The 144,179-nt window shown below is 36.2% G+C and overlaps 3 protein-coding genes across 7 annotated transcripts; all 3 read right to left on the bottom strand.

Annotated features, from left to right (window-relative positions):
* Nucleotides 1–29,573: 29,573 nt before the first annotated feature.
* On the bottom strand, nt 29,574–76,100 carry LOC134853367 (beta-secretase 1-like). Of its 5 annotated transcripts, none has more exons than XM_063869345.1 (10): nt 75,985–76,100; nt 71,569–71,787; nt 48,600–48,688; nt 44,148–44,367; nt 43,266–43,418; nt 42,825–42,959; nt 42,153–42,263; nt 31,163–31,271; nt 30,439–30,582; nt 29,574–30,212 (listed from the first exon to the last, which is right to left on the bottom strand). In XM_063869345.1, exons 2-10 carry the CDS (start codon nt 71,755–71,757, stop codon nt 29,836–29,838), a joined length of 1,527 nt encoding a protein of 508 aa, XP_063725415.1. In that variant the 5' UTR covers nt 71,758–71,787; nt 75,985–76,100; the 3' UTR covers nt 29,574–29,835. The 5 variants fall into 5 exon arrangements, with proteins under 5 accessions (XP_063725415.1, XP_063725414.1, XP_063725417.1 ...); XM_063869344.1 differs by lacking the exon at nt 75,985–76,100 and adding an exon at nt 75,669–75,848; XM_063869347.1 differs by lacking the exon at nt 75,985–76,100 and adding an exon at nt 75,174–75,192.
* A 6,677-nt stretch (nt 76,101–82,777) lies between these two features.
* LOC134853366 (uncharacterized) lies at nt 82,778–86,141 on the bottom strand. Its single transcript, XM_063869342.1, has 2 exons — nt 85,951–86,141; nt 82,778–84,645 (listed from the first exon to the last, which is right to left on the bottom strand). Exon 2 carries the CDS (start codon nt 84,357–84,359, stop codon nt 82,818–82,820), a length of 1,542 nt encoding a protein of 513 aa, XP_063725412.1. The 5' UTR covers nt 84,360–84,645; nt 85,951–86,141; the 3' UTR covers nt 82,778–82,817.
* Nucleotides 86,142–95,751: 9,610 nt separating this feature from the next.
* On the bottom strand, nt 95,752–127,449 carry LOC134853365 (uncharacterized). Its single transcript, XM_063869340.1, has 10 exons — nt 126,966–127,449; nt 126,619–126,852; nt 126,248–126,359; nt 124,955–125,075; nt 120,855–120,987; nt 116,939–117,396; nt 106,045–106,995; nt 97,668–97,835; nt 96,921–97,164; nt 95,752–96,410 (listed from the first exon to the last, which is right to left on the bottom strand). The coding sequence occupies exons 1-10, from the start codon at nt 127,318–127,320 to the stop codon at nt 95,893–95,895; spliced, it is 3,294 nt and encodes a 1,097-aa protein (XP_063725410.1). The 5' UTR covers nt 127,321–127,449; the 3' UTR covers nt 95,752–95,892.
* Between the last annotated feature and the right edge of the window lie 16,730 nt (nt 127,450–144,179).

Genomic DNA, 144,179 nt, shown 5'->3' with positions numbered 1-144,179 from the left:
AATATGTTTTATACTTATTCTATTATTGCCTAAGTGGAGGTTCAGAAATATATACAGCTCGAATTAAAACACGCTTTTCAGCCTCATTGATACGAAACTGTATACCAATATCATAATTTGAGACATTTCACATTGTGCGGATGTGAAGAGATAGTAGAAAATGCTGCGACTAAAATATTTCATTTTAGAAAATTTTATTGGTTTTTTTGATCGAAAAATTTAAAACGCAGTGAGATCACAAATAACAACTTGAACTAAAAACTTACGAGTTAATGCAGTCGAGTTTTTCCATTTAATAAAAGCTATTAAGTCATTAGCAATTAAGTCGGGTGAAATTTTTCCATGGAAACAAATACGATCCCAATTATTAATTTGAGTTTAGCCATTACAAGATCGAACTGTGTCTCATGTGAATTGTAAGCGGTTCTCGCAACAAGGATGCTTCCGTTGTTCTTTTTTCGTTCGTATAAATACTGACCTGAGTTTTACAAATGTCTGTTTGGCCACTCTAGATTGTTATCTAAGATAATATTTTTAAGAGAGTTCTTTCGTCAAACTCTTTTTCTTCTTATTGACTTTTTGAACAAGCTCACCTGTATGTGATGCGGCAAGCAGGGCTTCATCGATTGCAACATAATTGCAGAGTATGTGATAACGCCGCATGCTGGCAGATAACTAGAGCCAATCCACGATTTGGGCTAAACCAGAACCCATCTGGGTTAGACTTAGATCAAAGTGAGTGACAATGTGTGACTTTCTATATAGAAGGTGAACCCATCGATATTTGTGTTTTATGATATCAACAAAAATTCTCATTTTATTCAAATCCATACTATTTCAGGTTGAAGCCAATTGTTTCAGTCAACGTACATCTCTGTAAATAACTTCAGGACAATGATGACGATGAAGAAGACAAGACAAACTAGGATACGAAATGCTTCTGGAACCACCAGAAAGAAGATCAGGAAAGCAAGATGACCAGCCGGAGATTCTGGTGCAAAAACAATCCGGATGTGTCTACCTGGAGCAAAAAGAAGACTCCCTTTTGAAGAAACGCAGAGAGGAATCACCGAGAGGCTGAAAGCTAGCCGACTGGACATCACATAAGAAAACATAATTAGATTGAAAGGTAATTAGCGTCTATTTAGTCACCGAGTCCAGTTCAAATGAGCTCAGGATTCAGCGAATGCTCAGCTATAATGTTAAAATTTGCTATTATTTGATTCACTCGAAACGTGTTGGATGCATCTCGTGTTAATCTCAACAATGTAGCATTGATTTGTTCATTATTTCATCAGTTTAATCCTATCAGCATTAGTTTTCTAATGTCAAAGTCAAGGTTTAGTGATTGACATTTTAAAACAAGTTTTTCCTATCAGTTGTAAATTGTGATGATAACTTTTCATTATATAGCGCTTCATTAACGAACTGAATTGCTGACTTTCAGAGAAATTGAGGTAACTTTTTGCTCTGAGCCAAAACTTTGCCGTTTTTTGCTTCCTTTGAAGAGCGCGGAAGCCAATTCATGAGGGACAGACCGGGCATTTCTTGTACATTGATTGCTGGCTTTGATTAACGACCTAAAAACGACATTCGAAGTGCCTCATTTGCAGATGTGACTTGGAGATTTTTACATCAGGCATTATTCGATACCAGGTAACTGCTAAACTAACTGAGATTGTGACCATGTGAACAACCCCTCTTTTCCACCTTTGTTCAAGTTGAACTTCCCAATAAAAGCCTCAAAAAGCATCCATCTCCCTTCATTCATATCATTCATATCATAATCATTTGTTTGCTTAAAAATTACTCTGAAGTTGACTCTGACTTCGATGCTGTGGCATATGTCACGTTTGACCACAGTCACGAAGATATTAACTCTGATGTCTCTATTGGTGACTCGGATGGCTCTGTGAGTGATATCATCGAAGAGTTGGCAAGCGGGCGCTGTCTTGGACGAGGGTGAGCGCGAGAAGGGACGCTAATATGGCCGGCACAAGGGCAAGAGTGAGGATGACGAGCCGCTCCGCTGCCAATTTTTGGACGCTTATAACTTTCAGGTTCAAACTCAGATAAATTTAACTCAGAATCTCAAATTAATATCATATTTCATGACCAGATTAATAGAAAATTATTTTCTTTTCAGAAAGTGGACATTTTGATGAAATCTTTTTCAGAAAGTGGACAGTTCGACGAAGTCGGGATAAAGCAATGTGAGCAATACGTGTACGTGTAACAGTTTTTACGTCTAACACGTCCAACGATTTTTGGAGCCTCGCAGTAACCATATCATGCAGTCTCATCATTTCTATCGCAGGATTCCAGGATACCCGGATTCTCTAGTCTCCCTCTCAGGATTTGACATGATGTATGCAAGAATGATTTAAGTGAGTACTGATATGTGCTTTGTATATAAGATATGAAACCATCGATATATGAATTTTTCGATAATAAAAAGATGAATTTAAACAATTTACTCTTATTCAAACTATTTTAGGTTGAAGCCAATTGATTAAGTCAACTTCCGCCTCTGTAAACAAAATCATAACAACAATCGTGAGGAGGACGACAAGACGGATTATGATACGAAATGTATCCAGAATCACCAGAAAGACAATCAGGAGCATGAAGGCGACTATCAAGACAATCTGGTGCAAAAAAGAGCCGGATGCGATGACCTGACGCAAACAGAAACCGAACCGGATCCGGTCCAACTGGTTTATTGGCCATCACGGAGTCTTGCCAGTTCCGTCGGCGAAAATCATCATCAATCGTCTACCTGGAAAACTGAAAAAAAAAAATATTTGTTTTTATTCATTGCTGACAGTTACGTGGCGTGAAATATTAAGTCAAATAAAGTTACTGTTTTCGAATGATTCTTACTCTCAATATGTTAGTTTTTTCGAAGTTGCACTAAAATTGTCTTTTCGTGAGAAAAATTGGCGAATACTATAATGCTAATAAAATATTGTTATTTTTGGTTTTTCTTCAAAAAATCTGAGCTGGGCATTTTGATTTAAGATGGTAGTTGCCACTTGATATGACCAGTAACACTTGTATTACTTTTGAAAGCTTCCTCTTTCCAATTTTTCATTCTAAAGTTAAACGATTAGTTGCCTTTCAGTTATTAGACCATGGTAAGACTCATTATTTTTTTGTATTGAACTTTTACTACAATTGAGATTAGCAATCTTTATCGCATTGTAGAGTAGTCTTTTTTCCTGGCTACATATTTTCTAACAAGATAATTTAAGTGTTTTGGCAGAGGAGGTAATATATTGTTTTCAATTCATAGGCAACCTAAAGATATTTTTCCGACATGACGGTATCTGCTCCACATTTTTGGCCAAAATTTTTATGTAGAACTTTTTCTATTACAAATACTTAGTTTCACAATAAAATGGCTCTTTAAAAAACTGTTATCCAACAAATGCTCCACGGGAAGGTAAAAAAAATTGCGGTGCATTTCTCTTTTAATTTAATTTTTTTTGTCGCAAAAAGACTTTAAGAAAAAAATTTATCCATACCCCATCTATACCAATTATTCATTTTTGAAAACATTTCCAAATGCCAAAGGACATCCCGGAACGTTTCTTGAGGATACTCGTATAAAATTGGATTTTTTTCAACTCTCGATGTGATCGACGTGGGTTTTGCAGTACAAGTTTTACAGTTTAATCAATAATTTTTTAAGGATTCTTAGAAACCACTTGATAAATATGGATGTACTAAGCTTAAACTTGGAGATGTAATTTGTGATTATTTTCGTTAAGCATTGGGCGCATGGATATTGTCAGTTTGGCAAGTTTGCTTCTCTTAATATGCTTTATACTTATTCTATTATTGCCTAAGTGGAGGTTCAGAAATATATACAGCTCGAATTAAAACACGCTTTTCAGCCTCATTGATACGAAACTGTATACCAAATTAATTATTTGAGACACTTCACACTATGCGGATGTGAAGAGATAGCAGAAAATGCTGCGACTAAAATATTTCATTTTAGAAAATTTTATTGGTTTTTTGATCGAAAAATTTAAAACGCAGTGAGATCACAAATAACAACTTGAGCTAAAAACTTACGAGTTAATTCAGTCGAGTTTTTCATTTAAAAAAAGCTATTAAGTCATTAGCAATTAAGTCGGGTGAAATTTTTCCATGGAAACAAATACGATCCCAATTATTAATTTAAGTTTAGCCATTACAAGATCGAACTATGTCTCATGTGAATTGTACGCGGTTCCCGCAACAAGTATGCTTCCGTTGTTCTTTTTTCGTTCGTATGTTTGTTTTGATTGTTCCGACAAATTTATTATGTTCAAAGACTTATTCAAAAAAATTGTGCGCCTATTCAGTGCACATTTTGGCCTCGTAATGCTACGCGGAACAAACGCTACTCCAACCACCTTAAACCTTCAATCGAACTTTTGGTATTTCAACTAGTAGCTCAACTGTTTGCGCTAATTGAAATTGAACTTGCTGTTGACCACCTGTATAATTAATGATTTAATTTGAAACGCAACTATATATGTAACTGAAACCGCCAGCAAATTGCGAATTCCTTTCACATTTACATTGCGGACTCCACAATTACTCAAATTTACCAAATTAAATTTTATCATTTAATTGTGGATTCCAAAAACTGCTCTGGATTCCGCAAATACTGCGGATTCCGCAAACAGTTGAAGTTTGTCGCATCCGCATTGTGCTTGTGAAAAAAATGTGACTAGGATTTGAACATAATTTTTGTTTTCAAAAGGCTTCAGTAGATCCATTTTGAAAAAATAAAGTTGAAAAGAAAAAGTAGGAAACGACCGCAGCTTATTCGAATCGATGCTTTATTAGTTTCAAAACTATCAGCTAGTCTTAGTTTTGAACTAAGCTGGAGTACAAAATTACCAGGCTGAGAAAAGGTAGGGCGAAGTGCAGCTTTTTTCAAAGGCAGAAACTTCTCTATATGTTGATCACATCGGTCATTTCTCATCTGACCCGACTTTAAAAAACCGAAAGATCCTATAAAAAAACTATTTGAGTTTTAAAAAAATCATATTTTACATCTCAATAGGTGCTGTGTAAATAGTTAAAATTATTCGAAACGAAATTGATTTTTGTTTTATTAAGGTTTGAAAAAAAAGAAAAAAAAGTTTGGAAAAAACGAACACAGTCTTTTTGAAAGGAAAAAAATTTGGACACAAACGCAAATTAAAAATGTTCTTTAATATAGAAAACAACCTACATGAGTTATTTTGTCATGGATAAAAGCAAACTGTATAAAAATTTCAATGAATTAGTTCCAATTTTACTGTTTCTGAACAATTTGATCAATCCAACTCGACAAAATTCCAACCAAAATTGTGGGTTAATTCAAATTCTCAAATAATGAATAGCAGCAACTGGAAAACGCTTTTAGTTTCTTACTGTTTTTCTATAACAGCTAAAAAATTAGTTTTTATTTGTTATTGGACGCTGAAACTGCGAGAATCATTTATTAGCAGTTGTTGTTAATAAAAAATGAGTCGTGTTCAGTCTATACTTAGTTCTTTTGTTTTTGGGTTTTATTCGACCATGTTCGAATCAAAAAAGCTCTGAGTTACCATCAGATCTCAATCATGATAAACAGTGTATTGCAATCCAATGTTGTCAATTCAGTTATTCAATTTAGCCCACCTCCTAATTCTCTCCAATTAAGAACTCGTAATGAAAACTCGGAAATAATTAGGAACTCTTAATTGTAAAATTAATTTTAAAAGGTAACTTCCAGAGGTTAATTTATTAAAAATCATAGACCTGGGAAAATCTAATTTAAAATATGTAACACCTACTTACTCAAAACAAAATTATAAAAAGATGTAAGAAGCAGTCATAGTGTTGTTTATGATAAAATACGCAATTTATAAAATCACAACAAACAAACAATTCATTTTTTTAGAAAAACGTATTTTTAAGAACACACTCCAAGAAAAAACTGTAATAACCGGAGATTGATGCAAAATCTCATAGAACAAAGCTTAATACATAAAGTTACGTCAGAAAAAATGGTTTTTAAAATTTTTGTTCAACGCAATACACAACAATGCTTACCCTGAAACAGAAAATTACCATGGTTTACAAAGAGATACATTTGTGCACATCAATAAATTGAAAATGCAGACTAATGTACAGACTTTGCAAACTTATGTTCATACTTTGCCGAAATATGTTCAGAATTTGATTTTGCAGTCTTTGGCTGTCGTTGCGACTATGATTTTTTCGTCCATGCGCGGATCGATTCGGAGTTATAAAATCTGATTCAGAAACACGTACTCAACCTGAGATATGACGAGTGCAGTAACTTCGTTTACCATAAAGTTTTCTGATCGAATATTCTAAAAAGGTCTATTCGAGATTTTAAAATTCTTATTCTACATCTTAATAGGTTTGAAAAGTTGATTTTAATCAGAAAAGCGAAATCGAGTTTTTTGGATTAAACTTTTAATAAAAAGTTCTGCGCGACACAGTCTTTCAAAAAAAGAACTTCGGACAAAAACTCAAATTTAAAATATGTTCCTAAATAGAAAAACAAAACAATTTAGTTTTTTTTTTCATAGTCAAAAGGGAACCGTAAAGAATTGAGGGAATTAGTTTTGTTAAACTTTATCCTAAAACGAAACTCTAACAAAAATTTCCCATTTTTCAGAACGATTTGTTCAATCCAACTTGACAGTACTGCAAGCCCGTAAGCTAAAATTGCGGTTAATTCAAATTCTCTATTACCGCATAGCTTTTGGATTTTTACTGCTGATCTATCACTGCTAAAAAATAGTAGTTGCTAGTTGTTGAAAATTGAATCAACGAGATTTATATAATATCAGTTGTTTTTGATTTAAAAGTAAAACTTGTTTAGTTTACACTTAGATTAGTGGTTTTGGTTTTAAATCAATGAAGTTTGAACCAACAAGGCTCTAACTTACTGTCCATTCTCAATCGAGACAAACATTGTCTAGCACCCAATGGTGTCAATTCAGTTTAACTCATCTCTTAATTCTCTCAATTTAGAAATGCTTTAGAACTAGTAATTGAGGTGAGCTTCCAGATTTTGAAAATCACAGACCTGTGAAAATCTAAATTAAAATGTATAACACCTAATCACTTATACCAAAGTTTTTCACTCAAAACAAAAATACAAATAGATGTAAGAATTATTAATAATATTTATGAAAACATACGCAATTTATAAAATCAGCTTTATAAAACAAACAACTAAATCAGCTTTTACGATTATCGTTTTTTTTTAGAATCCACTTTTAGAAAAATTGTAAATATCAAAGATTGTTGCAATGTACAACGGAACAAAGCTTAATAGACAAAATTACGTCATTAACATTGTATTGAAAAACTCATATTCAACCTAATACATAACAATGATTGCCTTGAAACAGAAACTTAGCATGGTTCACGAGGAGATACATTTGTACACATCATACATTTTATCCTTAATTTGAAAAAGCAAACTTATGTTCAGACTTTACAGTCTTATATTCAGCCTTTGCAGATTTATGTTCAAACTTTGACTTGCGTTGCGACCATCTATTTTTCGTCCACGCACGGATCGATTTGGAGTGATAAAGTCTGAAACGAAACCACGATCTCGATCCGGGTTAAGACTAGTGCAGTAACTTCGGTTTGATAGTTTCTGATCTTCTGGTTTACCCAAAATGAAGAAACACAAAAAGGGCTCTGTCACTTCAACTGGGATAACCAACACCAGCACATTACCAGCAACAAAACTTGTACCAACACCAGCACCAAAAGCAACGCCTGCAAAAACTCTTATATTCGCCCATTAGTTATAAATTCTCAAATCTTGGTACCTACTAATAATTTTGGTTCCAAAATTTTCTTCAAAACAAAACAAAAAAATGGCGTTGGAAAAACTCACCCTAACGCCATTTGGTCAAACTCGCTGCGCGAAAAGGTTTTTTCCTCGAAAAAAAAAACAACAAAGTTGCTGAAAAAATTGGACGACAATTGGAAAACTTGGTTTGAGGAGACTTGGTTTGAGTTTTTGCGACCGAGAGTCCCAGTGGCCACTACAAGCTTCCCCGTATAATCAAACTGCACAGAAAACCTATACGTGCAATCGGTAGATATTAAAACCGTTATCAGTGAACTAAACCGTGCAACCGCGAAGATAGCACCCGTGCTTTCGTCGCTAGAGGTTTAAGTTGTTACAATAAAAACATAAATAAAAACAATTGCAAAGCATTTTAGTCAAGCTGTCTCAACTTCTCTGTATAAAATTGAAGATTATTCACTTCATCGTTCAAGTTTTTGCCTGAAAAAGGTGATGTTATAATGAAGAAAAGACAACGCAGATTTTTAAAAGTTTTGTCCGATCAATTTTTAATTTTTACCTTGGTAAACAGAGATTTACTGCCCAACTATCGACTCATTTCAAAAAATGGAGCGCTATCAAAATTACTTGAATAACTTTCTACATAAACAAAACTTATATCCAATAATTTGCTAAGAGTCATTGAATTTGGATTTCGAACACTTTAGTAAATAGTGGCCACTATTTTTTTACCTCAGAGAGTCCTTCAGAAAAGCAATCGGCAAAAGCAAGTATGCTGCCTATTCCTTGCTAGATCTATCCAAAGCGTTCATGGTTTCTTACAACCGAAAATAAAATGTTAGGTTTTTGTGATAGAGTAAATACAATGATAAAGTCGTCAGCAAACAATGGTTCCAAAAAATGTTTAATGAAACTGTTTATCACCACACAACGAGGTACCTCAGGATACTGTATTTGGGTCTCTAGTTTTTAATTTGTAAATAAACCACCCTAGCTAACATTTGTCCGACTCCTGTGCAGTTAGCACTACAAACATTGGAAGAAAACTGTAGAAAAAATCAAAAAATCCTAAATTCAATACCAAAAAACTGATATTCTTATTTTCAGCTGAAAATTTTTTTTCCTGTATTAAACCAATTTTTAACATTCCAAGGAGTAATGCAATTGACTTCAAGAAAACTTGCTTGTAGAATTAAAACGCTGCAATCAATAAAAAAAACCTTCTCACATAAAAAAAAACAATATTGATAATGAACGCGCTCGCCGCAAGCTAACTACTCTATCCAGCCAATGTTAAAAGCGGAATAGCAGCGATTAGAACCATATACCTTAAAAAACAACTATTTTGGGCAAAAAAAACTCGATGCAATCGCGAAAAACTTAATTCATTATTCGATATGAAATTGAACATTAATTCATCAATGTCGATGTCATTATTAAAAAAATGTCTGGCAGCAAATGAAAGAGTTTGAACATGAAAGTTATGAAAATTACACAAGCCCAAAAAAGCTAGTATTTGCTGAAAGATATAAAAGTCAATATGAAGAAAACATTTTTTTTCAAAAAACCAAAAACAAAGTAGAATAACTTTTTTCAGAGTTTATCCTCATATGACATGTTTGTTTGCAGTAAAAAGATATTTTCTGTTTTCTTCTTTAAAGAAGATTATTTATTCTGTAAATTTCATTCAAGGAAGAAAAATTAGGTTTCTTTAGTGGAACCTGATCTAAACTACATTTTATGATTGGATAAATTAGATATTTTACCAATGTAAAGTATTTAATATTAACCAATCATGATCCATCTAACTAACAACCCACTTATTTGTAAGTGCTGAAGTTACTTGTAATTTCAGCACCAGAGAGATTTGAATTTAACTTAGAAATTAGTTGGACTCTCCCGAGCACTTCAGTAGCCGCAATAAACCAGTATACCCTAGATCTATTGAGCCTAGCAGAGACTAGTTAAACAACCTGAGACTAGATAGTATAAGAGTAAGATTAGGATCGGTATTAGACTAAGAAGTTGCACGAATCTATCCGGCCGAAAATAAGATAGCGTGACGAGCAGACGGTGTACCCTATCCGAAATTACTCTATGAGTTAACCAACTCGACCCTAACTCATCTGGTGCGACCATAAGTCTCGAACAAGACCTTAATAGCTTAGAATTAACCAAAATAGATTAGAAATTAGACAAAAACATTTAAAAAATGTTATACGACAATAATTTAATCGAAATGTCTCTACGACTCAATAGATCAGAGCCAATATTCCGAACCATAACAGAACTACCCGGAATTGGAAGAAGACCTCGAACCAGAGACGACATACGACAAAGTAGAAACTTGCCATATAGCTATATGATAGTTAGGCAAAAACCAGAACAAACTTTTATATTTAGAATATTACTGGCAATGAATTTAGATTTTCATTTGCAAACATAAAACCTGGAAGTTAATCTTCAAAATCATTTCAGGCGCTAAACAAAATTATTAATATACAATAACGATTGATAAAAAGATCTAAGATCGTTTTCCTAAAACTCTGCAGTAATATACAAAACATGTTTGAAAAATATTTATTGAAAAATAAAAAATAAAAATTAGTAGCATGACAATAAATGGTTAGTAATCATAAATCATCCTGTTGTTCCAGCTCCATCATCTAAAACATAACAGCAATCATAAACCCACTAACATCATCAAAACACTAAATCTTTCCTTTACACACATTTAAAATTTTATTAAAACTTAAATTCACTTAATTTTAAAACCAGATCATCAAGGCTTATCCTTGGATCTTAAATCATTTTCTACTTAATTAAATTTCAAATTTGATCATCAAGGCTTATCCTTGGATCAAACAGAACAACTTTGTTCTCCCCCACCCACTTAATTAGTGTCTAACGACCTCAAACGTCGATTCACTACCCAACCCTTTCTAAAGACCCAAGACTAATAGAAATTTTTAAACAAAACTAATCATTCAAATTAGGATAAACAGTGAAGAACTTCGGTTATTCATCCTTCACTTGACCCCCCCTCTTACCAGACCCAGGATAAATCTTAGACTTAGTAAGTTTAAAATAGTATCTAACGAACTACTCGCGTTCTAATTATACCTGAACCTTGTGGATCGATTTACTATTCTCCAACCCTTGAACACAATCACTACCCCTAAGTAAGATTAAGTAAGTTAACACCTTAACTTATACTAGCCACGAGAAAGTAAAAAATCATTCTTCGGAATCGATATACTTTTCTCTCCAACCCTGAACAAACAGACCCAGGTTAAGCTAACCAAAAAATCGTAAGAACTAACAGTTTAAGAAAATAGAAACCATTTAACAACCTTTTGCATCCGTCATTCTAAACCTTATGTCATTTAAAAACCTAGGAAATAAACAAACAATCGTTTTACACAATTGTGAAATAGATAACAAAAAATACGACCTTGTAATCACACCTCATACACAAACAGTTGGATACATTCGAACAAAACGACAAACACTAAAAAGAAAAATAATAACGAAACAAAGACAAATAACACGAAAAAGATTTTCAAAAAATCGAAACGCATTTTCAGAATCAGAAACCAACAGTTTAGACGAACTTTACAAACTAAAAGAATCAATAGATAAAAATTACCCACTTCACGATCAATTATATTTTTCTGACTCAGAAACAACTTCAAATTCATCAAAAAGAGGAAAAAGAAGAATAAAAAAGCAGTATAAACACAAACCAGTACATTTATACAATTGGAATCAACCAATTCGACACATTAATAATTACATATTAACAGTCATCGAACGAAAAAATGAGCTCAACGCACACCCCAGGTGAAGAAAGTCCAGATGATGATGAAATCTTTCCTTTTATAGTAGATGCAACCACCGATAGAGGACAGCATATATTTTGCAAAAATTTACTATTAAATTTATTTGAACCCGGAATCAGTCCATGTAAAACAGAGTTCCCAGATGTAAAAATCAAAAGACAAATCATAGACCACTACTTAAAAGATATATGCAACATAACACAACAGTATGGAATCTACTCCATAGAATTCACCTCACCAAACCATAATAATAGAAAATATACAATTCAAACAGACGATCTTGATTTAGAATTTTCAAAAATTTTTTCAGAATATATAAAAAGCATCCAATATCATAACTCACAAAGAGCAAACTCCATATTCACCAATGAAGTTTTCGCAATAATATATAGTTATATTTCGATATTAGAAAACGAAATCCCAATAACAAATGTCTCACCGACAGAAACATCTAAACATTTGAAAGTACGACATGAAATCACACTACTCTCTAGTTATTTAAACATCATTAAAGAAAATTTCACGAAAGACGACGTTTCACAACATACAAAACACGATCTACAAAAAATTTTGGCATGGTTCATAATAGATTATTTCACACACAATATTGATTTAATTGCACAAGCAAGAAAAAATTTTAGACCCCAAAACTCGAACGATGATACCGCTATCACAGAACAATCAGATTATGTTTGGGACCCCGAATGGTCTCATCCCGCATTTATAAGCTTCCCACAAACAATCTCAAGTCAAGCAATAAGTACGATATCTTACATAAGAGATTATGTAAAAGTAATACCATTAACCATTGATGCAACACCATTAAACTATAATACATTTTTACCCGATACACAAAATAATAGTTTAAACTCTACAGTTATACACAATGAAAACCTCAATGGAACTAGGAATCTTACTCAACAAGATATCCAGACACCATCACACTTCATAAATGAAGAAATTGTGCACACAACAACTACACAACAAAGTATTTCACCAATACGCCCAAATTTAACAACACCAAGAAATACAAATCCTTCACAAACACAGGTAACCTTACAATCAACCGTTAAACCTTCGGTTGCCCCTAAATATTCACATATGGATTACCAAACATACAGACCTATGACAATACCATCAAAAACACACAAAACATTCACTAGAAACAACTTTACAGACCATAATTATAATTATACACATCCATCAAAAACATATAACCAACCACAAAGAAATTTTAACCAATATACAAGATCTCGAAATTGGGATAACCCAATGACCCAACCTAATTCAATAAATTTCCAAACAAATCCTCCACAGGATCACAGTGAAAATTACCCATTTTTTCAACAAAATAAAAATAAAAAACAGACATCTTACCAAATGGATTATTTATCCTCAGATGATGATTTCTTACAACCAGATATATTTGCACCAAATACTCAAGAATATCGTAGACAAGGAATACAGAGAACACGTACAAATCATAGAAATTTTTCTCCACAACCAATAGATGCACAACATCAAAAACCAATTCAACAACAAAATCTAATTAATACACAATCTTTTCAACCAATTCAACAACAAAATCCAATGACTGCACACTCGTATCAAGCATCACAAATGCAAAATGAAATACCACTCCCATATTATCTCCAACAACATGAAATAACAAGAAACCAACTTTCAAATTTTTCTCAAATGCCAAATGCAGCAGAATCATTACAAATGACAATGAATCCATACCTTATGGGTGGATCATCAATAACATCAAACAAACCTTTAATGGTTTTCACAGGAACAGACCCAGAATACTCTGTAGAAGATTATTTAAATGCAGTAACAGCAAACCTGATTTTAAATATTGGACCTGAACCAATTAATACGCCACTACATCAAAATTGGATACATCGACGCACAGCGTTAATACAAACAACCTTAGATGGCGCAGCCCAAAAATGGTTTTCAGTACTACCTCTAGAAATAAAATCAAACTGGAAAAGGTTTACACAGGAATTTTCAAAAATGTTTGACTCCGAAAGAAACAAACAACAACAAAGAGTTTTATGTAATGAAATTCGCAGATTACCAAACGAAACCATCAAGCAAATAGCAGTACGAATCGAAACACTAGTTCGAAAAGCATATTCATTAAATACACATGACTATAAAAACACAAAGATGACAGAAATCTTAATGATGACCTTAACACCACAATTAAGGAAAATAGCAATAAAAAAGAGAGCATCCCATCCTTCTTCAATTCGAGAACCCGATTTAGATTTTCGAAAACTAGTAGACAAATTAGAACAAGCAGAAATCACGATGAAACTAGAAGAAACGGAAAATCTGAAATTACAATACGTTAACAGAATTGAAACGACTCCCACTAATATTAATAATATACAGGAATCAGAGACAGACCTCGTTGAAAAAATCACTGAAATACTCAATATTTACGAAAAGAACCCAAACTTTAAAGGCAAACCATCTTTCAAAAAATGGTGTAATTATTGCCGACGATACGGACATAGTATTTCCGAATGTAGACAAAAACAGCAAGACAATCAAAATAAACCTCAAAAATATAAAGAACCAAATAAATCATTCTATCAATACATGAAAAAAGATCAAAATCTACCAAACAAAACAGTCCACAGCAACAACAGTTCAGGAAAACCACTCCCGAACAATACAAATTATACAAGAAATCAATCACCATATAACTCAAGTTATAGAGGAAGATCACCAGAACGAAGAAACACGAATAATTCATCACAGAATCACTACAATAGACCAAATAGTCGAAATAACTACTCCAGATCAAATTCAAATACACAACGATTTGTTTCTAGATCTAATTCCCAATCAAGAAATAACTACTATCCAAACAACCAATCACGAAATTCATCATACAATAGGAATAGAAACTACTCCTATAATCGAAATAGAAGTTATTCAAACAACCGAAACCAGAATTACCCGAACAATCAATCAAGGAATAACTCATATAATAGATCGAACTATAACAGACCAAACAATAATTACCAAAACAGATCGCGAAATAATTCACAAAATCGACACTCAAGTTATAATAATCGTTATAGAAATTATTCCCAATCACCACACCGGAATAATAATAACTATAATAATTCTAATAATCGCCACAGAAGTAGTACACCTAAACATCAAAGACAAATCAATCAAGTACAATCTAACCCAGAAACAACATCAGACCCTCCAGGTATTGATGACACAGTAACTGATACGTTACAACTCAATAAAATAAACTGTACATCATCAGATTCAGAAAGTGATACTGAAAACACTCTTTCTATCAATATGATAAAAGTCGAAAATGACTATGAATCTGTCATATATGAACAACCCTTTTCATCACACATATATGAAAATCAATCAGAATTTCTTCAAAATTATTACACTACACCCATAAATTCCACACCAACGACGCAAGAAACAAATGAGATTAACACTACAAATCAAACCAATAAAAATACCAAAACAAAATGCTTGAATACAAACCACATTTATCAAAATATACAAAAAGAACAACCCAAAGAAAAAATTTGGACAATACCATTTCTCTTAGAAAGCCCAAGAAATAAAGAATTTCAACCACCAGACCTTGAAATAGATTTTTTAATTGATTCAGGAGCAGAATCAAACATAATAAACATCCCCACATGGAATGAAATAAAAACTTTACACCCAAAGCTAACACCTCTTGAAACCTCCAGTAAGTTAGCAACAGCACAAGGATCAACATTGATAAACTACGGAAAAATCCAATTATTTCTCCTCCCCACCAGAACAATGGAACAAAGCAAAATTTTAAATAAGCCATTTAAACAAATATTCCATATCACTGACATTAAATATAATATCATTGGAATACCATTTATTTCGAAGTATATACCAACAATTAACATACTAAATAGTAAAATATTAATCAAAGATAAATATACAAAAACAAAAGAAACATCCTTAACATTTTTTCAAAGATTAAATAAACAACCACCATTCTTTTCAAAATTCTACCCGATATTTAACCAACAAAGAAAACACCTAAAACCACTATCAGGAAATATCTATAATTTTTCAATCAAACAAGTTCACCAATATGATAAAGAACAAAACAAACAAAAATTTTATATGTCAGATTTTGAATTCAAACCTATTCACAAATTTTTCAAAATCACAATCTCATCCATAAAATATTTGAAAAATTCGAATTCAGATATCATTTCCTTACATGTCTATAATAACACACCTTACCAAGTAACATTACCTTTAGGACTTTTAGGATATTGTGAAACCAACGCTACAATATCACCAATACACGAAAAAGCCTATCGCGTAAATAATATACTCCAATTACTAGATATTTGCCAATCTACAATTCTTAATGAAGAATTATCTATAAATAATATAATAAGTAACGAAAACAGAAATACGGATTATTTCACAAAAACTCCATATTTCAAACCTACATTCAACATAAGTAACTACACAGAGGACCAACAAAAATTTTTAACAATGTTTAATTTCCAACATTCACAAATAACACAAGACGAATTCGAAAAATTAGCCAAACAGCTAATTAAATATTCATCAGTCTATGCAACATCAAAATTCGATGTTGGAAAAATCAGTTCATCACTACATCTCCCGTTAAAACCAGACGCAGTTTTCAAAAAACAGAGAGCAAGTAAAGTACCAATTCACTTACATGATAAAGTAAACAGATTACTCGACATTTTAGAACAATACAACATTATATCACCAGTAAACAAAGAAGAACAACCAAAAGGCAACACATTTATCAACCCCGTTATCATTCTAGCTAAAGGAGAATCATTAAAAATCGTTCTCGATGCTAGATACCTCAATTTATAGATGAATCAAAATGTAATTGGCCCATTGAACCAATACAAGTTATTTTAACAAAAATAAACGGCAAATACTTTACAACCGCCGATATGAATAGTGCATACAATCAAATGCCACTAGATGAACAATCACGTCGTTTAACACAATTTGTTATCGGAAACCAACAATATGAATTCAACCGCTTATTCTATGGAATATCCATAGGACCAGCAGCATTTTCAGCTTTTATGAGCAAAATTTTTAGACCACTGATACTCAAGAAAAACGCAATCACCTATTTAGACGATGTTTTTATGCAATCACAAACAAAAGACGAGATGTTCAATGTTTTAGAAAAATATCACCAAATACTTCAGAACGAAAATCTGAAGGCCGCCCCCGATAAATCACACTTCTTTTTGACAAGAGTTAAATTCTTAGGACATAATATAGAAAGAAAAACAATCACTCCATTGAAATCACGCATTGACGCTATTCAAAAACTTCAACCACCAACAAATAAAAAGAAAATCCAAGAATTTCTTGGAATGTTAAACTTTTTAAGTAAATATGTTTATAAAATGCAATTATATCTACGACCATTTTATAACATCCTTAGACAACAAAATAATTTTGAATGGAACACAGAACATCAAACACGATTTGAAGAAATAAAGAAACTTTTAACTGAACAAATTTCAAACACAATTCCAGATTCAAATCAACCATTTTATGCAATGTGCGATGCTTCGAACTTTGGCATCGGTGCAGCACTATTACAATCACATAATGGTACAAATAAAATGAACCTCATATCAGCAAATTCTCGATTATTCACTCAAGCAGAGCTACGACTCTCAACTCTAATGAGAGAATGTACAGCCATAATATATACACTGACAGAATATGAATTTCTGATACTTGGATCAAAACATCCAACAGTTCTATTCACAGACCATAAACCAATCATCTTTCTCTTTACACAAAAATCTAACCCAAACCACCGAGTTTACAGATTTCAACTAATTCTAATGAAATTTCCAAACTTACATATAGTTTGGACTGCAGGAAAAAATCTTGCATTACCAGACACCTTAAGTCGAAATACACCACCTGAATTACTTACACGAAAAACAACAGTTGAAATACCCAAAAACATAAAATTCTACCTTGCAGAAAACGAAACATCACCCCGATTGGAATGCAAATATGCAGTAAAAACTGATATTGAACAATCACAAATAAATAATTTACAACATTTCCCACTTTATTTAGATTGTCAAAATAATCATTATGAAGTTGATCTACTTGGAACATCAACTTTCAAACCAATCCCATATTCTCAATGGATAAAAAATAACACCCAACAAAAACGAACAAAACAACACCCGCCTAAAAAAGACCATTTTCCACTAATTGAAAAAGAAGATTTAACTGATAAAATAAATTTATCAGGACCACAAACAAATGATTCAAAATACACAATAAATCAAGTTTTTGACCTTCACGACCCACTTGATACAATACCCTTATCTAAATTCGAAATTGAAAACATTTTTCTCCCCCCAACAGAAACAATTACAATTTCAACACTGAAACAATATCAAAACCTTGACCCAGTAATTCGACAACTGAAATCATGGCACAAATATAAAACTAAACCTATCAAAGCAGATTCAACCATTTTAGGAAATAAAACACTCCTCCGATATTTTCGAAAATTCAATAATACAACAATTAACGAAAACACAGACCTTCTAGAATACAAATTAAATGAATCTACAGTTCCATGTCTCCCTTTAAGTATGATTCTTATAGCTTTTAATATTTCACATACACAAAATATTAAAGGACACTCTGGATCAGAGAAAACATATTCAAATTTTATACAAAACTTTTATTTCCCAAATGCACCAATTTGGATAAAAGTACTATGCAATGACTGTATAGTATGTCAACTAAATAAACCTTACCCAAATCAAAAACAAATAGCACAAAAACAAGATTTTAAAGGACAAAGTTTGTACTTTAATCATCGTATCTCATTTGATACTAAAGGACCAATTTCACCCTCATCAGAAGGAAACTCCTACATTATGGTAATTGTTGACGCATTTACACATTATGTAGCACTTAACCCAGTACCACATTGTAACGCTTATTACGCTTACACAACACTCTATGAACACTGGATAGCAAAATTCGGACTACCAGAAATTTTAGTTACAGACAACGGTACAGAATTCATAAATAATGAAATTATCACACTATGTCATTTATATAACATTAAACACAAACCACGTACATCTCATGCACCTTGGACAAACGGCTTAGTCGAAGGTATGAACCGTTCATTACAAGAATATCTTAGATGTATCATCAACGGAAATGATACAAAATATACCGAATGGTCAGCAGATGTAAAATTATTTCCCTTAGCATATAATTCACAAATTACGACAACTTTAGGAATGTCACCATACGAAATGGTTTTTAACCAAAAGCCACGCAAACCAATAATGTTTACAGCAAATTCTCATAAAAACGCACAAGGTTATTGTCAACCAAATAAAGACTCAATTTGTTATAACCTACCTTTACATACACACGATGAAGATCATTTTCATCACCCACAAATTCTTAAACTAGCCTCCGGTACACACACCGAATGGATTCTAAATAGAGATAAAAAACACAATGAAATTTATCAAAAAATAACAAAAAAGTTATTATAAAGACAAAACATTAATGAACAAATCAATTCACGTTTTACACCAGCCTCCGAATTAAAAATTGGAACATTTGTTTTAATACCTAATTTTAATACTCAAAAAGGAATTTCTAAAAAATTACAACCCCTTCGAAAAGGACCATACCAAATAATTGCAAAACCCACTGATGTCACATATAAAATTACCGACTCAAACAAAAAAGAAATCGTTCAACATCGAAACAACCTATTACCTTATTACCCAAAAGAATACGCACTCCGCGAATTAACTCAATTATATTCTTTCACAGGATTAAAAATCATTCAAAATGAACCACATCTGAAAAACACAGAACAAAATGATAACCCCACCGAAAATCAAAACACAAAACCAATCGCCACCAAAAACAATACACAAAACCATAAAGAATCCCCAAAACAAAGAAAAAATAGAAAAATGACCGAACAAATAATACCCCAAGAACAAATCGACAAATCAGAAAATAGAAAAACAACAAGACTCCGAAATCAACCACGTAAAAACTATAAAATATTCATCCCCCAATCTAAAATTTTAAAGAAAGTGGAATTTCAAAAGTAATTTTAACATTATACTTCACAATCTTGAAACCTCCGAAACACTTTTCATTTACATTTTTCAAAATAACATGCTGACAAGTACGCAATAATTCTAGTTCAAAATAGACCAATAGGATTCATCCAATCCGTCACTTTCTCTAACTCAAACTAAGACCAATTAGACGAATCATATAGAACTCCAGGCACATCTATAACTATAACTTTACGACCTCCAGGTCAAAAATAAGCAAACCACTCCAACTTGACAACTAAAATAAATATCACCATAATACCGTACCCCTCCCTTATCTAATAACCCAAAGATCAACAATATTTCCCCAACTCAGACCACGAATACCCCCAAAGCAAATTTGTTAACTTAGCCTAAGTAACAAAATGAACATTTTAATTAGCCTAAAGTATAAAAATCTCACCATACCCCGGATCATTTGACAAACAAAAATAAAGAAAAAGACGACCTCCCAGTCACAATGAAAATTGCCCCCAACAATTTTTTACAAAACTCGACCCACTTGTCAAAAAACTAATAAATAATCCGACCACACTAGAAATCGCCTCAAACAGCAAAAAATATTCGACCAAGAGATCATTTCTTAAATGCTCTTCTCTCAATCAGTTACTCAAATACTCATAAATCTTAAACATTTTTTTACAATACTTGAAACCTTTATAATATTTCTTTTTGATATACTTGAATCTTTTCTAATAATCCTAATCATTTTTTGTAACATTTTTTAAATTTTCTACACTATACTCGAACTATTCCTCCAACTTTCCAAAACCCTTGATTACATCCACAGGTACGAGTCATATAACTTGTCTAAATGATACGAACAATTTTCAGTAGAACCGATATTTTTTTATTGTTTGTAATTTTCATAACATTTTTATCATCCCTCATTTTGACAATATGTAAATGTATAAAGAAAGCAATCTTCACATTTGCCCTAGCAACAATCCTTCTAATTCTTTTTTTGGAAGAATATTATAATAAACATAAACCTTCCCACTAAAGTAACAATTCAAAAATCCATCAAAAATTGCTACCCAACAGTCACAGAATCAGTCTTCACCGACATCATCCCAAGATAACCCAACACCACCTTCAACTACTCAAAATCCTCAAACATCTACACGAATTTCTTTTCAAGACAATCCATACACTTTTGAAGAACGACATGCTCGTTTATCAGAACCACTAGAACCAGTTCAACGACAAGCACCTCTAAGCGAACCAACATATAACCTATACCCAACACTACCACAAGAACTAAGTAGAATAAGAAATCCTAGTCAAAACCAAAATACAGTCGAAATAAATAGACAAATTATACATCCTCGACGAAACAGAAATTTTCAAACTCCCCGAGTTCATTTTGATATACCTCAATCCCCATCACAAAACACTCCAGAAAACCCCATTGGTATATTGCCAGAAACCCCTACGCTTCTTTCACAACGTAGCACCTCAAGCCTACCATCAGATTACTTAGGTTCAACACCAACATCTGAACAAATACGTGAAAATCCCTTTAACCCCCCAAACCAGGCATCACGACTACCATATTGGACAACACATTCATTTACACAAGGTGAATTAAATTTAGTCAATAATCCAATAGATATTTCTACGGATACAACAACATCCTCATCACTACCAGAAACATTATCACTACCATCAACACCATCAATAAGCCAGATTTCACCACCACCTTTTAACTTAAATTTTCCAAATAATCTCGACCCCAGATATCGAGAACAATCATCAATAAATATTCCTTTAAGATTAGATTGGATTACATTTACAGCACCTCCACCATTATTTGGACAACATCAAGAAAGTAACCGCCTTCATAACTGGGCACTTAATAGATTACAATATCGCCAAGATATTCACAACGATATCCGTGATCACAATATTCAAATACTCCAACAAAACAGTTTACAATTAAAGTTTGAAATCACAGTTAAGTTAAACAATATTACCCAACATCCCTACCCATTAAATCCACCTAACATAACAGCTCAATCACTACCACCACCGTTTATAACTACTGAAGTAATATACAAATACGACAGATATACCAAAAACACAATTGGCTACATTACATTTTATAATCCATACTCAGGATTATCATACACATGTATATTCTAAAATTATTAATTTTTCTCCAACTCCTTTTTCTAGTAATCTCAAATCAAAACATAAACCCTTCTCCTCGTACAGGACCACAAGATTTATTAGTAACACATTACGATTGTGAAGAAAATGAACAAAAAACACTACATAAATATGCAATAAATCAAGTATCACAATGTGAAACAGAACCACAAGCTATAGAAACCACAGATGTAATAGCAACACTCTATTCAAAAGCCCGAGCAACAACAGTTACAGGTTATAAATTCACAGCAACATTTTCCGAAAAGAAAGTACATTGTTCACAAGTCTCGAACGGAAACAAAAACCGACTTGACCATGAATCATTCTATCAGAGTAATATAGAACGTCTTTTACATCTCAATCCCGACGATTGTAAAAATGAATTACTTAGACTAAACATCACACAAAATAAAAACTCCCAAAGAAAGTTAGTTAACTTTCAAGTTTTTTCAGACTCTGTACATCAATCACAACTTGAAAGACACCAAGGACATATAAAACTAGACGAAAAATACCCATATAACGGCGCACACGGACGATTAACCTATGACCTACACGATAAACATTGGATACCACACATTGGTATAAATGACCCATCAAACTGCAAAGCAGACACAAAAAATAAAGGATACCAAGAAATAATGTTTTTCGATTGGAAAATACAACTCGAAAAAATACAACTAACACGAGATTTATCAGATAATACAATGATCTATCAAGGAATCCGATTACCTTGTAAAAATGATCAAGGTTATTGCGACCCTACAACGAGAACACAAGCAACAATTGTTTGGTTCCCCGAAGATACATGTACAACATTTCAAGTAGCAAAAATACACGCTCGTATGATAAAATTTCACGAAAAATATTTTATACAATCAATTCCATATGAACAAGTCCATCCATCACGAAAACTAAGTTCTAATTTTAGAAACATAGACAATATAGAAAATAAATTGACACGTTTTCAAATATATCAAGAAACAGAACTTGCATGTAAATACAGGAATCCACTTCACAGAACACAATACTCTGAAATATTAGTTGAATACGAAAAAGGATTCGACATGACCACTGGAAAAGTAAAAATCGACCCATATGCCACAGGTCATCCTCTAAACGAAGGAACATCCTATATACCAGTTAATTTTGAAAAAAGCAACGGACAACCTGGTGGACATCTAAAACCCCATGACACCAGAAGCACACGCTTACAAGAATTATCACTAATGAATACTACATATTTCGGTAATATCCACTATGATATTCATTTAGATATGAAACTAGATTATACAATTAGCCGAATTTTTCAAGAAATGTCACTCTCCGAATTAGAAACACTACACCAACTATGCGAATTAGAACGAACACAAATATTACAATCACTTGCACTAGCAGTATTAAAAATACCCTATGCAGGATAATTATTATCTGGAAATAGATCAAATTTTTTAGACTATGAAGGAAACATCTTATGGTTTTATACTTGTACTAAAAAAGTATCACCACTATACGTTTTTGAAGATAAAAGATGTTATAAAAGAATCCCTATCTTTTATAAGAATAAAGTACATTTCGTGGATACACTTTCACGAAGAACCTATTTCTGGGATACCGCAGTCCCATGTGGATCAGAAAACAGCCACAATGTAGTACAACTAAACCCTGATGAAAATAAATATTATCTTCTCACTCCATATCCCACTTTAATGCAATCACTCAAAAAATTTTCACCAGAAAGCATTCGCGCTATTGCTCGAAACCCAAATATAGACTTACAATCAATAGGAATCTATTCAAAATCAGATATTCAACATCACATTAGAACACAACAATTCCAAGAATTATTAACACAAATGGACACTATACAAAGACAATCAATAGACCAAAATTTACGCAAACTTGCAGAAACCGCAGGATTTGCCGATATCTACACGCAAGACTATAGCGGATATTTTAAAGACATTAAAGATTATATATATCTAAACGGTGAAAAATACCGTCCCCAAGATATATCACCAATTAACATTTTTAGCTTTGTTACACTCAAAAATGAGATCCTCGATTTTCTAGGATGGCCCTACTACATCTTAGAAAAATTGACTATTTTATACGCAATGTTTAACTTTATTGGATTTCTTTTCTCACTTTTAAAAGGAATCTACAACACATGTGCTATACACACACAAGTAAACAGACAAGCAAGCGTAGCACGCATACTCTTTGCAGGATTTTTTGGAATCTTTTCTACATCTATAAACAAAATTCTTTTAGACGCACAAATAAAAGAATATAACACAAAAATAGCAACACGACAAAATACATACGACGAAGAACATAACAATGTAGACATAACGCCAACGGCACCACAATTACCACCCCTACCAAAAAACCATCCACTATCCCTAGTCCCACGAAATTTTCGAAATTTAGCCATCACACATAATCCAAATTTTCGACTCACCACATCACAAAGTCCCATCCAACATATAATGACACACCAGTCACAAGATGATAATACTTATGAACAAATTATTGAACAACCCCATACCACCGCTTTTCAGTCTCAAAATAATCATTTTTTTAGCCCACGATGAGCCGCCAACTTGGATCACTACACCGATCAAATTCCCACCCAACCAATCTTACCTCTCCAATCCCAATAATACCACTTTTTGCTTTTCCGCCACCCGATTTTCCACCTAGTAATGTAACATCAGGCATGAATTCCGACACTAATTCACACATCTCAGTTTTATATTCCATCTCACAACTCAATAACCCAAATATTGAAACCCCCGATGAATTTGCCGATTCAGAACCATCCCCATCCAATAATTTTCATAACTCTTCTAATTTTTCTCAACCCCCTTTTCAACCCATATTATCCAATAACCCTGACCCAATCACCCCCACACCCTCTTATGCTTCCCAAGTTACCCCAACCTACTCCTCATACCATTCTGACCAATCATCTCATTCTCCAGACACCCCCCGAATCTCCCCAGAGCTAGATAATTTTATTACCCTTCAACAACAACCCTACCACCTTAATACCCCAACAATAAACCAAATCTCCTCCACAATCAATTCATCCAACCCCCCTACCCCTACACCCTCTTCAAATTATACTGAATCATTAGCACCATCATCCACATCAACTGAATCTTCACTCAACACTAATAGAGCTTACCGCACTTTTAAAAGAAAGTTCCCCAACCATCCTTTCCCAGCAAAACCAGGAACAGCCCGTGAATACATCAACCACCCCAAGCATACTAACACAAAAGAATTTTTAGCCATCACCTTACCCTCATTCCCACAATACACCTTAAACAACCCCCACGACACTAACGAAACACGCAACTTTGTAGATGAATACGTTTTAATGCCCACTCTCTCTTGGACCTCATATTATCATTTTACTAACCCTCTTTGCTTACCTTTATCTAACACTCACATCGATATAGAGCGAAATACGGACATGCTATATCGACTCACTACACCACTAACCGCTAGACAATTTACTTACGTTGGATATAAAAAATCACTAAAAACACACACTGCACCTAGAGCTAACGAATATACACTCGAATACTATGATCACAACATCATCAGAGCTAACCAAGATCAATTCTTAGACGACGATCGACTCGCTAATCCACAAATTACTGAGAAATTTTTCATCAAGACACCATATATATTTACACTAAACATCTTCGACCGAAAGTTTGATCACATTATTTCAGAAGCACTAATAGACACACAAGCATACGAAAGTTTCAAAGAACGCTTCCAAATATTTTCACTAACCTTTCATTTCCTTGCACCACACGAAAGAGATTTACACTGCTCACACGATATTATGTTGCGCACTAAACAAACCCACACATATAGTTATTATCGCTTCATCCAAAATCACTTTGACCTACACACACCCTCTAGACAACCACACCATCGTTTTCAATTCATTAATTCCAAATACACTTCACCATTTTTCCTAAATTTCACATATTGCATTAAAGATACTAACCTTCATGGTATTCTTCGTAATTATGACCCCATAACCCAAATGTACATCTTCTGTCCCATCACCAAGACCTTCAACGCCGAAGAATCCCGACCCTTCCTTATCCCGCACGAGTTTGTACAACCTATAGAAATCCCAATTTTAGAATTCATCCACAACACTAAATTCAATCACAAATTATATAATCTAATCCAAAAACACCTTATGAGTTTGCAGTTGGCACTGAAGAACTAACCACTATCAAGGCACTCCAATTGCTTTGGCCACTGCTTCAGACTAAAAATATCATCCGCATCTTAGCTAAACTACTAACAACTTCAGAACTAATTCACGACATCTTCCCCCACGGTTTTTTCCCCGACGACTAACAGGTAAGTATGAATTAAATGAATATAACTAACTAATTGAAATATTAAAAAACTCACCATACTTTATCCATGTTTTTTTTAGATTTTTAGCCTTCATCCGACAATCACCTACAAAAACCACAAAAGACAAATAAAAATCGCAAATTTCATCAAACAGATTTCAAAAATTCTATTAATCTCTTACACTTATAAATTTATAAATATAATACCAATGCAGTAAATTCATTTCTAAAATTTTCCCCACAAGCAGTAAATCTAATTATAATGAAAATTTGTAACTTAAAATTCCCCCATAACTAGCAGTAAATTTCCAAATTCTATGCAGTAAATTAATAAAATGCAATTGCAGTACTAACCTTTTGATATTTTCATTCATTCGCACAGAAATTCTATCCACACTCGCACAGCTCGCCCACGAAGAATTGTTTAAAATAATGAATTTCAGTTTCAAGTTTTCACACTCAACAACTCTAACATATAATAACATGTTTCAAACTTTCCTTTAACCCGGTTGGAAAGGAATCATATACTAAACAAAACTAACCAACGCAGCTTACTAAATACCACAAATCATAGAATAACAGCATGACTAAGAAAAGGAAACCAACGGTACCCAAACCGGATTAACCCAGTTTAAAACTGGATAATTTATTCTTTTGAAGACTATTATAAAGTCTAAGAAAGAAATAATAAAACACAAAAAAGTCGAAAGACAAACCCATACCACAAACAATTTGATTTTTGGAAAAAGGACATAACCAACAAGACATAAGAAAAACCACAACAAACCCAACATAAAACGTTGTCACATAACAGGACCCCTCACAAAAACCGCATGAAATCATACTCCCACTCCTGGCCTAACCCACCAGGAAGGACGTCCTGAGCATGCTCTATAGCCGGCCTAACCCACCGCGCTACATCCACGCTTTGTGACCACATCTCTATTTTTAATAAGAGCTACTCAAGTGTGAGTAACTCTTCAAAATAACCGAACTAAAACAAAAAGCTTTTGTGAAAACAACTAACTAAAATCATAATTAAAAAATATTAAACTAATAAATGTTTTATAAAATGTAAATTACATTATGCAATACATAGATCAGAATACAACACCAAGGACGAACATCTAAAGATCCCACTACACTCGAGAGAGAATGACCAACCACAATCGATATGCCACTCACAATCACAACTCAAAGGATTTAGAGTACGACTTGACTTCGCAGAAAAGGACTTCATTGAACTAGACCAATGACCACCTCGATGTTCAAGTATACGTACAGATCCGAGTAACCAGGCATCCCCTCCACGCACAATCTCCACGCCATTCCCAAACTAGATCAGACACAAAAGAAGTTCTCCACGCAGAACAGAAAAACCTGACATAGCCAACCATTCTGAAATCAGATTTGAGTTTGTGGCAAAGACTTAGTCGTTGTCACTAGAAGACACAACGTCTTATGTCTCTAACTCCAGCTTCCTGGAACTTCTTTAACAAAGAGGAAACGGAAGAAAATGATGTTCGCCAAAAACCAACGTCCATCATCCATCCTTCAAATTGCAGAAGAACTATTCTAAAAAACTCTGTAAAACCCGGATGGGTGGAACCTGATCTAAACTACATTTTATGATTGGATAAGTTAGATATTTTACCAATGTAAAGTATTTAATATTAACCAATCATGATCCATCTAACTAACAACCCACTTATTTGTAAGTGCTGAAGTTACTTGTAATTTCAGCACCAGAGAGATTTGAATTTAACTTAGAAATTAGTTGGACTCTCCCGAGCACTTCAGTAGCCGCAATAAACCAGTATACCCTAGATCTATTGAGCCTAGCAGAGACTAGTTAAACAACCTGAGACTAGATAGTATAAGAGTAAGATTAGGATCGGTATTAGACTAAGAAGTTGCACGAATCTATCCGGCCGAAAATAAGATAGCGTGACGAGCAGACGGTGTACCCTATCCGAAATTACTCTATGAGTTAACCAACTCGACCCTAACTCATTAGTTTTTCTCTAGGATGAATATTTTTGTCATCGTTAACCCATCAAAATAAAAAATTGTACTTGGAAATTTGATTTGTACTTGACTTTTGATTTATCTTCAAATTTCAATTAAAATTCCCGGAAGCCATTTATTACGAGTATTTCCAGTTCCGAGCAATTATTTTGAATAATTTTTTTCCCAGAAGACTGGACTGCTGCTTATTTTTAAGATTTTTTATAGCAAGCACACCTAGAATGAAAAAACAAACAAATAAAAAGCATGATGCTTAGGGTTAGACATATCAGAATAGAAAATTGTGGATTAAATAATTTCGTGTTTGATATTGAAAATTATTCAATTACAATATTGGTTAGAATCGGCAGAAAATTTATCTTCAAAAGTACTAACTTTTACCTAATATAATTGGTTAAAATGTTGAGAAAGGATCATGAAAATAAAGAAACCGAAAAAAAAACTGACTTAAAGTTTTTAAAATTTAAATTTTTTGATTTACAATAAAAAATTATGCCCAAAAATTTGAATTTCAACAACTTCTTTATGAAATTGTTTTTAAATAAAATTGACCCAATTTGAGAAAACTGGTTGGGAAGCTAAAACTTTTAGACCAAGAAGTCGGCCACGTTTTAGTGATTTTCACTTTTAGCTGTTCGATAGTGGAGCTTAAGACCCTAAAAATAAATTAAAAATCAAATCGCAAAAAAAAAATTTGAGCTTGAAAATTTTTTTGGATTTTTCCACGAGAAATTAACCAAAAATTCTCCAAGACCTGTATAAGAGTACTCACTACATTCATTACTCTCAATAAAAAAGAGAGAATGAAAACAGGATTGTACAATCAATTATTAGTCGATTATTATAAATTGTAAAAATCATGTTTAATTTTTAACTCTGGTATGCGGGTAACAACAATTTGATCCTCAAGTAATCATGTAGATAAATCTAAGTTAATCTAAACTACATTTGAGCAAAATAAACTTTTAAGGTTTTTCTTAAGAGTTATACTGCTGTTGAAAAACATCCTTGTCTTAAATTCATCAAATGATAAACAATGCAAGTCGTCTATAATAAGTGATTCTATAATACATTTCAAAACCAAATAAATTAATTATAACTTCGAAAATTATTTGAAAATAGTAAATTTTGATCCTCATAGAGATAAATATAATCTAAACTAGATTAAATTGAAGTTAAGTTACTTCATTAAAGTACTTCAAAATCAAATCATTCTTAAGAATTATACATTTGTCGAAAAATAAATCACTTTCTCGAAACCATTTTACACATTTTTGGCAGTTCATTTTGAGAATTTTTTGCCATTTTATTTTCCATATTATGACTGATGCAAACTTTTTTTTTCACTTCTGGTTCTGGCCATACATGGTTCACTTCACTAACTGGTCACGATCTTCTGAATCATGGTCGTAATCATTGTCTCTGCATTCCATAAATTGTCCATGAACGAAGGTCACGATTATGGGCAACAAACACAAACAAGCAATGCTGATCAAAACGTAAGCTGCAATCAAAATCGGCCTTTCATCGGGTTCGTACATGTTAAATTTACATTCGAGCAAGTCAAACGGAGGGTTGTAATTATTCCCGATTTGAGACACGTCAAGGGTTCGAATCTCGCTCACAGCGGGTGGTTTGTCGAGATTTGCATAGCGAGTGCACTTGGACACCGCGAATCCAATCCGACTGTTTGCTCGATCGAATTTAACGTAAAATCCTTCCATGAAAGTTGAACCCAAAACAGTTCCTGAAACACACAAAAAAAATAAAAATTCCAGAAAATGAAAAACTTCAAATTCCAAATTTTTTCAAGGACAATATGTAATTTACTTTTTTAATGTGATTTTAAAAACTTCAATATTTCTGGTAAAAAAAAATGAAGCAAAAATCGGGGTACTATTTATATTTCTGTTTTTAATAAGAGACTCGCCATTCATTTAAATTTCTTTATTGTTGTAAAAATGATAACTGACCTTCATCTGATCGGCTGATTGAAAGCCTGAAGCACTTCGATTCTGGTGTCAGAGTTTGACCATTAAAAACAACTGGACTCAAGTACTGTTCAGGTACAATTGTGACGTCAAAGAAAGTCGGAGTAGAATTTGTTGATGTGATGTCTACACGGCAGTTGAAAATATGATAGATGAGTTCCAAAATGAACACCGATTGTTGAATCAATTATGATGGCTACACTCTAGATTATGTAGTTTGTATGCCAGTTAATTTTCAAAATATAAATTAAGTCATTTTTGGATGAATTTTTTGAGTTTTTTTACCAGAAAAAAAAACTTGCCCAAAAAGCTTCGGTCTATCAATTTAGTGATTAATAACCGATCTCGCTAATTATTGAAACTAAAAGATTGGGATAAAAGATGGTATATCCCAAAGGAAAAGAACAAACATACGTGCTGTTCAGCTCTTTGCGTTGAGCCGCTGTTGTGCTGCTGCTTAAAATTTACATGCGTTTTTTTGGCTATTTTTCTGGGTTGGGTAGTGTTGCTTCACCCTGAAGCAACGAGAACACTGGAGCAATGGTGGGCCTCGAACACTAGACCTTCCGATTTAGAAGCGGAGACGTAACCACTTCACCCTCGCTCCCCCAATTTATAAATATCTAATTCAGAGATATTTAATTTCACAAGTAATTAAAAGGTTGATTATCGTTTATCTTGAGATCATCCATCTATCATATTGTACCTAGAAAAGATATAGAGAGAGTGGGGAACAGATTGAATTTCTCGTTCGAGGGTTCCCAGCAGATCACTTCGTCCCCACCCCAGAAATCCTCAGGCAGCTCCGTGTCTGTCTAAAAAATCGACAAAGAGTCAATAAAAGAATATGAATGTACAGTGCTGATTTAAATTATCCGGACAAAACGAATAAAACTTGAATTTTCAAACGCATTTTTCTCAAATTGGGTTAACATTAGACAAAAAGTGAAGAGAACAAAAGTTGCTTAGAATTTCACCAGAATTAATATGGTGTTATTTTTTCTCCGAAATTCTTAACAAAAATTTTACCCCAAAAATGGGTCGATTTGGCTTTTTTCAATTAATCAAGAATTACGCAGAAACTACCTTGTTAATTAATAAGAAAATTATATCACAGGAAGCCTCTTACGCAGCTCAACAAAGTTTAAGAAGGGTTAAATCTCCAAAAACCAGTATAAGAGAAAAAATTTTCACTTGATAGTCAATAAATGTGATTTTTACTATATAAAACCCAGAATCTCTGTTTAAAAATAAATTTTAAACAATTTGCGCAAATTTTGGAGATTTAACCCTTCTTAAACTTTGTTGAGCTGCGTAAGAGGCTTCCTGTGATATAATTTTCGTATCAATTAACAAAGTAGTTTCAGCGTAATTCTTGATTAATTGAAAAAAGCCAAATCGACCCATTTTTGGGGTAAAATTTTTGTTAAGAATTTCGGAGAAAAAATAACACCATATTAATTCTGGTGAAATTCTAAGCAACTTTTGTTCTCTTCACTTTTTGTCTAATGTTAACCCAATTTGAGAAAAATGCGTTTGAAAATTCAAGTTTTATTCGTTTTGTCCGGATAATTTAAATCAGCACTGTATATGTTACAAGATAAAAACTTTATCAACGAATTTTAGACTTTTGATAAATAACAAGAGCGAAACTAGAATTTTTTCGATGAATGCTCTTAGTAAAAACAAAGTTATCGCGCTTTTTTAAGTAGAAGGCTCCCCGCCTCAAAAAAAATCCGGAAATGATGTTTTAAGCATTTTAGGATAGTTTTCACGCAAAAAACTGCCTATTATGCGTGGCTTGGCGCTTCGATCTGATTCGAACAAACGTTAGCTTCGTAGAAAGTACGAAAGGAGGTGTTCAAGGTAGCTCGGGTTACATAGCCAGGAGAACACTTTAGAAGTCCTGCCAGGTACTTAAAGAGAAGAGTTCAAGCCAAATATGGGATTCCTGGCAGTTAACCAAAAATTTTCCTTCAATTTCCAATCGATGACCTACTTCTTGTCGACTTCTTCTGAAGCATGAAAAAAAATAAACAGTTTTGTGTTTTCGCCTTCATTCAACTCAGCAACAATTTTATGCTAATTAAAACCACGCATCAAATTAGATCACATTTTTGTTTAAAAACTAGAATTTTCCAAGGAGATGAACACTTTTGAAAAATGTTCGGAAAGAAAAACATTTTAATTTTACAAATTTCATAATAATCAATTGACCTAAAAGTTAGAGCGTCGGATTGATTTATTTTTAAAAAGTTTATGAAAACCATCATATAAAGTAGTCCAGACATATTTTTCTTACAAAATTGGATATACTTGAGAAACTGACACAAAAACTAAACAGGATTCAAATGCTGGCGCGAGGTTTGTGATTCAGGCACATCGGCAGACCTCATCGACTATCCTGCTTGTGATATTCCCAAACTGCGTAGCGTGTTATGGAATAAAAGTAAAGATAGATACTGTTAATTCAATGTTCTTGATTCTTGTTAACAAAATTTCGTAGCTGAGATTGGTTACTGTTCGTTACACTGTAATATGAAAACACTGACCAATTCATCCAGGATTTTAGCATCACCAAATGGCCTTGACCACTCTTACATAATAATAACATAATAAATATAATTAGCACATATGGTTACTGCAGATGCAGTAGCTAACAAACTGTCCTCAAGGTTACCTACTGCTAACGCCGCAGTACCACATTCCCCCAAGGACCAATAAAATTTTATCTAATACATATAAATTTTATGAAAAAATATCAATAATACGAGTTTTCAGCTCAGTTTTGTGATCCCATTGATGATGGAGGAGTTTTGTTTTTAGTTTAAGTTTTTCCGTTTTCCTTCATTCTATTTTGAGTATTTCTTAATCTCCAGAGGCACTTTCCACTGTGTACTCCACGGCTGCGTCGTGTCCAGTGCGGTATATCCAAACTTTTTCCGAAATAAGTGGCGTTCTAGAAGCTTCAAGCGGGTTTCCATCGGCTTATTCTTATCCGTCTTTACATTTGCCAGACCGTATCGATACTGCTCCAGAGCCAATTCATTTATGTATGCTTCCTCGTCTGCACTAATGCACTTAACCGAATGTTTAATTGGGCTACCCAGTCTTTTTGGCTCCTGGTTTTTCGTGGCTCGCTTACTGCGCCTCACGTTCGTATCCACTTGCTCATCTACAATTGAATCATCCGAAATTCCGGTCGGAGATCCGTGTTCGCCTGTCGTCTCTGTTTGATTTTTAGTTCTTGATTTAATTATTTCTTCCGCCGTCTTCTGCAGACTACTTGTCAACACTTGGTCTGCGAGGCTTTGCCATTCCTCGGCTCCCATGTCCTGGTTTTGAAACGCATTCAAAATTGAGCTAGGTGAAGTGTCCCTTGTTATGCGTTTCTTTGACTGTTTAGCTATGGGTTCGAACTGCTCGGTTGATCAGTTTGGTCCACCGTTTCTCTTTGTTTTGGTGCTCTGGCCTCTTCTGCTGTTACAGCAGCTTTCTTTTTGTCCAATTTTCCTTTGGGCTTGGTTGTTCGTTCCTTTTTATCCTGTGAATCCCCGGGTTTAATGCCACCTGCTCTTGTGTTTTTGGTCCAGCTGACTTTGGACCCCCGAGATTTGGCTTCGCTCGCTTTATTGCTAAATTGAGCCCCCCCCCCCACCAACAGATGAGTCCCGCGATGTGATTACAGTCTCGCTATCCTGGAAGAGGTCCTTTACCTGTTCACTCGATATGTTCAACTCCTCCTCTTCCGATACCATGTCAACATCTAGCTCGTCTTTCTTCTTTTGGTGCTTACTCTTTGGCTCTTCAAATGGACTCTTTGCCTTCTCCTTTTGGCTTGTCCCATCCTTGGGTATCTTCGTAGTGGGACTCGCCATCTTTGCCAGATCGCTTTTGCGATATACTGCTCCCGCAGCGGTTGTCACTGTTTTCGGTGAATCGAAAAGTACTTTTCCTTTGAACGGTTTTGTCAGTGCCGCCCCACTTTTTCTTGTCTCGTCTCTACGGCTGAGGTTGTGACCATTCCACTCCGACCTCTTTGGCTTGTCCTCGACGAATCCCTTCTCCCATGAATATAGAAGCTCTTCCCGCAAATCTGGGTCGATATTGCTTGTGGTGTCCACTAATTGTTGTAGGCTGGGTCCGTCATATCTAAGCCGCTCTGCATTCCAGTTGGCGTTGGCTTCTAACAGGGTCCGGAGGGTTCTTGCTCTGTTCTCCTCCTGTTGTGACATGTTCTCCTGTTTGAAGAGAGGGCTGATATCCCGGCTCTTCTGCCCCCTCTTGACGATTTTGAGGGAATCCCGAGATTGGTCAATCCTCTTCTTTAGTTGAATTGCAGTTAATGCCGACCTCTCCAGATGCTGTTTATCTAAATGATCAGAGAATTCTACAAATTTTTCTCGTATAAGTTTGAACTCTGTTTTTGGTAATCTACCGAAATGTGCTTCAAACGGTGATTTCTGAATGGTTTTCTGCTTTATCCACCGCATGTCCCTAATTATCGTACTGAGACATAGTTTAATTGACTTTCCATTTTCTTCCAGTAGCATCACCCCCAACGCCTTTTTATGGTTTGTATTTTTTTTTCAACTAGACCACAACCGCGATAGTCACCCACCGGGCAGAACTTTTGCTCTATGTTGTGTTCGAGGCAGAATTTTTTCGTTGCTTTTCCTTTGAATCCAGAGAATTGATCAGTTTTTATCGATTCTGGGATTCCGTGCGTATCTATGTACGACCGTAGGAATTTAATAGTGGATTTTCCCCCCATTGATTTTGTTACTTTAACCGAAGGAAATTTTGAATAACGATCAATCGCTGTTTGCAAGTAGATTTTCTTCCCCTTATAATCTTTTAAGGGTCCCGCGTAATCTAACTGAACCTCCAGTCCCGTTAGATTGCATTCTTACCATAGCGTGCACATTCTCTACATTCCTCCGCTAAGTTCACAATATCTTTGTGCATGTGGGGCCACCACAAACAGTTCGACGCGTCAAGCATTGCCTCTTGCCCCGGATGTCCCCGATGAATTCGCTTCATAACTGCTGGACGAAGTTGTATTGGAACTGCTATCCTATTGTCCACCAGTATGCAGTCATCGATTACTGAGAGTTGATTCCACAGCGGATTCGTATACGGGCCCATGAGTTCAAATCCTGCCCGGTCCTTCCTCTCTATTACGCGTCGCAACCGGTCCATCCACACGTCTTCAGAGATGAGTTCGGCCAACAGCGTTTTGTCAAATAATCTAGACAAGCTAAAACTGCCGATATCTCCCATATCTGCCAATGAGTTCTCCAACTGAGTCTGTCGTTTGTTGATCCTTCTCGATGGTTGAATTTCACTGACCTCTTGACTCTGATCGTCCTCCTCCGCGGTTAATTCCACTTCTATGATAGATTTTGTTGGTGAAACTGAACGAGTACCTGATCTTGGGCTACTCGTGACCATCTGTGTTGCCGCCTCCAGCTCTTTGATGTTTCCCGACATTTCTTGATCTTTACTGACTAGATCCCAAATGGATAGTAAGTTTTTCGTCTCCTCTGCGTCCTGATCCCACATTACTGCTCGTGCAGCACAATTATCCTCTTCAAAAGTGTCTGATCCCAATTTATCCAGCGTTCCTCTCCTTATCCTATACGTTCGATGAAAAGTAGTCTCAGTTATCTCCTCCTCTGTTAATTTATCGCTCTCCTCCTGTGTCCTACAGTCTCCGATCCGCACCGCTTTCTTCTTTGTTTTTTCGCTCTCCATTTCTTCTGAAATTTGTTTACTGTTTTGGATTAAATTGACCGACTGAACTGCTCTAGTGAAATTAACAAAAGTGTTCTGATTCAACGCGTTATTAATAGGCAAAAAATTTGAATTGCAATTGTTTTCGTTCCAGTAGAGCTTTGTTGAGTTTTTGACCTTTTTGTTGCTATGGCAACCATGCTTGGATTTTGACAACTTGTCTTCTCTTTTCTGTTTCTGAGAATGTTCTAGAGCTTTTTCATTCTGAATTGTTGCATCAGTAGCATTCAGCCGACTGTACAAACAGTCGAGTGCGCTATGAAAATACTCAATTGAAGTGATCACAAATTTTTCATCCTATTTTGTTTCTGGCCAGGGTTCTCCTGTTGGTTCTCTAGAGAGATAATCAACTATCCCCATATCCTTTCCGGGAATATGAACAATTTTGAATTGATAAGGCAATAATCTATCCACCCATCTCGTTAATCTTGATTGATAGGTCTTATTAGACCGATTGCCTTCTAAAGCGGATGTTAATGCCTTATGATCAGTGACTATTACAAATTCTTTTCCTAATAAGTAATGTTTGAAACGATCAACTGCCCAAACTACCGCTAATAACTCAAGCTCATTACTAGAATACTTTTTTCTTGTTTATTCAGCTAGCGCGATGCGAATGAAATTGGGATCCATTCATCATTTTCTGTTTGTTGCTCTAACGATGCCCCTAGTCCACTATGACTTGCATCACATTTGACCCAAGTTTCTCTAGCCGGGTCATAATAGTTCAATTTTGCAATTTTTGCTACTGCTTGTTTGATTTCCTCGAACACCTCAGTGTAATCGGGTCCCCATTCGAATTTTTTAACTGGGACTTTAATATTTTTCAATTTTTTCTTTTCCTTTTCCTCTCGCAGTAATGGTCTAAGCTTGTCTGTCAAATTAGCTGCATTTGGTATAGACTTCGAAAGGTGATTAATGCTACCGAGGAAGGACCTAAGTTGTTTGAGCGACTTGGGATGCTCTAACTTAAGAATAGCTTCCGTTTTTGTAATCTTCGGGGTAACCCCACTTTCTGAAAGTTTATGTCCGAGCCAGTTTACTTCTGCTTTAAAGAATTCACATTTCGACAACTTCAGAGATAAGTTTTCCTTATCTAACTTCATTAGGACGTCAGTTATTAGTTTTTCATGTTCTAGCTCCAATCCCTTTGAAACGATCAATATGTCATCCAAGAAACAAAATGTGTTCTTAGAATTATTTAACGTTCGATCCATTGCTTTTTGAAATTCTGCTGGCATATCTGCCAACCCGTAGAATCCCGTCAAAAATTGATATGTACCTGTTGCTTTCCCCCCTACGATATTGAAATTACACTGCCTTGCAATTTGTGGTGTCAACTTTAGCTGACTATACGCATTTTCAAGTCTAACACAGTGAAGAACAAAGTACCTGCTGCCTGTGCAGTTACTATCTGACTGACTCCGTCTAATATCTCCTCCACATTCGGCATTTGGTACTTGTTTTTGTACAATTGTATGTTGATGGGCTTTGCATCCAGTGCCAACTTAATTGAGTCATCTTTCTTCACCGTGATGACAATAGGGGCTATGAAACAACCACTAGTACACTTATCTAACCTTTGAATATGGCCTTCTAGTAGTAATTTTTCTATTTCCTTCTCAACTTTATCCTGCACATGGATAGGTATTCTCCTCCCTTTTTCCTGAATTGGGCAGAGAGGGTATTTGAACGTCGTGCTTACTACATGATGTATTGATTGTCCTTTTCTGTCGAACAGGTTTTTGAAATCACCATAGAACTTTTCTTTCCAAGCTTCCGACTGTTCACACAGCATTATGTCGAATCGGGATTTTTTCTTAGGAGCGGGTCTCTGCGTAGTGGTGATACCCACTTTATTTTGTAAATCTAAGCCCAATATGTCCTTCGTTCGATTATACGAAATGTAGCATCAGGGACTTCCCAGCCAGCGGAACGTATTTTCGCTTTCACAGCACCCAATATTGCTATTGGTATTTTATTATAGTCCACGAATTGTGCTGACAAATTCAGTTTTTTGACAGGTGTGAATTGTATTTTCCCTGACGAATCTAAAATCTGCTTTGCCACTGTCCAATTTATAAATGAAATTGGACTTCCTGTGTCCACTGTCATATTTATGATTTGATTATCAATTCGGATTAGGGCTTTTAATGATTTCATCCTTCCTGGTGTTGAATCTTTCCGAATGTCAATTTTTTTCGTTTCGAGTTTATTAACTCCAGTTTCACTACCTCTGTTCCCCTTCACTTTCTCTTCGATGTACCGATTTATCATCTGTATCTGATTGTCTTTTTGTTCAGTTGCCATAACCTCAAATTCTTTGCACGAATCAAATGTTTGTATCAAATTACATTCTTCCTCCGAACTCTCTGTAATCTCTGTATTCTCGGTTTCCGATCATCTACGTTATATTTATTCGGTATCGCCCTTCCTTCCGGCTGCTTTCGTCTATTCCTTTCGCGATAGGGTTTTCTATTATTCTGTTTCCCGCCGCCAGAATCGGTTCCTGCTTGATTTTAATATGAGAACTCGGTTGCGTTATTGTTTGTGCAGGGTCCAGAGTGGACTTCTGAAACGCTTGTGTCGATTGTTTGCTCTGCTCAATTTTTTTTAGTACGCTTCAACACTTCGCCAGGAGGTAATGTTTCAAACGTGATTGTGTCCTGCAATGCTGGGCTTCGCATTTTAGAAATGAATAGATCTCTGACTAACTCATCTTCTAAAGTGTCCAATGCCGATTTGGCTGCTTGCGCAGTTAGCGCGGCATGAAATGCCTCTAACGATTCTCCATTTTCCTGCGATCTATTAAATAACTTTTAACGCTCATAGGTGATACTCTGGCATTTTTTGAAAGTCTCCTTCGCTAATCTGACCATCTCTTCAAATTCCAATTTCGAAATCTCAACATGTGGATTCTTTTGAACAAACCGTTTCTTTCCTTCCGTCCCGAACGCAAGAAATAGCCTGGATACTAGTCGCTTTTGAACTTCATTGTAGTAAATATTGTGACCCACTTTAATTCCTCTTTCTCTTTTTTCTTCATTCTCGGCTGCTACTCGATCCCTTAACAGTCTATCCCGTGCTTCTCGAGCTGCTGTTGCAGCAGCGGACTCACCCCCTCTAGTTGTTTCTGGACGTGGTTTCGGCTCCTCCAGCACCGGTTTAGGATCCTCCAGCATAACTTCTGGGATAACATTTTCTTTTACCGTTACCGCCATCAGGAACTGATCGAACCATATCTTAAAATTCCAAGGTGGATCGTTGTTTGCTGTGGTCCAGAAAACAGGAATTCCCATGTCAGTTCTATTATCCTGGGCCAGAAATCCTGCTGGTTGCGCCATGTGATATTCCCTAAATGCGTAGCGTGGAATAAAAGTAAGGATAGATACTGTTAATTTAATGTTCTTGATTCTTGTTAACAAGATTTCGTAGCTGAGATTGGTTACTGTTCGTTACACTGTAATATGAAAACACTGACCAATTCATCTATAGGATTTTAGCATCACCAAATGGCCTTGACCACTCTTACATAATAATAACATAATAAATATAATTAGCACATATGGTTACTGCAGATGCAGTAGCTAACAAACTGTCCTCAAGGTTACCTACTGCTAACGCCGCAGTACCACACTGCTACATGAACTTCACAGGCTTCCAATTTGTCAGAGTATAAAAAATAAGCCTCTGGGTCTTCTCCACAAAATAATTTATAATGATATATTGGCAGTATTGTTTAATGGAATTGTAACAACGATACGACAACGGTTTTCAATTAACAGAAGGAATGCCCGGGTCGAGATCCCGCTCGAAAACCGCTCAAGATTTGAGGGGTTTGAGCGGTTTTCCAGCAAGATTTGAGCGGTTTGGGCGGTTTTTTTGGAAAAACCGCTCAAACCGCTCAAATCTTGCTTAAAAAACCGCTCAAAAACCGCTCATTTCTTGCGGTGATTTTTGAACGGTTTTTCAATCAAGATTTGAGCGGTTTTTGAGCGGTCTTCCCGGGTCGAGGTCCCAGACTCATGTCCATATTTTCGCGACTGAAAAACTAAGGCGCGACTTTCGCGACCTAGGCGGAAACGGCGCGACTCCAAAGACAACGGCGCGACCGTTTGGCCAGCGCGACCAAAATGTGCACTTTCAAGACTTTCGCGACCGAGGTGGAGACGGCGCGTCTTTGCAGACCGAAGCGGAGACGGTGCGACCAAGATTATATAGACGGATACGATGCACTGGATACCTGTGGTCTGAGGTACGTATCACTGTCACAGGAATTTCAAAAGCATGAATTAAAATGCAGAGTATTCAGTATTCATTGTGGTGCGTAATTTATATTGGCTGCGCGACACTATTTTCAGGGTCTAATGGGCTGACGGATAAGGCGTCTGACTTCGAAGCAGAAGATTGGGTGTCCGAATCCCTCTGTGGTCGAATTTTTATTATTAAATCTTGCACGCTTTTTGAGCGGTTTTTTTAGATAAACCGCTCAAAACCGTTCAAATCTTGCGCGGTTTTTGAGCGGTTTTTTTAGATAAACCGTTCAAAAACCGCTCAAACCGCTCATTTTGAAGCAAGATTTTGAGCGTAATTGTCTAAGAAAACCGCTCAAACCGCTCAAATCTTGCTTCAAATTAGGTGAAAAACCTCGACTCGGGTGACAATATACGACTATCTATGGCACGTACACAAAATGAAAAATGATGTTTCAAATTTGTGGGACTCTTATTAAGGAACAAGCTGACGCGTGAGCTCAAACTAGACTCGGATGAAGTTACAATTAGGGAAAAACCGAAGACCCAACTATTTTGACAACATTTATATTGACAACAGAACACTTTTGAGTGAAAAACAGTTGTAAAGAAAACCACGAATGAATGAGTGAACAAAATAACCAAAAATCTTAAGCTGCGCTGTTTGTGCGACCAAAAACTTTGTTTCTGAGAAATTGATTGGCAAAAATTTATCTCTCAAAAGAACTCACACGTTTCACACTTAAAATTTTAAAAGAAAGAAGCTCTATAGCCGTGCACACAAGATTTCCCTACTTAAATGAAGAATCTTCAATTGCATTTCTGCCATTTTTCTTAAGATTGAAAAAATCTTGATTACTCTGCTATTGGACAGGTTTGCGTTCAAATTTCACCAAAAACCTGGTAATCCGGGCCTGGTTTCTAGCAAAAAATAATTCAGGCAAGCCCCTGCAAGACTTTGATGTGGTTGTTCTCCTGACCGGACCTACCTCGGGATTCTCGCTGGCCGTGTTACAGATATGAAGAAGATCGAAGTAAACAAGAATTAGTTACTGAGCAAAAACAGTTCTTACACTGGTGAATCAAGCAACAAACAACTCATAGAAAAACGCCTGCATTTCAAGTTCTTAGTTGCCGCTGATCATGGTGAAATATTTAGTATGAACGCAAGCCAGTAAAAGAAAACAAAAAATCAACTTCAATGAAAATTTCCATAAACATCCCCGAAACGATGGCTTGGCATTAGTTTGCAATTGTGGGTTATTCTTCGTTTTAATGACATTAAATAGTTTAACCCAGATTAAGTGGACAATTTTTTCTTATATCAATTTTTTAAAAAGAAACAAGTAACGTATAATTTTTTTAAAAAGAAACAAGTAACTTTGATTAAAAGAACGCGTCTTTTAGCCATTCAAAATTCATCTTTTTGATTGTTGACTTAATAACTAATTTTTTTTTGATGGGAGGTTGGGGGTTTATTGATTACTTGGATCATTTCAGGGTGGAGTTATTTAAGTGAGTCCTCAAAATTTTATCCGCCAAGTTTCGTGAAGATGCTACGATAGCGAAGTGCAAAATGTACAATTCTTCTAATGGAATAACGATGTTCGATTTGTTTGATTTAAAAAAAAAACGTGTTAGTCTTACCATAGTTGTTTGGACATAACTGGTGAGTTGATATATCACTGCATCAAAAACTCTGGCAGGCAGTCGTAAATTAGTAGTTCCGCTGTCCACAATAGAGCGAGGGAAGTTGTACTGAAAAAACTTATAGTTAAAAGACAAAACGTTTAAAGATTATTTTAAAAGAAAATCGTTAAGGCACGTTTTTTCTTTTCAGCAACGTTTTTTTTTTTTGGGGGGGGGATGTCTAATGTCAAAAAATCAAAAAATACTGCCAGAAAATTTTAATTGAAAACCCGAAGTTATCAGTCATTTTTGTCACTGTGTTTTCCAAAATGTTTTGACGGCACAAAATCCGATGATGCAAGCTACTCTAATGGCCGACTCGACTGCTCAGGTGAAAGTTCAAATTTTAAATTCCTGAAAATCTTTAGCAGAAGCTCACTTTATTTTTGTTCTGTTTATAGTTATTGCGAAATTGTTGGTACCTTTTGGTCAACGAATCTTCTTAGTTTTCTAATGGACGAAGTTGAATAACCTTAAACTGAAATTTTCCATGTCGGATTTCAGCTTGTAACTAATTTTTTTTAAAAAAAACCGAGTCAAATTAAACATCAACAAATGTTTTTAGTTCTTGACCAATTAAATGCAATTAAGTTCAACTATCTTTTCGGCTCCAAAATGGCCTCAACTGACCTCTTTGCAGTCTAGTCTGAGACTGTCGTGGTTGACCTTGACATCAGTGATGAGCACTTCAAAGTAGTCTGGTCTCACAATGGGCGTGAACTGCATCGACCCCACAAACACATCCGGGTCAGCACCGCCCAACGTCTGAACAAATAAAATATTTCCTTAAAAAATGATTCGGGCTTATTGATTTGTAACAGCATTATAAGTTGTTCAATAAGCCAAAAACAATTAACAAAAAGAACTAACAATCAACAAAAACAATTCCTGAACTATAATAAATAACAAATAGAATTTTTACTTACATTTATTAACTAAAACTAGGGTTTTTATACGTTTGCGAGTAGATCAGGTGATAGTCAGAAGCAGATTTTTGCGGAAGATTTCAAGGAAAACTTTAAAATATTTGCAAATGTTTTAAATTTTAAAGATCCAATTTAAAATTCTGACCAGCGTTCCCTGGGCTTCATCATCGTCTTTGCTTCTCCCATCTGGACTGCTCTGGTCCAGGTGAGTCTTGCTCTGCAACCCACAGAGACTGAGGGAGAAGATGTCCTTGAAGATGTGTTCTCTGATGTAACTCACCCAGAAAGGCTCCACGCCCTAAACCAGGAATTTAGCGTTACTTCCCTGGCCGAGATACGCGTCTTAAGTAGTGACCACCGCGATTCAAAAGTGGTACGTTGCGGCCGTCAAGATCCAAAAGAGGAGTCTCGATGATGTGCGACCGAGAAGATTTGTCGTTGTTTCGAGGAACTATATCAGACAATGATTTTTGGGCGAGGAAATATCGGAATTTTTTAAGCAAACTCCCGGCTCAAAAAAACTCAAATCAGGCCTTCAAACAATAATCCTTGTTGCTACAAATATGGTATATGTTTTTCCAACAAAAAGCTAGAATGGAATGGGTTCATGGATTTTTTGATGGGTCCCGCAACTTTTATGATAACCTCATAGAGAAATGAAAACACTTGTAAAACAATTTTTTTTGAAAAAATTCCAGGCGCATCAATTGTTCGTCAGCGATTCATGTAAATTTTAAGGAGGCAGCTGTAGTAATTGTACTCTTATATTTTCTGAATAACAAAACATTCCTTGTGTTTTGTACCCTCTTGCGCTTTTAGCTGCTTTTTTATGATGGAGCAAACACAATCAGGGGCGGATTCAGGGGGGGGGGGGGGTGAGGAGCGGGGGGGGGGGCGGACGTCTCTTTCTTCAGGGATTCGATCCCCTGCCGACCCAAAGGGTCCCCCTTCGTACTATTTTCAGACATCCATATTTGGTGACGGACCTTATGTTACATCCATATATACACAATGTTATTTTCATTACCTCTTCAGCTATAGTCTCGTAACCCAGTCCCAGAATACCCTGCCAATCCGTGCCTTCCGAGAAGAAATCCTCAGAGTAGTCTATCACTGCAAACTCGGCTGTGATTGGTCGAGTGGGCAGAGCTGAAAACTTGAGTTGGTCACGTGCTAGTTCGCCCTCCCAATAGCCTTGACTGTACTGGACGGATACTCTGTCGCTTAACCAGCTGAAGGTGGATGACCTTGAAAAAAGATTACTCAGAAAAATTTTATTCATAACTAGGCAACTACATGTGTATTTTTTGCTTTCTAGTATAACAATAGAGAAACCTTTACTTCACAAGCTATTTTTCTTAACAAAGACAGCCTGTTCCTGTAAAATTCCTACTGAATGGTCCAAACGGTTTTTTTGTTGTTTTTACACTAAATGTAGTAATGAGAAACTTTTCAATTTTCATCAAGATGTTTATTATTGGGATAAAAAGACTACTCGGATCTGGGAGACGATTTGAAGGTTTTTGTGTTTTTGTTTAATATTGTTGCAGTTATACAAATTAGTTTTACCATACACCAAAAGGAGCAACACTGAATGGGCATCAACTTGACCCAGCGCAGAATATTATTCAACCTGTAAAATTTGTGCCACAAAAGTTCATTACGAGGCCAAACTCTGCACTGGATAGGCGCACAATTTTGTGTCTATATGTTCCTAGATTCCAGAGACTAATTTTTAAACATGTTCCAAACTGTAAGTGGATTCCACCTACAACATTTCTGTGGATTCCACGTACAAACACTTGTAACGTAACTTTTGTCGGCACATTTGTTTTGTCGCGGGTTTCGCAACAGGAGAATATAGCTAGTAGTTCTGGATTCCGCAACTGTAAGCGGATTCCGCAAATGTAAGTAGATTCCGCAAATTTATGCGGATTCCGCTTACAATTTGCGGTTTCCGCTTACAACTTGCGGACTCCACTTACAATTTGCGGATTCCACTTACAATTGGCGGATTCCGCTAACAACTTGAGGATTCCACTTACAGTTGCGGATTCCAGGACAGCTTAAATTTACTAAACACATATATTATTATTTGTTTGTGGATTCCACAAACTGTTCCGGATTCCGCAAACTTTGTTGCGGATTCCACAAATTTTGTTGCGGACTCGGCAAAAATGCCTGTTTTTGGACCAATTTTAAGCAAAACAGTGTTTTAGCTATTTGTATTTGTTTGTGGAATCCAAAAAAGTAGAGAAGATCAAAGAAAAGTAACAATGTTGTGGATTCCGCGACAAATCTGATTTTGGCCCGTTCCGGAATCCGCTTACAATGCACAAAATTCACAGTTTGGCCTCGTAATGTTTTTCGATAGCTTTCTTATCTGTGAAACTTATTATGTGAAACTACCTGCACCATAGTTTCTAGGATAATTATCGATTATATTGGATTCTCGTTGTCAGTCTCTATAAAATTCAAAAATGATCGAGTATATTCGACTAAAAATACATTATGATCCTAATTTTTGCCAAATCAAAAAAATCGATTTTAATCAATTATAATCAATTAGAATGGATTATGAGTTTTTTTCTTAAACTATTCTAGAAAATTGCAGTATAAACATAGATCCGTAAGTTCAAAACTGAACGGTTGCTTTTGGCCGGATATACGTGACATCAATATAAAAATAGGTTTACTTTGGCTGACAAAATAAATATCTTGTCTCCCAAGTGTACAAAAGCACCCCCTATCACCACTGCCCCTTTATCAACCCCCTCATACACCCTCGTACACGCCCGCTTACACTTTCTTCTTTTCAGCCCTCCGCTCCCGTTTCCTTCCCCCGTGCATTAACCCCTTCACTTTTACGGGGAGTAGGGGGGACGTGGCATGGGGGTAACGATCAACGGGGGAGTGGTATAATTGTGTGTAAGTGGGGTAAACTATGTAGAGGGGGGGGGGGGGTGGATGTGAGGGGGTGCAAATGTGGAAGCGAGGGAGGGTATGGTAAATATGTGGGCGGTAAACAGTTATAGGGGGTGTGGTTGGGTCAAACGTGGTGGCGGTAACCTAGCGGTAATTGTGCCGTGAATATCTATTTGATTAGGTTTAGATTGCGAGTAGGCCGTGAGTAAGGCATACAATGTTGCAAGTTTTGCAATTGCTTATGCAAAAAATATATATAGATTATATTTCCATCAACTTGTAATTTTACGCAGATAATATGTATTTGCCTCAATAACGGATTGTAATGACAACAATTATGTAACAAATTCCCTTTATAATCGATTATTATGCATAGAAATCCACCGCGGGTATGTTATAACTACTCAAAAGAAGACTTCAAAATAAAATTAAAAAAAAAACAATTGCATCTAGCCAAACTTTGCGAATTGTTGCGTATTTCACTCCGCTCTCACTAAAAACATCGGAAAAAAAACTTTTGATTCTTTTTCCCTTTTTTAATCAACTTTGAATGTTTGCTCCAATCACTATGATAAATCCATGAATTTAATTTGTTTTTTTTTGCATCCATCCATCTTAATTTCTGTAACATTTTCGAGGTTCCATTAATTTTCGAAGAAAAGAACGGAATGTTTGTGCTCGGGTGTTTTGATTTCTCCAGATAAGTTCCGACTTTTTCACAAGCAACTTTTGACGGAGTTTTTTTAAATCATTCAAAAAGTCCTGAGTTCAATTTTTAAACAAGTATATCACCTGTGACGTTTTAAGTAGAGTTATGAGGGTTAAAAAATGCCAATTTGGCCAATTTGGTACAATTAACGCGCGATATGTTTCGTGCAATTACCGCGTAAGCGGAGATTAGATCAGCCGTAGAAATCATTCCAAACTCTGATGGGGCATGCTCAATGGTCCTCCATTCAATACCATGCGGTATGCAAAAACCTCCTTTATAACTTCACATAGCTGATAGTGGAATGATTTCCAAAAAACTAAAAACACATAATTTTTCTTTTTTTTTCTTTTGAAATTTTCATCAATTTATTTTATATAAACTACCCTATAAAAAATACAACGCATTCAAAGCATTCAGGGCTTTGCTGTGATACGCGCAGTCTTATTATTAAAAGCGCTCGACAAAAACTCAAAGATCGTTATCGCAAAAAATTTTAAAGGTTTTGAAAGGACACCTTCTCTAACTCTCCAACTCGGTACAAAGCATGGTTCATTAGGATTAGGAAACATATTATTCTATTAATTAACAAGACTGCTCCTATCAGAGCAAATCCCTGAATGTTTCGGCTGCCTTTTCAAGGTCTATGGAGTAGCGCTTACATTTAATAAACGGATAGTATTTTTTAAGAAAATGAAAAAAAAAATTGAGAAAAAAATGATTGAAATACACCTCTCCACACGCTACGTGAAATACAAAGTGATATATTTCGCATGAAGCAAGTTTAAATAGACCAAAAACATGCCTCAGTTTAGTTTGGAACAATTTTAAAATCTAACTAAATCTTCGATTACGCGTTATTAGAACAAATAATGTCGCGCGTTAATTGCCCGAATTGGCCAAAAGGGAAATCTTGAAACCCTCATAATTTTATAAAATAAGTTCACCTGTGAAACACTGTTTTAAATTTGAGTACACAACAACTTACCCTTTGTTTGGTTTTTAAAAACTCGCTTTAAAAATTGTGAGTTAAAAAGTCGAAATTTGTCTGGAGAAACCCCCCCTCGACCACAAAAATTCGGATTTATGGGGAGGCGGGCGGGGGGCGGACGCCCTTTCTTTAGAGATTCGACCCCCGCCGACCCATAGGGTCCCCCTTTGTACTAGTTTGAGATATCCATTTTTACTGACTGACCTTAAAACTTTTCTAAAGGCGCCTTCGGCGCCAATCTATACTCATTTTGAGTGGAGAGCTCTCGCAAAAAAACTTTTTTTCAAAATAACAAGTGCTCTATCTCTAACATGTACTCTATCAGTACTTTAAGCGTGAAGTTGACCCGATTCACACAAATTCAGACATGGCAAAAATAGACCGCAAGCTTTAATCTGACAAGACTGATAATTTTCTTTCATGTAACCCCCGCAAAAATCTATTGTCGCGTTGGTATCAGAAGGAGCTTTTCGTACTGCTCTTAATTGGAAGAAACATTTTTGTCATTTGATGATTAAAACTAAACAAAGAACTTCGCTATTCTCTTGAATAACCTTAAGTCAAAATTGACTAAAGATGAAGTTTTTCTGACAAGGTTAATTGTTATCGCTCTCTGTAACCCTTGCAGAACCATCAGCATGAACTCTGTTTCGATCCCTAATGACCAACGAACCGAATGACCCAAAAATAACTATTGCCAAATTTAAATATTGAGTATATTCAAAATTTCGTTCCAAATATGCATGAGAAATCGTTCAAACCTTGGCGTAATAATGATTCGCAATAAGCAGAATTTTCATGCCAAAAGGACTTACTGATGAATAACCCCCCCCCACCTGCATTGATGAACTTACTGCTTGTGCAGAAATACACTGGGTACGTAGTCCACAGGGGTGCCTGCCACTGCCAAATTACTACTGCCAGTATCGATCAGCAGATTGAACTGAAACAAATAAAGGGAGAATTATCAGACGAAATTGATCGATCAGGGAAACACTGACACTATTATCGATTGGAGGGATCTATATCACAGACTTACTTCTTTAATGATACTATACTGTACCCAATTCGCCCTGCCTCAACCCCCCCCCCTCCCTACTCGCCCATCCAGCAATGTTACTACTAAGGTTATCGATATAAATCAAGATGAATTAGAATGAAACTATTGAATCATGAAAAAAAGTAATAAGATAAAAAATAATGAGTTATAACCTAGGTGGTTAACTCATAGAGTAATTTCGGATAGGGTACACCGTCTGCTCGTCACGCTATCTTATTTTCGGCCGGATAGATTCGTGCAGCTTCTTAGTCTAATACCGATCCTAATCTTACTCTTATACTATCTAGTCTCAGGTTGTTTAACTAGTCTCTGCTAGGCTCAATAGATCTAGGGTATACTGGTTTATTGCGGCTGCTGAAGTTCCTTTGGAGAGGCAACTAATTTCTAAGTTAAATTCAAATCTCTCTGGTGCTGAAATTACAAGTAATTTCAGCACTTACAAATAAGTGGGTTGTTAGTTAGATGGATCATGATTGGTTAATATTAAATACTTTACAATGGTAAAATATCTAATTTATCCAATCATAAAATGTAGTTTAGATCAGGTTCCACCCATCCGGGTTTTACAGAGTTTTTTAGAATAGTCTTTCTGTAATTCAAAGGATGGATGATGGACGTTGGTATTTGGCGAACATCATAATTCTTCTGGGTTTTCGTGTTAGAGAAGTTCCAGGTTCAATCGCTGTGTCTTCTCATGACAACGACTGGGTTTTCGCAACAAACTCAAATCTGATTTCAGAATGGTTGGCTATGACAGGTTTTTCTGTTCCATGTAGAGAACTTCTTTTGGGTTGACCTTGTTTGGGAATGGCGTGGAGATTGTGCGTGGAGGGGATGCCTGGTTACTCGGATCTGTACGTATACTTGAACATCGAGGTGGTCATTGTTCTAGTTCAATGAAGTCCTTTTCTGCGAAGTCAAGTCGTACTCTAAATCCTTTGAGTTGTGATTGTGGGCGGCATATTGATTGTGGTTGGCCATTCTTTTTCGAGTGTAGTGGGGTCATTTTGTCTTTGGATGTTCGTCTTTGGTGTTGTATGCTGATCTATATACTGCAAGGTATAATTTACATTTTATAAAATTTTTATTAGTTTGGTGTTTTAATTATGATTTTGGTTAGTTGTTTTCACAAAAGCTTTTTGTTTTAGTTCGGTTATTTTGAAGAGTTACTCACCCTTGAGTACCTCTTATTAAAAATAGAAGTGTGGTCACAAAGCGTGGATGTAGCGCGGTGGGTTAGGCCGGCTATAGAGCATGCTCAGGACGTCCTCTCTGGTGGGTTAGGCCAGGAGTGGGAGTATGATTTCGTGCGGTTTCTGTGAGGGGTCCTGTTATGTGATAACGTTTTATGTTGGGTTTATTGTGGTTTTTCTTATGTTTCGTTGGTTGTGTCCTTTTTCAAAAATCAAATTGTTTTTGGTATGGGTTTGTCTTTCGACTTTTTTGTGTTTTATTATTTCTTTCTTAGACTTTATAATAGTCTTCAAAAGAATAAATTATCCAGTTTTAAACTGGGTTAATCCGGTTTGGGTACCGTTGGTTTTCTTTTCTTAGTCATGCTGTTATTCTATGTATTGTGGTGTTTAGTAAGCTGCGTTGGTTAGTTTTGTTTAGTATATAATTCCTTTCCAACCGGGTTAAAGGAAAGTTTGAAATTTGTTATCGTGTGTTAGAGTTGTTGAGTGTGAAAGCTTGAAACTGAAATTCATTGTTTAAACAATTCTTCGTGGGCGAGCTGTGCGAGTATGGATAGAATTCTTGTGCGAGTGAATGGAAATATCAAAAGGTTAGTACTGCATTTTCGTGTTATCAATTTACTACATAGAATTTCAATTTTACTGCTAGTTTTGGGGAAAAATTATGTTACAAATTTTTATCATTATTAGAATTACTGCTTTTAGGGAAATAATTTATAAATTAATTTACTTCATTGGTATGAATTTTATTGAATTTATCTAGTGTAAAATATTAATAGAGTTTTGAAGAATTTGATGAAGTTTTCAATTTTTTATTTTTCTCTATTGTATTTTGCAGATGATCGTGAGATGAAGACTAAAAATCTAAATAAAACATGGATAAAGAATGGTTAGTGTTTTATTTTAAATTTATTAGTTAAGAAAATGATAATTTATACTTACTTGTTAGTCGTCGGGGAAAAACCGTGGGGGAAGATGTCGTGGATTATGTCGGAATTTGTTAGTAACTTTGCTAGTATGCGAATGATGTTTTTAGTTTGAAGCAGTGGCCAAAGCAATTGAAGTGCTTTAATGGTTTTTAGTTCTTCAGTGCCAACTGCAAAATCATAAGGTGTGTTTTGGATGAGATTATATAATTTGTGGTTATATTTAGTGTTGTGGATGAATTCTAATATGGGGATTTCTATAGGTTGAACAAATTCATGTGGGATAAGGAAGGGTCTGGATTCTTCTGCGTTGAAGGTCTTTGTGATGGGACAAAAAATATACATTTGGGTTATGGGATCATAATTGCGAAGAATACCGTGAAGGTTAGTATCTTTGATGCAATATGTGAAGTTAAGAAAAAATGGTGAAGTGTACTTAGAGTTAATAAATTGAAATCGGTGGTGTGGTTGTCTTGATGGAGTGTGTAGATCAAAGTGATTTTGTATGAAGCGATAATATGTATATGTGCGGGTTTGTTTAGTGCGTAACATAATATCGTGTGAGCAGTGCAAATCTCGTTCATGTGGTGCAAGGAAACGAAAGGTTAGTGAAAATAATTGAAATTTTTTTTTAAAACTTTCGTAAGCTTGTGTGTCGGTTAGTGCTTCAGAAATGATGTGGTCGATTTTGCGATCAAATATATTGAGTGTAAATACATATGGTGTTTTGATGAAAAATTTTTCTGTGATTTGTGGGTTAGCGAAACGGTCATCATCTAAAAATTGGTCTTGGTTAGTTCGGATGATGTTGTGATCGTAATATTCTAGCGTGTATTCGTTAGCTCGGGGTGCAGTGTATGTTTTTAGTGACTTTTTATATCCTATATAAGTAAATTGTCTATGTTTTAGTGGTGTGGTGAGTCGATATAGCATATCTTTATTTCTTTCTATATCGATGTGAGTATTAGATAAAGGTAGGCAAAGGGGGTTAGTAAAATGATAATATGATGTCCATTGAAGTGTAGGCATTAAAACGTGTTCATCTACAAAACTGCGTGTGTTGTTAGTGTCGTCAGGGGTGTTCAAAGTATACTGTGGAAATGAAGTTAGGGTGATGGCTAAAAAAATTTTCGTGTTAGTGTGATTTGGATGACTAATATATTCACGGGCTGTTCCTGGTTTTGTTGGAAATGGATGGTTCGGGAATTTTCTTTTAAAAGTGCGATAAGCTCTATTAGTGCTATTTGATGATTCGGTGGATGTGGAGGATGGTGCTAATGATGCGGTATAAGCTGAAGAGGGTGTAGGGGTAGGTGGGTTTAATGATTCTATTGTGGATGAAATCTGGTTTATAGTGGAATTTTCAAGGTGGAAGGGTTGTTGTTGTAGGGTGATAAAATTATCTAGTTCCTGGGAGATTTGGGGAGTATCTGGAGAATTGGATGATCGGTCTTGAATGAAATGAAGAGTAGGTTGGGGTGACTTGTGAAGCATAAGAGGGTGTAGAAATCGATGGGAGTGGGTTATTTGGCGGGATTGGTTGAAAAGGGGGTTTTGAAAAAACTGAGGAGTTGGTTTGAAAATTATTGGATGGAGATGGTTCAGAGTCTGCAAATTCATCAGGGGTTTCAATATCTGGGTTATTGAGTTGTGAGATGGAGTATAAAACTGAGATATGTGAATTAGTGTCTGAATTCATGCCTGATGTTACATTATTGGTTGGGAAATCGGGTGGCGGGAAAGCAAAAAGTGGAATTATTGTAATTGGAATGTTGAGGTTGGTCGGGTGGGAATTTGAGCGGTGTAGGGATCCAAGTTGTCGGCTCATCGTGGGCTAAAAAAATTATTATTTTGAGACTGAAAAGCGGTGGTATGGGGTTGTTCTATAATTTGTTCATATGTATTTTCATCTAGTGGATGGTGTGTCATTACATGTTGAATGGGACTTTGTGATATGGTTGGTCTAAAATTTGGATTATGTGTTATTGCTAAATTTCGAAAATTTCGTGGGACTAGTGATAGTGGATGGTTATGTGGTAGGGGTGGTAACTGTGGTGCTGTAGGCGTTATGTCTACATTGTTATGTTCTTCGTCGTATGTGTTCTGTCTTGTTGCTATTTTTGTGTTGTATTATTTTATTTGTGCGTCTAAAAGAATTTTGTTTATTGATGATGAAAAAATTCCAAAAAATCCTGCAAATAGTATGCGTGCTACACTTGCTTGTCTATTTACTTGTGTGTGTATAGCGCATGTATTATAGATTCCTTTTAAAAGCGAAAAAAGAAATCCTATAAAGTTAAACATTGCGTATAAAATAGTTAATTTTTCTAAGATGTAGTAGGGCCATCCTAGAAAATCGAGAATTTCATTTTTTAGTGTAACAAAGCTAAAAATATTTATAGGTGAAATATCTTGTGGTCTATATTTTTCACCGTTTAGATATATATAGTCTTTAATGTCTTTAAAATATCCGCTACAGTCTTGTGTATAAATATCTGCAAATCCTGCGGTTTCGGCAAGTTTGCGTAAGTTTTGGTCAATTGACTGTCTTTGTATAGTGTCCATTTGTGTTAGTAATTCTTGGAATTGTTGTGTTCTAATGTGATGTTGGATATCGGATTTTGAATATATTCCAATTGATTGTAGGTCAATATTTGGGTTTCGAGCAATAGCTCTGATGCTTTCAGGTGAAAATTTTTTGAGTGATTGCATTAATGTGGGATATGGGGTAAGAAGGTAATATTTATCTTCATCAGGGTTCAGTTGAACTACATTGTGGCTATTTTCTGATCCACATGGGACTGCGGTATCCCAAAAATAGGTTCGTCTTGAAAGCGTGTCAACGAAATGTACTTTATTCTTATAAAAGATAGGGATTCTTTTATAGCATCGTTTATCTTCAAAAACATATAGTGGTGATACTTTTTTGGTACAGGTATAGAACCATAAAATGTTTCCTTCATAGTCTAAAAAAATTGATCTATTTCCTGATAGTAAATATCCTGCGTAGGGTATTTTTAATACTGCTAGTGCAAGTGATTGTAGGATTTGTGTCCTTTCTAATTCGCATAGTTGGTGAAGTGTTTCTAATTCAGAGAGTGACATTTCTTGAAAAATTCGGCTAATTGTGTAGTCTAATTTCATATCTAGGTGAATATCATAGTGGATGTTACCGAAATATGTACTATTCATTAGTGATAGTTCTTGTAAACGTGTGCTTCTAGTGTTATGGGGCTTTAGATGTCCACCAGGTTGACTTTTACTTTTTTGAAAATCAACTGGTATATATGATGTTCCTTCGTTTATGGGGTGACTTGTGGCGTATGGGTCGATTTTTACTTTTCCAGTGGTCATGTCGAATCCTTTTTCGTATTCAACTAATATCTCGGAGTATTGTGTTTTGTGAAGTGGATTTCTGTATTTACATGCAAGTTCTGTTTCTTGATATATTTGAAAACGTGTCAATTTATTTTCTATATTGTGTATGTTTCTAAAATTAGAACTTTGTCTTCGTGATGGATGGACTTGTTCATATGGAATTGATTGTATAAAATATTTTTCGTGAAATTTTATCATACGAGCATGTATTTTTGCTACTTGAAATGTTGTACATGTGTCTTCGGGGAACCAAACAATTGTTGCTTGTGTTCGTGTTGTAGGGTCACAATAGCCTTGATCGTTTTTACAAGGTAATCTAATTCCTTGATAGATCATGGTGTTGTCAGATAAATCGCGTGTGAGTTGTATTTTTTCGAGTTGTATTTTCCAATCGAAAAACATGATTTCTTGATATCCTTTATTTTTTGTGTCTGCTTTGCAGTTTGATGGGTCATTTATACCAATGTGTGGTATCCAGTGTTTATCGTGTATGTCATAAGTTAATCTTCCGTGTGCGCCATTGTATGGGTATTTTTCATCTAATTTTATATGTCCTTGATATCTTTCAAGTTCTGCTTGATGTACAGAATCTGCAAAAACTTGAAAATATACTAATTTTCTATCTGTGTTTTTATTTCTTGTGATATTGAGTCTTAGTAACTCGTTTTTACAATCTTCGGGATTGAGATGTAAAAGTCGTTCGATATTACTCTGGTAGAATGATTCGTGGTCAAGTCGGTTTTTATTTCCATTTGAGACTTGTGAACAATGTACTTTCTTTTCGGAAAAAGTTGCTGTGAATTTATATCCTATAACTGTTGTTGCTCCGGCTTTTGAATAAAGTGTCGCTATTACATTTGTTGTTTCTATGGCTTGTGGTTCTGTTTCGCATTGTGATACTTGATTTATTGCATATTTCGGTAGTGTTTTTTGTTCGTTTTCTTCACAATCGTAATGTGTTACTAATAAATCTTGGGGTCCTGTGCGGGGGGAAGGGTTTATGTTTTCATTGGAGTTATTAGAAAAAGGAGTTGGAGAAAAATTAAAATTTTTAGAATATACATGTGTATGACAATCCTGAGTATGGGTTATAAAATGTGATGTAACCAATTGTCTTTTTGGTATATCTGTCGTATTTGTATATCACTTCAGTTGTTATAAACGGTGGTGGTAGGGATTGAGCTGTTATATTTGGTGGGTTTAATGGATAGGGATGTTGAGTAATGTTGTTTAATTTAACCGTGATTTCGAATTTTAATTGTAGACTATTTTGTTGGAGTATTTGGATGTTATGATCACGAATGTCTTCGTGAATGTCTTGTCTATATTGTAGTCTATTTAGTGCCCAGTTGTGGAGTCGGTTACTTTCAGGATGTTGTCCAAATAATGGTGGAGGTGCTGTGAATGTATTCCAGTCTAGTCTTAAAGGAATATTTGTTGATGATTGTTCTCGGTATCTAGCGTCGAGGTTATTTGGGAAATTGAAGTTAAAAGGCGTTGGTGAAATCTGACTGATTGATGGTGTTGATGGTAGTGATAATGTTTCTGGTAGTGATGAGGATGTTATTGTATCCGTAGAAATATCTATTGGATCATTGATTAAATTTGGTTCACCTTGTGTGAATGAATGGGTTGTCCAATATGGTAGTCGTGATGTTTGGTTTGTAGGGTTAAAGGGATTTTCACGTATTTGTTCAGATGTTGGTGTTGAACCTAAGTAATCTGAGGGTAGGCTTGAGGTGCTACGTTGTGAAAGAAGCGTGGGGGTTTCTGGTAATATACCGATGGGGTTTTCTGGAGTACTTTGTGATGGGGATTGAGGTATATCAAAATGAACTCGGGGAGTTTGAAAATTTCTGTTTCGTCGAGGATGTATAATTTGTCTATTTATTTCGACTGTATTTTGGTTTTGACCAGGATTTCGTATTCTACTTAATTCTTGTGGTAGTGTTGGGTATAAGTTATATGTTGGTTCGCTTAAAGGTGCTTGTCGTTGAACTGGTTCTAGCGGTTCAGATAAGCGAGCGTGTCGTTCTTCAAAGGTATATGGGTTATCTTGAAAAGAAATTCGTGTGGATGTTTGGGGGTTTTGGGTATTTGAAGATGGTGTTGGGTTATCTTGGGATGATGTCGGTGAAGACTGACTGAGTGATTGTTGGTTAGCGATTTTTGATGGCTTTTTATTTATTCTTTTAGTGGAAAAATTTATGTTTATTATAGTATTCTTCTAGAAAAAGAATTAGGAGGATTGTTGCTAGGGCGAATGTAATGATTGCTTTCTTTATACATTTGCATATTGTCAAGATGAGGGATGATAGAAATGTTATAAAAATTACAAATAGTAAAAAAATATCTGTTCTACTAAAAATGGTTCGTATCATTTAGATAAGTTTTGTGAATCGTACCTGTGGATATAGTCAATAGCTTTTGAAAGCTGGAGGTATAGTTCAAATATGGAATAGAAAATTAAAAAAATATTGCAAAAAATGATTAAGATTATTACAAAAGATTCAAAGGTATCAAAAAGAAATATGATTAAAAGTTTAAATATCGGTAAAAAGTTTATGAAAATGTTGAGTATTAAGTTGACTGGTCGAGAGAAGAGCATTTAAGAAATGGCTTCTCGATCGAATATTTTTTGTTGTTTGAGGCAATTTTCAAGTGTGGTCGGATTATTTATTGGTTTTTTGACAAGTGGGTTGAGTTTTGTGAAAAATTGTTGGGGGCGAATTTTATGGTGATCGGGTGGTCTTCTTTGTCTTTATTTTTATTTGTTAAGTGATCTGGGGTATTTTTGAGATTTTTATACTTTAGGCTAATTAAATTGGTCGTTCTTTTACTTTCGGCTAATTTAACATATTTGTTTGGGGGGTATTTGAGATCGGAGTTGGGGAAATATTGTTGATCTTTGGGTTATTAGATAAGGGAGGGTTATGATTTTATGGTGGTATTTATTTTAGTTGTCAAGTTGGAGTGGTTTGCTTATTTTTGACCTGGAGGTCGCAAAGTTATAGTTATAGATATGCCTGGAGTTTAATATCGTTCGTCTTGTTGGAAGGTGACGGATTGGATGAATCCTATTGGCTAATTTTGAACTAGAATCGTTGCTTGTTTGTCAGCATGTTTTTTTGAAAAATTAAAGTTCATAATATTTTAGAGGTGCAAAGATTATGAAATATAAAATTAAAGCTGTTTTTGAAATTCGACTTTCTTTAATATTTTAGACTGTGGAATGAATGTTTTATAGTTTTTACGTGGTTGATTTCTAAGTCGTGATGACTCTCTATGTTCTGATTTGTCGATTTGTTTTTGGGGTATTATTTTTTCTGTCAATTTTCTATTTTTTCTTTCTTTTTGAGGTATATTTTGATCTAGCTTTTTTGTATTGTTTTTCGTTATAGTTGATTTTTTGTTTTGGTTTTCTAGATGAATGTCATGTTGTTCTTTTGTTTTATTCTCCGTATGTGGTGGGGTATTTTGAATAACTTTTAAACCTGTGAAAGAATATAATTGAGTTATTTCGCGTAGTGCGTATTCTTTTGGGTAATAAGGTAATAGGTTGTTTCGGTGTTGAACAATTTCTTTTTTGTTTGAGTCGGTAATTTTATATGTGACATCAGTGGGTTTGGCAATTATTTGGTATGGTCCTTTTCGAAGGGGTTGTAATTTTTTAGAGATTCCTTTTTCAGTGTTAAAATTGGGTATTAAAACAAATGTTCCAATTTTTAAATCGGAGGCTGGTGTAAAGCGTGAATTTATTTGTTCATTAATGTTTTGTCTTTGTAACAACTTTTTTGTTACTTTATGGTAAATTTCATTGTGTTTTTGATCTCTGTTTAAAATCCATTCGGTGTGTGTACCGGAGGCTAATTTAAGAATTTGTGGGTGATGAAAATGATCTTCATCGTGTGTATGTAAAGGTAAGTTGTAACAAATTGATTCTTTATTCGGTTGACAATAACCATGTGCATTTTTATGAGAGTTTGCTGTAAACATAATTGGTTTGCGTGGCTTTTGATTAAAAACCATTTCATAGGGTGACATTCCTAGAGTTGTCGTGATTTGTGAATTATATGCTAAGGGAAATAGTTTTACATCTGCTGACCATTCAGTGTATTTTGTGTCATTTCCTTTGATGATACATCTAAGATATTCTTGTAGTGAACGGTTCATACCTTCGACTAAGCCGTTTGTCCAAAGTGCATGAGATGTACGTGGTTTGTGTTTGATGTTATATAAATGACATAATGTGATGATTTCGTTATTTATGAATTCTGTACCGTTGTCTGTAACTAAAATTTCTGGTAGTCCGAATTTAGCTATCCAGTGTTCATAGAGTGTTGTGTAAGCGTAATAAGCGTTACAATGCGGTACTGGGTTAAGTGCTACATAATGTGTAAATGCGTCAACAATTACCATAATGTAGGAGTTTCCTTCGGATGAGGGTGAAATTGGTCCTTTTGTATCAAATGAAATACGGTGGTTAAAGTACAAACTTTGTCCTTTAAAATCTTGTTTTTGTGCTATTTGTTTTTGATTTGGATAAGGTTTATTTAGCTGACATACTATACAATCATTGCATAGTACTTTTATCCAAATTGGTGCATTTGGAAAATAAAAGTTTTGTATGAAATTTGAATATGTTTTCTCTGATCCAGAGTGTCCTTTAATGTTTTGTGTATGTGAAATATTAAAAGCTATAAGAATCATACTTAGGGGGAGACAGGGAACTGTAGATTCGTTTAATTGGTATTCTAGAAGGTCTGTGTTTTCGTTAATTGTTGTATTATTAAATTTTCGAAAATATCTGAGGAGTGTTTTATTTCCTAAAACAGTTGTATCTGCCTTGACGGGTTTATTTTTATATTTGTGCCATGATTTTAGTTGTCTAATTACTGGGTCAAGATTTTGATATTGTTTCAAAGTATTAATTGTAATTTTATCTGTTGGGGGGAGAAAAATGTTTTCAATTTCTAATTTAGATAAAGGAATTGTATCAAGTGGGTCATGGAGGTTAAAAACTTGATTTATTGTGTATTTTGAATCGTTTGTTTGTGGTCCTGATAAATTTATTTTATCAGTTAGATTTTCTTTTTCAATTAATGGAAAAAGGTCTTTTTTATGCGAGTGTTGTTTTACTCTTTTTTGTTGGGTGTTATTTTTTATCCATTGTGAGTATGGAATTGGTTTGAAAGTTGATGTTCCAAGTAGATCAACTTCGTAGTGGTTATTTTGGCAATCTAAATAAAGTGGGAAGTGTTGTAGATTGTTTATCTGTGATTGTTCAACGTCAGTTTTTACTGCATATTTGCATTCTAGTCGGGGTGATGTTTCGTTTTCTGCAAGGTAAAATTTTATATTTTTGGGTATTTCAACTGTAGTTTTACGTGTAAGTAATTCAGGTGGTGTATTTCGACTTAAAGTGTCTGGTAATGCAAGATTCTTTCCTGCTGTCCAAACTATATGTAAGTTTGGGAATTTCATTAGAATTAATTGAAATCTATAAACTCGGTGATTTGGATTAGATTTTTGTGTAAAGAGAAAAATGATTGGTTTGTGATCTGTGAATAAAACTGTTGGATGTTTTGATCCAAGTATTAGAAATTCATATTCTGTTAGTGTATATATTATGGCTGTACATTCTCTCATTAGAGTTGAGAGTCGTAGCTCTGCTTGAGTGAATAATCGAGAATTTGCTGATATAAGGTTCATTTTGTTTGTACCATTGTGTGATTGTAATAATGCTGCGCCGATGCCAAAATTCGAAGCATCGCACATTGCATAGAATGGTTGATTTGGATCTGGAATTGTATTCGAAATTTGTTCAGTTAAGAGTTTTTTAATTTCTTCAAATCGTGCTTGATGTTCTGTGTTCCATTCAAAATTATTTTGTTGTCTAAGTATATTATAGAAAGGTCTTAGGTATAATTGCATTATATAGACATATTTGCTTAAAAAATTTAACATTCCAAGGAATTCTTGGATTTTCTTTTTGTTTGTTGGTGGTTGGAGCTTTTGAATAGCATCAATGCGTGATTTTAATGGAGTGATTGTTTTTCTTTCTATATTATGTCCTAAGAATTTAACTCGTGTTAAAAAGAAGTGTGACTTGTCGGGAGCGGCCTTCAGATTTTCGTTCTGAAGTATTTTGTGATAGTGTTCTAAAACATTAAACATTTCTTCTTTTGTCTGTGATTGCATAAAAACATCGTCTAAGTAGGTGATTGCGTTTTTCTTAAGTATTAGTGGTCGAAAAATTTTGCTCATAAAAGCTGAAAATGCTGCTGGTCCTATGGGTATTCCATAGAATAGGCGGTTGAATTCATATTGCTGATTTCCAATAACAAATTGTGTTAAGCGTCGCGATTGTTCATCTAGTGGCATTTGATTATATGCACTATTCATATCTGCGGTTGTAAAGTATTTTCCGTTTATTTTTGTTAAAATAACTTGTATTGGTTCAATAGGCCAATTGCATTTTGATTCGTCTATTAGTGAATTAAGATATCTAGCGTCTAGAACTATTTTTAATGATTCTCCTTTTGCTAGGATGATAACAGGGTTGATAAATGTGTTACCTTTTGGTTGTTCTTCTTTGTTTACCGGTGATATAATTTTGTATTGTTCTAAAATATCGAGTAATCTGTTCACTTTATCGTGTAAATGAATTGGTACTTTACTTGCTCTTTGTTTTTTGAAAACTGCGTCAGGTTTTAATGGGAGATGTAGTGATGAACTGATTTTGCCAACATCAAATTTAGATGTTGCATAGACTGATGAATATTTTATTAGCTGTTTGGCTAATTTATCAAATTCGTCTTGTGTTATTTGTGAATGTTGGAAGTTAAACATTGTTAAAAATTTCTGTTGATTCTCTGTATAGTTATTTATGTTGAATGTGGGTTTGAAATATGGGGTTTTTGTGAAATAATCTGTATTTCTTTTTTCATTACTTATTATATTATTTATGGATAATTCTTCATTAAGAATTGTGGATTGACAAATATCTAATAATTGGAGTATATTATTTACGCGGTATGCTTTTTCGTGTACTGGTGATATCGTAGCGTTGGTTTCGCAATAGCCTAAAAGTCCTAGAGGTAGTGTTACTTGATAGGGTGTATTGTTGTATACATGTAGAGAAATAATATCTGAATTCGAGTTTTTCAAATATTTTATGGATGAGATTGTGATTTTGAAAAACTTATGGATAGGTTTGAATTCAAAATCTGACATATAGAGTTGTTGTCTATTTTGTTTTTTATCATATTGGTGAACTTGTTTTATTGAAAAATTATATATGTTTCCTGATAGTGGTTTCAGGTGTTTTCTTTGTTGATTATATATCGGATAAAATTTTGAAAAGAATGGTGGTTGTTTATTTAATCTTTGAAAAAATGTTAGGGATGTGTCTTTTGTTTTTGTGTATTTATCTTTGATTAGTATTTTACTATTCAAAATGTTGATTGTTGGTATATATTTAGAGATAAATGGTCTTCCAATGATATTGTGTTTAATATCAGTGATATGAAATATTTGTTTAAATGGTTTATTTCAAATTTTATTTTGCTCTATTGTTCTTGTGGGGAGAAGAAATAATTGAATTTTTCCATAGTTTACCAATGTTGATCCTTGTGCTGTTGCTAGTTTGCTGGAGGTTTCAAGAGGCGTTAGTTTTGGGTGTAATGATTTTATCTCATTTCATGTGGGAATGTTTATTATGTTTGATTCTGCTCCTGAATCAATTAAAAAATCAATTTCAAGATCTGGTGGTTGAAATTCTTTGTTTCTTGGGCTTTCTAAAAGAAATGGTATTGTCCAAAGTTTTTCTTTGGGTTGTTCTTTTTGTATATTTTGATAGATGTGATTTGTATTCAAGCATTTTGTTTTGTCATTTTCATTGGATTGATTTGTAGTGTTGATTTCGTTAGTTTCTTGTGCCGTTTGTGCAGAATGGATGGGTTCAATATAATAATTGTGAAGGAGTTCTAATTGATTTTCATATATATGTGATGAGAAAGGTTGTTCATATATAATAGGTTCGTAGTCATTTTCGACTGCTATCATATTGATGGAGATAGTGTTTTCTGTATCACTTTCTGAATCTGATGATTCACAGTTTATTTGATTTAGTTGTAGTTCGTTATTTCCTGTGTCATCAATACCTGGGGGGTCTGATGTTGTTTCCGGGTTTGATTGTACTTGATTAATATTTCTTTGATGTTTAGGTGTACTACTTCTGTGGCGATTGTTAGAATTATTATAATGGTTATTATTCCTGTGTGGTGATTGGGAATAATTTCTATAACGGTTATTATAACTTGAATGTCGATTTTGTGAATTATTTCGTGATCTGTTTTGATAATTATTGTTTGGTCTGTTATAGTTTGATCTATTATATGAGTTATTCCTTGATCGATTGTTCGGGTAATTCTGGTTTCGGTTGTTAGAATAACTTCTATTTCGATTATTGGAGTAGTTTCTATTTCTATTGTATGATGAGTTTCGTGATTGATTGTTTGGATAGTAATTACTTCTTGATTGGGAATTAGATCTAGAAACAAATTGTGTTGTATTTGAATTTGATCTGGAGTAGTTATTTCGACTATTTGGTCTATTGTAATGATTTTGTGACGAGTTTTGTGTATTTCTTCGTTCTGGTGATCTTCCTCTATAACTTGAGTTATATGGCGATTGAGTTCTCGTGTAATTGGTATTGTTCGGAAGTGGTTTTCCTGAACTGTTGTTGCTGTATACATTTTTGTTCGGTAGATTTTGATCTTTTTTCATGTACTGATAGAATGATTTATTTGGTTCCTTATATTTTTGAGGTTTGTTTTGATTGTCCTGTTGTTTTTGTCTACATTCAGAAATACTATGTCCGTATCGTCGGCAATAATTACACCATTTTTTGAAAGATGGTTTGCCTTTAAAGTTTGGGTGTTTTTCGTAAATATTGAGTATTTCAGTGATTTTTTCAACGAGGTCTGTATCTGATTCCTGTATATTGTTGATATTTGTAGTATTTGTTTCAATTCGATTAACATATTGTAATTTCAGATTTTCTGTTTCTTCAAGTTTCATTGTGATTTCCGCTTGCTCTAGTTTGTCTACTAGTTTTCGAAAATCTAAATCGGGCTCTCGAATTGAGGAGGGATGGGATGCTCTCTTTTTTATTGCTATTTTTCTTAATTGAGGTGTTAAGGTCATCATTAAGATTTCTGTCATTTTTGTGTTTTTGTAGTCGTGTGTATTTAGTGAGTATGCTTTTCGAACTAGTGTTTCAATACGTACTGCTAATTGTTTGATGGTTTCGTTTGGTAATCTGCGAATTTCATTACATAAAACTCTTTGTTGTTGTTTGTTTCTTTCGGAGTCAAACATTTTTGAAAATTCTTGTGTCAATCTTTTCCGAATTGATTTTATTTCTATAGGCAATACTGAAAACCATTTTTGTGCTCCGCCGTCTAAGGTTGTCTGTATCAACGCTGTGCGTCGATGTATCCAATTTTGATGTAGTGGCGTATTAATTGGTTCAGGTCCTATATTTAAAATTAAATTTGCTGTTACTGCATTTAAATAATCTTCTACAGAATATTCAGGGTCTGTTCCTGTGAATACCATTAATGGTTTGTTTGATGTTATTGATGATCCACCCATAAGGTATGGATTCTTTGTCATTTGTAATGATTCTGCGGCATTTGGCATTTGTGAAAAATTTGAAAGTTGATTTTTTGTTATTTCGTGTTGTTGAAGGTAATATGGAAGTGGTATTTCATTTTGCATTTGTGTTGGTTGATACGAGTGTGTAATCATTTGGTTTTGTGGCTGAATTGGTTGAAAAAATTGTGTATTAATTGGGTTTTGCATTTGCATTGGTTGTTGATTTTGTGTATCTGTTGGGTGTGGAGAAAAAATTCTATGATATGTATACGGTTTTTGCACTCCTTGTCCACGATATTCTTGAGTGTATGGTGCAAATATATCTGGTTGTAAATAATCATCATCAGAGGATAAATAATCCGTTTGATGAGATGCTTGCTTTTTATTTTTATTCTGTTGAAAGAATGGGTAATTTTCACTACGATCCTGTGGAGGATGTGAATTAGTTTGAAAATTTACTGAGTTGGTTGTTGCCATTGGGTTATCCCAATATCGAGATCTTATCTGATTATTATTATTTTTTCGTGGGGGATAGTTTGTTTTTGATGAATGTGCGTAATTATAATTGTGTTCCGCAAAAGTGTTTCTTGTGAACGTTCTGCGTGTTTTTGACGGTATTGTCATGGGTCTATATGTTTGATAATCCATTTGTGAATATTTTGGAGCAACCGAAGGTTTAACGGTTGATTGTAAGGTTACCTGTGCTTGTGAAGTGTTTGTATTTCTTGGTGTTGTTAAATTTGGACGTATCGGTGAAATACTTTGTTGTGTAGTTGTTGTTGTTTGGACGATTTCTTCATTTATGAAGTGTGATGGTGTTTGAATATCTTGTTGAGTGAGATTCCTAGTTCCATTTAGGTTTTCATTGTGTATGACGGTCGAGTTTAAGCTGTTATTTCGCGTATCGGGTAAAAATGTATTGTAGTTTAATGGTGTTGCATCAATGGTTAATGGTACTACTCTTACATAATCTCTGGTATAAGATATTGTACTTATTGCTTGACTTGCAATTGATTGTGGGATATTTATAAATGCATAATGAGACCATTCGGGGTCCCAAACGTAGTCTGACTGTTCTGTGATGGCGGTATCATCGTTTGAATTTTGAGGTCTGAAATTTTTTCTTGCTTGTGAAATTAAGTCTATATTATGTGTGAAATAATCTATTATAAACCATGCCAAAATTTTTTGTAAGTCATGTTTTGTATGTTGTGAAACATCATCTTTAGTGAAATTTTCTTTAATTATATGTAGAAAAGTTGAAAATAGTGTGATTTCATGTCGTACCTTTATATGTTTGGATGTCTCTGTCGGTGAGACACTTGGGATTGGAATTTCGTTCTCTAGTATTGAGATATAACTATATATTATGGCAAAAACTTCATTAGTGAATATGGAGTTTGCTCTTTGTGAGTTATGATATTGTATGCTTTTTATGTATTCTGAGAATACTTTTGAAAATTCCAAATCAAGGTCGTCTGTTTGAATTACATATTTGCGGTGATTCGGGTTTGGTGAGGTGAATTCTATGGTGTATATTCCGTAGTGTTGTGTCAAATTACATATATCTTTCAGATAGTGATCAATAATTTGTCTTTTGATCTTTACATCTGGGAACTCTGCTTTACATGGGCTTATTCCGGGTTCAAATAAATTTAGTAGTAAATTCTTGCAAAGTATATGCTGTCCTCTATCATTAGGTGCATCTACGAGGAAGGGGAAGATATCGTCATCATCTGGACTATCTTCACTTGGATGTGTGTTTGGCTCATTTTTTCGTTTAATGACTGTTAATAGGTAATTATTGATGTGTCTAATTGGTTGATTCCAATTATATAAATGTACTGGTTTGTGTTTATATTGCTTTTTTATTCTTCTTTTTCCTCTTTTCGATGAATTTGAAGTTGTTTCTGAGTCGGAAAAATATAATTGATCGTGAATGGGGCAATTTTTATCTATAGATTCTTTTAATTTATAAAGTTCGTCTAAATTGCTTACTTCTGATTCTGAGAATGCGTTTCTATTTTTGGAAAATCTTTTTCGTGTTATTTGTCTTTGTTTAGTTATTATTTTTCTTTTTAGTGTTTGTCGTTTTGTTCTAATATATCCAACTGTTTGTGTGTGAGGTGTGATTACAAGGCCGTATTTTTTGTTATCTATTTCACAGTTGTGCAAAACGATTGTTTGTTTGTTTCCTAGATTTTTAAATGACATAAGGTTTAGGATGACGGATGCAAAAAGTTGTTAGATGATTTCTATTCTCTTAAATTGTTAGTCCTTACGATTTTTTGGTTAGCTTATCCTGGGTCTATTTGTTCAGGGTTGGAGAGAAAAGTATATCGATTCCGAAGAATGATTTTTTACTTTCTCGTGACTAGTATAAGCTAAGGTGTTAACTTACTTAATCTTACTTAAGGGTAGTGATTGTGTTCAAGGGTTGGAGAATAGTAAATCGATCCACAAGGTTCAGGTATAATTAGAACGCGAGTAGTTCGTTAGATACTATTTTAAACTTACTAAGTCTACGATTTATCCTGGGTCTGGTAAGAGGAGGGTTCAAGTGAAGGATGAATAACCGAAGTTCTTCACTGTTTATCCTAATTTGAATGGTTAGTTTTGTTGAAAAATTTCTATTAGTCTTGGGTTTTGCGAAAGGGTTGGATAGTGAATCAACGTTTGAGGTCGTTAGACACTAGCTAAGTCGGTGGGGGAGAACAAAATTGTTCTTTTTGATCCAAGGATAGGCCTCGATGATCAAGTTTTAAAATTTAATTAAATAGAAAATGAATTAAGATCCAAGGATAAGCCTTGATGATCTGATTTTAAAATTAAATGAATTTAAGTTTAAAATGGTTTAAATTTGTTTAAGAAAAGATTTAGTGTTTGAATGATATTAGTGAGCTTATGATTGCTGTTATGTTTTAGGTGATGAAGCTGAGACAACTGATGATTTTATGATTACTAACAGTTTATTGTCATGCTACTAATTTTTATTTTGATTTTCAATAAATATTTTCCAAACATGTTTTATATAATACTGCAGAATTTTAGGAAAACGATCTGAGATATTTTTATCAATCGTTATTGTATATTAATATTTTGTTTAGCGCCTGTAATGAGCATGAAGATTGGCTTCAAGATTTTATGTTTGCAAATGAAAATCTAAATTCATTGCTAATAAGATTCTAAATATAAAAGGTTGTGTTGGCTTTTGCCGTACTATCATATAACTATTTGGTAAGTTTCTACTTTGTCGTATGTCGTCTCTGGTTCGAGGTATTCTTCCAATTCCGGGTAGTTCTATTATCGTTCGGAATATTGGCTCTGATCTATTGAGTCGTAGAGACATTTCGATTAAATTATCGTCGTATAACATTTTAAAAACGTTTTGTTTAAATTCTAATCTTTTTTTGGTTACTTCTAAGCTATTAAGGTCTTGTTCGAGACTTATGGTCGCACCAGATGAGTTATAACCTAGGTGGTTAACTCATAGAGTAATTTCGGATAGGGTACACCGTCTGCTCGTCACGCTATCTTATTTTCGGCCGGATAGATTCGTGCAACTTCTTAGTCTAATACCGATCCTAATCTTACTCTTATACTATCTAGTCTCAGGTTGTTTAACTAGTCTCTGCTAGGCTCAATAGATCTAGGGTATACTGGTTTATTGCGGCTGCTGAAGTTCCTTTGGAGAGGCAACTAATTTCTAAGTTAAATTCAAATCTCTCTGGTGCTGAAATTACAAGTAATTTCAGCACTTACAAATAAGTGGGTTGTTAGTTAGATGGATCATGATTGGTTAATATTAAATACTTTACAATGGTAAAACATCTAATTTATCCAATCATAAAATGTAGTTTAGATCAGGTTCCAATAAGTTTTGAATAATATGTGCTAATATCAAATTACAGGAAGTTACGTGAAAACGACAATTAACGAAATGATTGTGAAGTAACAATGGCACAGGGAGTTTTTTTGACCCAGTGGATTTAGTTACCTAAGTTAACAATTGTAAATATAAAAATTGGTGTCATAACAAAGTCCTTTCACTCCTGATTTGGAAGACAGTTTAGTTTACTAAAAAGTTACCCAGTGAAGAAAAAAACTGGTCTAGACTACCGTTACCGTATAAAAAAATTCTGAAAGTTTGGGAAAATTGCTTTAACTAGTGGCTAAAACCAAACGAATCATAGGTTTGATGTTTTTGCAGTGTTTGTCTCTAAAAAACGCGGGCTAAGAATAAAGTTTTTAAAAGTTTCACGAACAATATTAGCACAATCAGGCCAATGTTTTTCTTTTGGAAAAGATATCTGGAATTTTGCTTGCGGTTGAGATTTAATTTTTTTCACCCAAAATATATATCATAAATAATTATCAGAATGTGCTGAATGTTATATCATATTAAAACGCTTATTGCGATTCCTTTGAGATTAGAATAACTACTCGAAAAGTTTATTCAATGTCATGAAAATGTTTCAAAGTTTTGCATTGCAGATTGGTAGATGAAAGTCATTTGTTTACGAAGTATAAAAACACGAACTTCCAAAGCTGTTTTCTACTGCTTTATTTTAAAAAAAGTTTGGGAAGTTCAAAAAATTGTCAAAGTTTGATAGAACATTTGAAAAAATCTCAAATAAATCAATTTTTTGTTTTCATACAGTTTTTCTGCGCAACTGTAGTCGATAATCTTAGTTTAGTTAAAATGTTTCCTCTCATCGTATTAAGAACAAAAAATGGAACGAACATATGAAAAAAAATTAAAACTGTTTTGTAAGGTTTTTTTTTATATGGCCGTAATTTTTTGTGCGACTTGTACAGCAAGCAACCAAAAGTCCTTACTTCTTGTTTAGCTGTTCTCAGATTCATTCCCATCATTAGAAATTTGCAATAGGAAAACCAGCCTAATTTTCACCAATTTCCTGTTTTTTTATTTACTAACTTCTAGCTACTAAGGAAATATTTTGGCCCTTTTTTCAATAAAATGCTTGCGACCTGTTTTAACAAGCAGCAAAGGAAGCCGATCAAAGATTCAGCTTTAACCTACCCGTGTTAATCTTGCAACAATTATTATCCCTAATTCAACAGCATCCCATGCTAGTGTAATTTTTTTCACGGAATCATAGATATATCATTCAAAAATACAGTCAAAGCTCTTCTATGAGTCAGTGGTTTTGAACCCACGAATCTGAGAAAAATCAGCAATAAGTTTTGGCAAAATCAATTTTGGGCCTCAAAAGAACGTAAGAACGATAAAATTTCATTACACCTAGCTTTTATTTAGTGTAATCAGACTTTCTCAGCGTTGCAAAGGCCGATGGCGCAGATTAACGTCTGTGACTAAGAATAAGTTCGAGTCCGGCGAGGCAGTTTCATTATTTTTGCGCTCTCAAAAGCAGCGCTAATTCAGAGACAATTCAGTGCTGATTTCAGAAATTTAATTTTTAGCCCTGATCTTGGATAGCGTGAGGTTGATCAGAACCTGAATCAAGATTGCAATCATGGATTATTTTTTTAAATCAAGATGGGCATCATTGCCCGGGTCGAGGTTGTGGTTTTATGAGCAGACGGTCGCGACCAAAAGTTGGTAAATCCAGACTTTGCGGGCCGATACTGTGTCCGCGACCGGCGCGACCGAAGGAAAAATAACCGTGACTAGCGCGACCAAAGGAAAGTTAGCCGCGGCGGTCAAAAAAACTAGTCGCGACGGTCAAAAAAATTAGTCGCGGCATGGTCAAAATCGCGGGGGGAGGGGGGGGGGGGGGGGGTTGTGAGGGGCGGACGCCCTTCCCTCAGAGATTCGACCCCAAAGGTTCCCCCTTTGTACTGTTGAGATTTCCGTTTTTGGCTGACTGACCCTAGAATTTTTCTAAAGGAGTCTTCAGCGTTAAAATATACTATATTTGAGGGGGGCTCCAAAAAACGCCTTTTTTTGGCCTTTTTTTCAAAATTTTGCCTGCGGCGCAGACGTTTTCGTCAAACTGGGGTCTTCATAGTGATTTGAGAGAGCTCAAAAAAACTATTTAGTCGATCTAAAAAAGTTGCCCCCTTGAGGAAATCCTAGATCCGGTCCTGGTCAAAATATTAGTCGCGGAGGTCGAAAAACTAGTTTGATCAGTTTAGCTTAATTTATTTTCGAATGCTTTCTGAGCTGGTTTATGTTGCCTCTAGGTAACATTTATTCAAAAAAAAATTATTGCGCAGAAGGAAATTATTTTTTTAAATTTGACGACTTGTGCAACTCATCTTTAAATTTGAGCTCAGAGCGTTACAATATTTTGATGGGATTAAATTTCTTAAAAAAACGTAGCTAAAGAAAATACTAAATTTTGTCCACAGAAAAAAACGCTCCGTATTTTCTCGGACGATAGGAACAAAAAGACAAAGAGCCAAAAAATCGTTTCAACCAAGAATAGGTCTAGTATTTTCTCAAAAGGGAGGAAAGGAGGATTTTGAAAAAATGTCGAAGAAAAATTGGACGGACTTTACACCACGCAAAACCATAGTTGATGACACTGAGACCCTATTTTGACCATTTTAAGTGCCGCAGGTGATGTTATGAAAAAACACTCCCCCTCTCAACGGTATATATTCGCGCCAAAAAATTCAGTGGTAGTTGGCTGAAGTTAGATGTCATTAAACAGTATCAAATTGTGGACCCTTTGGATGGTCAAGGGGTCGGTTTACCATGGGTTCGGTTTCTTTTGGTTTAATTTATTATGAGGCTTTCTAACGTAATGAACCCGAAACCAGTGAGCCCGTAACCAGCGGATTTTTTCTACAAGATCTGAAATTCTTTATTTTTTACGTAAGTTCCTTCTCAGATTCGAAAATCTTTATTTATTACATAAAAACCTCCTCAGATCTGAAACTCTTTATTTCAGATTTTGATAAATTTTTTGAAAATTTCAGATCTTTAATTTGGATCAGATATAGAAAATAATATATCTTAAACTAGATCCGAGAACCCTTTGTTAAAGAATAGTTCACGCATTTTCAGCAAACAATTGAATTTTGTTTTATTGCTGTTACTTCAATACACAATAAGGTTTAGATTAACAAAAAATTTTCACAAACAATTCTTTTATTTAAACCGATATGACTGTTTAACAAAAGTTTTTGAAAAATTGTTAGAAAACTTATCAAATCTTTGATTTCCATAAGCTACTTATGCGTTTCCGATGTTTAGCTCATGCTTTGGGCAACATATTTCAGCATTTTCTGATTAGAGACTTTGCTGAGTACCTGCTAGTAGCTAGCAGAAGCTACTAAATACCAACATAAGTAGCTAAAATATCAAACATTATGACAGAATCATTAATTTTTCAGATCAGAAAAAAAACAACAAAAGCTAATTTCAGATCAAAATTAGATCTGAAATAGATTTTCTCAGATCTGAAATAACCAAGAAAAACCAAATTTCTGATCTAAAAATAGATACAAAAATACCCATTCGTAAAATATCCAAGCGTTATTTTATTCTTTCACAAGCCATTTCAGATCTGAAATTTAGGTCTGAAAAAGATTATTTCAGATCTGAATTAGAACTTTACTGAGGTAGTGGAGTTTAGTAAATTCTATAACTCCTTATAAATTTTTTTACCGTCTGAGGCGGGGTGCCGATGTCCATGGCTGCAGAGTAGCCTTCGTCTATCACCCCTTTGAGGGGGATGTTATAAAACGGAAGAGTGGGTTCCGAAGGGTCGTTCGCTTCCAGGGTCGAATAAACAATGGAACGAAAAAGTATTGTAAATAGCAAGTAAATTAATTTCATGTTGAACATTGACGACATGATGACTCGAATAAGTTTGTTGAAAATTGTCTAATGAGAAAAAAGTATTAGATTTCAATTTCAAAAAATTGACAAACAGAAAAATTACGAAACCAGATAATTACGAAAAAAAAACACTTTCTGATATCGTTCTGATTATTTCAATAAAAAATAAACAATCCGATCATAATTATTGAAACGTTTCAGATTTATCTAACACTCGATCAACTTCAATATTAACAAATTTATAAATGTATCGAGTATGATTTTTATTATCTACAATGGAATCACTGAATGGTATGCATGTGGCTAAACCTCCAGGACAAACTTATAACAATATCATTTATTATTATCTATGTGTAAGGGATAAAAATAATATCCTTAGTTAAATAAATCCCATGTGGCGAATGAAAGCTGCCTTCAAGCGTATCTCGAGATGCTAAAAAATCTCACTTGGTTGTTTTTCATATTTAAAGTAGTGTTTTATAGTCATAAAGGGTGATCTTTGTTATCTTTGCTTACTTTATGCTTGATTTTGTTTTTAAATTTCAGTTTTTCCACGTGTTCCAAGCAGTGAAAAAAATCACTACACCCATTGATATTCAAAAAGTAAATTTAGTATGGTCATACTCGCTAAAAAATTGTTTACTTTTAATTTTTAATGGTTACCTGAGAAAAAAGAGGACAAAATTGCATAAATTGCTTAGAAAAAGAAAGAAATATCTTTGTAGACCGCAGCTTGAAAACATTGAATTGTGTTTTGGCCTCCAAACCGCCGAAAATTTTGCATAATTTGATTGGGTAACGACATCACCTGCCAATTTTATCAACCACCTTTCACTGGGTAAAGTAATAAAACAAAACATTGTAAGGAGTTGAAAATCAATGAGATTTGCTGTTTTTTTGTCTGCAGGGTAGGGGATTACAATTGATTTAAACCATTTACTTCTTCAGGGGATGTAATCGGTCAAATCATTTATGCGAAACCCGCCTTTTTCCATTTTTCCTCAGATAATAAAATTATAGTCAATATGAATAGCTTTCTTCGGTAGCGATAGTAAGAAATATGCAAACATCTCCAACCTATATTTGCAGGAAAACCTTTTTAAAATTTCTGAGAAAACTTTCATTTGAAAGTCCTCCAAAAGTCTGATTTTTTTTGGCTTTGATGGTTTGAAGGTGCGCGATTTAAAGTTGTAACAAAATTTCTATTCAACCGGGTTGACCAAAATTGCTAGTCATACAATTTTCATATATGGAAAAATACTAATCATACACTTTTCATGCAATTCCATAAAAACAGAAAATTGCAAAATAGTTCCGTCTCATCTCTGTAAAGAATGTGCTCGGAAAAATAACATGGTTTAAAAATTACTGACATGCTGTAGTTTTTGAAAACAATAATTCTTGTTCAAAAAACCATACAAAAATATCTGCACCCTGAGAAATTGTTTCAAACATCTTTTTGTGAGCCGAACCAATAAAATCTAATAAGTTTTCAAAAATTATCAACCATTTTCTTTTTCGAATAAGTTAAAAAGAGTAAAAAAACTCACCACTTTTTTCCAAACACTTCGCCAGTGTTTTAACCCTGACTCCTGTTTTATATTCAAGAGGTTTAAAAACAACTGATATATGATATTGTTTTACAGCTGGAATTGAAATTCTTGGCTAAGGAAGTAGCGTTTTTTATTTATTTGAAAAACAATTAAAATTTGCAATGAAAACTAAAATAGTTGGCTGCTGTGCAAAAAAAAGCGTGAGCTGACAAAGATTTTTGCTAAGAAAAATAAAACATATAACTAAAACAAAAAAGATCAAACTCTCACTGTGACCTTTTTGGGCCCAGTCTTTGAGCCAGATCATAAGTTATCACAAAAAAAAACATCATTGAAGAAGACATCATAAAAGTTGCATTTATTCTTTATAGATAAAAACGATCGAAACATTTTTTGAACAATTTTTTTTGTAATAGACTAATTTTTTGATTTCGCCCAGAACACAGCTAAAATACCTTACAAGTGCTACATCACTCTGTCAATTCCGTCATTTTTAAAAATTTTTGTAAAGATTCCAGACTTAATTTTTCTTTTGGAAAAAAAACTTAAGTTTTTTTTTCAAATTGAACGAGTCAATGAACACTTTTTCAAAATAGGGAAATGCCAAATAAATCATTCAATATTTAGGTAATTTTATTCAAAAATCATGAATGACTGCTACCAAGATTCGTAACAACAAGACTAACTAAGACCTGTTCATACCAACAAAGAGAAAAATAAAAATCTTCTCAAATGATTTTTATTTCTTGCTGATATGCTGTAAGAAATTTGCAGAACTCCCGAATCTTTTTACAGCAAAAGTTCTCACAAGAATTTGAACTGCACTAGAGAGCGTTTTTTAAATTTTTTTGCTGAATTGACTAAACGTCCATCAGAAAAAATAGGTTTGACGATTGTACGATTTTTGCAAAGCTCAGTGCATTATGCGTTCAATGCGTTTGACAAACTTTAAATTGCAAGAACAATGAGTGGACATGGCGTAAATTGCATATTTTGACAATTTCCGAGAATTATATTGGCCAATAAACTAGTATCATGAGCGTTTGAAAACTTTTGCCAACTGCAATTTACAGTTTTTGGCTAAACCAAATGTTTGATTAAGTAATCAGTTGTTTTTCCGCTGATGATTTTTATTATAACTCAATATTCGTTCAGCCTATTTCCTATCTAGAGAAGAGAGCAAAAAACTTGAATAGAACTTAAATATGCGCCTTTTGGTTGATATCAAGATTCGTAACCAATAGACTAACTCAGACCAGTTTATTACAAACAGAGAAAACATATGATGCGTAATGTAGACATTAGGCTACCAATCAATTGTACTAGTAAAATCAAATAAACTGTAGCCGTAAAACCTTTTTAAAATGTTTAAAAGGATATCTTTCAAAATTTTTTCAAGATTTTGAAGTTTTCTAAACTGCAGTTCGGATAGCAAAATTTTATAATATTTAACAGGAAGCCTTGCAAGACATTGCATTCCGATCTGCATTTCAAAGAAGTCAAAACTTTGTGATATTTTTGTAAAATTCTTGTATGATTTTGATTTCTTGCTGATATGGCGAGAATTTTGCAGATTTTCCTATTCTTTCTCCAACAAATTTTTTTATAATAGTTTGAATAGCACTATAGCCCGGATTTTTGAGTTTTTGCTTAATAGAGTTCAACTCAAATTTTTGCTAACTGGATTAAAACTCCAACACCTAACTATTTTTGGCGATTGTTGGCAAAGGTTGTTGCAGTTTGAGTTGAATTGGTTTGACATTATTCAAATAGCACAAACACAGCAAAATTGGCCTAATTGCAAAATTTGACATTTTCCGAGAATTATAAGGGCCGATTATGTGTTAGAATTAGGAGCGTTTCAAAGCTATTGCTAACCTCAACTTACAGGTTTCGGGTAAACTAAATTAAGACTCAAGCAAAGAAAAACATCAAATTTGAAATTGAGAAAAATAAGAAAACATATTCTGGAGAGAAAACGAAAGAACGGCTTATTGAAATAAATCAATGTTAAAAGAAAAGAAATCAATGTAGTTTTGAACTCGAATGCAACATTTCATGTCAAAATATTCTTCGGAAATATATTGATTGATTGAAAATTTAAACGGTACGGATTAGTGCTCAGAGTTTGTTCTATTTTTTCTTTGTTAATTTTTAAACACTACAGATTTTGCTCTGTAAAAATTTGTTATACTATTATTAAAAAAATTTTATTGTAAGTTTCAATCCCACTCAAAAATACGAATGCTTCGAGCAGAACGAATATTTAATTTGGCTGCTTCAAAAGAGTAATGTTTGACTGGGTAATCAATTGGGAGATATATTCATTTTCAAATAATGGGCAGAATGGAAATTTCAGGCATATCGATTTACCTTTGTTGGCTCGAAAATACACGTCTGGCATTTTTTATTAGCTGATAAGTGCGAAAACAGTCTACTTATATTGCTGCAGGTAAAACATGTAAATATATACAATTATGGTTGCGGATTATTTAGGATGCCAAAATTACCGCTAGTTTAAAAACGCAATTATTCAAAAAATGACTGACGCAATTGTACAAAAAAGTTATGGTATTCCGGGCAAAAAAATGTTCATAAGAAATTACGCAATATAATAGTAAAAATTTTAAAATGCTCAGATAAAAAAACCTAGAATGAATTTTGGGATTATAAGTAACAAAATGAAGACCGTATTGAAAGAACGCTGAAAAGTAGTACAACTGAGGGCATTTGAAGTAGCTTTCTAATCAATTTTGATACGCTTCAGATTTTAATCAGTAGCAATCGACCACTCTTTTTTTTTCGGTTGTTTGACTTTAGAACTCAATATAGTAATTTGCATGCCTGAAATCTCATTAAAGCTATCGGCTGGCAGAACGGGCCTTGCGTATAAATTGAGTTATTTTTAGAAGTTTATTTTAAAAATACTTGTGATTCTCCATTTTTTTTTAAATACCCCTGACATTTTAGATTAACGAAAAAAGAAATGAAAAAGACAGAAAGAAAAAACTTGTTATTCTTGCTACGAAACTAAAACAATACTCCGATACCTACACAATGTTGAATTCAAAAAAATTACAATAGGAAATGTAATATGTGTTTTTAGCAGATTAATTTCCGAAAATAAGCCCGTTTATAACGAAAAGTAAGTTTAAAAGCGCGCAGTTTAAATTATACAGTTGATTGTTTGTAAATGCAATCATTCCTTAGACATATTTCTTTAACAAAGAAATATATCAAATAAACACGAAGAAAAAAGTCGGCTATTTGAAAGTTCGACTCGTTTTGCAACTCTATTCTAAATGACATTTGACTCCCCAGTAGTCAAACCCATTAGAAAGCTAATATTTCATTCCCCAGGGAAACAAGCAGAACAAATGAGACCCAATGATTGCTCAAAATTGGTCCATTTTACAGGACAGGGAACAAGAATGAAATAAACAAATTACAGGAATTTTGCTGAAAGGCAGAATTGGTCAGATTCGGTCAGTTTTGAAAAAAAAATGAACCATCACATCAATCTTGAAGAAATGAAATAGTAAGCTTTAGTGTAGAAGATAACCCTCTATGTTGCAATTGAAGTACATGTTTATTTTTTAAGTTTCAAAAAAAGGAAGAAATGTTTTTCCTAACTTTTGGGAAATTTCTAATCAGTGTTAAAACTCAAAAGGTTTGTTCAAACCATTGAAAATAGAGAGAATTTTGTTATCGAGTCTGTTTTAAATTTTTCCTACTTTTTCGTTTTCCACGCAAACTCAGATACCGCAAATAATCATCTGAATAGGTTGAGTTATGTATCATATTGAAGCCCTTTAATTTGCTATAAAAAAGTTGTCTTCGTGTCGAACGTTTCCAAAAATGGGCTAGTATCGAGAAAATTGGTTTTCGAGTTTTGGCCTAATTTCGAGCGAGTAAAGCTATCGAGTAAGTAATCTTCGTTAGGAAAATTGACCGTTCAGACTGAAAAAATTTGATTTTAATTAACGAACTAGTTTTAACGCTTCATTAAACGTTAAAACTTGACCATTTTCCTTGACCATAAACTGAAAAAAAAACTCATGCAAACTAGAAAAAAAAATCGCTCTGGTTTTCATTTTGTTTTGTTAGTTAATATTTTTTTGAAAACTTTTATGCCTATTGTCAATTAAACCTGAATTACTTACTGTTTTTATCCGCTTTCATCAAGCCACACTCAAAAATATTCGAAGAAAAAGAAAAACTTTGTTTGCATTTTTCTTTGAAAGCGTCGGGACTTTCAGTGCTACTTGCACAAAGTGGCAACCCTTTTTACCTAAAAATATTTGCAAATATAAGGTAATTGCAATGCATTTAAAAGGATTTTGGAAAAACAAGTTTGTTGCTCTCCAAGTAGCCCTGAGTTTTCTCTCATTTATTGAAGTGAAAAACCAAAATTCTTGTTTTTGAAGCGAAAAACCAAAATTCCTAAAAACTTTACGTTATTGTCAGTTTTTATAGAAGTGAATTTTGTTTTTGTTTTCAATATACACAAAGAGTATTCAGAAAAATAAACTCGTAGTTTTCAAATGTGTTTATAATAATGCACCTAGAAGAATGTAGTTGAAGGCGATTACCATTCAAAAGGATTCTCACAATTAAACTCTTTTAGTTGCAGTATAGTTCTATAAAGTCTATTGTAGATACTTTTCCCTATTGATAGCGTGTCAGCTTTTTCAGAATTAAACGATGTTGTAATAACCTATTCTGTGCAATTTCAACGTTTTGCTAGTCAATTAATTTTGCCAGATTATTAATAAAGATATACAGATCTCTGTAGTTTAGCGATAAGCTTTTAAATATATATTTGAAGTTTTTCTCTTAAATTGAAATCTCGGGTATTATGCGTTAAACGACCCAAAATTAAGAAAATAGTCAGAATTTTATTTCAAATTGAAAACACGTAATCAACATACAATTACTGTCTGTCTGTTTGAAGTTCTCAGTATCAATCGAAATGGTTGACCTAGTTGCTCGAATTTGATTGGCTAATATTAGCCAATCAGGATCAGTTTCAGTTTTAGTTTTCATTTTGCTTCCATTTTGATTTTTGGGCCGTTTAACGCATAAGACCCGAATTCTCTAAAACCTTACAGTCTAGTGAATTTTACTGTTAGAAAACGCTCTTTATTCAAATATTGTACGTGTTGATTTTGTTTAGTATTAAAACTTCAGTCAAGTTCTATCCAAGGTTCTAAAAATTTTATACAGTAATGGAAATATTTTTGCGGCAACAGGTCGAAACTTTGTAAAGTTTTAAGGCTCAGCTTTTCATGTTTATTTGTTATATTTTTTTATGTTTACATCCAGCAATCATTTCTGAGAAAAAAACTCAATTGTCGTTTTCAATCTTTTATTTTTTTTTATATAGTTTGTTTGTTAGCCGCACCGAAGAAACTGCAGCAGCTTTTAAATTGATCTACAAAAAGAAAAACATTTTTAGACCTGACTATGTAGACTAAAATAAAACTGCGGAAGTCAAAAGTTTGAAATTGGAATGAAAGTAGCCGCAAAAGTTGGAGTGTTTCATCAACCAACCATGAGAAACCGTTTTTTGCCGCAGAAAGCGCAGCTATCCAATGCCAGGATACATGTTTTTTTAATTAGACGGAAAAGAAAAAAAAATACTTTTTACAATTATTTTGTTTGTGGTAATGGTAGCTTAAACTTAAAACATTAAAGTTTGTTTAAGCAAAACACTGAGACCTGAATTAGTGTTTTTAGGATATTTAAGTTAGAAAACCTATAAAAAAGAGAAAAATAAACCAAAAAAGTCACACCATCTTTTTTGTTTTATTGACAGCATAATCCTGGGTAAAATAGGGTTTGTAATGCAAAATTTTTGATACCTTCTTGTAAAATTTACAAAAAAGAGAAAAATCAACCAACAAATATTCATATTTACTCTAGCAGTAAACAAAAAATTTCTAAATTATTGTAGGCATTTTGGTGTTCGTTTCTTACCAGAATACAGTTTCAAGCGTTAATAATCGATTGTATTATGATTTTAGTACCAGCATTACTGAAATTGAGAACAAAAGTTGATTTTAATCAACTAATAATTGATTATAATCTCTTTTTCTAAAAGCAAAAAAAAATAAATTTTAATCGACTCCAATCGGTTTCAATTCATCCTTTTTTCGAAACAATTGCAATCGATTCTAATAAAATATAATCGATTGTTTTCATCCCATTTCCAATTCAAATATTTTGTTCAAAAAAATTCATTATAATCAATTATAATCCTTTTGTTTGCCGGTTTTGTTTTCAACGTTGCATCCGAATTGCTTATATGGAAAATGTAAAACGTGGAAAAGTTAAAAATTGTTTCAGCAGTTTTCAAATCAATTCAAAGTTATAACGTTTTTAATTTTTAATTTCTTGGTTTATGTGGAAAATGTATTAGGCGGGAACCTTTCAACTAATATGAGATTATTATATATTTTTATATACTACTAGAGAGTTTTAGAAAAACTTAATCATTTTTAATTTGATTTTAATTTATTATAATGTCACTAAAATTTTTTATCATTATAATATATTACAAATCATTTTGACACCTAAGCTTAGCGCTCATAACTGATTATAAATTTGGTAAAAGTATCCTTTTATTTGTATTATAATTGACTATTTTCTGTTTTTACTGAGCGCGGGACCCAATCGAACTACATTTTCTTCTGATTTTTCGAATGGTACTCACTTTTCTTTTCCTGAGATAGAAAGCCATGGAGCTTCCTCATTTTTCTTCGTTCTCAAAAAAAGTTTTCTTCATCACTATGATTTTTTTCGATCTAAAACCTATTTTATAGTTCTATATTGATCGGCTCATAAATAACCACGGATCTTACTCATCGCTAATCCTTACAAGTTGCGGTTGATTGGGTTTACAGAGAAGATGCAATGAGCAACCAAGCGTAGAAATTATGGCATCTAGGCATTCAAAAAAGGCATAAATTACATGCAAGCGTTGTTTGACCTAAATCGCAGATTTCGTAACCTGGATCGAGGTGCTCATTTTTAAAAATCGGTTCTTAGCTCGACCAAAATAAAACGAGAGATGGGTTTGGGAAACCTAGGGCGAGCACTTTAAGTTTTCGTCCTTCTCTTTTTTATATCGACTGTCTCGAATGACACTGGATTAACCTTGTCGTTAATTATCGTTCTAATGATCAATTGTATCGTTAGACATCGGCAATTGTTTTTAACCATGGTTACAAAAAATGATCAATCAAAAAGCAGACATCCGAAAAGCTGAAAAATTTGCGACCTAATACGTCATGAACCGATGCTAGAAGCGTTAGAGTTTACAATTTTCTGAGCCAGATATTCCAGCAAAAAAATGATCAAATCCTTGAGTTCTGGGCGTGGCGTTTTCCTTATATCCACTAGTCAACAAAAAAGCAATTTTTTTTGAAAAATTTCATTTATATATATTCTTTGTCCAAACAGCTCAAGACTCCTCAAACGTACAATTTTGTTTGAGCGACAACAAGAAACAGAAATTTGGTTTTATAGATTGTTTTCGACTTGGGTTTTTTTCTTTGCAGGTTTAGGTACCACCAAATAACCATAGTTTTCTCAGACATTACTCGGTTTGTTGTTCAAGATGTTTCATTAACTGACCAGACAGGATTTTGTATGAAATGGAATGCCCGTTCTGCCGCCGAAAAATACGCTTCAGTCATCCTCAAATCAGAAACATTTCACGATTATGTAAGATAAATCGTGCTTATGCTTTGGGCTGATAACAAGGTCAGTTTACCAAAAAAAATACTACTCATCGCTTGCTCACTCTATATGATCCACGTTCGCGAGATGATCGCGAGTGGTATGACCCACGTTCGCGAGCTGATTGCGAGTGGTATCTTCCTCACCCCCCACTAATAAATTCAAATAAACCGGGTGAGGTGCCCCGAGTTTTTAATGGTGACACAAATTTCATGACATATCCTTATTTCAATTTCTATTGTTGGCTCTAGACCTACTCAAAAAATTGGTATTTGCACCGTTGCGCCTCGGACAGTACAAGCACGCCGTCTCTTCAGATATAGCAGTTATGTTTTTCCAGGTAGGAGTCCCGTATTTGATGAAAGCAAGTGGCAGGAGGATCTCACAAAAGATATGATAGTCAATCGATACACTCGCTATATATTCGGTTTCCAAGATTCACCGTCATGCACGACTTTTGCTTTGCAAAATACGGCAAGTTGTAATTTTTCCACATGTCTTGAAGCAGCATCAGTGGTTACCGAAAAGTTTTATATGGATGATTACTAGGATTCAATCAAAATTATTCAGCAAGCAAACTAAATCAGTTGTGATTTCGTCAAAATACACATATTAAGATTTTTTTACTAAGTTTCTGAGTAAAACTGTAAGCAACTCTAGCAATGAAACCCGAAGTCAGTGAGACACCATCATCCATTGAAGAACAATGTAATGATGAACAATCATCGCACGTTTTAGGTCCTAAATAGGACCATGTTAAAGACAAGTTGGTTGCGAACCGAAGTGTTGATCGCCATCTAACCGTGCAGCGCAAAAAAAGTGTGTGCTTGATAGTATGAATGCATGAAAGTAAACTGTATAATGATTGGATTAAAGTTGTCTATATGCAATTCACTTTGGCCGAGCGGTATAAGCTAATGTACTGCCAAAATTAGCAGACAGGTTTGGTGCGGGTACGAAGTCTCCTATACTCTTATCTTTATAAATGCAAACCCGAGGAGCTTTAGCTCCATTTGAACGTGTTTTACCGTTTTTTCTCTTTAACTTTTTTCAAACTTGATAAGTCTGACTAATAGTCAAGAACAACTTTTCTCAAGATAAAAACGATTGTCTTAAGAGCTTGCATTGAGTTTTAAACTATAATTTGTTGGGTGCTATGATCGATTAGAATTTTCAGTAATGTAGATTTTCGGAATTACTTCCCGAAAAATATCTCGTATTAACTTACGAATTGGATTCAACCTGTTTATTTTTTTTCGTTTTTTGTGGAAAAAAAACGAAGTAAAAAGCCATTGTCCTTATGTTATAAGATGAGTTTTACTCGCTCACCAATACGCACAAAAATTGAAACCTTCTACGTAACAATCGCCATCACCCCTGTGGTATTTATCGAAGAATTGCCACCACCTAGCAGTAAATTAGCACAAAACGTTCTTTTTTGAGATATCAAAAGTTGCTGCATTCAGATTGGTCGATATTTCGTTCAACTTAATCTAGTAAAATATACCTCTGTTTCTTGAAGGGGACATACTTGTTAAGGAGATTCAAAGAAAATTTATCTATTTTGAAGAAAAATTAATGAAGAAATTTGACGAAAAAATGATGAAATAAGTTTTTTTTTCCAAAAGGTCGTTTTTTCAAAAAAAATTTTAAAATCTGAATATTTTGTGCTTTTTGCAAACCAACGCTGTTTTTTTCTACGATCTATAAATTTTTTCGAAAAAAAAATGCGGCAAGAATCATGATTTACTTCATTGATTTTATTAATTAATCAAGTTATTAGCTTTGAGTTGAAAACCAAAGAGCAAGCCACTCTTTGCATTTAGTCACAGATTGTTTCTTAAGTTCCTCTGGAATTTCTTCAACTATATATTCCTCGTTTTCTCCGTTTTCTTCCCAAGGCCGTTTCCACTCCTCAAATCTCCGGTCATAAATAACTGATTTAACTTTTAACCGATCATTACTTTGTTTGGCAGAACTAAAACCTTTTGATTTGTCATTTCGCAGCTTCAATCGCTCAATTTCATCTAATTTTGCATTCGTTTTGTCGAACTTTCTGCTAGTAGAACTATTTGGGAAAATTTTTCCATTGTCAACCACATCCTCGTTTGACTTTTTGGTCTTCGCTTGGCCACTTTTAGCCGATGTTTTTCGTTGAATAATTGGGCTGAGTTGTTTCGGAGTAGCCGGTTGATTGTTGATGTTTTTCTTTGTAATAACTGTTGTTCGATGTTTGCTGTTTGCGTTTTGTTGATATTTTAATGGTGACAACTGTCGATTTTCGCCCTCTACGAGTTTGGTTTGATTCGGCGTTCGGAAATTTGTGGAGTGTTTCCTAGTTGAGACGTCGGCTCTCGTTTCCGAACGCTGGAATCGTCTGGCCGGCGACGCCGATTGTGATCTGTTGAACACATTGTTGGCGTCGGCTTGTTTCCCGCTCGGCAAAACATCAACAAACGATCGCCGAGGCACGCTCGTATTGAACGCGAGAACATTTCTCGGCGCCGAAGTCGTACTTCTGTAAGTCGGATCGACGATTGGGTACTTCGGATTTGTCGGTTTATTTTGTAAACAAGCTGAAAAGTATTGCTGTCGACATCTCGTGCAGGAAGGCAAATTGGCGTAAATTTGTGGCGTTCGATTTTTCCCGGTGATTGACGAAATTGAGCTTTTCCGAAACGGGGTTGTTGGTGATGACGAAACACCTTGTCGCGTTTTCAGCATATGAGGGCAGTTTATCGAGTTGAAAGTATCGAGTTCGACTCCCATTCGGCTCGTTATTTTTCGCAATTCCGATCTGTAACTCGCCTCCAGCGGAACGTAAATTCGTTCTCTGTCCGAAAGCGGAGGCGGCATCGAGTGTTCACGATTCGAACTCAGTTGATCATTCGTTTTGCTACGTGTCGTGTTTATCGATTTGGATCTATCTGTGTCGCTTTTTGGCACTGAGTTTCGGCTGGTATTTAAGTCGTCTACGATATTTTGCCGAGGCGAATCTTCGGGTTCTGACGGGGCAAAAAATTGTGCCGGTGATACGGCTCTTGAATTACCCACGTTCGATTTACCTTCGTCTGTTTCAAAACCCAAATCTTGAAGTGCAATTTTGGCTTCTTGTGAAAAATTCCGACTGCTAGCCGAACGAATCCGAGGTCTTCGAGCCGACTTCGGAGGATCTTCCCGGCTCTTCGTTCTATGCTTCGTTTCTGTTTCAATGTTCGTGTCATCTTTGTTGTTTTCGGCTTTGTCGGCTATCGCTTTGTTTCCCTGGCTCAGATAGTTTATCCAAGCGTGAACAGATAAATTGGTTTTCTCATTTGTCATGCCGAGGTAAACTTTTAAAAAACCAAAAAGGCAAATTATGGGCTAAATTTTTTTTTGCTGGATAAGGAAAGCCAAGGATTCTATAAACTAGAACGATTCTTTTTTCGAGAAGGATAAAGTAGGTTGTAAGAAGCGACGTGAGACCCAAAACTCTTAATTGACTCGAGTTTTGCGACACCCAAATGGAGTTTGAAAACTAAAATTGCAGAGCAAAATGTGATAAATAAGTTGAAACAAAGTACTCGCAAAATGCACAGACGAGATCAATAATGTTGATTTGACACCACTGTTGAAAAAGTAAAGCGTTATTTTATTCTAACTTGAACGAACTTTGTAATACGGTAAAACTGTACTTGAAGACATTAAAAAAGAGCGGTGGTCTTACGTTTCTTGTTTTTGCAGTCAAATGATACGTTTTGAGTCTATAAACTCAGATTCAATAACAAGCTCATCAGCTTTGCCAAGACGCTATACCGCATTTTCAGTCGTGTAAGAATAATTTTCAAAGACTACTTTGAATTAAAAAAAACATCAAAAACGCTACTTTTGCGTGCGACTAAAAATGAAAAATATATATATGCATAGTTTGTAAATATTTGCTATTGAATGTAACAGGAACAAAAACTCAGAAATTGAATAAATTCACTGATTTAATTTAATAGATTTTTTTAACAAACCATTTTTTTTTGTTTTAAATTGATAAAAAATGGTTTAAAAACATGTAAAAAACGTACATGTAAATCAAAAAAAGAATAAACTGTCTGCTTGACTCGCAGTAAATTAATTAAACTGAGCTTGCCAGAAACTTAAAAAATCATGACAGACTGGCAATTATTATGTCATGAACAAATTTAATCATTTGTGAAGTAGTTTTCAATTGTAGACCAGCTGCGTGAAAAATCAACCATGCTGATTTTTGCACAGGTGAAAATGAATCATGGCTTCATATATGATCCATAAACTTAAAAAAGAGCAAATAGCATATAAAATAAAATGCAATGGTGCTTTGAGAATGTTTGCATAGAAATCAGTTTTTAGGAGACTTTGAGTCAGGGTTTTATCGGTGGAAGGGGGAAGGGGGGAGGTTGGAGGAAGGGGGATAATAGTTGGATTTTTGAAAAATTTTCTAAACATTTTTTTCTTAAATTCGGAGCATTGTTGCACCATAAGTGATTTGCATTTTAGCGAGTTGAATTTTTAAAAACGTTCCGGAAGTTTTTTCTTCCTTTGGGTCAACTAAAATGAATTTCCAAGCGCCAAAAACAGTTTTTGAATAGAGAACAGACCAAAAAGCCGTACTTTTTGGGGATTTTTTGGAAAGCACTCAAACTTAATATATATTGGCGCCAAGGCGCGTTTAGAAAGAATTAAGTGTTGATCGGTCAAAATTTGATGAGGTAAACCTCTCCCTGTTTTAAGGAAAGAAAATGATTCACAAATGATACCAAACTCGGGAAAACGTTTGCGCTAGATTTGAAAAATAACCGCTTAGTTTACGATAAAATCAATGAACTCTCATAAAAGGTAACCAATTGTAAATAATGACATTTAAAGCAGCTCGTTATTTGATCAAAAAATCACAATCGTATACAACGTTGATTGAAAATAAGACGAAACTGAAACCAGAAATTCTGTGATCCGTGTTTTATTGGAGATTTTAATTTGTCTGCTATTTCCGGCGTGCAGGTAATTATGCTACATGTTTGAGGGAAATTTATGGCTGGTTTTCATTGCTTATTGATGCAAAAACTGCTTCAATCGAAAAGCTTGCATCTAATTTGGCAGCTGCCAGACTTTTCTGCATTTAAACTTATTTACTTTTTTCAACTGCATTAGAAACAACACTTAAAATGTACAAACTGAGTTTGCCGAAAAAGTAAACAAATGAAATTGATTTGGATGTCGAGTTTCAAAGTTTAGCCAATCTCAGCCATTTACCGATTGGCAACTAGCACTCTACATTTTGGTTCTAAGTTGGAAGTTCCAGTCCTTCACAACAGAACATTTATATTTAAATTCATTCCAAAGCAAATGCTGGTCTTAATGCTATTAATCTATTGTGCTCTATTGGGAGGCGCAATGAAGATTCAAGAAAAGTACCAGTAAATGATCACAGGTGAAATATCTTTTAAAACTTCAGCTCAGGACAACGATACCTTTTCAACGATACAAAAAAAATCGGTCAAAATTGGCTAATTAAAAAGTAGAAACTTGTCTGAAGAAAAAAACCACGCCGAGCACAAATATTCCGTTACTTTCGTTAGGAAAACGAAACAATAAGATAAAATTACAATTTTTAGAAAAAGCTAGAAAATTTACCAAAATCTTCCAATGAGATGGATATGTCCCATGTATCGTTCCAAAATGCACATCTCTGACTCAGAGCTTCCCTAATCCTGAATCGCTCTAAATAATCATATCTGTTCATCTATTTTTTTTTCAAATTTGATCAAATTTGCTACAGACTATGGGCAGTTGTGTTTCTATGGTCTATGGTTTTTGATTGATCAGACCTTAGGAATAACTGGGCAGGTCTGTGAAAAATGTGCGCATAGATATATATCAGAGGTGTACCAGACCTGAAGCGTGGGCGTCAAGTCTCTATGAGATATATGAAGGAATGAATAAGACAGGTTCAGCTGCCATTCATAGACCAGCTGGGTTCGCGAAATGAAGTTCAATTCAGACCAGAGCCAGCCATAAAGTTGGACGTTTTCGTTATCTCTCTGGATGCTCACTGGTATTTTTCATATCAAAATAAAGTAAAAAAAAACCATTGAAACGTCCAAAAAGTGTCAAGATACTAAATTTTTTCAAATTTAAAGGTACAGTAAAAGATACATTAAAAGATAAATTAAAAGATTTCCTGAATCGCACGAATTCTGCATGCAATTCAGGTACTACGTTTCTAACTTAAAGAAACCGGGCTAAAATAATGTAACTTGAAGTTTACAAAGCTTTTTTTCCCAAACTGGGTTGTAAAGAACAAACGATGACGACATTTTCAAGGAATCAATTTTGTTGATTTTGTTTTGCAGAATTTGGGCCCAAAATCAAACCCAAACACGGGACTTTGTAGTTTCTCAAAAGTTACGCCAAATCTAGCAGATCAATTGCAAACAAAACATCATGAAGAGCCTCTTGTAGCCCAACAAAGTTTAAGAGGGGTAGACTTTCAAAATTAATCAAAAAAACGTTCCGACTTTCTCTAAAAACTATTTCTGCTCAACGAGAAACTTTTTTATGACAGAAAATTTTGAGATATCATTTTTAACCTGATTTTCTACATCATGCGAAAACCAGGAATCTTGTTAATCACTCCTTGGACCAACTGATGTACCAAGTGTCGAGTTGCAAACCCCATGATGCAAAACTAATTTAACGATTAAGAATCGGTAATTTTTTACCTTAAAATTTTAAAACTATTGCAATAAGGGGACGACTGGATAGTTAACGAGACCTAAAGTTAAGGGTGCCTGGAAACCAATGAAATCTTAACGTTTCATTCAGGGGCGGATCTAGGATTTTCTCGAGGGGGGCGGATTTTCAAAAAATTTTCGAAAATTTTGACGGCTTTTTTTTTTTTAGGTCGACCAAATTGATTTTTCGAGCTCTCCCAAAGCATTGTTTTGCCCCTATTTTGGCAAAATTTTGTGCGCCGCAGGCAAATTTTTGAAAAACAGTCAAAAAAGCCGTTTTTGGGCACTTTTTGAAAAATTTTGACAAAAAAATCGCGTTTTTTTTGGCGGGCGCTTCCCCTTAAAAAATAGTTAATATTGGCGCCAAAGGCGCCCTTAGAAAAATTTTAGGGTCGGTAGGCCAAAAATGGATTCATTAAAAAGTATCAAAGGGGGGACCCTTTGGGCCGGCAGGGGGTCGAATCCCTGAGGGGAGAGGGCGTCCGCCCCCCGCCCCCCCCCCCCCCCCTAAATCCGCCCCTGGTTTCATTAGACAAACACCGAAAAACAACCTACGAAGTCAATAGCAACTTAGGCGCAAATAAACCGAATATAAACTATGAAACGAATTGAGATCCATTTTTTACCATAGAAACTTAAAACACATAGGAAATTCAATTGCAACTTAGGCGCATCTAAGTCGAAAATAAAATCTGAAAATGAGATCCATATTCATGACGAAAAGCCGTAAATTTTCATTATTGTGAACACATTTTAAAACTTATTTTGTTGTTACAAAAAAAGTATCTTTTCAACATCATCTATGGCGTTTGAACTAGTCAAGTTTGTTATTAAATCAGTTTCTCTTACAATCCTATTAGCCAGAATTAATAGCATGTATGATCAGATCTGATTCAATTTTGACCAGCCCAGTCATAAGTATGGGAAATTATTTTACAAAATCCAACAATTTTGTGGTCGTTGTTTATGGTACCAGACCATGTGGGCACCTAGTCAGTGTCAGTTTAGAAAGGAAACTGGTCAACTTTTGCCTAAAAGCATTAGTAAGAAACGAGAAAAATCTTCCTGAGAGTTAATTAAGCAAAATAGAGTGAAGAAAAAGAACACGCCATTTTTTCGTTTGGTTTCATTGAAAAAGTTTTCAAATACATACAAAGACAGAATAAATTAGTGGTTTAAAAGTCAGTATAATAACAGTAGAAAACAGATTGCAAACAGTTAGCTACGAAAGTAACGGAAAATTAGTGCTCCTCGTGTTTTTTCTTCAGATAATTTTCGACTTTTTAACTAGCCATTTTTGACAAATTTTTTCATATCATTCAAAAGGTATTGTTGTCCTGAGCTTAAGTTTGAAAGACATTTTTCCTGAAGTTTAAAGGTTGCCATTTTTGGGCAATTTCGCGTAAGCGGAGATTTAATCCGTCTCAGAAATGGTCCCAAATTGGTTGAAGGAAGCTTATATGTTATAATTGATTTGTTACTAGAAGGGATTTTTCATGTTATTACTGCTCCATAGACCTAAAAAGGCAGTCGAAGCATTCAGGGTCTGATACGAGCAGTCTCGTTCTATTGTAATTTTTGGCCACACAGTCTGAGTTTTCAGACAAACAGTCTGAGGTTTTTTGGTCATTTTGTCAAATATTTGCGGCAAGAAAATTGGCAAAAAATTACGCATGGCTCCTATCGGGTTGATTTTCTCTAATTGGTTGATGAGATCCGAACCTGCCCGGTTAATATCTAAACGCCAAAAATGTTTTATCAAATCGATACGTTTTTTCTAATAAAAAACGCAAGTCACACAGTTTTCATATATGAGACCTCAATTACTAACATTTTATCATAATAGAAATATACGACCATAGAAGCGAGTCTTAAAAAAAGCATTCTTCCATTAAAAAACGTATGATGTTATGAAGGAACGGTTTTAAAAACAACCATTGTAAGTTTTTGTCTATTAGGTAGTCTACACTTAGTTCACCAAACAACACACACACAAAAAAGAAAATCACTACGACTGTTTTTCCAAAAACAGAATTAAATGTTATTCGTTTTAATAAGGAAGAAATGAACTTATATCCAATGATAAATTACCCATAACTTGTCAAAAACATCCAAAAAACGATTTGTTAATTTTATACAGTCACATGACATAGATTTTAAAGTTTTTTGATTTCAATGAAAAAATGAAAACTGTTTGGGACGACTTAAGCGGGCTTAAATTTGAGAAAACTTGTTTCAAATGCGTCAAAAAACCAGATAATCTTGACTAGTTTCGAAGTTGCTCTTCTTGAGCGAAGATTGTCGCAACTAAAATAAAAAAGTTGAATTTGTGGGTTCGAATTGGTTCTTCGGGTAGCTTATGAGCTCTCTCGACTTAATTTGTGTCCGCCTAAAATCTGCAAGAACTGAAAAAATTAGTAGCTCCGGCGTTAAAAACATCTCAAAATTTCGAGCGTTGGTGATCGCTGTAAGACAGAAAAGAAGAAAATGACTACCCAGATCCGAGCTTAAAATTCTTATAATCAGATGTATTCTCTCTAAAAATTGTCGAACCTTATTTAAATTCCTTATACTATTTGCGTGAATGTTTCCACAGCAAGAAAGCCTCAGGAACTAGTATGATAAAGTGACTCTTTAATGCCGTCAAAACAAAATAAGAAAGCGACAAAAAGTGGAAAAAAAATCATTCGCTCTCACGTTAAAATCAAAGAAGTTAGAAGTTTTAATTCCCGTGACTCTAGTTTTCTAACCATTTACGAAAAGTTAATTGATTGTTTAATAACTCTATAGAACTTCCGATTCTTCAATTATTTCATGTTCACATTATATGTAAAAGTTTTGCCATATGATGTATGGCATTTTTTCCATTTAGAAACTAATCGGTTTTCGTACTTCAAGATGAGCGAAACCATTTAAAGCGAAGGTATTATTCTGTTTTTCTTACTTTTATGGTAAAATGCTGGTCACATAGCTCGCATGTGTACAAAATGTCTTAATGGACAATTGATTGTAATCCAAATACCATGTATGAGAGATTGCGAGTCGTAATTTTTCTTAATGTATGAACAATATATATGGAATTTTATGACTATCATTTTCTGTCCACTCGGGCAAGAATAGAGTATCCTAAATACAACCAATTTTAATGTTTTAAAAATCTTTCAAGACTGATTTTTAGACTGCTAATATTTTGGAAAAACTTTTTCTGCTAACACTTTGGATAATTTTGCTTTTTAAAGAGATTTTATTAGGTTTCTTTTAACGACTCTTTTCACTAATTTTCAAAAAAATTTAGAAAAAAATTGTTCAATAAAAAATATAAGTTGAATAAAATAATGAAGGTTTTTCACCACCCCACACGCCATATAAAGTACAAAAGGATAGATTTCGCTCATTTTAACAAATCAATTATGGCAAATAAGCTTCATTCAACCACCAACTTGGAACGATTTCTAAGGCGGATTAAATCTCCGCTTACGCGTTAGCACGAAATATATCGCGCGTTAATTGTCTCAAATTGGCCACAATGGCAATCTTTAAAGCCCCATAACTTTATTTAAAAAAAAGAATCACAGGTGAAATATCTTTTCAAACTTGAGATCAAGACAACATTAATTTTAAAAAATATTTATAAAATTCCGTCAAAAATGGCTCGTTAGAAATTTGTCTGAAGAAAAAACCCACCCCGAGCACAAATATTCCGTTACTTCCGTATCGAAAGTCGGAACAATTATTCTAGCAGTTTTGATTCGATATTTTTCAGCTGAATCAGTGTCTTCAGTAGAACATTAATCAGAGAGAAAACGGAGCCAAAAAAATCAGCTTAGAAGAAGTTATAGAAGGAAACATATTCCTTGTTACGCCAAGCAGACCGCAAAGCAAATTATTCACTTCAGCAAAGACCAGCAAACGAGGCACTAGTCTCTCAACAAATGAGAGCAAATTGCCATTGAATATGAAAAAAAAAACAATTTGGAAAAATTTTATGACTTTGAATAAAAATACCGTTCTTGAATTTTTCAAAGAGTATTTAATTGACCCAGGGGTTTTTTTTCCAAACAAATTTCAACCTTTCGACTAGCAATTTTTGACCATTTTAAAAATAATAATCCAAAGATATTGTTGTCCTGAGCTCAAATTTGCAAAGACATTTAACCTGTGATTATATTTTTAGGTAGGTGATGGGGAATTAAATTAGCTAATATGGCCAATTTTTGACAATTAACGCGCGATAGACCTTAAAAGGCCTTAAAAAGCAGTGAGTGCGAACATTCAGGGCTGCACCATGATACGAGACGTCTAGTATATCATATGTGCCCAAACTACTCGAACAACTGTTTGATCGGTGTCTTTTCCATATTATATCAAACGGCGCACAATATGGCCGCAAGCGTTTCACAACTTTCTAATGTGTCAAACTGAGGTTCGCATCACGTGCATACAATATATAAAAAAAATAGCACAGGAACGCGCGAAAAATAAGTACGACGAACTCAAGTGATTAGGAAATCATGCAAAACAGTTTAAAAAGAAAAAAACAAGACATTTTATACGCTCAAGCAGGGGCGGATCTAGGATTTTCTTGAGGGGGGTGGGCGGATTTTCAAAAAAAAAATGCCAACCTTTTTTTAGGTCGACCAAATTGATTTTCCGAGCTCTCGCGAAGCATTAAAAAGACCCTACTTAGGCCAAATTTTCTGCGCCGCAGACAAAACTTTTAAAAAAGGCAAAAAAAAAACGTTTTCAGGCACTTTTTGGAAAATTTTGACCAAAAAATCGCGTTTCTTCGGGCGCTCTCCCCCGTCAACGTTAGTATATATCGGCGCCAAAGGCGCCTTTAGAAAAATTTTAGGGTCTGTCACCACAAATTGATATCTCAGAACATTATAAAAGGGGGACCCTTTGTGTCGGCAATGTGATTGAATCCCTGAGGAGGGGGGGGGGGGGAGGGGGGGGGGGGGGGGGGGGGGCGGCGTTCGCATTACCTACCCCCCCTAAATCCGCTTCTGCGCTCAAGTCAAAACACAACGAACAAGCGGTTTCGAAAATCGTGCTAAAAGTCTTCAATTTTCGATAATCATTGACAATTTTCAAAAACCAACCCATTTAGAGAAAATGCGTCACTAGATAAAACATTCGTTGCACTGTGAATTCTCAAAATTAAAATACGAAACAGAAGTAAATGATTTTGAAGTGAACTCAAGAAACTCAAAACTCACACCCCGAAACTCAAATTCATTTTATACGTGCGACAAGTGCTGAAATCAGTGAACAAAATTTGTAGACGATAAAAACTAAGGCAATGTGTAACTGTTTATTTTGGAAGATTTTACATCAATACATATGCTTGTATTAGATCAATACATATGATAAGATCAAGAGAGTGACATATGCTGTTTTGGGATCATCGCTAGTTTATGGGATTTTTCTGCCAGATTTCGTGACAGTTTCGTGCCCTGGTGGAACTCTCTCAACCCTTTGTAGCAATCAGGTTCTCAATGATATGAAAAACTTGGATGTACAAACAGTGCTCATAATGGGAGGAATAATTGGTGTCGAAATAACATATGTGATGATGATGATGATGATGAATACCAAATGATTATCATACAATTAGGAGAGATTCATCATGAGAAAAGTAAAAAAAAACCTATCTTCCAACTTCGGTTTTGAGAAAAAAAAACAATAACCCTTCAAAACATGATATCAGCTTGCATTGTCAAGGAGAAGAGCCAAGCAATAGGTTGCACCTCTTTCGCAATTGAGTTAAAATCTATTTGGTTTTTTATACAGTTTTGTCGAAAATTTTGCCAGAACAAACTTTTAACACTCACGTAATCATTGTTTTACATAATTAAGCAAACAAAAAGCATATCAATGTATATTATTTTCTATATCTTTTTTTTTGATGGAAAAAAGACTGAATATTTGCATGAGCCTGCAGGTTTTTTTATTTATATATTTCAATTAAATTAAAATGAATTACTTTTTTCAGTACTAGTGTGATCAAACCTGACTTGAAAAAGCGTTGTCTCCTTGTTTCGTAGGACGAAAACAACGATCGATAACTTCCAGAGCATCTTATGACTGGCACTTTTTTGATAAAAACAACCCATTTTCAGAAAACTCAAAAAAAAACTTTTATTTCGCTTGGAAGTCTGAAAATTAAAGTAGAAGGCGAAAGTAGAAGTCAATCAGGTTTTTGGTGAGTTATACACATTCAAGGTTCGATATTGAAGTTTGCCTTCCTTTGAACTAAGAAAATGAACTGAACTTTACTACGAAAAAGTAAATTTGAGCTTGAAGAAATTTAGGAATTTTCTGAAAAAAAAAGCAGCGCGACCTTTATAAAAGTCTGAAATACGTTCATTGACACCTATTGATACTGTATAAACATTCGCAAGGGCGGATCTAGGATTTTCTCGAGAGGGACAAAAAGGATTTTTCGAGCTCTCCCAAAGCACTAAAAAGACACTGTTTTGGCAACCATGTTTGTGCCGCAGGATAAATTTTGAAAAAAAAAACAGGCCAAAAATAGCGTTTTTAGGCACTTTTTATAAAAACATTTTACCAAAAAAGCCGTTTTTTCGGCGCGCGCGCTCACCCCTAAAAATTAGTATATATTGGCGCCGAAAGCGCCTTCAGAAAAATTTTAGAGTCAGGCAGTCAAAAGGGGATATCTCAAAATAGTACAAAGGAGGGATCCTTTGAGTCGGCAGGGGTCCTCCTAATTCAGCTGGTGGTTAAAACTAAAACGGCGGTTAAACGGCGAAAAGCATTAGTTCAACAAATTAAAACTTTGTAAGACTGATGGTTTTGTATGCCCTTAAAAAATTTTTATGCCTTAAAACTCTTCGAATTTCTAAAACAATTTATGATAGTACTTTCTGCATAAAGTTGGCCAGATTGCAAAAAAGTTGATCAATATATATTTTTTTGATTCCGCTGGGAAACCTATTTATTACACTCCACTTTCTTAACAAGAGCCCGACCACGTTTTCGTGACAATTACAGATTTTAGCGTCAACAAATCAGATTTTAGTATCAATAAATCAGATTTTAGCGTCAACAAATCAGATTTTAGCGTCAGTAAATTTAAAAGTTCCTTCAAAAACAAACAAAACAAACATATCGCCAAGACCTATTTAAGAGTATTCACTACATTCATGGCCTGAACAAATTTCAAGACTTTTCCTGAAAAAAAACGGGGAAAAACACGCATCTCAACCTATATAAGAGTCTGAACTACGCCGATGGATTCCTAATCATCACGACCTTTTAAAATGTCTTCACTACGTTGACTTGAAAAAAGCTTCGTTCAAGTTTTAATTTTATTCAATAAATTAATTGTAAAATAAAAATATATGGATGCGTAAATCTGAGTAATATCAAATGACTATACAAAAATATAATCTAATTGTAGTAAAATTATGAAATCACACATTTCGATGAGAATTACAATTCCATTAATCTAAAGACGACCATTTTGATAGTAATTATCACGAAGACAGACAATTTATCTTCATAAATATCTTAACGAGGACAACAAATAATAAAGCCACAAATACTGCACAAGCGTCGAGATCTTAAATCATTGTGCCATTATGCAGACGGTGACGGTTTTTTGGCATGATTGTTTAAAGTTATTTACTTTTTGAAAATGTTTAATTCGTCAGAGTTTTTAATTAGATGTGTTACTAGATCCGCATCATCGCAGTTCGAAGCTCAAATGGTGTCAAATGTTGTTCATTTTTCAGTGAAAGCACAATCAATTTGAAAAAGTGATCAGCGACTAATTTGATTTCAAATCTTTCTCCTAAATTAGAACATCGCATTTCAACGAGCAAGTAATACACAAGCAAAACCATAAAAGAATCAGCCAAAACTCAACCAGATTTTCTCAATGCTTAGTGAATTGTGACAAAATGCAATCGTATGCCCAAAAACACCGAATAAAACCACAATTCAAGATTTTTCAAACGAAAAACAATCTGCAAATTTGAACGAAACATCAGTTCCGACAATCAAAAAAATGGTTGAGTCGCGACTAAAAAGCTTCATCAATTAATACTGCGGTTTTTTAGGTCGAACAATTATACTCTACTGATTGTCGCTTATAACTCGTCATTAGATGACGCATTATTCTCCACACCAGAGTCGAACGAGCAGTTAGTGCTATACTTATCAGTCAAATTATTCATCGACGAGTCTTTTATCGGTCGCATTCCAACCGCCGGACTTCTCAACATCGCCGGCGATCCACCCGGTTGATCGGGGGTCCTGCTCAGATTCGAACCTGCGCCAGCTGAATGCGCGGGTGTTTCTGGTCTCGATTTACTGAACACGTGATTTCCACTGTTTGGACTTGACGGGGTTCCGGCGCTGAAGTACCTTTTATAGGGTGCTTTCGCATTTGACGACATGCAGCTTCCGTGTAAATTCATCACACCGGCCGTGGGTAATTTTAAATTCCGATTCTTTGGTTCGTACACTAGATCCGATCTGAAGTTGTCTAAGTCCTGCGCCACATACTGATTTTGATTGGATGATAGAATGAGCAAAGGTGATTTCTGATAGGCTGATGAGCTCAAAACTGAGTCTTTGGAAGACCACGCGCTATCCTTTCCTGCTCCTACAAAATCAACATTTTAATAATCGCATTTATAATTTGTACGTCCAATGACACGGATAAATATCACCCCTGAAATTTAAGTTAAATCTGGAGTCTATTTTCAACTGAGGAAAAAAAAATTTCAAAACCGCTACTCTATGAATTGATGTGAATCTCAACGAATGTCATGTTTTCAGATTTCCGAATATTTCACGAGTGACTTTCTCTCGTTTTCTCAAAATAGGATTTGAGATCCACCAGAGAAACAAAGGCAAACGAACTGCTTAGCTATCAATAGAAAGACGCTTTTAACCCAGGGTGAAACCTGCATGCATTCATTTTTCAGGGCGGAGTGTTTTCATGTCCACAAGCAATAGGTAGGGCCACGAACTACCAACCTTTGGACTTAGAGGCGGATACATCAATCATTTGACATCCGCTACTTATGAGGTGAGGGAACTTAACTAGATAACATCAATTATACCTGCTATATTTATTATCATTAATTAATTATAACTATCAATAACTTACCCGAGGTAGCGGGGCTAACTGGACTGACTGCATCTATGAAGGGGATATCGTCACATATCTCACTGCCTCTAATGAACCCCCCACTGTTGAACTGCTGAATGAAGGACAAAGATGAGGTGTCCCCCCTTCCTCCTTTCTCACTTCTCGTTTCCCAGGTGGGGTTGGCAGAGGAGGAGCCAACTGTGAATGTGGTTGACGCAAAGTTCGAGTTCGATTTCGAGTTCAAACCGCCTTCTTTCTGAATCTGCAAAATCAAATTAAACTCGAGACCAAAATTTTTACCAGAAAACGCTTAAACATTGGGGGGTGAATCAGATTTTAAAATGAACTTAAAGCGCATTTTTATACTCACATGTTTTCGTTTCTGATACAAAGGAGAATTATTCATTGATAAAAAAGTGTTTGAATTACCATTAAAATTGAAAATAATGCCATTTGGGAAGTTACCAATTTATCCACGAATGAAAGAATAGTCGGATATACTCTATGCAGCTTTTCAGGGGAAACACGCTGTGTCACTTATTACGCAATTTTCAAACTTTTTGTTTCTTTTCCTGGCTAGAATTTTAGATGTTCTTAATTTAGCAACTAATAAAATGAAGAAAAAACCTATCAGTGAGCACCATTGTGAGCTAGTTGCAAAATATGGAGTTTAAAACAAAACGGAATTAACGTATGAAAGAGTCATTGCTCTAGGAAAACACCACTGATTATCAAAAAACTATGTTTTCAGAAAACCAAATGAACCTGTGAGTAAATATGTAATTCTGCATTTTGGAACTTCGACGGGACAGATTGACTTGGCGTTGTCAGACTTGTGGTTGCTGTCGTTGCATTCTTCCTCCTCTTTAACTTGTCATCTACGAATTGTCCAATTGTCGAATCGTCTGAGTGACATTCACTCACGTCACTGGCCTAAAACATATGATCAAACCCTATTTATGGGGACCGGTCTATTGGCATAATATGTACCGATTAGCATGCGATAATTATAAGTTTCACGCATGTATCTGAAAGGGAAACTTGAATACAGAAAACTCCAAGAGTAGAAGAAGCTTTCACTATTTGCAATGTGGTGCTTGAAATCAAAGGTCGCATTAAAATAAATCGAAGAGGAAATATTCCAAATGCCCCTTAAGATCATTAACAAAGCGATGAGCAAAATGGCTGATGTTATCGATTGAGAAGAATCTTTTAGCTAAAAAGTTGAAGTGACTGACGATAATAATAAGTTCGATACTAAATAAAATTGAGTTTGGGAAGATAATATTTTCTTTCCTTTTGTGGTGCGGTGCTGTTTAAATGTGTTGTTCTATGACGTCATTCTATTCTAGGCTGTTAATCTACTATTGGCTCTCAAGGTCGCTATCGACATGTCAATCCACGGTCTAATTTTAAACAAGCTTATTCAATCACTCTTATTCAATTTATGAAAGATTTAAGTTGAAGTATCTAATTGTCATGACATTGTTTACAACTTATCTATTATATAAAACAAGATGAATTAAGTCTTGTACAGATCTCTTATTCCTTAAGAAATCACATGGCGCAGCCAGCAGTTCCGGTCTCAGACGACCGGACTGACCTGTTAGGTGTTCATGTATTCTGGCATTAACCAACAGCGGATCCACCTAGTAGCTGGGATTCCTGGATAGGCCAGTTCATTTTGGCAATCACCTTGAGAGAAAGGTGTGATCCTCGTGAGCTACTGAAACCACCAGGTGTGGTACACGATGATCCTGTTCCGAAACCAGAGGCTGTGGGGATTGATGAAGATGCGGTGGCAATAGCGAATCGTATAGCAAGAAATGATGCAGCTGCCCGCAGAGTGGCTGAGATGAATGAGGAACGCCGGGCGAAAGGCCCCAGAGTAGCACCACGTGTATAGTATTACGAAGTCGAGCACTGAATTAAATCTCGTTTATTCTTTTCTCTTGGCTCAGAAGGAAGGAAAAGGTTCCTCCAGAGTTATCCGCATGCGGACCTCAGTGCAATATCGTTTCAAGAATTTCATGAATTCTGTGTTCTTCTCTTTAGAAAGGAGAAAAACTACATAATCGAACGTCTGCAAATTTATAATGCCGTGCATACTGATCGAGAAAGTTTGAAAGCTTTCTATTTGCGACTTACGGGCCAAGCTGCCCTGTGTGGTTGGACGATCGATCAGGAGAAAGAAGTCGTGAGGGATATCTTTATTGCCAAAATGAGGTACAAGGATATTCAAAGAGAACTCTGTATTCGCCTGGGGGCCACTCCTGAAGAAACGTTGAAATCAGTGTTATTGCAGGAAAAAGGACCCCAAACTGCCACTGATCTGCAAAAGCAATTCGGAAGTTCGTCTACGATGGGCAGTTTTTCCCATTCAGGATCCAGTTCGGTTCAGAATACACGTATCAAACAGGAATTGACATTTTCTGTTCATGGGAAGAAACTGTCAGATAGAATCAACCGAGCTCCAAATAATAAATCGAAAGGTAATGCTAACACGGAGAAAGCGAAATCATGTTACTTCTGCGGAAACAGGTTTTCAGCAAATCATAAACAAAGCTGTCCGGCCAGAAATGTAACTTGTCGGAATTGTAGTACGAAGGGACATTTCGCCAAATGTTGCAATTCCAAAAATGTAGCGAATGTAGATGTCGAATCAGATGAAACTGCAGAAGAAAATTGTAATTTCATCATGTCCGATAGTTAATCAGAATTTGCAGTGTTGTCGGTTGCGGTAGAAGAGTCGAGAAATTCTATTGAGTCAGTGAAGAAATTGGAAGTGGTTAATGCTGCTGCGGGCAAATTACGTTGTATTCAGAAAACACTTCGTTGTGGAAAAACGTTTTTCAAAGCTACAGTGGATACCGGAAGTCCTGCTTCCTTTTGTAAATAAGAGGACAGCCGTTTATATATTGTGAAGTCGGTACCTTCAGCCAAAGTTTTTAGTGAACAGAAATGTCCAATAGACACGGTATATGTGGACTATAATAGGAAAAGAATTGAACTGATGGGAACACTGATAGTCGATGTGTCGTCACTGATGTGTCGTCATTCGATGTGTCGTCATCGATGTGAAGTCTGCAAAATTTCTCATCTCGGAAAATCGTACGCGTTGTCTATTAGGTTTAGATTTGCAGTCCCAGTTGGGGGTGAGAACTACTCAAGTTAGACCAGAAAGGCCTTTGGTGGGCGAAGTATCCCAATCAAACACGAATGAGACGTCGGAATCCTGGAAATTACATTTTTAACAGAGGTATCAACACGTATTTTCTCGCATTGGTAGAGCCAAAAATCATCAAGTTTTCGCTACATTCAAGTCACCACTCGTTCCGATTCAAGAAAAAGGAAGACGGTTTCCAGTGCATATTCAAGATAAAGTTAGCGTCGAAAGTCAGAAGTTGATTCAAGAAGGTCACATTGTCAAGCTTAACAAATGTACAAGTGAACATTCCATATCTCCGATAGTGATTACGGCTAAGAAGGATCGTTCTTGTAAATTAGCTATGGATGCAAATCCCATGAATGATCAGATACATAAGAACCGATATCAAATGCAGAATTTATTGGAATTGTTGAACTCAGCAGCCCAGATCATAACGTCGGACAAAGTCGGCGATGTTTGGTTTACGTCACTGGATTTGAAATATGCATTTAGTCAGATCCCGCTCAGTGATGAAGTTAGTCGTCAGTGCAACTTTAATATAGTTTATGGGGAACAAACCGGCACGTCCGGTTTAAAACCGGTTTTTATGGGCTAACAGATATACCTAAAGAGTTCCAAAAAGCAATGGATAATACTCTTTAGGGTTTAACGGGAGTTTTCCGTTTCCTGGACGATATTCTAATAGTTTCGAAAGGATCAGTAGTTGATCACAATATTCTTGTGGATAAAGTGTTCACCCGATTGGATGAAGAAGGTTTTGCCCTGAAATAATCGAAATGCGACTTCTCGATGAATCAGCTGTCTTAGTTGGGTTATGATATTGATTCAGAAGGCTATAGGCCGAAACGTTCCAAAATTGATGCGGTATTAGCTCTTGAGCCTCCTAAGTCGTTAAAACAACTTCGATCCTTTATGGGCATTCTCAACCATTTACAACGATTTCTGCCGAATCTTCAGGTCTTTTCGGACCAACTCCGCCCTTCGTTGAAAGCGAGTAATAAAAGCAAGTTTGAGTGGGGGGAGGATCAACAATCGGCTTTCGTGAATATTTTACAATTGATCGCGAATATCACAAAGATGTTTCATTATGACCAAAATCGGAATAATCGAGTGAAATGTGATGCTTGTCATAGTGGTCTGGGAGCGGCTTTAGAGCAGGAAGTAGAAGGGGACGTTTGGGTTCCAATTGCATTTGCTTCGCGTTTCCTCAATGACCAGGAAAAGAAGTTTAGTACAAACGAATTGGAGCTTCTCGCTATTGTGTGGTCATGTGAGTATTTCCGCAATTATCTATTGGGTAATCATTTTGTTGTTCTCACTGATCATAAAGCGATTATTTCGGCTCTTAAGAGCAATAGGGGTAATAAAACCCATCAAAAACGTTTAACTAGATGGGCTGATAGACTATTGCCTTTTGACTTCGATATTTTCCATATTTCCGGTTGTAAACTGGGAATAGTGGATTATTTATCACGTTTCCCAACTTTTGAGGCACCACGGCCGAGTAGTTTTGATGAACAATATGTGGTTAAGTGTATTAGTCGATTTTTCGATGCTTGCGATTTCTTGGATTGTTGGGTTCGGGATTGTTCTTTATCAGAAGACTTATCAGACGGATTATCCGCTATGTCGGGGGACAACCAAGTACCCACTTTATCTGCTTCGATCAATTCAATCGAGTCAGTCAGTTATTGTCAACCTCGGGCTTTTTGTCCCATTCAGGATAATTCGTTGGATTTAGCACCGTATTCATCCAAGGACAATGGCATTCAGTCGGCTGAGAGCGTCAATAATTTGGACATTCAAGTTACATCTCAGCGCACAAAATCGCTAGAGGGCGACTGTTCTTTCAATTTCGGTTATACCGAATTATTTAATGAATTCAACTCGGTTGTTACTTCTCCACTAGAGGGCGTCAGAATTAATTGTCAAAATTCTATCCAATCAGCTTTGAGCTGGCTTAATTCTTTAATTGTCACTTTCACAGCATGTGTCCCAAATTATCTGCCACTCTTGAGTGTTCCAAATTATCTGCCAATCTGCCAATTATCTGCCAATTTGTGATTGTGGGATATTACTTCCTATTCCTGGATTTACTAGTGTGTATTCGTGTTATTTGGTGCTTTTCCTTTTCAGACTGTTGTGATGGACACTAATGCTAATGATAGCTTCGAGCAGTTACTGAATCAATTTATTCCGGTAAACCAACAATGGTTCTCATCAGATCGTGCTCGGCCGCGGTTTCGCGCGGGGGCAGTGCGCCCCAAGCGGTCGACTTCTCTGCAGCGTGGGTTGGCGTTGAAAGGCCAGTACGCCCGAATTCTTAGGAATTTCCGATCGAAGAGGCTCAGGAAGGCTGGACCAGTGGGTCGTACAGTACAGCCAGTTCAGCCTGAAAATTTTGAAATCCTCAGATGTCGCCCCGGATCAAAAATCTTTATCAGGATTGGGGGCATTCTGGACTCCGACGCGCTTTCGGAACTTACTGATGAAGACCCTAGTCTCCGACTGATGAAACGGGCACTGATTAATCGCGATTATGAAGGATTTTGTCGTATTGACTCATACGTAAAATCCTTTTGGCATTGTGCAGCGGTAGTTGATGGCTGTGTTGTCGTAGATAATAGGATTGCTATTCCCAATTGTCTCCGGAAACCTCTACTTGCTCGTCTACACAGGTCGCATGCGGGTCAGCTTGCCATGGTGGATGCAGCTCAGTATATATGGTGGCCTCGTATGCACCGGGATATTGTTCAACTGTGCAAAGACTGTCCTCAATGCACGAAGTTTGGTAAGAAACTGAAAGCTAACGCTTCGTTTGATTCCACCAAACCTTTACCCCTTCTATCTGGTCCTAATGAAGAGCTTCAGCTCGACTATGCGGGTCCTCTACTCGATTCTGATGGTAACAGTATTTATATCTTGGTCGAGATCGACCGGTGTTCTAAATATCCGTCGGCTATGATTACACGTTCTACGGGGGGTAAGAAGATAATTAAGTTCCTTAAATCATATATTCAACAGCATAGTATCCCAAAGTCTATCAAAACTGACCAGTATTCGGGTTTTAAAAACAAATTAGTTCAATCCTTTTGTAAAGATAAAAATATTGCCCAATATTTTTGCCCGGTTGGTGATCATCGTGGCTGTGGTCTGGTGAAACGTTCCATCCAAACTATTAAGCGTCGTTTGAGGGCTTCTCGATTGAGTCCTGATTTTTCAAATATACAAGATACGCTTAGGCATATAGTGGAGGATATTTGGGTCACTAAAAATTCTGTCACTGGGGTTTCACCTTTGGAACTACATTTTGGTCGTCCCCCGAATACGGAGTTATCGCTTGCGGCAAAGCGATTGTCTACACGCGTTAATTTAGATAATCAACAATTGGAGCGCGATTTACTCACCACGGAACAGCGTCGGGAGCAGTGTGACAGCCGACCTCGAATCAAGCTGGTTAAGAAAGGGCAGTCTAGTCCGACAGTGTCACCTTACTTTGGGTGACCAAAGAATCAGTTGCTGACACACCCATTATCGTGCGCTGAAGAGTCTGGCCCCTTCTGCGAATCAATGGTTGACATTGAAGAAATCTCTCTCACACCAAGAGGGTGTCAAAGCCCTTAGGACGCTGACAGAGCGAAATCAAGTACTTGCAGCTACACTTCGCTCTAATTTATCCGCGGGGACGCTCAGATTCCGGAACCAGATGCCGGCTGAACAAATTCGTCCGTCCCAACCAAAACGTAACTTGGATTATTTAGTTTTGAATGAACCAAGTAAAGTTGAAATTTTTCTGAAGTTTCTTAATAGGAAATCTAGTCGGGCACTTTTCAAACCTTTTAAGGGTAAAATAGTGAGTATTACTGGGTCTACATATATTACTGAAAAAGATAAAGTGATAAGAAGAAATCATCTTGCTGTACGCCTTAAGTCAACGGGTCTAAGTTTTTCAGGCAAACAAGCAACGTCTATCAAAAAGGGGCAAAAGCGCCCCATTGTGTCTTCGTCGTCGTCTACGTCACCGGCAGATAATCGACCCTTAAAGCCGACTAGTTCCAGATCTCGCACTACGGCCAAAACTGTCTCTGTACCCGCTCGTCCTCAACTTCCGACTATTTTATCTTCTTCTACGCCGACGCGTCCCAAATTGCCATTGCCCAAATCGGGGAATAAGTCGGTCTCGGAGGCCCCAGGAATTCAGGCTATTCCTATTACTCAGGATTCTACTCCGGTGATAGATTTGACGGCTTCTTCGTCGACATCGAGAAATCAAGTAGCGGAGGTACCTATCAGTATTAAATCGAAGACACCTTCTCCAACAAAAGATAAGCTTCTCCCCTGACCGGATCTGATACCTATCTCCTCCGATGATAAGTCGTCTGTCCCGAAATTTCAAGAGTGTTCTTCTTCCAATTTTGCAACATCGGGCCCTCCCACCCGTGAGGTATCAGGCTTTAGTTCGGATCCAGACGGGAATATTTTTTCAGCATCGAGTTCATCACGTATATCATCTCGTCGCAAAAAGCAGACAACATTCTATGGCAGCCCGATCAGACATTCTGTGAATGTAGTTCACGCTTCTTTGTCGTCTCCCCAACTCCAGTATCACCGGATAGAAAAGTCCGCTTTGCCATGGCTAGTCAGGAGTCAGTTTTTCAAGTGGGGTAATCCAGGGTTGTTTCTCCCAATTATGCCGGGGGTTTTAGTAGAAAGTTTACCCGATTCCCTAGTATCAACTCATCAGATAACCTCTTGCGTTGTGCCGAAAAGTAAACTTTCTCGTTATTTAAACTCTTTCGTCATTTAATCTCTCTAGTCATTTAAACTCATTTATCAGTACATTTATCTAATCTCATTTCAGTAAATTTATTAAAACTCCTCTTAGTGCTATACTTGTTTTCTATGGAGTTTTCTTTATCTGCAGTTCAGTGTACTGTTATAGTTATTCTTGTTCCAAGAAAAATTCAAATGTACCATTTGAATTTTCCCTAGAGGGGGAAATGTGGTGCGGAGCTGTTTAAATGTGTTGTTCTATGACGTCATTCTATTCTAGGCTGTTAATCTACTATTGGCTCTCAAGGTCGCTATCGACCTGTCAATCCACGGTCTAATTTTAAACAAGCTTATTCAATCACTCTTATTCAATTTATGAAAGATTTAAGTTGAAGTATCTAATTGTCATGACATTGTTTCCAACTTATCTATTATATAAAACAAGATGAATTAAGTCTTAAGAAATCACACCTTTGAAGGTTTATCAATTTTGGTTTCTAATCTTATTCAGGCTGTTAAAGCTCAATTGAAATATAATTTTGCAATCCATTCAAATGCGAATTTCAAAAAAAAATGGCCAACAGACAGTTGGAAAAGAGTCAATGAACGCAAGGACACAGAAAAAAAGTTTCGAATTTCGAAGTGAAAAATATATGGACTTGAAGCTCCTTGAATTTCAAAAATAAAAATTCATTGACACTTTTTTGATAAATTTAACTCAATTTGAGAAAACTGCATCAATAGATTAAGTTTTCATTAAGCTAAGAAATCTGAAAACTAAAATCTATTTCGAAAATAAGAAGTCGATCACGTTTTTTGTGGCCTTTACACTTTAACAGTTCAATGGTGGAACTTACCTTCTTTTTAACAAATGAATTAACTTCGCAAGAAATCAAAATTCAAATAGTGAAAACCAATATTGAGCGTGAACAAATTTTATGAATTTTTCTTGGAAAAAAAAACAAAAAATATAGCCAACAGACAGTTGGAAAAGAGTGAATGAAAGCAGAACAGAAAATAATACTGATATTTTTTGAACAAATCTGAACTTTGGAATTTGAAAGTAAAAAAAATAGATGGCGATAAAGCTATTTGAATTTCTAGAAAAATTGATGTTTGACACTTTTAAGAGTCTGAAATACGTTTATCGACTCTTATAAACATTCGCTATTTGAAAGAACCGGAAATATTTGAACTCACCGATTCATCGTCCGTTTTGTCGTGCGAATCAGAACTCGGGAACATATAATGATTCCCACCACTCGTTTTCTGGAGAAAATCAGATGAGTCATATTTATCATTCGGGTGCAAATTTTTCACTTCGTTGTTGTTTGCATTTATAGACGCATATAGCCCCGATTCGATCGAAAGTTCATCTCTGGGCATATGTGGTCTCGGAGTGAAGTTTGTAGGCTCACTGATAGTGTTAATTTGAAAACTACGACCACCAACAAGCGAAGCGCTTCTATCACGATTCTGTCTATCAGAAATCAAGGTTTTTGGACTGAACAAATTTCTGATAGCTTTCTTCATTCTATCTTTTCCGGGCACTCTTGGCAAGGTTAGAGTTTGGTTTAAATGATTAGCACCTTTGGTTATAACTTCGAACTGATCTGATTCATAACTAGTTTGGCCTCCTCTTAATTTGTCTTCGCAGCCCAATGAGTTGATTTTCTGCAAAATCGATTTTGGCAAATGGTCGTTGAACAACGTACTCGAATGACTAATTAGAAGTTCAATTAACTTTCCTTTTTTGGCTGCGGTTGCTTGGGCTCGTTTTGCAATCTCGATATAATCTGTGCACTCTTTTTCAAAGGGGTCAAATAGCAAATTTGGCGCCCACATAATTGCCAAGTTGTACAAACCCATACTCGTTACGCTACTTTTCGAAACAAACACTTTCAGATGAAGCATTAGTAACTTCAGTGTGTGGTAGTGGTAGAATGGTAACCGGTACAAGTTCTCTTGTAATTCGTCTAGCGTTTGCGTCAATTCAGCCTCGGTGACTTTTGATTCTTTGTCAGTACTCTTTATGACGTCAGAGCGACTGTTTGATTTGTTTTGTATGAGGCTGGGGTACTTGTCGAATGGAGCCATGAATGAGTTGTAGTTGTCGATTGGAATTAAAGGAGTTGATAAGTCTCGGAAGAACTGAAACATAAATTATACATATAGGGGGAGCTGCATTTCGCAAATACTGAATTGACATAATTTTTCTTGAACTTTTTTTTAATACAAGCAAAAAAAATTGGCAAGATAATGCAAAAAATAGGTAAATAGGTTTTTTGAATGACTTTGCCGCCCACGGTTTGGAACAAAATGAACTCGTGATAAAAGTTTGCTTTTTAAGCACGTACAAATAAAATCATAGCCAACAGACGTCATGACCGCAAGGAAACCGAAAAAAATACTGACTTGTTTCTTAAAAAAAAAACTTCAAACTAAAAAAAGATGGCCTGAAAGCACTTTGAATTTCAAGAACAATTTATAATTGACTCTTTTTGGATAAAATTACCCCAATTTGAGAAAACTGGATTAAAGGGTAACTTTTTTACACAGAGGCGAAGTGGAGGTTCGCATAACTTGAGATACAAAAATGTATTACTATGATTACCAGCAGATAAAAAGACGAATCAAAAATTGAAAGAAAAAAAAAATGTTTTTTTTTGTCGAAAAAAAATATAAAAATGGCAGAAAAGGAGAAAAAATTTGTTACGCAAAATTACCGGCACCAATAAAAACTTAACTGAGTTTTCAAAATGTTAAACAAGAAACCGAACCTTTCAGTGGGATCTAAGACGAACAGAAATTAGCAGACATGAAAGTCAGGAAAATTCGAAAAATTTAAGTTTCGACAAAAAACAGGTCCCGACTGAAATCGAACTTCTGGGATTTGTCATCACAAGCCTGGGTGTTGCCACTGCACTAAATGCACAGAACACTCGTTGAATTTATAAAGAAAACAACTATCAAAAATTTTTAATGAACAGCACAAAAAAAATCAAGAAAAAACCAACAAAATAGGCAACCGTTCTTGGAACTCAATTACTTGCCCAAAATTGGAATACAATGAAATGTTTTTTTTAATTCGAGTAACACAAAATGCCCAAACTTTAGACAAATTTGCTGCCGCGGTAGCTAAGCCGACGAAAAAGCAGACAAACAGAAGTCCGACAAAGATTTTCCTGACGCGCGGATAATTTTCCGCTTCCAAAAAACAAGTCCTGACCCGATTCGAACCATTGACCTTACCGTACCGTACCGTTTATTTAAAATCTCCCATCTAAAACACATAAACTCATCGTACAAAAAAGTTATATAGCTAGATGAATCAAAAATAAAAGGAAGCTTAAATATTTCATCACGACACCACAACTATTTGAAAATTAAGTTTTTGACACAGTGGCGAAGCTGTGCTTCGCAAACACTAGCGAAAACAAGACAAAAAGCAGCTCTATAAAACTCAGCTAGAGAACATAGCCAATCGAAGATCGGAAAAGAGTAATGAACGCAAGTAAACATAAAAAACACTGACTTCGTTGAAAAAATCTCCACTTTCGAATTTCAAAGAAAAATAATTTATAAGAAAAAAAATAGTTGCCGTTTAAGATCTTTGAAATTCTGAACAATTAATGCTTGGCGCTTTTTTGATAACATTAACCCAAGTTGAAAAACTAATATTCCGCTGGAAATCTAAAAATTAAATTCCACTTTCGAAACTAGAAATCGTTCACGTTTTTTCGCGCCATTTCCACATTCGTATTTGGAGAGTGCTATTTACGTCACTTTCAGCAGATGAATTTCATGTGAACTCAAAAAGTGCATACCTACCTAAGTGCATTAATATTTTAATACTTCTTCCTGAAAAAAAAAACAGAAAAAAAATCAGCAATACCTGTTTAAGAGTCTTCACTACGTTCATTACTCTTAACTATGAGTTTCACCTTAACCACTCAGCCACGGACGCTTCATAAATCATAAACACTAGCCACAAAAAAAGCAGAGAACAGATGCTATGAAATCTCCAAAGCTACAGATCGGATTATAGCAAAAGTGCCACCAAATAAGTAAACACTTTTATTTGCGAGTTAGGTTACAATTTTTTTTTTACTCACAAGCTCACTAATGTAAAAAAAACAGGTTTAATTGGAAAGACGCGTAGCCCTTAGAAAGAATATGAAAAAGATTTTAAAAATTACTTTTATCTTTTTTTTTCAAATTTATAACGTATTTTGCGTGCTCTGGCGAGAAGAACCAGACAAAGACTTCGCACCTTAGTAAATTAGGCGTGATCTACTACAGTTGCACTCAAAAAATGAATAACAAAAAATAGCTTTGGTGGTGTAAATCTGATTTTTTCACGCACGTCTTACAAAAGATTTCCCTATTAGAATACCAATTCGCTCACTCCACTTGCTCGAAATTATACTAAACAGCTAAAACTGCAAACCAATTTTTCTCAAACTGAGAATTTTTTTGACATTTTTGATTCTCAAAGAGCTTTGATATATTATATAACTCGACACATTATGATGCTTATTTGTTGTATAATTTTGCGAGGAAAAAATCACCCACCCGAAGACGAAAATCCTGCCCACTTTCAGTGGTCTGAACAAGAACTGGATGAATAGTTATTCTTTAGATCAAATTTTGCAAGCCCTTGGCAGTTTTTTAATGGAGACAGAGAACATAGCCAACAGACATTGGGAAAGAGTCAATGAACGCAGGTAACCAGAATGAAGACTACTGACCTGTTTTTTAAGAAAATCTCAACTTTCGAATTTCAAAAAAAAGCCCTTCAGCCTCTTTTAAATTTCTAGGATAATTTATGATATGCAGTTTTGGACAAAATTAAGTCAATTTGAGAGAACAAGTAAAATTTTTATTTCGGTGGGAAATCTCAAAATTAAATTCCAGTTGCGAAACTAGAAGGCGATCAAGTTTTCCGTGACCTTCAAATTCTCGCTGTCCTATAGTGGAGTTTGCATTCATTTAACAAAGCAAACGACGGGAACTTAAAAAGAAATCAAGTCGAACTCCGTAAAAGCAAATTTTAAAGTGAACAAATTTTAGGACTTTTTAACGAACAAAAAAACAAAAAATCATAAAGACCTATATGGCACTATTCACAGTTCACAAGGAAATGAACTGAACTTGAAGGTAAATCAAAAGTCAAACCGCGAAAAATAAATTTCAGACTGAACAAATTGAAAGACTTCTCCTGCAAATAAAAACAAATTCTTGTGACTTATATTACAGACTGCCTTATGCTCATCGACTCTTAAACATCACAAAGAGAGAAAGCATACCTTTGCACTTCTTGCGTTACAAAAACGAATGACTATCACTCCTTACAGATGATTCGAAAAAATGAAAAAAATAAAAATTGTTTTTTTTTCTCAATGAGTTATTTAAAAAACACCAACATAGGCATAGCAAAGCTTTGCACTACCTCGGATAAATTAAAAACGTAATATCACCATCTAATCACTGAAAAAAGTCATAAAAAATAATTCAACATTTTTCAAAATGTTTCAAAATAATTGATCTACCCAAAGTTTTCATACATTGCCTTGAATGAAAATTCCTTTCAAGATAATATGCTAAAAAAAAGAAAAATTACATGTTAAAAAGCATCGAAAACAATTTTTACACAGCGGTAACATAGCCGACAATTCTAAAAAATGTTTAGTCAAAACTTTTTTGCTTCTCAAACGACTCAAAAAGTGGCCTGTTAAGCCAATTTATTATAAGCCGAACCTTCAGAGCAAAATAAAGAGAAGAAAAGCTAAGAAAAAGCGGATACACTAAAAAGAAAATTGTTAAACTTACAATCAACAAAAAAAAACAAATTTCGAATAGAAAAGGCATTTAAAATGCAGATATGCTCAAAAATTATCAGTTCGTTGACGAAAGTTGAGATAATCATCACCATTTTCAGTCATTCCGCTAGTACCCGCTTTCAACACCATTGTTCATCGCAATGGTAAAGACCTATATAAGCGTATTTACTGCGTCCTTGGAAAACAGTGAATAAACGGAAGTAAACAGAAAAAAAATACTGATATTTTTTGAACAAATATGAGCTTTCGAATTTGAAAGTAAAAAAATAGATGGCGATAAAGCTATTTGAATTTCTAGAAAAATTCATGTTGACATTTTAAGAGTCTGGAATACGTCCATTTACTCAAAAACATTTGCTATTTGGAAAGAATCTGAAATATTTAAACTCACCGATTCATTTTTTTTGTTCAAAGTTCCAAAAAAAGTAAATACCTATCAAGCTCTTTGAATTTCTAGAACAATTTATGATGGACACTTTCTTCTTTAAATTAACACAATTTGAGAAAACTGGATCAATAGGTAAGTTTTTCCATTTGGCTGGGAAATCTGAAAATTGAATTCTACGTTCGAAACGTTTTTGTGACCTTTACACTTTTGCTGTTCGGTAGTGGAGTTTGCCTTCCTTTTAACAAAGGAAATGGACGGAATGAAAAAATATCAAAAGTCAAACCTCCAAAAAAAAAACCAAATTTTAGCCTGAACAAACTAAGACTTTTCCTGAGAAAAACGGGGAAAAAATAATCGCAACCTATATAAGATTCTGAACTACGTTCATCGACCCTAAATTGTCTTGCAATTAGCACATAAATTTGAACGGACAGCCAAAAAACTCAAACTACTAAATGGTCAAAAAAAGATAACATTAAGCGTGACGAAACTTGACGTCTTTCCTAAAAAACATAATGCTTAAAAAGCAAGCATTCAGTGTTCTTTAAAAATTATTACCAAAAAAGCCATTATAGATGAAGCGCTTACTAAATGCATGGTTTTCATAATATTAAAAGCGCATTATATATCTATAAAGAAATACATGACAAAAATTTATGGATAAAATATTCCAAATGGTACGGTTGTAACTTTGTCATTACCGTGCAAAATGCTTCTTCCTTTATGACATAGAAAAAATAATCAGAAATCAGGGCTGTTTCATTGATTGACCATTGTACATTCTTTCTATACAATACAGGTAGAAGAACTATTTTTTCAAAGTGCCAAAAGCAATCGCTTTGATGGGACTCTAGCATTCTTTTATTCTTTGAACAGAGTTAATCAGATATTTCCTCATATAAGACTACAGAAACCATCCAGAAAAAAAATGTCGCTACTCCAACCCTGAGTTCTAAAAGAACAATGGTAGTAATTAACTTTTCTAAAGGAACACTTAATTGGTCGACGAATTTCGTACCATATCAGTTTTCAAATAGCATAATTTAAAAAAAACGGTTTAAAATTTCTTTTTGGTTACTTTTTTGATGCGATAGTTTTATGAAAATGACATGATACAAAAAACCATTGATAATCATTTTTTTATCAGCTTGCAGAAACTTGTAGAAAGCCACAGGCTATAAAAAGAAACTTTTATTGCCAGTCAAATCAATTATTTTTACTATCTGAACAACGACTGAAAGATTAATTTGAAAAAAAGAGGTAGCTTTTTATTGTGCCCGACCACGCAGGAAAAAATCGTACAAGGTGAAAGGAGGTCGAAACAGCGATTTACCTCGATTTAACCTAACCCATAAACATCTATTTGAAAAACACTTTCAAAAAATAGATGTCAAAATACGCAAGCTCATCAAAGCATGCAGCCATAGCAGCGCATCAAAACTAGAACTCGAGGCACTTTATTTGATTTAAATCTCAACATTGTAGATTGCTCAATTCAAACGAAACTAATTCGTCACCATTTATCAATGCAAAACAAACAGCATTGAACCAACAAAAGAAATCTTCTCAAATTGAGATCTCAAAATAAAAGAACAGTTACTTCGCCATTCCGTCACAATTCCACCTTAATTCTACTTGTAGCAACACCATACTAGGTCTGTACTACGCGATGAAGTATTTGGCTAAGAGCTTATCGGTACTTGATCGCAGCTTCAAAGCTAAATCACAAATGTCTCCAGCTTTCAACTTTAATTCACCTGTGATCGGTTCCCTTTTTTGTTAAACATCAAACCATGGAAATATTTCAGCTGATGACCATCCTGACATTCAATGCTTTTGTTCATTAGATTTTCTGAAGAACGAACACCTATTCGAAAGGACTAATTGACATGATCAGGGGCGGATCTAGGATTTTATCGAGGGGGGCGTATTTTGAAAATTTTTTATAGAAAGAAGAATGAGACAGTCATAATTTCAGGATAGATTCGCAACCTCAAATCAGCTTCTGATAGCATTTCATCAACGGTGTCGATTTTGTTATTTTTATGGGAAAAATTTATTGAAATATTCTATGTACTAGATCATTATTGCCATGTAATTATCATTAAACTTATGAACTAACAAAAGTTCTTCATTAATCGACATAAACCCAACTTTTTCAGGAAGTAGATTATTGACAATTAACAGGTTTAATAACTTGGAACCTCTATATGTCAATGAGCATGACTTTCTTTCATTTTTACAGAATGGCAGATCAAATGTCCGAGAACTCGAATGTCTGGTATGATAAACGCAAGTTTTTAATGAAAAAATAGAATTCAAAAAAGATGTCGGGTGTCGTTGATTCAGAGAACGAAAACAAAATTTAAGTTAATCATACACGTAGAGCTCAGCTCATGAACCGTAAGAGTTTTATTGTCAATAAATGTTTGAGTGATGCTTTCAAATTTTCTTTATGAAACTTTTGATTACCCTTTAAAATTAGTATATATTGCCGCCGAATGCCTTTTTAGAAGTTTTGAGGATGTCATAAATTAATATGTCATAAATTAATATCAAAGGTTGCAACCTTTGGTTGGTGAGAAGGTCGAAACCTTTTCAGCCCCCCCACCTAAATCCGCCCTTGGACAGGATCAATTTGCATTAAAAACTAGTATGATGAATAGCACAAGCTCGAACGATTGCAAATCAACATGCCAATGATAAATATTTGGAATCAAGAAAAAATCAAATTGCCATGGAGTTGTACACTGTCATGCATAAATCAAAAAGGATGAATATTTGCTGTCATGCATAAATCAAAAAGGATGAATATTTGCTGTCATGCATAAATTAGAGTGGATGAATATTTGCTGTCATGAATGGCTCTTTTCCACTCCCCCATGTTTCAAATTTTCTATTTTAAAGACTGTTTTATGTGAGATCATGCCTAAACGCGTAATATTACCTTAAAGGCATGAAGAACAAATATGTGCACAACTCTTCACCAAGTTTCATTGCATTATGACAACGTTGAAATAGTTTTTCAGAACTGAAATTGCAAGGTAAGAGAGGGAGTGGAAAAGAGCTTTATGGATAAATCAAAGTGTCATGGAGTTAAGCAAAAGTTTTAAAAATTGTCAAGTGAAACAAAAAGAGATGGTTGTTGCACAAGCAGCAGACTTTCATGACGACCATTAAAAAAAATTAAATTGATCAGAAACGAAGCTCTCAAATCAAACTGAATATCAGCTCAACCCCTATAGTGATAACAGTTCTAACACAGAGGCGAAGCTGCGCTTCGCAAACACTAGCGAGAACACAAGAAGGCAACTCCATAGAGAGAAATAAGAAAAAGTAGAAATAAGCCTGGAATTATATGAAGATTCTGCCACGCGACAGATTCGAACCTGCGACCTACAGAGTAGTATTCTCACGCCCTAACCTCTCAGCGACGAACGCTTAACAATCGGCAAACACTAGCCACATAAAAAGCAGACAACAGATATTATGAAAAATGCAACGATCGTGATCATAGTAAAACTGCCAACAAATGAGCAATTATATTTGCGAGTTAGGTTGTAAAAAAAAGAACGTTCATACCTATACATTACGCTCGCAAGCTCCGAAACCATTGAATAGCCATAAAAAACCTTGTCATAAAAATTCAAGCGACCAAGTTTTAAAAGTTGAAACGTCTGCCCCACAACTTGCCTGAATTAGTTAAATTAGCGTAAAAACTTTTTCAAAATCGAAGTTGGTAAACTGAAGAAATAACAGGACGAATTTCAGCCACAGCATGAAGTGATTAGAAAATTGCTTTGGGACTTCAAAGAACAAAATTCGTGGAAAATCGAAACTTCTCGCTTTTCCGAAATAAAATCATTTTCATAAAAACCGAACAAAAAACAAGGCCCAACAGGAACTCAAATCCCACTACTTAGGGTTCAAAGGCAACCTTGTTACCTCTAGACCACATTTGAAGGAGCATGAAAGCTGATAAGGTTAAGCAATAAACATGTTCAATTTGTTACAGATTTGTAAAAAAAAAAGTTGTGCACGGGAAAAAGTCTAAGTGTAATCAAACATCCAATAACCCATTCACTTTTAGTTGAAACTGAAACTCATTACTCCTCCAGGCAATTCTAAACGAAGCAGAAAAGGTTTCAAACTCTATTGAGAAGGTTTTGCGTGGTATTGCATGGTCGGAACAGTAGTCCGCTGGGAAAGCTGAACATTGAAATACTTTCAAAATTAGAAGTCGATCGCGTTGTTCGTGACCTTAACAGTTTTGCTGCTCGATAATGGATTATACCTTCCTTTTAAAAATGGTAACTTGCTTTTCTTCTAACATTAAAAAATCATATGTCAAACCGCGAACAATCAAAATTGAGCGTGAACAAATGTTAAGACGTTTTCCTGAAAAAAAAAACTTTAAGAAAACATCCAAGACCTATATTAGAGTCTTCACTGCGTTCATTACTCTCAATAACATAGCAAGCTAGCCAAAAAGGCTTCAAACTATATTGGAAGTTTTCACTCAACCCAAGGCGGTGTTTTTTTCTGGTAACTAGTTTTTTTATGGTCGGAAATATATAGTATGCTGTAAAAATAAAAGTGGTCTTGCCTGTTCTTGCATGGTAGGAGAAGTAAAGTTTTCAGTTAGAAAACATGTGGTATGCTGTAAAAATAGAATGCTAAAAACACGAAAGCCTGCTTTAAGCATAAGGGGAAGCAGATCCTCACATCTTTAGCAATAAAACACAAACATAGCATAACCTAGCCAAAAAATTCGGAAAAGTACGTGGTCGGAAAAATACAGTATGCTATAAAAATAAAAGTGGCATGATGTAAATATTAAATTCTTATTAACAAGAAAGTATGCATGCTTTACGCATAGGGCTTTAAGTGGATCTTCGCGTCCTCTGCAGTACAACTGAAATATCAAATGTTCTCTAGAAAAAAAACACTGAGCGTACAGCATAGATCACGAAAAAAAATCAATCAAAAACTTCATGCGATTGCCTCGGACGAAAATCAATGAGGAAAAAAATGAAAATTATCGTCACTGAATATTTAGAGCTAAAAAACGCTTAGAGACCCGAATGTAACAAAAATTCTCTGAATGCAAACAACCTAACCAACTCACAATTGGAAAAGAATAATAAACGCAATAAAACAAAAAAAGCTGACTTTCAAAAACTTTCAAATTTCAAACAAAAAAATTAGAGTCATTCAAGCTGTTTGTGACTCAAGATCAATTTCTGACTTGTGCTTTTTAGATAAATTAGTCCAATTTGAAAAAACTGGATCAATAGGTATTTTTTTCCTTTGGGAAAGGTGAACATTAAAACCCATTTTCGAAACCAGAAATCGATCACGTTTTTTGCTGTACGAAAATGGAGTATGCCTTCCTTTTAACAAATATCTATCAAAACTTTCATACGGTTGTCTCGAATGAAAATCAATGCGGAAACATAAAAATTATTGAAATTTCTGATTAAAAATGGTGAGCTATGAAACGCTTTGAGACTCGCACTTTTAAGGGAACTTTGAATAAGGTACACTTAGCTTCAGAATAAGAGCTCAATGCGAGAACAAATCCAAAAGAAAGAAGAATAGATAATCCGAAAATTTCAGTTCGCAGAAGTACAAGCGTTATTCGGACTCGAAACTCTGAGCTTTCTCATTCGGCGCGATAGCGTTACCTCTGCGCCAATAGGGCAGAATCAGTCATTGACCTCGCATTTATTATTCTGCAAGTTGAAAAACTTACCTTCTAACGTGCGAATAATGTGAACAAAGTTAAGGAAAAGTGTAGTATCCAGATGCAATACAGAAATACATTTGCTTATCAAAAGGACGGTCAAAATGACGGTCTAACCTGTTTGAGCGTCGAACTCGTAGAGTGTATGTCAAAATTAGAGAAGTCGATATGATGAAAACCAGAGTCGATCATCTGAACTATGGTCGCAATCTCACTGCTACTCCCGCTCAGCCTATAAATACCGTCCACTTCTCCATTGTTATGGACATAATGGACCATAGTCTGCACAAAGTATGGCACGTTTGATAATGACACTTCGCAAAACTCGTCCACGTAAATCGAGTTTAAACCATCCAACGTGAACTGTTTTCTCGATTCCTTCAACGCATGGTTCCATTTCATAGCATTTGATAAGGTGCTTCCGAAAACAGGAGGAACTGTGAGAGGTTCCTCCGTGGGTAAATTTGATCCGTCTTGGCCTTTTTTGGTCGATCCGGAAGAGGTGAGGCTGGATTTGAGGCCCATTTTGGAATCTAGTACATGTTGATACGTTCCCGGGGTTGAGTTTGAAGCACCTGAAACCCACATTTTCCCATTTTAATATTTTCTTGTAACCTCCCAATATTCAATAAAAAATTATACACAAAAACAAAGCTGGGTAGAAAACAACAGCGAGAAAAAGGGGAACAGTAGCTCTAAGAAGGCAAAAATCTTCATGTGATAAAAGAAAGAAGTTTGTCTCTGTGTGTTTGTCTGCGACCGATCTCCTTCTAGGATGCTAATTGCACGACCGTCAAATTTACATGTGCACATGAACACGAGAACTGCTGTGGGCTATTTGCTCTTATAAATTTCGCCCAACTTCCTTTAAAAAAGGGGTGAAAATTGGGTGAAAAAATGGAGTAACGTGATTTCTACCTTTTTAGCAGTTCATTCCCATTGCAGTTTAGAATTGAGCACAACATTTTTTTTTTAAAAAATGGGTCGTTTTCAGTTTCAATTCAGGCCCACCTATAATTAATGTAAGTGAACGTTTCAAAAATATTTACTGAGATAATCTAGCAAAACTTCGAATTACTAGCAACTTTTTCTTGAACTCTTAATCATTTTGACAGTGCAACATCCTACTATAACCAATTTTTTTCCTATAACCAGTACATGTAGTCTCGGTTTTTCGCTAAACGCATGGAAAGTGAGATAAAAGCTGCAGCACTTCTTTCTCAAGCTATCATTTTTTACTGTAATATTTTTTATTTTTAAACAATACATGTATTCTTCAAATATTTGCTTAACCCACTGCTTATCATCACTTAGGATCAGCCACGGTGTGCCACAAAAAATCCGAAAAAAAGGTAAATTTTTTTACTTAAAAGATCAAAATTTTTATCAGGAAATTAAAGTTACGATGGGTAATTTGATTTATGAGCTTAGGTAACAGTCAACAAATGATGACACAGCAGCTAATAGATAAAAGCGAAAACGATCCATAAAAAATTGACACTATGTTCCGGTTTCAAACCGCCGACCTGGAGAAATGGAGTCTCGAATACATGCTTTTAAATTGCCAACCCTATGCAGCCAATTGCCACCTAATGAGCTATTTCATTTGCCAGTTCGGTTTTAAATTGGGACTTCGTGCTATAACACTACGATCGCTAGCTCGCTCTAAAACTAAACAGAACCTTTAACACCGAGTCAAACTGACTGGCATACATAAAACATAGTCAACAGCCAGTTGGAAGAGTCAATGAACGCAAGGAAACAGATAAAAATGCTAGCCTTGTTTTTTTTGAAAATATCGAATTTCAATTTAAGATGGACACTTTATTGATGAAAGTAACACAATTTGAGGAAACTGGAGCCTACGATAAACTTTTCATTTCGATGGAAAATCTTAGAAATAATTTCAAAATTTTGAAATTAAAAAGCGATCACGTTTTTTTTTTACTTCTTTCCTTGTCGCCTTCCTTTCAACAAACTAAATGAGCTGAATTTAAGCTCGTTCCTTCCAACAAAGTTTTCCTTCCTTTGAACAAAATAAATCAGCTGAATTTAAGAAGAAATCAAAAGTCAAACCAAGAAAAAGTAAATTTGAGTCTGAACAAAATTTCAGACTTTTCCTGAATAAAAAATGAAAAAACGATCAATGGCTATATAAGAGTCTGAACTACGTTCATCAACTCTTTAAAAATCACCCAAACACTGAAGCACAAGCTGAAGCCAATAAACTCAGAGAAACCCAAACTAATTTTAAACACAGAAACGAAGCGGAGCTTTGCACCACTTGCGATACAACGATCATAAAAAAGCATAAGTCGAAAAAAATGAAAAAAAAAGAACAAAACAAGGCGAACAAAAACTTTCGTCTGTCTTGATGAAGGACACCAAGGGTTCAGCTAAAGCTAGCGGTACATATTCTATATTTTTGAATTTGTTATACTGATGGGGGACGAAATGCGATATTTCAAAAATTGGACTTTGCCACTAAACCTAAGTTGTTTCTCTAATAAAAGCGCGGAAACTTTTGAATTTTTCCAGAAGATCTAACCTTACTCTTACAAAAACTTAAGTAGCAACCGCTTCTACGGGAAAAAAAATTCGCAACCACTTCTTTTGATTGAATTTTTCATCTCAGATCTGATCAATAAACGGTCAATAAATCAGAAGTTGACATTTCCGAGAATCATCTTTTTGTTTTGAAAAATAGGGAGTAGCTGCTTATGCAGCGGGAGATTCATCCAATTTGTTATTTCGATTGATCCAAAAAACTAGGTTTGGAAGGGTAGTTCTCGAGACAAGCAAAATAATTTCAAAAAACGGTCAAAATCAAACCTGGACTTTTCCGAACCCATTACTTTTTTCTTTTAAAAAAAAACTTCGAACAAGTCTTGTATGCAAAGGAGTTTTCCACAACCCGCTCTTTGGATTGAACCCAAAATCTCGAAAATGAGAGGATATATTTTATATATATTCAAAAAATTTAGAAAAAGAAAACTTTTTAAAAGATTCAAAAAACAGTCAAAAAAATTAAAAATTTGACTATTCCGAAGGCCATAATTTTATGAGTAACAAAACTTAGGCATAACCGCTTATGGAGAGGAGCTTTTAAAATCCCATCTATTCGTTGCAACCAAAATTTCAGATTTAGTACGTTAATTTTTGATAACACCAAGAATTATCAAACATATCGGTCAAATGTTCACCCCACAGACCTTTTCGAAGGCTGTAGACAAAAGGGAAAACAAAAAGAGACCAAATGTAGCTGTCTTTCTATGAATAACTCTTTTTGAAAATCAGTAGAAAGGTTTTTGAGAGAAAATTTTTCAATTATTATTAAAAACAAATCCAAAGCGTCTAAAAAAAACGTCAATCTTTGAGCAGACACGTTGAGTCGAAAAAAAATTAATGTAAAAAAAACTTTTAAACGTTTCAAGTCCCCCCTGAAATTACGACTACCCAGAAGTAACTAGCATCCAGCCAGTAGTAAAATTTGAATTTTAATGAAATTGAGCATGTCAGCTGAAGAGGATGTCAAGAGATTCACTGATTTTGTTTAACTAGTTGTTAACCAGAAAAGAACTCTGCATTTCGATTTGATAACGCTTGCTAATCGCAGGCGTAATCACGTTAAAACTCGATAAATTTCAAGAATATTTTTTGATGGACACTTTTTCAAAAACAAACGAACAGATAGTTGAAGACGTTTTTCGTGACGTTAACAATTTTGCTGTTCAGTAGTAGAAATTGCGCTGAAGCCAACCTAAAAAAGAAAACAAAAGTCAAAGCGCAGAAGGCAAATTAGAGCGTGATCAGATTTTACAAATTTTTTATGAAAAAAAAAACGACACAAGCTCATTACGTGTGTTCACTGCATTTATCATTTAATAAGAAAAGAAAAAAATAATATTGCCAGATTTTTTAATTTGCTCACTCTTGCAATTGTTAACCCACTCGAACGCAAAGTCCAATGGAACAAGGCCCAAATTTACATCTCGTAAAAAAGTTAAAACGATAAAAAAATTGTTGAGCTCACCTTGATTTTTGTTGGGTTTATTTTCCCGTTCCTGTTTGATTAGAGTCTGCAGTCCCGGACACAGAGAGAGGTCGGGTTTGACAGTGTTGTCAAAGTTGAAGTCCTCTACACAATACGCGGGAAATAAGCCACTCTGAAACAGCACGCAGCCAGATATAATGAAAAGGAACTACTTTTATGCAAGCTGTATTGCTATTTATATTCATGCACATGTGCAAATGTGAACACGTTTGGATTTAACAAATGATTATTTATTACCAAATAAGACCACGGAATGTCGCAAAACGTCAGCTTGAAGATATTTAAAAAGCCGAGTGCTAGATATTATTTTGGAAAATGGTAACTTTTCGAGTGCTTATCGCCAAAAAAAAAAAGAATTTATCAATCTCAGTTTTGCGAACCCGGTTTTTAGAAAAATAAGTCTTATCAATTCTTTAATCTATACAGAAAATTGGAATTCGAAGTTTTGAGTCTTGTTATTTGACATGGCACCAACATACAAGGTTATTTAAATACTTTTTAGCCAAACTATTTAAAATTCCATAAAAAATCTCCGATCCGAACTTAGCAAAAAATTTTCGCGTCACACGCCATTCTGCTTAAACCACTCAAACCAATTTTGAATTTATTGGCTAATTCTAAGCCTGGGAATTCCACTTGACTCCAAGTTTAACATTCCACCAAAACTGTCAACTCGCTTCAGCTCATAACTTAACTTATTTATAACCAAGGGCGCAAGTGATTAAATACAACCAATGCATTCGTTAACCTCTGTACACGAGCTGAAATTTGAAGTAAAACCCATAGCCCACCCAACACTTTAAACTCAAGCCAAAATCGTTAGGATTTAGCCCAAGGGTTAAACTAACTAAATATACGTTAGGGGTAAAAATTGAGCAAGCTAACAAACCATTTTTGGATCCTTAAGCAGAAAAGGTCAGATTTTAAATTCAAATTGCATGTTGACTTTGTGTTGATCAACACAAACTCACATTTGCAGTATTGCTAACTGGTTTAAAAGGATGAATACATTTTTTAGAGAAACTTGCAAAAATCAAAGGATTTATATTCAACTAGACTAGAAGTTAAACGTCCATGTCCTATGCCAATAAAAAGAACAGCTTTGGTAACAATTCTGTAGCTTAGACATTTGATACCATGTCGTGGTAGTATTACGTGGTTTTTATATACGTCATGTACCCTTTCGATACATGTTTATAGAAGTTAGTGATACATGTCGACATTTACTGCCAGCAATTACCGTTTAATTTCTGTTGGACATGTTTGATAAATATGTCTGGCTTCAAGCATTTAGAAAAAGACACTTAGAGTTCTACTTGAACGCCTCAATTTACAAACATAGTCCTTCAAATCAAATATCTGAACGCCTACAATATAAGGTTGATGTATTTAAAGTAATAAAAGTCTTCAAGTTTGGATCAGAAAAACACAGAAGACCAAAATTTAAAAAAGTATTTGAAAAAAATCGTAAAAAAAGGTGACAGAAAGGCGAATCGGAGCTTCGCACCACTTACGAGCTGTGCTTCGCAAACACTAGCGAAAAAACGACAAAAATCAGCTCTATAAACTGCCAACGCCAACAATATAAGGTTGACGTAATTAAAGTAAAAAAAAGTTTTCAAGTTAAACAAAGAGGTGAAGCTTTTTGCAAATACGAGCCAGAAAACGACACAAAATCAGCTCTATGAAGTGCAATAAGAAAAGTAGAAACAAGCCTCGAATTAGTAAAAATTCGGCTAGATCTCGGATTCGATCTGCGACATACGGCGACCTAGAGTATTTGAACTCACGCACAAATCACTCAGCCATGGACGCATAATTAATCACAAACACTAGCCTCAAAAAAGCAGAGAACAAATGCTATGAAATTTTCAATGCTACAGATCGTGATTATAGCAAAAGTGCCGCTAAATAAGGAACACTTTGCGACTAAATAATGAACACTTTTTTTTGCGAGCGGATTTAATACATTAACGCTCACAAGCTGACTAGTGTAGAGATTTTTTTTTTAATTTAGAGGATGGAATAAACGACTGAATGTAATTTATTTTATATGAAAAATGAAATGTTTATAAGTGATGCTTTCATAAAATTTCATAGATTTAATATAACTGCTTTCAAAAAAAAACCCAACTGCTAGTAGTTCTTCTTTTCACCTCCAAATAAAAAAAAATTGCAAAAAAAAACAGCTCCTGTTGTTCGTTATTTTTTAAGTATTCTTCGCAAAATAATTGTTGTCGCCACGAATAATTGTTGTAGTTTTTGCGCAGCCACGAAGATAAGGGAAGGAAAAAAAGTTGATAGAAGTTAAGTTAAGAAAAGTAATAACCCCCTCAATTTCAACTACCTCAAAAAAAGCTTGCGCGGGGTCAATTGTGGTATCTTATTAAAATTTTCATCAGAAAAAAAACATGTGGTGATTGAAAGTGTGGAGGAATATGGCTGGATTTTTTTTGATTTGCAGACCAAAATTTCACGAATTTTGGATACTTTGACAGCCCAGTTTTGTTGCCAATTGCCTAATTATTACTATGCTTTTTACGTTTTCTAAGCAGATAAATTCTCTCCTTCTACAGTTTTATGACTAGTTTATTTTATGACTAATTTAAAAAATTGGCCATAAAAAATTTCTCTTAAACACTCGACTTTGATCAATTAACAAAAAAAGGAAAATAATTCAACAGAAACCATGTGAAAAAGTAAGATTCAGAAAACAAAATCGTTTTTTCATGCATCAATTCAAAGCGAATTGGGAAACAGCCAACCACAGAGGCACTAGAGCTTCACAACACTTGCTATATAGCACATGTCTAGCAATTCAAGCTAGCAGACAGAAAAATACGGAAGACCAAAAATCAAAAACAGTAGTTGAAAGAAAAACCGTCAAAAAATAGGTGACAGAAAGGCTAATCGGAACTTTGCACCGCGTCGCACTACAACGCAAACAGAAGAGAAACATTTAAAATCGAAAAAATAATTAGGTCTATCAAAATGTACAATTTCATTTGTCTCCAATAGAACTCTATCTAGGCAAACATGCCAGACGTTTGAAAATTAAATTTGCCAATTTGCAAGGGAACAAGATTTACGAAGCGGAAACAAAGCCTACAACCTTTAAGCAGACACAAGTTGCGCCCAAAAAAAATAACTTAGATCTAAAATGAACAACACTCACACTTGTAACTAATTACAGCATTTGTAAGTTGCAATTTGCTGTGGTAACTAATAAGTCCCCCAAAAAATAAAATGATCAACACTTTCAACTGCAACTTAAATGTTAATTGCTCACAGCACAATCACAGCAAAATTCGTCCACTGTTTCAAATTAGCCAACTTTATTGATACTGAAAAAAAAAACGGACTGGCCAGGATTAAATAAAGACCAGAACTCGAAGAGAAAAGAAAAAGAGATTCAAACTCCGGTCAGAATTCGAAGCATAAAGAAGATAATAAGTGAAAAAAAAAGAATGTAAGAAAAGCTGTTTACGAGAAAAAAGTCTAGTTCCCGATTGCGAGTGTTAAAAAAAGTTGAAAAAATGTCAATGAGCTAAAATAACCAAAACCAACAAACTTTAATTTGTTACACAGAGGCGAAGCAGAGCTTTGCACCTCTTGCGATACGACATGATAATTAAAAAGCGTAAGTCGAAAAAAAAAACGAAAAATAATGAAAAAACTAGATTTACCAAAATTTTCGTATATCTCGATGAAAAACGTAGGGCTCAGCTAGAGCTAGCAGTACTTATTTGTTTTTTTTTGAACTTGCTACACTGAAGCGGGACGAAATACGGACTTGGCGCCAAAACTTTAGTTGTTTCTCTGCTAAAATAAGTGAGAAGAGCGGCTATTTTTGAGATATTGGAATTTTTCAATCTAACTTTACTCTTACAAAAAATTGAGGACTAGCCGCTTCTGCAGGAAAGATTCGCGCAACCGCTTCTTTCGATTGAAATTTTCATCTCAGATTTAATAGGGTGGTTTTTAAGAAAATTCAAAAAGGTCAAAATTCAAAAACATGACTTACGAAACCTTTTTATGTCAAGTGTGACAAAAATAGAATTGCTATTGTATCAACTAACCAGGAAAGTTTTGTCGCTCTTGCCCCTGGCCCAGGCAGAGTCCGATTCCACCAAACTCTCGACGACTGTCACGATGTCACTCACTTCAATAGTCAGGTCGCCCAGCGCCTGTTTCGGATACCTGAAGTTAGACTCGAGATAGAAAACGAAAATTCGATTGGTGAGATGAGACACTCCAAAGCAGTTCGTACAAAAAATCACTCCAATAGTCGGGTGGAGACTAACTCAAAAGAAGACAATGATAGCCGTTTACTGTGCAAAATGCACAATACGTTCCGAATATTCTTCGCAATTTGTTTAATTTTTTTTACTTGTTAAAAAAACTATAAAAAATAATTTAAAATATCCTTGCTTTTAAAAACTTGAACTATACTTCAGTCGTTGTCCATCTAAATTAGTCTGAAAAACGAGGTGGGATTATCAGAAAAGTTTTCTCAATGCTGAAACAACTTTTTTAACTCTTTTCATCACTACTTAAAATACTTTACCACTTCGTTTTAAAACTTAACCACACTTGGGCCCATTGAGTTTTCTTTCAGGTACCGAAAATCAGGCGAAAAAGCAAAAACGCACTCTACGCCACAGTTATTTTCCAAACCTCATGAGTTGGGGGCTCGTCGGGACAAAAAAAAAGACCAAACTCGTCGGGACAAAAAAAGGATCGAGGCTCGTCGGTTCTTGACTATAATTCTAAAGCATTTTCAGTTTCACTTTAAGCAACAAGCTGAATGTTTAAATATATACTGGGCGACAATGAAAACATTATCAAAAAATTGGCTTAATTTTTTTTATTTAAAAATGATTGAAAAAACTTTCAAACTTACAGGAAAATTATGCCTGAAGTTAACCAGGAAAACCCAGTTCTGATGCAAAGCAAAAACGTATGTTTATGCCTTTTCCTTCAGTTTTATTTTTTTTATTCTCCTTAGAGGCGAAGTATTTCCAGAACTGTGACACTAGGTACCAACCAAAGCTAATTCTATGAGAAGATAGAGGTAAAACAATGACAACTTTTACGTTATTTTTGTCAAAACAATTTTTGTTCCGACTTTCGATACGAAAGTAACGGAATATTTTTAAAACTTAAGGTCCGGGCAGGTCGTCTAAAACTGTTGCTATCTGCCAGAGCAAGCATATAAATTTTGTAACTTCTAAAAGACAAAACATTTATAATTTTTTAGCTCTTCGAATTTTTGATGTTGTGTTTTCAATGTCGTCCAGTATAGCTTTCAAAAATTCAGAATTTAGGTTCGAAAATGAAAAATATTGGGATTTACTGAGGCTAAATTTTACCTGACTTTAACTACAGCGTTGCTCGGTGCTCCCAAGTGGAAAGGTTGTGCGAGTGCCACAGGCATGTGAACTTTGTGACAGCCGTCTAGAGATATTTCAAACCAGCTCAGCACTGCAAAAAAAACAATGTAATGATGCTTCAACTTACCGCTGGTAGTTGTAAATTTACTGTGGTTACAATTTACTGCAGTTAGTTGTACTAATACTTTTCTTAATTGCCCCAATACCGGTTTCTACTGAACATAACCCATCCATATGACCATGGATTACATAATATACCCATTGTATACTTCCAATCCCTTGTTTTTACGGAAAACTAGAGCCAGTCAATTGTTTTTTCTTTCATTTCATTCGAGGCCATTTAAACTCACGCAAGGAACACACGAAGCAATCAAGCAGCAGTAAATTTCCGTTTTCATTCGATCTTGAGTCTAGAAATCGACTCAGAGTGTCAAGGTAGTTGTTATACTGCAGATAAACTTGGCTGTAGCTATTGTGTCCTTTGTCTATGGTCTCCGGAGGGTGCAGAGGTGGAAGTCCTCGTTCCCTGCATGGGTCAATTCCAACACAACCTCCATGCAAGATGTGATCCAGTGACTTGAAATCTAGAAAAGTGACGAAAAATAACTACTATCCATGATCCCTTCCAGGATAGGCAAGGAATTAACTATTTTCAATGCCAAAGTTTTGGTTTAGGAAGCTACTCAAATTTACTTACCAGCTACATTTCTGCGCATAACCCAGGCATTATCTGGACTGTTACACTCGACTTTGATGACGTAACTGTAAACATTGGCAGTTTGTAATTCTGAGTCCCTGTATAGTTTCCTGATTTTGAGGTTGATGTATGAAATCTTCTGCTTCTTGGGTAGATCATAATGCACGTGGTTTGATGTGATGATATTAAAACGCGAAGGCGAGTCAATCGAAAACTTCTTATGATGTTTTTGGGTCGGTTTCACTTTGACTGATAGTCTGTTGTTCCCGTAAACATTGGAAGCAAAAGGACTCCAACTATCAGTAACAGGAAACTTCGCTGATTTTGTGCTCGTTATACTAGATCGGTTACTCATACTTGCAAAATTGACGGAATAGTGAGAAAAAGGAAGCGTGGGGGCAATTTCATTTCAAAGCTTGGGTCCAGAACATGTCGACTAACATTACAAATATGGCCCAAAAACTTTGACATTTTCACATCTTTTACACTAAAAAAAATCCAATTTCATTTAACTAAAACATAAATCAGAAGGTCAAAAGTATCATAGTAACCGAGGCTACAGCCAGTAGTCCTTCATCACGTATTCCAGTCAAAATCCTTGGAATTTTATGGATATGGAAGCTCAATTTATCGACAACTCCATAAGCGCTATTGTAGAGGAAGGACGGCTAAGATAAATTAACGTTACGAAGATGCATTTAATGCTGATTTATGACTTCATTGCTGATATATATGCATTTTATATCGCTGGTATGGCCCTATCCAGCTTGTGCACTTACCGTAACTAAACGGAAGGGCCCCTTTTGTAATTTAGTTTTTTGTTCGCTGGATATGGAAGTGTTATTGATTTAAGAAGATGAAAAGTGTTGACGTCCTTACAATTAAAATCGATACGGTTATGATCCATTTTCACATTAGTAACCTTGCATAACGAACTTCATAATAATTTGTCGTAGCGTTCCAAAAAATCAATTCGCAAAAACGATGTTGAAAAAACCACCGAAAGTACTGGCTTGGTAGAGACGGTGAAAAGCATGTAGAGCTCTGTTTAGACGTCGTCTTAGAACCTAGCTTTATTTTCCGTCGATATGTATCTTCCGGGCGAATGTTACATAGATGTTTTTATGGCGCTCCTGGGTGTTATTCTTTTTTAACATCATGACCGGCAGAACCGTTAACGAGCACTCCGCGCGAGCGGATGCTCTTCACATTAACGCCCTTAATAGGCCTAAACCACCGGGCGGAAAGGTAGTTCGGAACGCGGAAGCCTTCCGGATTACCGTGAATAGCTTTTTAACCTAGTTAAGAAGGAAAATTCACGAAGCAGGAAGGGTGAGGGGATTCGCGGTCCCGTCATCTCCTGAGTGGTCCGTGACCAAAAACACTTAAAGATATATATAAAACCGAACAAAAAGTAGTATAGAACCCAAGAAAAACAAAAAACATAAAAAATAATTGAAAAAACCAAAAACAGTAAAAAAAAGTAAAAAATCAGTAAAATCATCCCCCCAGACAAGATGTGATCCGACCCCCCCGTTTGTTGTTGATAGATATATTGTTGTTACAGGCATTTATATCAGTCAGGATCGATACGATCAATTTTGTGGCCCGTTTGTGAGGCTTGTACTGTAGGGTTATTTGAGCATTTAAGCACGTTAAAGATAAATTGCGCTCAATCCGGAAGGGTCTGCTGATTTGCGCTCAATTCGGAAGGGTTTTGGGAGGCGACTAATCCGGAAAGCAGTACAAGGAGCAACAAGAAGGGGCTCAACGACAACAACAATCGACTGTTGGGTATCGTTAACACGTTTTGTAACCTTTTTGGTACGAAAAGTAAGATAATAATCTGTGGGGGGCTCGACAGTGCTGCACTGTAGTGACCCTTCACCGAACTGCGAATATCCGAGTTAAGCACCTTAATTCTGATATTGAACAAACCCGTAGGGGTATAATATTACTAATATTATTACTTATATAGCCCATATTATCAACCCTATATCGTTTATCAGTGAAAAACACAGAAAACAGACCGGTTTTTAGGGTCAAAATAGCGATATTTTGATCCCCCCACAAATCGCGATTTTTGACATATCGATAATTTTTGAAACGGAAAAAAGCGCTAAGTTAGTGTGTTACATCGTATTTGCACTACTATAATAGATAGAACTGGTTAAGTTTAGTTCGGAAGTGGTTGGATCTATTTTGGTACCAAAAACCGAGTTTTCGTGATTTTTGAGAAAACGGAACACTATAAATTCAGAAATTTTTTTGAAAATTTTAAGTTAGGACAGTAAAGATAGTTGTTCGGACAACGTCCACTAGTGAATCTACAGATTCTAAGACCCGCTTCCCGAAAGCCTTTTGGGTTACAGAGAAATTGAACTTAACGTGTTTGATTTGGTGGATTCATCAATCCGGAGGGGGCCAAGTAGCATAGTTTTTCGCAAATTTTTTCAACTAAAGCGTTTTAGATCGGATCTTTTGCATTGAACTAGAAGAGTATAGGCCTTGTGAGCTCGGATCAATAATTTTTAGGTCGAAAAGAACAGAATTGCGGAAAAAGTTAGGTGGAACCTATAAGAGACAAATTTCTTGACTTTAGAAAAAAGAAAAGACGTTTTGGTTAATAACTTTGGAACTACTCGACAGATCCAGTTGATCTTAGTACCAATAGATCAGAGATTAGCTGAGCTTATTGATAGGGACAAAAGTTTTTCGAAAAAAAGCGTGAAAATTTTTTGAGATTGTTTTTAGCAAATTCACCAATTTGGGAGGGTAGACCCTTCACGTTTTATAAATTTTTTTTGGGAAAGCGCTTACACCCCTACCAAAAGGTAATAGAGGTTGAATAAAGTAACTATAGGCTGTTCTAGACGAAAAGGGAAGGCTAAAGGCACAAGAAAACCTTAATCGAGTCGAAGTTAGGTAAGCGATAAGACCCTTCACCGTTAGCGTGAATTGTCAAATAAGAGGCTTAACTTCAATCCGGAAGGGTCTAGGAAAGGATCAACTAACCTTCCTAGTTAAATCAAAAAGCATACCAGCATCGGAGAACGTATCCGGAGGGGTATAGGTTGAAAATCAAGGAAATCTCCGAAAAGCTACTTTTACAAAACCAGAGGGCTCCCAAACCGGAGGGGTCCAAATTTTTTCAAGTTCGGAGGGGTCCCAATCCGGAGGGGTCTTGTTTTCACAAAACCGCAGGTGTCCCAATCCGGAGGGGTCTAACATTTGCTAACACTAAGGGGTACCAATCCGGAGGGGTCTCAATTTTGCCAATCCGGAGGGTCCTATTTTTGCCAATCCGGAGGGGTACTGTTTTTTTTGTCAACCCGGAGGGGTATTATTTTATTAAAGGACTTAGATAAACAGAAGAAAAGATTATAGTGAGAGGTATTAGGTTATTAACAGACAAGCTAGGAATCATTGACTGCACTGGTAACTTGCCTTTCAATAAAGACCAGACCAAAACAAAACAGGTCCGAACTCGGATATTCGCGACACTAAAAAGAGCGTAATTCATTGGTGTGGATTGAAACCCAATACGTTTTTGCAAAAATTGACTGCCCTGAGAATTTTAGTAGGTCATGCTCGGGCAGTCCGAAGGCAGATAGGTAACACAGTACTCGGTGGGGGCAATAGACGCCCACTTGAGAAAATTACTGCCTTCAAAGTTTTGTCTGTTTGGTGCAGCACCAAGCAGGGAAAGCTTTTTCTTTAAAACACAAGTTCGACTATTGTACTGTGACCGACTGAAAGTACAATACACATACGTTTTTCATAGAGGTATTGTTATTCGGTTATTATTATTTTTTTTTAAATCAACATAATTTGTGCTTGATTGGGTAGTGAGTACACTGTCTTTTAAATTGACTGATAACATCATATTGTGCTAGTTCTCAAATCTTACGACCGATAATCGGTTGGTGTGAATAAATTATACAAGTTGTACTCTGATAACATACAGGGATTCGTGGTCACTATTTAATAGAATCTTGTGAAATTTATTGTGTTGTGTCATTATTATTGATAGTCAAACTATAAGGTCACTAGCAATCGAATTGAGTGTATAGGCATTAAGAAGTGACAAATTGAGAATGAGTATAGACAAGTCAAGGATACCTAAACGAGGTAATAGCTCTAGAAAATTCATACCTAAAAAGCAAAGAAAAACTATGACCGACCCTTTTGTGGATCGGATCAAACGAGCCCGGACCGACAAAGGGGAGACGATTTTTAGGCAGAATCGTTAAAACTAGGAGTCAGAAGTCCTCAGAAGAGCGAAAAGCTGTGTTAGACTTGGAGGTCCATACGGACCAGGCCATGAATGAGAACCAGGAAGTACATGGACCGGAGGGGAGAGGCAGAAGGCTGGCGAGTGAATCTACTCCGGTAGAACAAGGCCATGATTTTGCCACTTCCACCGGGACATTGGACCGAGAAGAGATGTCGGAACTGTCCGACATCTCAACTGAAATAGTGGCAACTAGAAGATCCCCAACAGACAACACCATGATGGCAGGCGGGACTGAGACACAAACAACGTCCTCATCGTTCTCAGAAAGAATGAGGAACACCTTAGGAAGCATCTTTCCATTCACCATGGAGGTGGGCACAGGAAATGAAGGTGAATCCCAGGAGGAAGAAGAGGACGAAGAAGAGCAATTGGACTTTGGATCTCAAGTCAGCCTCAATAGTTCGACCCAGGAGAATGAGGCATACGTCGAAAGAGAGAATGGAACCATTGGACAAATTTGGTGTGGTGAGAACGATAAGCAAAGACGCAAACACACCAGGCCAGTCGAGAGGCTTTGCGATTATGAAAAATTCAGAGACGCGAACTGGGGAGAGTAGAAACAAAGGGCTAGGCAATGCATTGGCGGATCCTGAAGTGGATAATGAAAAGACGTCGAGACAGAGAGTCAAAGCCCGAATCTCGACCAGCACGAAGCTAGCTGGGACCGACAGGGTGACACCGCCACTAGTGACGCCACTCGTGGATAACGGGGCAGCATTAGAAGAAGCCTTGAACAACATAGTTAGCAGTATAGGAGAACAAAATGAACAGATGTCTATAAGAATGAGTGAACTAGAAAGAGCAGTTCACATTGAAAGAGAAAGTCTACGGGAAGAAATAAACCGCAATAGACAAGAAATTGGTAGGAACGAATAACGCTCGAAAGAAAGAACGGACGAGCACGTAGCGAAGAACTTGTCGCGAATGACACGAGAAGCGGAACAGAGAGAGTTACGCTTAAAAGACGACATGGAGAAGTTATGAATTCAGCAAGAGCAGTCTCTTAGAACTTTTGACACAAAGATAGATGCGATGATGTAGAGGCGAACTCAGGCTAACATGAATAGGTTGGACGGGCTACTAGGCAGCAAGAGTGGACCAAAAGAAGGGGAACCGAACTCGCGAGGTCCCAGCAGGGAGCCGAAGGTGAACTTCAATGAGCATCAAAAGAGGAGGACATATGGATCCACTAGAGGTAGGGGCAGTTCATCAGGCTATGCCACAAGGGATAATAGAACATGGGGCCCAAACAGTAGAGCAAGTTCAACGGGGAACAGACAGACCTCTAACGAAAGACCGACGCAAAGCACACATGCGACTGGGAGAGGTGATTCCGGTAACAGGAGACATACGAGCCCAGGGAGGAGTCATGTGGGCCAAGGGGGAAACACTCACGGCGATTCGCATTGCAGGGATGCACCAAATAAAAAGTCATTAACACGGTGTGATGACACTCAGGCGGGGCACTCGAGAAAAGCTACGGCAATGGCCGCAGCCTTTGAACCCCTAAACAGGTCTTTAGAGACATTCCATACAATGTTATCCAGAATCAATGAACGCAGTGAGAAGTCCAGAAGAGTCTTTAAGAAACCAAGATGCTACAAAGACGAATCTGATGGCTGTATTGATACCTGGATAGAGGTAATGAAACTGCATTTCGAAGAAGAGGACTTGTCGGAAAGACAAGAATACAGTGCTCTCACCAGTAACATGGAACTGTGTCATGGCCAAGAAGCAATATCAGCGTGACACAGCCGAGAAAATCTTCTAAATCTTGTTAAACCGTTTTGGATCAGGGGTGCAGGGGCACCAAGCAATGATGCGCTTCAAGAAACGGAGGCAACGAGAAGATGAAGCGATAGACAAGTTTCTAGATGACTTGAAAATGCTGAGAAGACGCCGCCAACCGGATGAGTCGAACCGATGGATGAACCTGGCAGTAGCCTCAAAATTCATCGATGGTGTGAAGAATGATGAACTTCGAACAATGCTAGCAACGCATTACGCACCACTATCAACCAATGCGCCAACACCAGAGGAGTTGAGGCTCAAGTCAAAAAAATATCTTTTGTTGAAACCTCCTTCGAGATCTGGATACTATAAGAGCAATTATGGCAATTTTAACAACGGACCAGCAAACCAAGGGAACAACTGGTACAAACCGAGGGATGATATGGACAAGAGACGCTCTTGTGCCAATTGCACTTCAACGGGCCATCATGTGTCAGCATGCCCAACTTACAAACAAGGCATGAAAGCAAAAGGACGAAGATGCGTCAGAAATTGCTCATGAGGATTTCATGAGAGGAGTAATTGCGAAAATCGGCCCAAGGTGTTTCTTTTGCAACTTGGAAGGTCATTTTAAATCAGATTGTCCGCAATTCTGTGATGCAGTGGCAGACATCAAGCATCCAAGGCATGAGGAAGTTTTATCAGGAGTGAAAGCCAGCAAGGCTCGCCTGTTGAGTGAAACGGAGGCGTACAGAAAAGACAAACCGCAAGAGCTGGCGACGAAGAAAATGCAAGCGGTAACTGAAGAGACATGTGAACTGGAACCAGTGACTGCGGCCGATGACTTCAAGATTGATTATAGGGCAGCCGCGAGGGATGCTCTAAACAGATCGAACAGAAAGTGAAACTCGAACTGGAAAATGAGACACTACAGGGGCAACTGAATACCTTCGAAGCAACGGAGGTCGAAGAGACTAAAGCACCAAGCAGTTTGAGCATGAAACTTAATGTGATATCCGGTCAGAGGTTCGGCATGGTGCCGCAAGGAAGCAAGATACAGTCGATAATCTCAGTGGCTGGATACCAGGTAATCAGAAATCTGAATGAACCATCCGAGTTCACTTTGATGCATTTGGACACATAGGCAGATTATCTGAGGCAGGTGGAGCCACGCACTGAGTCGAGAGCTGTGCGAGCACTACTAACAACCGGTGGTCCTCGCATAAAGAAACTTCATGGACGCTACGTGGAAGTCTATGGGCCGTATCAAGTGATGCTGAACGTGGATGGAATCAGTATCTACACTAGGACTTATGTAACAACAGATAGTGACTAAATAGGGCAGATTTATTTGGGTGAGGAGGAACTCAAAGTCCGCAGGATAGGCCATGACGCCATAATGGAACAAGATGCAGTACACATTGGGTATGAAGCAGATGTGACCGCACATCTGCTCGTCACCAACGGAAAGAAAATCGGAGTCACATGGCTTCTGGACACAGGAGCGGTAGTGAGTGTGATGCCGATAAAAACTTGGGAAAGAATGGGCTTCACGAGGGAAGATCTAATTCCAACGAATCTCCGACTGGCCGCCGCCTATCGAGGGGCAATTTACGTAGCCGGAAGAACAGCAATAACGGTTCTTCACATGGGAGGACGGGATCTTTGGATGAGCTCCCTGGTGGTAGAGAATTTGGACGACGCCGACCAATTCATCTTGGGTAGAGATTTCGTCAGGAATTTTGACATGATGATTGACTTGAACAACGGTCGGATACGGATTCGAAACCCGGACCGGAAGTATGTTAAGAAACCAATTAATAGGATAAAAACAGACGAAAACAAAGTACCAATTTTTTTAGATAGAAAGGTGAAACTACAGCCAGGACAGGCTGTGGTGGCGATTTTTAGGATGAGAAAATTAAATTCGTTAAGAGATAGTAAACAGGTTTAATTAGTACCGAATCCAAATAGTCAGAGTTCGGTGATTTTAGGCCGGAGCTTCTCGGTAACGCGAAACGGACTGTGTGTCAGTGTGTTATTGAACACACTGGACACCACGGTTTCAATCCAGCGTGGAAAGAAGCTTGATTACGCTTTGCCGATGAGGACCGACTAAGAGGAGACACAAAACTTGAAGAAACATAGTGTGAAAGACTGTCCTCATCATGCCAATAAAGATAAAACTTTAGAGAGGAATAATGAATTAAAATCTATTCATAAATTGTTTTCAATGAAATCCGAAACGGACGACGGCTTATCGAGCTGCTCGAATTTTCCGGAACACCCCTCGTCATATGAACTAGAATCTGACAAACCAGTTTTGCCAGAGATAGAACATTTAAAAGGGAAAATAGGTGAGGGAGATTTCGAAAAATTGCGGGACGTCTTAAATCGGAACGCAGATGTATTTTCAAAACATAAGTCGGATATTGGTTGCTGTAACTTCGTCGAACACGAAATTGAACTGGAAGAAGGTGCCGTTCCGCCCAGAGAAGGCGCGAGACGGATGACGCCACACAAGTCGGAAGCGTGCCGAGCGGAAATAGAAATGTTGCTCGAATACGACATGATAGAACCCTCGAAATCGCCATGGGCTTGCGGGGTAGTAATGGCAAAAAAGGAAGGGGGCAGCTTAGGTTTTGTTGCGACTTTCGTTACTTGAACGCGCTAGCGATAAAAGATGCGTACCCGATACCGCGAATAGACGAAAGCCTCTTTAAACTTGGTGATGCCAAGTTCTTCACCACATTGGACTTGGGTTCTGCCTTCTGGCAGGTCCCGCTGCGGAAGAAGGATAGAGAAAAGACCGGATTTGCGTGTGAGTTGGGGTTGTACCAGTGGAAGAGGATGCCCTTCGGCTTGTGCAACGCAACGGCCACTTTTCAAAAACTGATGGTCCAGGCTTTGAATAGAGTGACAAAGAAGTACGGGAATCTTGTGATGTGTTACGTGGATGATGTAGTCATAGCAACACCGACCCTAGCAGACCACATTGATCCGCTCGATGAGGTCTTTGGATGCATGAAAAGAGCAGGCTTGAAGTGCAAACCATCGAAATGTGAAATCCTTAGGGCTTCAATCAAGTACCTGGGAAGAATGGTGGACAGGCATGGTGTGAGGCCGGACCCGGAAGCAGTAGAAGCAGTGTTAACATGGAAGGCTCCCAGAACGGACACACAGCTCCTGAGCTTCCTAGGGTTTGCCAACTACTACCGGGAGTTCATAAAAGGGTATGCGGACAAGGTGTATCCGATGCAGAAGCTGATGTGTAACAAAGGGAAAAAGTTCGAATGGAACGATGAAGCACAAGTTGCATTCGAGAACTCAAAGCGGAAACTGTGCGAAGCGCCAATGCTAGGCATGCCTACTGAAAAGGGCATGTATGTTCTTAATACAGACGCATCGGTAGTAGCCATCCCAGGAATATTGCATCAGGAGTAAGAATGGAATGCAACAACGGTTCTCCGTCCCATTGCATACGGCAGCAAGGTCTTCAGTGACACTGATATGAAATATGGTGCACCAAAAGCAGAAATGTTTGCAGTAGTCACATTTGTGAAAAAACACCGCGCATACTTGGGGAGCGCAATTTTAAATTACGCGTAGACAACAGAGCGTTATCCTGGTTGAAGACCTACTCGATGGATCAGAATTAAATTGGTAGATGGATAGTAATATTGGATGGCTACCATATGATAATCGAACACAGGATGCGTGATAAACACCAGAATGCTGATAGCCTCAGCAAGAAAACTGAGTTCTATGAAAAATTGGAGCAGAAGCAAGCCAATCAGGCAGAAATAAAGGAGGGATTCTTGTTTCTGGACAAAGAAACTTATGAAGCGCTTCCCTTAATGAGATGGTTGGACAAGTCTGGACATCCAATTCCAGGACACCCTGAGTTACTTGTAGAGAAAGCAGCCGAGATAAAGATCCTATCCAAGGAGGACCCGGTCCCCTTGGATCTGTTGCTGCGCTCAAACCTGGTCCAGCAAGAACTTTCTCGCATGAACATAAACAGCCTCTCATTATTGGATAAAACGGTGCAGGTCACACCGCAAGTGATGCGGATGCTGGGTGAATTGTTAGAAAGAGAGGTGACCAGATATGACCCCGAGTGGACAGCAGCAGTGGCATCACTAACAGTTAGGGAGAAGGTGAAGATCATGCCGTCCAGACGACAACACGAGGAGAACGAGAGGGATTGTAGGACAATAGTTCAGAAACTAGTATCCTCAAACCCACATGAGGTTTTAACCAGTACTTCGTACGGACGGAAGGATACGCGAAAGAAAATCGTTACCTTTGTGGACCAGGAGAAAAAAGGGGTAAAGGTAAAACGAAACCTGGTGCAAAATTGTTTTTCCGGGGAGACGAACAAGGAGAAGAGCCAGCGAGCACAAGAACAACACTCGGGACAAGGAAGTTTGTCCGGGGAGTCTGAGATAGATGAAGAAGTTCCTGATGAAAAACAGGACCTGGGGAACAAAGTTATGTCCGGGGAGTTCAGATGGATGCAAAGAAGGCACGGACATGATCTGGAGGAGGGTGCAAACTCCATCACGACCTCATCAAGAGAAGACAACTCCCGAAACTCAGGAATTGACACCTACTCAGACAGGAATTGGAGCTCGGGATCAAAACTGTCCGAGCTAGCGATCCACACACTACTAGTGGAAACTCGTGCAAGGGATCTGGATAGAGAGATGTACCAGGACCCTGATAGTGATCGCTACATCATACCAATTGAGAGAGTTTTTGACAACGCAGCGGATGATTTGGAGACAATAGCGGTATCGAAATGTTCGATAAGTCTGTTGCCACAAAAAGAGGTAGTCAGGACTGATCTTCAGCCGTTCGAGCAAGAAACAGCCGTTGGCGAAGATTTGGTGCATTAAGATGGAAGAAGACACACACCAGCCCAATGAGCTGAATAGTCAGATGAGGGTCATGAAGACGTACTTGAAGGCGAGATACAGACTCTCGGATCTTCTAAGGGCGCAGTGATTGCACGACGAGGAACCTGAAAAGGTGGATCGAGAATGGTTCTCCGGATAAAGGAGACCTCGAGGAAGACATTTACTGTATCCTGAGACAGTACTTCATGCAGAAAGAGGGAAGGTTATACATGAACAAGGACGGGATTGTGGCTTGCAAGAGAAGAGATGAAGACAAAGTCCAATACAAGTATAACGCGATAGTGTTGCCGCAACTCTATCAGACAGAACTATTATTCAGGTCGCATGATCAGATGGGACATCAGGGGATCGACAAAGTGTATCAGAGGATCCTGAAGCGCTTTGAGTGACCTGGAATGAAAAAGGTATGCGAGAAGTCATGCCAACAGGTCAAGGATCCAAGGAAATTGCGATTTCCTTACAATCGATCGAGTCGTCTGAATTCAACGAGGTGGTGCAGATAGATCACCAAAAGATATGAATGACAGACAGTGGTTATAATCAGGTGTTGGTCATGATAGATCAATTCACGAAGTATGCAGAGGCCGTGCCCTGCATAACTGCCTCGGCGGAAGAGACATGCGACCACCTGATCAATACGTGGATAGCGTGACATGGTTGTCCGATGACGTTTCAATCGGATAATGGAACAGCTTTCGTAGGAGAGCTTACAAAAGAGCTTATGAGACGCTCACAGGTTGCTCAGGCTCACTCCACGACATACCATCCACAGACGAATGGCTTAGTGGAAAGACAGAATAGGACGTTAGTGTCGATGCTGAGAGTATATTGTTCCAGGTACATGACCGATTGGGACAGATACCTTCAACAGGTGATGGGAGCCTATAATAGCACGCAACATTCCACCACTGGATTTAGTCCACACATGATGCTAACTGGACACGAGAAGTCTTTACCCTTAACCTTTTTCTACCCAGAGTATGAGGGAAAGAAAACGTCTCCACAGATCTACGTGAGGGACGTGATCAGACGTCAGCAGGAGTTGAACGATTTGTGTAGACGAAATACTCAGCAAGCACTGGCAAGGCAGAGGAAAAAATTCGACAAGAAAGCAGCTGGTGCAAAAGCTTACTCGGTGGGAGACTACGTATGGGTATTTCAGAACGTTATACCACCGAAAGGAACGAAAAGGCTCCTAAAAAGTGGAGGGGACCCTTCATGATTACGGAAGTGCACCAGGAGGGACGCTTTTATAGACTGAGTACTGGCCGAGCCGCCCACTATGAGAACATTAGCCACACAATCCATCAACAGAATATTGGTGTATACCCGCAGACATGGAAGAAGGGGATTATCTAATGATGGATCCTGCTTGTGAGGTCAACGAGAAGGGCACGAGGGAGAAGAACGATGGAAACGAAGTCGTGGAGGAAGGAACGAATACACCGCTGGACCTGGATCCAAACGAGGTGATCGAAGCGGACGATGAAACCTTACCCTACGCAGAGGAGAATTGGCAGTTTCCCGAACAGATGGAGGTTCCCAAGAATTTGGAACCAGATCTTCCGCTTACGATACAGACTCGACAAAACGCCGGGACAAGACCAAGAAAGAAATATAACCCTTACGGTGACGACTTTGTAGTGGATAGGATAGATCTGAAAAAGATAGTGGAAGAAGCAGTGGGTTTAGAAGAAACAACTGTGTCACAGGACATTGACATAGTCGATGATCACGACGACGAGTGGGTCGATGACCGGTCGAAACCCGAGGTAGAATTCGACGACGAGCATCAGCAGTCATATGAACAAGACTTGACGAACCTGCGTGTCTTGGAATGGCTGAACGAAATGAGACCAGTGTTACGATTCAAGATGTAGATCGTGAAAGCATAAAGTACATGAGAACCGAACGAGAAGATCCTTCCTGGGCTGCCCAGGAGGGGCGACTACTCATTCCGGCTTCCAATCTCATTTTGATACCCGGTATGCGATCGACGGGGACGTCGATGGATATTTTTGTCCGGGGAGTGAGGGTAGGACTTACCCACACTGAAAACTTGATAATAAAAAAATTAAGAATAGCAAGAGAGACAGGGTATTTAGAAGCAGAAACAGGCGAAGAATCTAAGAAACCTGACATAGGGAGGGTAGTTGAGTCATATTTAAACTTACCAAATGAATATTCAAGTAACATAATACTAACAGACAGTGATTTCATACTCACAAATAGAACATGTGCGATAGCAATCACAGCAGACATGAGTTTTAGGACAGCGTTAGCGGCAGATTTTAAGAGAGAATATAAAAACATAGAGTTCCTATGGAAGCAAAGACCAGGAGCAGGGGGCGTAGCGGCCTTACCTCCGGCGGCGTCACAGATACCGGGAAAATACCTATGCTTCTTGGTGACGAGGGCGACGGAGAAGCAGCACTTGGACCCAGAGAACCTTCTTGTCCTTGACGAGGTTGAGAGAATCCTCGTGGAAATGGACGTGAAGGAGCTCTCGCTTCCAGTGTATGATCCAAACAGAGGACGACTGCATCCTCGGGAATTGTACGCGCTTGTACACGTGATATTCTCTGATACTAATATACAAGTATATTTACATAAGTATAGGCTGAGTGACATGCGAGAGGGTGTTAGGCTAAAGACTAAGTTGTATGGAATGTGTGATATGTGTGTTTTGTTATGTTATGTGTTATGTCATTAGGATCTTGGGTAAGAAGTAGTTAGTGACCATGAAAAACTGAACGACGATTCGATCTTAGGAATAGATCCAAAGTTTGGACTGTCCAATCTTAGGTCGAATTCCAAAATTTTAGAGACCGATTGATTTTAATAGATTTAAGGATAAAAAACTTTTTATCTGACTGTTTTTAAGTAAATTTTAACGAGAAGTTAAGGTGAAACTGACAAGTGTGATATTCGTGACCTCTTTTCTAGATCCTGATTGATCATTTAATTGCTCACTTGAGTTAAACCTTGGAATCAGATTAAATCGAAGCTGAGGAACAGAATGTATAATTTCAACTTGGACGAATTGATGGACATGGCTGAGGCATATGTAGGACCGATGATAGATGCGATCTATCGTCGGCTAATGGATCGAGACTTCGCTCTGGAGGACCCAGAGGTAGTCATGTTGCTGACCGCCCTGATAAACATTTTGGGGCATGACAACCGTGGGGACCGCCCCACGGAAGTCCTGTTGATGGCAGCATATGGAGAGAGGTAGACCGCCCGAACATGAGGGTTATGAGGTGGAGAAACGAGGCTCTCTCAGGGAGTGACTTGGCGAATGAGCCTAGATTGGGAAGTTCTAGGACTTACCAACCAGGTGAAATGCCTATGCCCTCCAAGCCCAAACCTGGGCTGACGAGAATGCATCAGGAGATGAACAGCGAGGCTGCCTCGTCTAGTTCACCACTGAGAGCAGCTGTGCCACCAAAGAGGGCGAAAGTAGAACAAAAGGTTCAGACGAACCAAACCATGCAAGATCTGGATGGGATAAATGACAAACTGGCAAGGACGAAAAGGGAGCTGGACGAGATGACTAAGACCATGCTCAGTACGGAGGAAGATAGGGACATGTGGAAGAGATTGTTCGAGGACTGCAGCAAAAAGCAGAGCGAAGAGATTGAGCGCTTGAGGCGGGATTACAAAGAGCGGATGGCGTTGACAAGGTGATACCTGAGAAGGTGCTACCTGCGAGGAGTATTCCTCGTGGGCAGTCCTCGATGGAGCTCTTGACGCCTCGAGAAATGAGCCAGACAACGGAGACACGACTCTCGACAGCAACAGGTCGAGTGACAATCCCGGGCCCTAGTGACACCTTGGGTGACCCAGTCTTGGAACAAACGGTGAGGAAGCTGATAGAAACAGCTGGACGACTAGTCGCCAACAAGAATGCGCCAGGTTCCGGGGTGACTGCACCCTATGGAACGATCGACGACACGGGCAGAGTACGACTCTCCCAGACCGTGATCAGACAGGGAGTTAGCGACACGAAGCCACCAATGGGGAGCTCTAAGGCCCCAGAGAGAAGAATACAGAAGATGCCAGCGAAGAAAGTGTCTCGAGTGATAGACGTACAAAAGAATAACCAGTTGAGATATAACTTCACGGGAGTCCCGGAGACAGATCCGAGAGCTTGCTTCAATCGAGTAAACATCACATCTGATACTGGGAGACAGCTTGGTCAGAGTACTATCGAATTTGAGGACCTCTTGGATCACCACGGTGATGGCCTTCGGAGGCGCGACGATAGCCCAGTTATATCGGATGGTGGAACAAATGAATCCAGGGAGGATCCCAATGTGATGATCCTGGTTGGAATGAATGACATCTCTAGAGGTTCGGATGAGCAGGAAGCACTATGGGAATCAATGATGGTGTGCTTGTTTACTACTCTCTGGCAGAAATTCAACTGCGCGGTACTGACTGTTTGCACTGTGTCTATGAATACAAGGAGCTTGACGGCAGCAGGGAGAAGGCACAGCGAAGGAGTCGTCAGGTGGAAAAATATCTTGAGGAATCTCGCAAGTCGGAATGCCGGAAGAATGATCCTCATGGACATCGAACATGAGTTAAGAGCTATGGATCAGGCCAGACTGACCACGGACGGCGTCCATTTCGACAGTATAGAAGGACAGGCTTGGTTGAATCGAGTCTTCCAAGAGCGGTTGGATGCGTTGGATGTAGAACTCTTTGACACAGGAGTGCTAAAGGAGGAAGGAGAATCGAATGAAACGGTGATTACCACACCTTTGTACCTCCTAGCCTGGAAACACTCTTGGGGACGGTCCCGGCCGTCACGAACTACAGACAGTAGAGCTCCAGCGAACCAGGTCAAAGGACAGACGTTCAAGATCGATTGGGAGAAGCGCCAGTGAGGAGGACCATTCATCCTAGGAGAAGACTAGGGCCTGTCAACCCGATGGAAGTGGCAACTAGCACGTCTAGATCAGACACGAGATCGGAGATGACAAGTACCAGTCGAGAGGAGAGACGCCCGGATAGAGGCTCGTTGATGTGGTCAAGGCCCATACCATCGCCCTGTCATGTGTATAAGGACGAACTAATGAAGCTGGATCTCCAGAGGGTGAGCTTCATCGAGGATGCTAGGAGGATGCTGAATGGAGCGAGGCTATCCGTCAGTAGACTGTACTCGATAACAGGCGTAGACTGGTTGATAGCCGCTGGCATAAACTTCAGCTCCACGACGGCCTTGAGATTTGCTGACCTAGAGGGACTGTCCTCTAACAACACAAAACGGGACCAGTGAACGCCTGACCGTTACAAGACGTGAAACTAAACCACGACGAAGGGAATCGAGAAGAGAGACCTGGAAGATTTCTGGTAACGAGAGCGCCGGTTGGACAACATGTGAAGATGTTCAGGCAGTTGAGCTCACCCCCAGGTCATGTGAAAGATAGAATATACCCGAAACAAAGGAGTCAAGATGGTGAAATCCAAAGGTACGGCGGATTGAAAGCGATAAAGAAAGATGAGACCATCTTTGCCGCGTACGACAAAGCAGAAATGAGGAAGGCCAAGATTATGATAGTAGCGAATTCAGAGTTCGTGTACACTTCCAAGTCTCTGTTTTGGCCGGATGTCATAATGTTGGCAGCGTTCGACCTGGAGCGTTCGCCGTATCTCTGGCAATAGGGGTTACAAAGACAGACGGACATGAATCCAGTCACTATCGTGTTTGCTGTCATCAATGACCACTCGCACAGTAGAGGTTTTCTGAGCAGACTCAGAGATCCTACAATGGCAGAAAATGCTGTGTGGCCAACAATAAAGGATATCCTGGAGTCAATGGGTGAATTGGTGGATGCGACGAAGGAGGGGTCGTTCACCAAGGTGACACCGAGAGTAGTGTTCGCGCTGTCTCTGGGGTATGCATGTCTCCCGGATGGACTGAAATTCGTGTATGCGATCGTGACCTGGCTTTCGGAAGGGAAATATGATGTAATCATATCAGCCCCAAATCGCATGATAGAGATGGAGAACCTGAGACCACTCAGGGCTGAACTACCTGCGGTGTGGTCAGATATCTCGAACGCGATGAGAAGATTCAATGACCATGCGCTGCACATGTTAGTGTTGGATGAGGTGCTGGGGTTGGAACTGTCCAATTTCAGTCGACAGACTAAAGGAGACTAGAGCTCATTTGGAGGCGATGGTTTTGAGGACCAAACCAGAGGCCAACCAGTGGTTACATCTGAGTTCTCGAGTAGCGGCATTGGGTGCAGA

The sequence above is a fragment of the Symsagittifera roscoffensis genome, chromosome 8 (genome assembly GCF_963678635.1).
Source record: "Symsagittifera roscoffensis chromosome 8, txSymRosc1.1, whole genome shotgun sequence".
Taxonomy (NCBI): Eukaryota; Metazoa; Xenacoelomorpha; order Acoela; family Convolutidae; genus Symsagittifera; species Symsagittifera roscoffensis.
The sequence above is the reverse complement of the archived record's forward strand: the minus strand, read 5'-3'. Positions and strand labels throughout refer to the sequence as shown.

What these genes read in the sequence shown, in the direction of transcription:
- LOC134853365 (XM_063869340.1), bottom strand. Translation starts at nt 127,320, where the DNA reads ATGAGTAACCGATCTAGTATAACGAGCACAAAATCAGCGAAGTTTCCT. An exon ending in AACGCTGTAGTTAAAGTCAG is followed by an intron (nt 125,076 to 126,247) that starts GTAAAATTTAGC and finishes GTCTAACTTCAG; the next exon opens with GTATCCGAAACAGGCGCTGG. An exon ending in CGAGTTCGACGCTCAAACAG is followed by an intron (nt 106,996 to 116,938) that starts GTTAGACCGTCA and finishes TTTATGTTTCAG; the next exon opens with TTCTTCCGAGACTTATCAAC.
- LOC134853366 (XM_063869342.1), bottom strand. Translation starts at nt 84,359, where the DNA reads ATGACAAATGAGAAAACCAATTTATCTGTTCACGCTTGGATAAACTAT.
- LOC134853367 (XM_063869345.1), bottom strand. Translation starts at nt 71,757, where the DNA reads ATGTCGTCAATGTTCAACATGAAATTAATTTACTTGCTATTTACAATA. An exon ending in ACGAGACTATAGCTGAAGAG is followed by an intron (nt 43,419 to 44,147) that starts GTAATGAAAATA and finishes TTCCTGGTTTAG; the next exon opens with GGCGTGGAGCCTTTCTGGGT. An exon ending in AATCAGCCGATCAGATGAAG is followed by an intron (nt 30,213 to 30,438) that starts GTCAGTTATCAT and finishes TGTGTGTTTCAG; the next exon opens with GAACTGTTTTGGGTTCAACT.